General features: G+C 43.0%; 8 protein-coding genes and 2 long non-coding RNA genes across 12 annotated transcripts in view; 4 read left to right on the top strand and 6 right to left on the bottom strand.

Moving 5' to 3' along the window:
• Nucleotides 1-16,301: 16,301 nt before the first annotated feature.
• Nucleotides 16,302-42,013, bottom strand: loxl4 (lysyl oxidase-like 4). The gene is made up of 15 exons (XM_053436774.1): nt 41,877-42,013; nt 40,110-40,448; nt 38,882-39,183; nt 38,589-38,797; nt 30,432-30,470; nt 29,628-29,841; nt 29,349-29,526; nt 24,856-25,010; nt 24,595-24,762; nt 24,115-24,277; nt 23,781-24,024; nt 22,628-22,743; nt 22,164-22,300; nt 19,508-19,619; nt 16,302-19,076 (listed from the first exon to the last, which is right to left on the bottom strand). Exons 2-15 carry the CDS (start codon nt 40,426-40,428, stop codon nt 19,006-19,008), a joined length of 2,427 nt encoding a protein of 808 aa, XP_053292749.1. The 5' UTR covers nt 40,429-40,448; nt 41,877-42,013; the 3' UTR covers nt 16,302-19,005.
• A 3,124-nt stretch (nt 42,014-45,137) lies between these two features.
• zgc:123010 (uncharacterized protein LOC641500 homolog) lies at nt 45,138-54,645 on the bottom strand. 2 transcript variants are annotated; one of them, XM_053436502.1, is made up of 16 exons: nt 54,448-54,645; nt 51,763-51,845; nt 51,587-51,667; nt 51,413-51,469; nt 51,108-51,323; nt 50,837-50,950; nt 49,784-49,832; nt 49,498-49,588; nt 49,266-49,407; nt 49,043-49,147; nt 48,755-48,848; nt 48,574-48,607; nt 48,295-48,372; nt 48,016-48,118; nt 47,791-47,915; nt 45,138-47,677 (listed from the first exon to the last, which is right to left on the bottom strand). In XM_053436502.1, the coding sequence occupies exons 1-16, from the start codon at nt 54,503-54,505 to the stop codon at nt 47,542-47,544; spliced, it is 1,566 nt and encodes a 521-aa protein (XP_053292477.1). In that variant the 5' UTR covers nt 54,506-54,645; the 3' UTR covers nt 45,138-47,541. The 2 variants fall into 2 exon arrangements, with proteins under 2 accessions (XP_053292477.1, XP_053292478.1); XM_053436503.1 differs by having other exon boundaries at nt 51,108-51,320.
• A 1,895-nt stretch (nt 54,646-56,540) lies between these two features.
• On the bottom strand, nt 56,541-64,834 carry pyroxd2 (pyridine nucleotide-disulphide oxidoreductase domain 2). Of its 2 annotated transcripts, XM_053436501.1 has the most exons (19): nt 64,708-64,834; nt 64,369-64,547; nt 64,120-64,209; nt 62,925-63,085; nt 61,866-61,885; nt 61,667-61,760; nt 61,229-61,302; nt 60,993-61,148; nt 60,723-60,876; nt 60,539-60,600; nt 60,354-60,451; nt 60,076-60,217; nt 59,833-59,967; nt 59,674-59,746; nt 58,867-59,020; nt 57,966-58,117; nt 57,573-57,679; nt 57,072-57,192; nt 56,541-56,854 (listed from the first exon to the last, which is right to left on the bottom strand). In XM_053436501.1, the coding sequence occupies exons 3-19, from the start codon at nt 64,143-64,145 to the stop codon at nt 56,784-56,786; spliced, it is 1,800 nt and encodes a 599-aa protein (XP_053292476.1). In that variant the 5' UTR covers nt 64,146-64,209; nt 64,369-64,547; nt 64,708-64,834; the 3' UTR covers nt 56,541-56,783. The 2 variants fall into 2 exon arrangements, with proteins under 2 accessions (XP_053292476.1, XP_053292475.1); XM_053436500.1 differs by lacking the exons at nt 64,120-64,209; nt 64,369-64,547; nt 64,708-64,834 and having other exon boundaries at nt 62,925-63,122.
• Nucleotides 64,835-65,603: 769 nt separating this feature from the next.
• slc25a28 (solute carrier family 25 member 28) lies at nt 65,604-72,413 on the top strand. The gene is made up of 4 exons (XM_053436506.1): nt 65,604-66,151; nt 68,463-68,691; nt 70,117-70,173; nt 70,602-72,413. Exons 1-4 carry the CDS (start codon nt 65,807-65,809, stop codon nt 71,174-71,176), a joined length of 1,206 nt encoding a protein of 401 aa, XP_053292481.1. The 5' UTR covers nt 65,604-65,806; the 3' UTR covers nt 71,177-72,413.
• Nucleotides 72,414-77,204: 4,791 nt separating this feature from the next.
• Nucleotides 77,205-77,817, top strand: LOC128453548 (uncharacterized). The gene is made up of 2 exons (XR_008341517.1): nt 77,205-77,476; nt 77,767-77,817. It is a non-coding gene; the product is annotated as an uncharacterized LOC128453548 (long non-coding RNA).
• A 6,892-nt stretch (nt 77,818-84,709) lies between these two features.
• On the top strand, nt 84,710-85,325 carry LOC128453549 (uncharacterized). The gene is made up of 2 exons (XR_008341518.1): nt 84,710-84,984; nt 85,275-85,325. It is a non-coding gene; the product is annotated as an uncharacterized LOC128453549 (long non-coding RNA).
• A 6,712-nt stretch (nt 85,326-92,037) lies between these two features.
• Nucleotides 92,038-95,187, bottom strand: nkx3.3 (NK3 homeobox 3). The gene is made up of 2 exons (XM_053436508.1): nt 94,676-95,187; nt 92,038-94,211 (listed from the first exon to the last, which is right to left on the bottom strand). Exons 1-2 carry the CDS (start codon nt 94,956-94,958, stop codon nt 93,679-93,681), a joined length of 816 nt encoding a protein of 271 aa, XP_053292483.1. The 5' UTR covers nt 94,959-95,187; the 3' UTR covers nt 92,038-93,678.
• A 2,710-nt stretch (nt 95,188-97,897) lies between these two features.
• nkx2.3 (NK2 homeobox 3) lies at nt 97,898-100,981 on the bottom strand. The gene is made up of 2 exons (XM_053436507.1): nt 100,296-100,981; nt 97,898-99,081 (listed from the first exon to the last, which is right to left on the bottom strand). The coding sequence occupies exons 1-2, from the start codon at nt 100,681-100,683 to the stop codon at nt 98,438-98,440; spliced, it is 1,032 nt and encodes a 343-aa protein (XP_053292482.1). The 5' UTR covers nt 100,684-100,981; the 3' UTR covers nt 97,898-98,437.
• A 10,286-nt stretch (nt 100,982-111,267) lies between these two features.
• On the top strand, nt 111,268-116,476 carry got1 (glutamic-oxaloacetic transaminase 1, soluble). Its single transcript, XM_053436504.1, has 9 exons — nt 111,268-111,501; nt 112,770-112,951; nt 113,037-113,160; nt 113,415-113,527; nt 113,619-113,723; nt 113,861-114,011; nt 114,489-114,654; nt 114,746-114,888; nt 115,289-116,476. Exons 1-9 carry the CDS (start codon nt 111,393-111,395, stop codon nt 115,426-115,428), a joined length of 1,233 nt encoding a protein of 410 aa, XP_053292479.1. The 5' UTR covers nt 111,268-111,392; the 3' UTR covers nt 115,429-116,476.
• A 1,652-nt stretch (nt 116,477-118,128) lies between these two features.
• Nucleotides 118,129-123,302, bottom strand: part of LOC128453541 (metal transporter CNNM1) — a 14,144-nt gene continuing 8,970 nt past the window's right edge. Inside the window, exons 7-10 of the mRNA XM_053436499.1 lie at nt 122,716-122,959; nt 120,529-120,633; nt 120,211-120,312; nt 118,129-119,779 (exon numbers count right to left, since the gene is read on the bottom strand). Of these exons, the coding sequence (XP_053292474.1) occupies nt 119,700-119,779; nt 120,211-120,312; nt 120,529-120,633; nt 122,716-122,959 (531 nt within the window). The 3' untranslated portion in view covers nt 118,129-119,699. The remainder of the gene's footprint in view (nt 119,780-120,210; nt 120,313-120,528; nt 120,634-122,715; nt 122,960-123,302) is intronic.

Genomic DNA, 123,302 nt, shown 5'->3' with positions numbered 1-123,302 from the left:
ATGGTGTTTGCAAGCTGACACCTTGATTTGCGCTGCCTGAGGATTTATGAACGCAGCCTTCGTCGTCGTACTCGTTCCATTGAGCCGTTCCCGTCCCTGCCTCCACTCTGCCGCAGAACATTTTCACTCTCTGCTCACTCTTGAGTGTCCAGGTGATGTATGGCTCCTTAACATCTCCCTCAACAATTCAATTTCAGATTTTTTTTTAAAACGCCTTGCTGTTTGAGGGATACTCTCAAACAGCACATTGGTGCGGAGAGGAAGCACCTCTGCTGACACCTGCAGAAATATGGGCGGGGGGGCTAGGGCTAACTCCCCCGGCAGGAGATAGCGCCGGCTGGGGAGCGCCGGCTGGGGAAGCGGTAGCGATGTCAACTCGTGGCTTTTTAGCGAAGAGGGGTTAATTAACAACAGTGGGAGCTCGGGGATGAGGCGGTTTCTTCCCCATTAGAACGGGATGTGATGACAAATGAGCTGAGCAGTTCCACACTACAGACGGCTACAGACCTGCTGATATACTCCATGTTAGATAGAGGCGGCGAGCTATAAATTAAAAGAGAGGAACAAGAGGAAAAGAAAAAGTGTGCTGGAAAAAAGGGTCTTGAAATATCTTGAAGGGTGAAAATGCACTTGGGGAAAAACAATTAAGAGTAAAAAAAAATGTTTTTTCTTTTAGATGAGGTAAGACTTTAGCACCGAGACAGTTTAACGCCAGTCTGTAAATGGAGAGAAAGTGAAGTATCACTAATAATTCATAATAATGACTGGATGGATGAGGTGAAAAGGGACAAATGAGTGGTTGGAACCATTGGGGACGGGCCTGATAGAATGGTGTGGTGCTACATTATCCAGTCAAGGACACGCAGTCGCTTCCACTGCAGTAAAAACCTGGGACACTCCGCTCCAGTCATCAAGTGAAGATGCAATGTGACTTTTTCCACAAGGAGGGATTCATAAAAACAATTGCTGCTTTAATCGGAGGTCACAGGAGGCAACATCTGCAGGGTCAACCACAGTGTGCCCCATGCTGGGAAGGTGGGAAGAAGAAGTCATAGAAAGTCGTTGGTCGTAAACCCGTCAAACACCGTGAAAGAGCTGTGGAGGAAAATGTTGTCTGAAGCAGAGGAATGTTTTCGATTTGGTTATTTATGGCGGCATTAAGAGGCCATTATCAAAGCGTGCAACATCAGCATGTGCTTTCTGGAGCGTTCAAGCCCAGCTCTGATCCTGATAACACTGCGACAAAGAGCCAGCAACATCTTCAGTTTCACACACACACACACACACACACTCTTCCAGGTTCTCTTCTCTGTGAAGGACACTCACTGCAGAAAACACACACACACACACACATACACACACACACACACAAACACACAAAGGGATGTCCCAGTCAGTAAATTACGCTAGGAAGTCATTCTGAGTAATCAACAATTAAAATTAAAAGCCAATTCATTCCATCGCTTGTCACAGTTAAAATGAAAAAATAGGACTCAGTCGCACTATAACACCTCATCAACATAATAATGATAATGACAACAGTCGTACACTCTCTCACACACATACACACACACACACACACACACACACACACACACACACACACACACACACACACACACAAATGCACACATTCACATATACGTGACCAAAACTTGATGATGACCACAATTTTAGCTCTGTTAAAAAGTTATACTCATCCTTAAATTCATCACCCATTTATCTCTTAAATGTATGAAATATAATATCTATCTATCTCAAAACGTTAAAGTAATTCCCAAAACTCTGAATGCACATGCAAAGTGAAAAAACAAACAGCATCTCGTTTAAACTATAAAACAATTAGAAAAATGTGCAACAATTACAACAAATTTCAACAAATATATAAAATTTAACAAAACCACCACAACAAAATCCTCTGCAGTTTTTCTTTTTTCTCTCAGGAGAACCCACAGCGTGTGAGACGCTTCAACCACAGCAGATCGTGTGAGTGAAGATAAAGCAGCACCACTGCTTATTTCACTGATCACTGATACGCAGTCGTCTTCATTCATCCACGTATTGCACGGGGGAGGAAAGTTGCGCGGAGATCCAGACGGAGATCAACTTTCTCTGGGCTCTTCTGTGCGTCAGGTCCCAGAGGAGCGCGCCACGCGTCCTGCTGCAGCCCGAGGCACCATCACCACCACCATCACCACCATCAGCACCACCATCATCACCCATCATCAGCACCAGCAGCAGATTTATCAACAAACAAACTCAGGTACTCACAGATGCTCAGAAACTCCGACTAATCCTCCAGCGACTGACTGACAGCCCCAGCAGGGAGAGAGAGAGAGAGAGAGAGTGAGAGAGAGGGTGGGGAGGGGGGGGAGGGAGAGAGACACCGACAGCTGATGGCGCTGTGGACGTCGCAGTTATCTCAGGAGGTTTTTCTCCACTTATTCCCTTTACACAACTTCCTAAAGATTTGCTTTATGAAATCGCTGCTGTGATGTTCGAGCCAATCGCCGGGCAGCGTGTGGAATATTTAAACAGGCGGCCAATCAAGGGGCTGGGAGCCGGCGGGTGGGCGTGTCCTGCAGGTGTTGGATTATGATGATATGAGGATGAGAGGAGGATGAGGATCTGTTCACTTCATCCTGCTGTCCCGTCTGTCATCATGCTTTTCTTTTTTTTATATACACCTTTAGGACTGAACATTTTAAGAATTTATTACAAATCCCCCTATCGATTATCCACTTTGTTTATTTACCACCATGAGCATCATATTTCAGTTGTTATAAATGTCTGACTTTCTATTCAAAGATAATTTCCACTTCTTTTACAGCACGTTACCCCAGGTCAAAGTGCACTGAGGGTTTATTTTGTAAATCCATCAAGATAAAGTGACGTACGTTCACTTTCAATATAATATATAAGTAATATAGTCAAGTACTTATACAGACTCTACACATACCATGTTTATACTGATATTCATATTGTTTACCATCCCTGTCTATATACTTATAACAGTTTATATATATATATATATATATATGCATATGTTTTTATACGTTTATTTCAATATCTCCTATAAATAATGCGTAAATGGTCTGTTTTAGTAAATTACCTATATTTCTACAGTTTTTTTTCTGTATTATGCCCATAAAGCACTTTGTGATACAGTTTTGCCATGCACCCATTCACACGCATTCATGCGGTGCATCTACTGTATGTGCAGCACTTGTGCAGGCAGGTGAACATGGCCTTCCGGGGACAAATAAAGTGGTTTTGAATTTGAATGGAGAAGTTAGGGATCGAACCACCAACCTCTGGTGCACATGCAGCTGTGTAGATGTGTCACCGACCTGAATAATAGTCAATATAGTCAAGTACTTTCTCCAGACTCTGGCACAAACTATTTTATACTCCCATTCGTGTTGTTTTCCATAACAGTCTATACTGTGCATATGTATGTTGACATTTATTCAAATATCTCCTTATACATAATGCATAAATGGTCTGTCTTGGTAAATACTCTATATTTATAAAAAGCTTTTTCTATATGATGACCACTCAAAGCGCCTTACAGTACAGTTTTGCCATGCACCCATTCACACCCATTCATGCAGTGCATCTATCTGCAGCACTTGTGCAGGCATGTGCAATGGAGAAGCTGGGGATCGAACCACCGACCTCTGGTGCACACGCAGCTGTGTAGATGTGTCACTGACCTGGATGTGCAACTTGTTATATTTATATTTACATTATCACTCGATTACTCATCTGTTCTATTCTGACCCAACTCCACTGACACTGCAGTTAGTAAACAAAGCATTAAACATATGTTTCAATATCAATTCAGTTCCTAATCAATAAGACAAATCCTTGACTTTACATGTAAATACATATTTATAATTCCCTGACAAATTCAATGTTTGAGCTTGACGATGAATAACCTGCCAGAAACGGAGAGTAATTACAGTAAATGCTCACTTAAAGTATTTAAATGGCCTCTTGTACATTATCTAAGCAGATCCACAGAACTGTCTCAGCTCCCATTTAGTGATGAAAAGAATAGAACAACAGCAGCACATTTGCATATAGCAGAGTTACAAGTATCAGCGGCAATGATCCTCAAAAGTAATAAATAATTCTTTTCAGACTGATGAGCAAAAAGTTAGTGTTCTGTCTCATAACAGTCACAACGGCATGTGTGTATGTGTGGGTGTGTGTGTGCGTGTGTGTGTGTGATAGAGATAGAGAGAGAGAGAGAGAGAGAGAGAGAGAGAGAGAGAGAGTTTGCAGGTTTACTGCTGCCAGATGTATAATTCTTATGTCATGCTCCACTGAGTCCAGCCTCCCAGAGACCCCCCAATGAAATTAGGTGTGCGTGTGTGTGCGTGTGTGCGTGTGTGCGCGCGGGTGTGTGTTGCGTACAGCCCGCTGAAATGAGATGTTCACATCCCAAGGACGTCTCCCACCATAATTTAAACTCACTGGTGCTGGAAGACTTCAATCTGAAAGTGCTGAAGTCATAAACCAGTGCACTTCTGTCTTTACTGTTATTGTCTGTGATCTACCGGTGTAAATCCACAGGCAGGTGGCTGTGACTCAAACAATGCAAATACCACGACAGAAACATTAACCTCTTCCGTGTTGTGATGACAACACATCGGCCGCAGGGCGGGCCGTAAAATTAAGTTAAAGACCCAAAGTCAACACTCCCTTTATTTATTTGTATTGCTCTCGTGTTGCACTTTATCTGCCCCAGGTTTGATTTGCAGGTTGCAGAGTTCTCAGTTTGAAAATGTGAAGTGTTGGAGAAAAAGAAAGTGCTCTGGGCTTGACTTACTGCGGCGCATGCTACCTTCAGCTATTTTACTCCCTGATCTATAGTCTCTCACCGCGGAGACCAATGTTTTTATTTACGAGGGGACAAGGAGACATCTATCAGCACTCAGCTCAGGCCAGTGACGGTGTGTCGTGTGACTTTGAGGTGGAGAGTGAATTGGATTCCTTCCCCTGGGGCGTGCCGGGACAAATCCCAGACAAGATGTTGTGGTTTGAGACTGTGTCCATCTCATCCAGGGCTTCTCACCACCTTACCTCACCCCCACCTGTCTCCTAGGTCCTGCCTCCCCCTCCTCCTGCTCCCTATTTAGATGCAATGAATCCTAAAATAGAGCTTCTTTAAAGGTTCAGGGTGATATAGGTGAAAGAGATATACTGGCGGAAATTGAATATAAAATAATGCTAGTTATGTTTTCACTAGTGTGTTTCATCGAAATTGTATGATTTGTTATTTTCTTTACCCTAAAAAAGGGCCCTTTATATTTAAATACATCAGGAGCGGGTCCTCTCTAAGGAGGACACCATCTTTTTATACAGTAAAATCTGGACAAATGAAACACCTTTTGAGTTTTTATGACAAGTGAAGGCTACCACATGTTCATGTCTGGAAGGGGAGGAGAAGATGAGGAGTATTCAGCTTTAACATGCAAATCCACCGCAAGATGTCACTAAATTCTACACACTGAACCTTTAAGTGAAGAAGAGGAATGTACAAAGCTCAAGGGAACAGCGGGGCTATAGGGAGGGGGCTTCCTTTTTTACTACGGCATGAGGAAATGTCCCCTTTCCCTCTTTAAGAGCTGTTGAAAGATATAGTGCTACAGCATCATGATGAATCCCCTCCGCGGTGGATAGGAGAACACTTCTCATATCATTAAGCTTTAGTAATGGTCCTCGATGCTGCTTCCCCTCTGGCAGGGTTGCCTTGTGTTCACTCCTCTGGCTAACAGGCCCTGCAGGATGTACAGCACCTCCAGATTCCCGCCGCTCCGCCGCTGCAGCTGCTCCCGTCTGATTCAAGAGTCCGTTTCCTGGAGCCATGTTTAGTGAAGCGGGTGGATCCAAAATGTTTCCTCATCAATTAAATATTATGCATGAAGTTTGAATTGCCCACCAAGAGAAAGTTCTTCAGGTTTAAATACTTATTCTTTCGTTTTGCAAACACACACAAACACACACACACAAACACACACACACACACACACACACACACACACACACACACACACACAAACACACACTATCATTATTATTATTGTTTTGATAACAATCAGCACCGTTGTCAGGTGCATGCTCATTCTGGAAACTGTAACACCGGCAGGTCTCAACCTTCCTCTGTAAAGTGCCTGAAGATAATGTAAGTTGAGATTTAGTGCAACACAAATTACATTTAATTGACTTGAATACCCACATATCTTCATCTCATTTATGGCTCTGTGGAAGAGAGGATACAACTCAGGCTCTCTATCAGGACGTCTGTATCAGTGTGATTCAGGGAAGAGTCCTATCTTGATCACTTTTAGGAACCTTGGGATAGTTCCACTCAATACTGATGTTTGTAGTTTGAAATATTTTTTAAATGACTTCATATAATTATATGTCTGAGCTGAAAACCTTATTGTTGGACTTTTATTTATTTCATATCATTGCACATTCTGTATATATTTGATAAATATGATTATTATGCATTAATATGTTCAATCTTTACAGAACCGATGATTCAGCGGACAGCAGGACTTAGGGGTCTAATCTGTTTCATTCTCATTGGTCACCTGATGGGGTCTACTATTTAAACTAGTGCACCACACACAACAAGAGGAGAACATTCATCTTCCCCACTTGGTCTGTAACCTGGTCCTGTTTGAATTACTTTGTTGTGTCTGGCATCATATCACTGGTGCATGACACAATAAAGATGAAACATCATGCATGCATAAATCTTTCCCACAGTTTCACCTTTGTTGATCGCCCTCCTGTTCTTTATTCTCCGTTTCGTCTCACGCTCAGAATGAAAACATTAGATTCTCTGAGCGGATGAGCTGCAGCTCTGATCTTTGAACCACTGAGACGGCTCCACTGTACTTTAGCCTCCAGGGCGTGAGTGTTACAGCAGGCGTTGGTGTGAATGCACATCGCGCGCACAGACACACACACACACACAGACACACACACACACACACACTCTCTCTCTCTCTCTCTCTCTCACATACAGGGATGTACGCAGGTTTAGCCAACAGGGTCCTTCATAGATCAGCCTCCCCTGACAGCTCTCTTAAATGTCCTTGGCAGCCCCCCAACCCCCGGCCGTAGTTTCCCCCTCTCTGCCCCTGCTTCCCTGCTCGGGCCAAGCCTCTGATGGATGCCGCCATATTTCTCTGCCTCTCTCCCCGAGAATGCTCCCATAACCACTGTGCCCTGTAATGCATGACACAATCTGTATATATCCCATTAAGTGTCACTTTGTGAATGAACCTGTTTCTCCACAGTCAGTTCGCCTCGCCGAATGACATGCAGAGGATAGAGGCTGGGAGCCCACCAGCTCCTTTACAGTCAGGATGAATGTCTCCTGGACCCAACCGACCCCTCCACAACCCCCTGCTCCCCTCCTGGAGTTAGCATCTTAGACACCGCTTGTGTTTCCATTGTGAGAACCGCTCTGTGGAACTCAAGTGAAATGCTGATTAATATGTATACGATCTGCTTCTGTAGCCGCAGTTTCACCAAGTGTCAGTTTCACAAAGCCACAGCTCATCTGCCCAACACGCACGTCCTCAGACTGTGAAGAATTACACTGTGAGGAAATGTTTGTTTCCTCTTCACCCTCCACAGTTCCTTAACTAATATTTGTTTATTAGTTTTTTTTTTTTTTTTTTACATCATGAAGTTTTGTACTCTCTGCTTTGCTATCAATCACGTTTTTAATTTAATGTATGAATATGTGATTTATGTTGCTCGGACAGAAGATATAAATCTATGTTGCCGAGGGAGGGATGGAGGGAGGGTGTTGGGGGGGGGGGGGGGGGGATAAGAGCGCTGATGGTCCCTTATTGATTGGCTGGCTTAATAGTGTTTGTTCTTTATAGCTGATCTCAGGAAATAAAGCAAACAAATAGTTGAGAATGAGTTCAGTCACTGAGATACTCGCGAGGACGGAAGAGAGATGGAGTGTGGAGGGAGGAAGAGGAGGCAATCGGAAAGGAATCAAACAGCTGGAAAATGGAAGGGGAAAAAAACAGCTGACGAGCCAAGTCTGATAAATATTAAATATCAATACCATCATTTCCACAGAAGGAACTAATCGCTATAATTAGCATTTCACTTTATTTTTTACATGAAGACGGTTCTGTCATTGTTCTGCTGAACTTTCATACACTGTGCTTCCAGGTACTCACGTCCCTTGTGCTTTCCAAATGCTAACCTTCATCGACATCTCTGCACAGTGTCGTAACGTGACAGAACATGGAGCTTCTCTGTAAAACCCAGAAGCCACATTGTTACAGGCCACTCTCCTGTCTCATTTTTTCTGCTAATGCAGAGTGTCAGGCCCGTATTTGCTCCAAGACAGTTTTAAGACCTCGTCGGATTTGTTACATGGATTTGAAAACCACAAGTTAACCAGGACCAGACGTCCTGGAGCCTGGTGAAGGAAGTTTGTGTTTACGTGTCAGATTAGGTGAAAGGAAATAAATGACCGTGGGTGAAGTGCATGTTATATAAATGTATTACCGTACGTGATTTTTGGCCCAGTTTGAGCGTCTTCTCATGGGAACAAACTATTTCTGCGTGTCTTAAAGAAGATTGATCTTGCATGAGCATCTTGTCTCCGAACCTGATTCATGACCCACAGAGGAAAACACTAAAAAGACCTCAGATCTGTGACTTCAGCTGCTCCCAACTTGGTCCTCACCGAGAGGAGGAGAGCAGAGCATAAATCCAGCCCATTAGGCAGCAGGTCTCCCGATGACAGTTCCCGCCCCTAGGCTGATGTAAACCAAACTTCCCATTCGAAGATGAAGAAGAATGTCAAGCAGAGGCTGAAGCCACCTCGGCCCCTGTCACCCTGCTCCAGTGACGCCTTGACGTTAATCGCAAATCGATTCTAAATAAGGGACGGGGGAAACAAGTGAGAAACGCAGAGGATGCGTCCATCTCCGGTGGAGGGACGTGCAGAGGGGACGAGGCAGAGGAAGAAGACTAGAAAACGGGCTGGTTTGAGGGAGCTGGAGGAGGTATATTAAAAACAGGATAATATTTATTAGACATCCAGACCTTATCTCCCCAGCTATAGGCCTATGTCTTTTGCTGAGGATAAATAGAAAAAGCCGGAATGGATAGCAAAGGACAGGCAGCACAGGTAAAAGTGAATGCATAGTCCTGAAACACAGAGAGCTGCAGGTTTCATATTGTGCTTATTGGTCTGCAAAATGACTGCGGACTGACCATAACTTCACCGACACAGGTTGCACTGGTTTCAAAGGAATCTGCTCTATCTTTTTGCTAACTCTCCGTCGTTATTCCCTTTCTCCTCGACCTTACATTTGTGCCACGTGTCTCATAGTCTCCCAAGCTTCTCCAAGTGACCAGATGATAGGAGTAATGAGCTTGGTTTCATCTCATCATGCTGATAGTGTATTGATCTGAGCCTGGAAGAAGAAATGACTGCATCATGTCCTTAGCGTGCCTGTGTCACAGAGAACGCCTTGGACTCATTGCTTTACCGACATATGGCTCTGGAGGATCGCTCGCCATCCTGAAGTTGAAATATGAATTATTGGCAGAAACTTTACTTTGTCTTCAACCTGCCGTTAGAGGGATTAGTTAAATAACACATTGCCATATGTTTTTTAATGTGCACACAGGCCTAAAACACTGGGCTCCATGTCCAGTAGGTCTGATACACCTGTAAAATCGCCATCACACCATCTACCACTGTTTCTGAGCCCTGTGCTGTTTCCGTTGCTGTCAGCCTCGGTCAAACACCATCCCTCCTCCTCCTCCTCCTCTTCCTCCTCCTCCTCCTCCTCCTCCTCCTCCTCCTCCTCCCGCGTTTCCGTCGCTGTCTCCTCAGTGGGGTAATCAGCCATCCTCCTGCAAGGTAATTCCTGCTCAGGAGTGCATGTGGCCGACACTGCGGAAATTCATTTTTTGGTTTAATTTCAGGCCTATTGATCGTGGAGCGCTTTACGGCTGCATGACATCCATAATCACAACAATGGTGTGACAGCACAGATAAATAATGTGGCACGGGCATGGAGAGAAGGAGGGATGCGGGGATAAAAGGAAAACAGTCCTGGGGAAAAAAAGAGAACGAGCCCAGTTTCCATCTCTTACTGTATTCTGTTTTAATTACCAAGCCCCTCCTCGTCACACCCTGCCAAGCCCAGCCCCCTTTCACCTGATTGATCTCCCCTCAGACGACATGGATTAGTTTTCTTCCCAAACTGATCTGAAATCTGTTTGTTTAGGCATCCATTAAGGCACAGGAGCCGCGGCTCTACAGTAATTGCCACAGTTACTGTAATATCTATAATTATTATGATTAGTGGAGCAGAATTAAGTTACTGCTATAGAAACCACAAGCAGCCGCAGCGTGATTATCAGCTTTTGCATAAACAAACGCTGTGGTCGAGTGAAGCAGGAGAGGATTCAGGCAACAGTGGGGGAGCAAACGTAAGAGGAAGAATTATCAGGTAAAAATAAATCAAAATGTAAACATAGGACCACGTAAATACTTCATCCTGGTGGAGCATGTTGAGCAACGTACAACACGCCACTGGCTTAATTTCAAAATTAGATTATTTTGCCTTACTTAACACCGTTAATAAGACATTTGTGGCATTACCACAATGCTGTTGAGTCGTTTTCTCTTCGGTAAACATAAATGATGAGGCCAGTGGTCAGGGCCTGTGTGGGCAGAAACTTTAAGAGCTTCCGGAGAGCCGGTTCAGTCCGGCAGCAGAGGCCACAGCAGGTCTCTGCCTCCACTTGTTGTGTCCACAGCTCTGTTTAGATCACACCACAACTTAGCTCAGTTTGAACTGCTCCCAGGTCAGGAACATATTATATATGTGATATATATACTGTATCATATAATGAGACTCTATAAATGGAAGTCCAAAATGTGACCTTTCAAAGTGTACATGTCGTTAAATGATAACAGTGTCGAGTAAACAGTGGTGCCGGTGATGCAGCAGTGCATAAAGCATGCCCCTCTGTCGTTGTTGGAGTGTGAGGAGGGTGACAGCTCCCGCTCATAAAATGTCTCAAGTCAGGAAGGCGATAAGGATGCAGGGCTAATGCGGCTTGGCACACGCTTTTATTTGTGCGGAGGCGGAGAAGTCCAGCTCTTCTTCGCCTTCTGGACAGTCACAGCGCGGAGTGGATACTGTAGCAGGATGGGATGCTTGGCTGACACAGAAGAAGTCGGCAGGGGAGAGAGGAGCAGACTAGATTTTATTTCTGTCAAATGAGAAGTAATTGGGCTACTGAAGTTTTATGCTTGTATCCGCTCTGATGCAAAACATGTGGAATGTTGCATGATACACAAGTTTGAATATTTTTTACAATATAATATATTAATATACATATGAAATACCAACTGTAATCAAATAAAACAAAAAAAAACTCTTGATAAAGGGACACCTAATGTTTGGAAAGCAGCGGGATAATATCTGTTGAACTTGTCATCAGTCCTTCATTCAGAGGGACAGAACAATCTCCCAGAACAAGAGTGGACACAACACATTTTGTTCATTTCCGAGAAAATACCCCTTTGTTCAAAGTTTTAAGGTGAAAACTTTAGCAGTAAACCTGTGTTACAAAATAATGTGGAGTTTCAAAGTCATTTAGCTGACAGACAGTCTCATTATAGCGGAGAAGCATTATGGGATGTGTAGGATCCAGTGTTTTTGGAACGTCACCGACACTAGGGATTCAAATTAAGGATCTTGGCCAAAAGTGCTCTGGTTCTGATCATTTTATAAAAAACAACGTGTCCAGTGAGAGACCTTAAATTGAGCTGAATGCAACTATTAATCACTGGAGTACCCTTTGAAATTGTGTTATTGATCCCAAAAAAATTTAAAAAATAACGTTATTTCAACCTTCTTGGTAAAACATACCCATCCTGCACTTGATGTGACGGTGCAGTGTAATTTAAAAAACAGTTAATTTGTGGAGCCCTCATTGTTCTAATGCGGTGACAGGAAGCGGTAAAGTTACAGGCCAATCCCGCTGATCATAAGAAGATTTTCCAGTCTTAATACAGGTAGCCACTGTAAAAATCTCATCCCTTTGCCTTTATCCTGAGCTGCAGGGATTTTCTGCTGCCATGCATGCATACATAATGAGACAAGGCTTGGTAACAAAACTGTTTCTTGTTGTTGTTCGGGATGAGCGCCACTGGGAGTGAATTGTACCACAAGGTTTCACACTGCTGATCAACTATGGCTGTTTGTATCTGACGCTGCACCCGGCCTGCTGCCCCCTTTTTTTTTAGGGAGGGCCAGTGACCCAATCATGGACACGGCCTGTTAAGAGAAGCAGCCTTTTCTTATCTGCATGCCCTTGGAGTACGCGCCCATTGATATGCCACCTTGACTCTATCTTCATGCCAAGATGCTTCCAATTATGCGAGCCGCTGGAGTGAGGCAGAGCGTGCGTTTCTGTATAAAAAAGTGGTCCATGGGTAATGTGATCCTGCCGCTTTCCCCCCCTACAGGGATGGTTCCTGCGCATGGAAGAAGGGGGGGGTGGGATTAAAAGAGCAGCCATTTCTCTGATCAACACTTCCCAGATCACCTCTTTTTTCCACAGTCTCATGACCCCGTAAGGTGGACTGATCAGTTTGGTAAATGGCTCATCAGCCGGGCCGGGGCTCCGCCACAACCGGCATACATTACACGCAGCGGTTCAATGCATCATACGTGGGCATTTGTGCTGTGACATCAGTTCCTGTGTGATCAATCTCTCTGTAGACGCCTCAGACACCGAGGCGAGTGCACAGTCAGGGCAGATCTGTGACTGACAGCACGGCGGGCTGTCACTCAGCCGAAATGATAAGTTGTGACGGACTGTTTACAGCCTGGGAAAGCTTCTTCACGAACCAGGATGCTCGTGTCAAAGATCACTCCTCTGCTGTCGGGCTTCCAGATATTGTTCCGTACTCGTTCTCTTATCTCACTGGGAGATTTTTCTTTCTAAAAGTGGACGGTTTGAAGAAACTGATCTGCACATTGGTTTAAATCTCTAATCAATCACTACCGCTTTGGACATTTTTCAGTTTCAAGCTTTCATTCCTGGGGGTTTGCATGTTCTCCACGGGTCCGCGTGGGTGATCTCCTGGTAATCACACTTCCTCCCACAGTCCACAGACATGCAGGTTAGGTTATTTGGAGACTCGAAATCGACCATAGGTTTGAATGGTTGTTTGTCTCTTTAGGTCGGCGAGCTATGTCTTCTGAGTTTACCTCCAGCCCTGATTCTCCCCTGAAAGAATAAGCAGGATAAATAATGGATGAATTGGTTGGAAGTTTCATTCATATTCCCTTCATCTGCTTCCTCTGACTTCCAGAAGAGGGCAGCACTTCTTTACCAAACGTTATTGCACCTTTTGGCCATGTTCAGGATTCTGGCCTTTAAATGTCTGTGCTGTGTAATTCATCCAGGAGAAGGATGCAGACGGAGGTCATCCCTGGACTCGTCCCACACCAGAGAAGTGTGGAAGATTCCCCGCATGCCTCTTATCCTTTGATCTCATCTTCCCCCGTGTTTCACTATTGAGACTAAACGCAGCTTGTCGTGCACACTGTGATTTTAAAAAACAACAGGATTTACAGCAGACTTCTCCTGCCTGTCGTTCCTCTTCTCCTCGCAGACGTTCTCCCTCTCACACACTCTCTCTCTCCCCCTTCTCTCTCTCTCTCTCTCGCTTTACTCGCCTCACTTTTTCATTGCACCCCTCTCCCTCGTTGCCTCTGCTCCACCCTATAATCACGCCGGTTCATGGCTCTCATTTGGAGTGGTATATATAGCAGTAATTGTCAGGGTGCAGTACGGAGACTGGGCAGAGCATGTGTACTCTCTCACAGGGCTGTTTTGCAGTAAATCTCACAGTGGAGAGGACAGGGGGGTGGGGACAGAGGCAGGGGGGGTCTATGTACGTGCGCGGGCTTGTGCACGCACAACGTAAAGTCCCACCCGCTCTACGCACAATGCTCAAAAGTTGTGCACATAGAAAAGTAGATTGTACAAGCGGCTCAGAAAATGTGGCTTTGTTTTATGCTTCTGTTAGTCGTCATATCTCACCGCCTATTCATCTGCTCTCTTAATGGGCCCAGCACAGAAATTGAATGTGTCTCATAATGTGTTTTCCCTTCAAAATAATGGGAGAATTATGCAAATGAATCCCATATTCAGGAAAACATCTCCTTATCGGTAAATGTTAACAATCCCCGGTGATGAGTTATTGCCTGTGTGTAAGTCAAATGATCTGCACATGATCCATGAGCACATGGGTACATACTCTGCACATACGAAATTGTGACAGCAGCTGTATCAGTTATAACTGGGCGCAAACACTAATGAGCTTTGTCATTAGCTTCTTGGATTAAACCCGCGGCAGCTCATCACCTGGACCATGATGAAAAGCGACAGTTCCTATTATCAAAGCTGCCACGTGTCGTTCAGCAGAAACATTCCTGCTCAGTAATCTGAAGATCGATCGCCAAATATTCCCTTATAGTGTCCGTCTGCCTCTTAAACCACGGAACACTGCATCCAAAAGAGATGACGGCAAAAACCTGTTATCCAGTCGAGTTGTTTGTGTGTGTGTGTGTCTGTGTGTGACACGTTGGTGGTGGCAGTAGAAGTGGTGGTGAGGGGGGGGGTTCCTTTTAGCTTGTATGGACAGGTCTGTCATTCAGAGAGTGCACACAGTCTCCATTGTGGAGCCGTCTGTGGTCCCCATCAGGTCAGGGTGGGGTGGCAACGCAGGGGCCTCACGAATAAAAACACGTGCTGCAAACAGGAAGTGGACAACTGACTGCGCGGTCTGCGTGTGTTTATGAGTTGTGCCCATATTTTCTCTACATTTTTCTCCCCCTCAAATTGTTTTCTCGACCTTATTCAGATTCGTATTAAAAGAGTGATCCGGTTTACTTGGGTTTCACGTTGGCTGGAGGGCCACGCTGCAAAGAATGAGCCTTGATGCAATCAAGGTCTGACTCATGAAATCATATTCCCTTGAATCGCAAGTTTTAGATACGAGGATCAAGCGTCTGTCAGTGTGATGAGATAATTTCAGGTCATTTCAAGGTGGTTTTCAAAGAACAAGTGAAACTGCACATGTGGGACTAGATGGATTTATCTCTAACTTCTCTGGCTAAAAGGTTAAGACTTTAGGCCCTGATATAAATCAAGATAAGCTGTGAATGCCTCTCCGTTTGTTTACAGTATGTGCTTGTGTGGTTAGGGTCATGGTTTGCTGAAAGTACATGAAAGGATGCTGAATGTGTGTGAGAACACAGCGTGAACCCAGGTGCTCTGCTTTCAAGTGCTGCTTTCCTGTTTGCCCAGCAGCTGCTTCATCCTGGCCAGTGACCACTTCACAGATCCGCTGTTTTCTTTTTGGGTGGACTTGTCAGCCGCGATCAAAATCAGATTCGTCTTAAGAGTGAATTTCCTCTCCAGACAGCTGATCACGCCGCCCAATTGGACCAGATTTGATATGCTCGCATTTAGTCATTAGCACCTGAACACTTGTGTGTATTTTTGTTTCTGGGTTCCCATGAGGTGCAGTGTTTGTAGAGGATTAGGTCACAGAAAATCTAACAGCTTGAAAGGGTTATCTTTGGGCAGCCTGGTCACTTTGAGTGGAAACATGTAAAATCATTTATTCCTCTGGTCTGTAAGTGTCTGGAAATAAAACAAGAACTCAAGGTGCTGGAGAGACTAATTTACACGTTAGATCTTCCGACATGATAATGCACATGTACCAGAGCAGGTAGGAAAATATAACATTATACATCATCACATGAGCACTGTCGCCTCACAGCAAGAGGGGTCGCGGTTCGAATCCCAGGAGGAGTTGCATGTTCTCCCTGTGGTTGTGTTTTTTCTCTGGGTTCTCCGGCGTCCATGTGGATTGAGGCTAGTTTAATTGGAGACTCTGAATCGACTGTAGGTGTGAATGTGAGCGTGAATGGTTATTTGTCTCTCTATGTTGGCGCTGTGATACGCTGGTGCTCTGTCCAGTGTGTTTACCCCATCTCTCGCCCTATGTCAGCTGTGATTGGCTCCAGCTCCCAGTGCGACCCTCGAGGGACAAGTGGAACAGATAATGGATTGGATGGTTCCACTCTCTTCTTGATTCAGCAAAAAAACATATAACACAAGCCACTTTCCCATCAACAAATATTCTGCAGCGTCGTGCATTAACAGCAAGAAGGAGGCAGGAAGCAGACAGCTTAGTATGTGATGAACTTTTATTGATTCACAGTAATGATGAATGTGATTTGCTCTTTAACTGAAACTTGCTTTGGACTCAGCCAGTGTGTGTCCTCGATAGCCACAACTTTCCTCAACAGAGAAACCTAAACAAAGCTTATCACTGTCATTCCTCAATTTTGTTTGATACTACAAAATAAACATGGGCACAGATTATTTTTAATAAAACCGCTGACAAGAAAGAAGAAAAACGAAACGCTCCCCGGTCGTTTGATGTCAAGGTGTTTGCATCACAGCTAAAGTCACATCACATGAAATAGAATTGTTACTCTGTAGATGAGGTCAAAGTCCCTGAGAGCACAGCTTTCTATGACTACAGTTGTTGATCAGCACCACGTATAGCGCACACTCTCAGTGCTTTTAAGACAGTAAAAGCGTAACTGGCCATAGTTAAAAAATACAGTAATATGATGAGAGTGGTGAGTATGAACCAACTTGAGCTATGGAATGTCATATCATTTTTAAATAACACACAGAATAGACCATGGTAATATGCTAACATGAACTGTACACAGAAAGGATTATCAGCAAACACTCATTTTAGACTTTCAGCTCCATCTACTGACATTTGAAGCCACAGTCTTGAGTAACGGGGCTGACTCTGTCATTTTTTCAAAAGCTACAACTCAAAATCACGTTGGTGAGTCAAAATCATAAAAGCCAATGAGGAGGAAGAGAATCTGCTAAAGAAATTAATTAAGTTGACATGAGTCTTTATGAGCGTCCTGGAAACTGGACGTCGTCTTAACAGGTTTAACCGCCGAGACAATAAGTCAAACACATCAAACACATTAATGGTGTAAAACAACATGATAAACACAAGTTCCATGCTGTAAAGAAGCTGGACTTGCATCATGGTTTGGTCTGGTGTGAAAAAAAAAAGACTTATTCAGCAAAGAAAGTGTAGAGAGGTACAGTCCAGTGGAGCATTGGTTAAACAATAAGGCCACTGTTTACTGTGTTCAGCGTGAACTGAGGAGTTTATTTTTTCTCGCACACAAACATGTTGTTCTCGTTGGGGAGCTGAAAATGCCAGCTTGTGGTCATCGTATATGGCTGCCTACAAAAAGGCAGCGCTGGTTGTAAAAACAAAAACTGCGCGTCCGCATAAGTCTTCCTCCAAATTTCGTCCCCGTCTTTCTTTCTGCCTTAACTTTCTCATCCTTTCTTTCCATCGCCGCATCCCTGGCTAAATCTCTCAGAATCTCTCGGTTGAAATCAGTTGTAGTAGTGAAGATGGGAATCCAGATTCTGGCCTTACCCAATTCCACATGTAACAATTCTATAGTGTTTCTTTATAAAGCACATGCTATGGCCCTAACCTTAACCGTAACCTTAAGTCTAACCCAACAGACGTAATTAAAAGGCTTTTTATATGCTCTCAAAACCCAGCCTGCCTACCTACCACAATACTGTGGTTTTGTCAGCATGGTTTCCCCTCCCTTCTAAGAGGCTGCGAGAGAAAAATCGGTACACTTACAGTTGTTTCAATCAGTTAAATAAAAAATAAAATGAAAATACTCATCTGCATTATGGAAACAATACTATATCCTCAAGCTACTGTATGAAATCACTTTTTTTACCCTGGTTAATTATGTGATAAAAACAAAAAAATATCCAGTATGGTTAATGAAATGCAAAATAACAAACTCGTTTCTGAGCATTCTGTGTGAGCGTGAACTCCATGAATAAATAAAGATACAGCATAAATAATACATTGAATATGAAACATTGAAACACAAACCTTGTTTTTTTGGGGGGATGAACATCCTAAAAAGTCAATTTGGAAGCAAATTAAAGAAATGTGGGGCCAAAACTGGAATACTGATGTTTAAAAGATAAAGTGCTTTGTTCCATAAAAATCCTTTGATCTTTGTATCTACTCTAGATGGGAAGTGTAACGACACTTTTACAAAAATAATGATTTTGTTCAAATCAAAGCAAAAATAAAATACCTAAATAACTGTAAAAGAGAATTACCCAGAATGCATTGTACAACACTGTTCACCTGATATGTAGTGAGGTTAATATAGGACAACAGTAATAGATACAGTAATTTGTTTTAAAGAGCACCAACATTGAAGCGCGGTGCAAAAGCAGTTACAAGTAATCAAATGAGTAAAGAATTTGTTTAAAAAAATCGGAAAAAGGCAATTTTTGCTACAAGTGCAATAAATTAACCTTTTCAAAAGAAATTACGCAAAGTCATAATAATTTTTTTTTCCCAGCTTTTTTGTTTTGCGTAATGATGACGTCCACTACCCTGTGAAACATTAGTTATAGCAACATTTAGGTCTTTCATGCGTATACTTTTAGAATAACTAAGTTAAGTTACTAGTAGTCCACTTTCACAAAAATCTGTATAGTTTGAAACAGTATCCTGTAGCTTCTTACATAAGAGTGAAAAACATGTGGCGTCATGCAGCCCCTGTCCCACTCTGTTTGTCATTGGCTGTTTGAGTTGAGTCTCTGTGATGGTCGCTGCTGTGATATGAAGCTGTTAGTATCCACGTCTGCCAAGGAGATGAACAGGCACCATTTTTTACGTGTTCTTTGTTACTGTGGGTGCTAAGGTCCCAAGAGCCATGGCCCATTGACCTCAGCCCACCCTGGGTAGTCTCCAGGCCCCACTGGAAGGCCTCTGTGCTGAGCCCCGGGGATGGGCTACACAAAGTTGTTGGTGATTTGCCTCTGGTGCTCAAATAGGTCTTCAGTCTCCGCACTGTATGCATCACCTGCGAGGGGGGGGGGGGGGGGGGGGGGGGGGACATATCAGTGACCACATTTACATAGACCCCAATATTCTGACTATTGACCTTATTCAGAATAAGAGCATATTTAGATTATGGTGTTTGTATGACTTGCTAATATTCCATTCATATTCCTGTTAACACTTTACAGAGCATAGTCTGATTATGACTCGTGCCATTACTTCCACTTGCTCTTATGCTCAAGGTTATTCCTCCAGGTTGAAAGCACTAACCCAGACAGTTTCATGTACAATCAATACTACAACGTATCATTTGGGGAGTTTCAAGCTTTGCAAAAACTACAACTCCAGGTTTTCCATCTTGTTTACCCCAAGGGAACGTAAACATAGTCAGCGACAAAAGAGGGGAGATATTAATATAACATGAGAAGGTGTAAATCAGTTTTCTGTCCTCACCTGCATGACATCCATACATGTACGCTCTGTGGCCGTCGTATTTGCACCGACATCTCATGACGTTATTCATGAAGTCAGACTCGGCCATGTCCATCGAAGGGTTTACTTCCACCTGCAAAACAGTACAATCATACTGAGCCTGATTCATTACTACAAGGAGTCGTTTCTGACCTTGTGACCTGCACTTGTGCGTTTCATGGGACAAATTTATTAGGAAACACGGACAATGCATAATTTGTTGTTTAACATCTAATATTGCATCTTCAGTCGCTCACAGACAAACAGAGAATAAGTCTCCTCTCTACACGCTGAGAAAACCATTTGATGTAAACACCAGTTGGATGTAACATTTTGAGAGCGCTCGCTATTAAACAGCGCTCATGGCTGGTTTCGTGTTTATAGTCGACCCCTTTCTCATCTATAAAATGCTGGATGAGTTTTCCTCACATTATTCCTATTTGTCAAGATAAATCCGCGATACATTGCTTTCACTCCCATGAACTCAACAGTGGAAGGAGGCTTACTGGGTAGCAGAGCATACGGCCTGAATAAAATGGCGGTTAAACACTTTTAACATGTGTTATGCAAAGCACAATTCATACTGGTTGGTTTTTAAGGAAAAGCCGTTGTTAAATATTTTATAACTTGTATGGAAACATGTAACAAAGACCCTTCAGCCCACATGAAACATGACAACTGGCAGCGCAAGAAGTTACACAAGGTTGTGGTTGTACCACAGTGCGGCCCCCAGCTCCTGCTCCCTACACTAAAGTAGGTACGCGATAATAAGGACTGAATTGAAGTCTCTTGCAATAGACTTGTTATGCATGCATATATGTTTATGAATGAAATCTGTCTATCTTTCAGAGCGGCTGTACTCTGTACTAATAGTCTGTCATTGGAAGAGCAGCGCTAAAACTGCTGATACAAGCGTTCTCTTAATCTGCCCTGGTGATAATACTGAGAAGTCATTTACTCTAATAGCTGCTCTGTAAACTGCTACACCCACGTTAAGTACAGGTTACAAACAGCTACGGTGAGAAGGAATGCAAGCTACACTAAAAAAAGAGAGGAACATTTTTTAGTGAATGCACAAAAACTGTCTCTTAATTTTTGTAGGTAAATTACAGTGTTGAAGTAGAGCGTCTGGGGCCTTTGCAGGGGGCTGGTTCGGTGGCAGAATGTGTCGCTCAGTGGGAAAGTGGCAATAAAAATAAAAACAGGGCAGGAGGAATTCCTCGGTGGCAAATTAGCCGTTTCTAATGGAAGGGGGGGTTGACTTGGTGCTGCTTGACTAAAGGGAGGCAATAGTTAATTGGTGTAATTGGTGTGTTTCATTAGCACTGGGTGGTTCAAGGCTAGATCTGAGGGGACCTATGCGTAAAGCCCGGGATCAGAACAGTCAGGCATCATCTGTACTTTACTAGATAAATGAAATCACACAGCAGAGAGGAGGAGAGCTGCTCGGAAAGCTGTTTGTATTTTTCCTCAGCTGCAGCCCACACGAACTCCCTGCTCGGCGGACGTTTCTCCTCTCTCCTCAGATGACCCTGACCTTTTCCCTTCCAGCACCTCGTCCAATTACATCCTCTCGTTTATCTAAACACCATTTCTGCCCTCCTCTATCATTCGTCCCTTTTTTTCCGCCTCCACATTGTCCTGTAGCAATGTACCACTTTATAATTACACCCCGCTCGACCGGCTTAAAATACATCTTCTCGGCACTATGTGTTTATATATATGAGTGTGTCACATCTATTATGAGTAAATTAAATAAATCCATCTTCAATAGAGTGTATGAGGAGTGTAATTACTAAGACTGAGTGTGATCTCCCAGACAAACTGGGTAGTGACATTCTTTCACAGCTCGGGTATAATTGGCAGCATGCTAACATCCGAGGACTGCTGCATACCATGATGGGTATGTAGAAGGAAATACATTACGGGGGATGGAGTCCTTGATGTGTTTAATCTAGGAAGCCGCAGTGGCCTCGACTGATTGACCCCAGGAATGACTGAGGCGCTGAATGGCCATGAGGAAGTTTAATTTAAGAGCCCTTGAACTTCTTTCTCACCAACTGAAATCATATGTTATTAGATTTCTTGTTGAGAGTTAGATGAGAAGATTGATACCTTTCAAACCTGTATGCTAAATTTAAGACTGTCCAGAAGCCAGTTAGCTTAGCAGAAATAAAGCAAACAAGGAGAAAAAGCTAGCTTAGCTCTCTATGAACACCAACGGCACCTCTTCAGCTAATTAATGATGATACAACTACTTGTTTGCTTAACCTGTGTTAAGATGTCACGTTATAGTTTTTATCAGATGTTGTGTTTGCCAACTACTAGACTAGCTGCAGTCTGGACAGTTTCAAAATTTGTTTCGGAAGGGTTGTATGTGAGAAGGCAAATATCCAAGTTAGATGCGTCAATTAATATGCGGAACGTTTCCTTTCAGCCCCCTGGTACGCTGTTTAAAAAATTGGAGAATTAGCCCATGTGAGAAAGCTAGTGGGCATGTTGATGAGGTTTCTAGTACGTAATGAAAAAATGCCATTGTATTCCTTTAAACACAAAGTGAATGTCATTTGTTGATTGAATTTAATATCCAAATTACACACAAAAAAGGGGAAATAAGTGACAGGAAATGAGTTCTGACCTGAAAGATGTAGTCTCCAGGCCGTACATCCGTCACATCAACCCACTGACAGTCGATGTCGTGGCGATAGGTATCCCAGCAGCCCACGGAAATACCCTGGTCGCCCATGTTATAGCAGGAGAACCGCTTCTGGACTCCTAACACACACACACACACACACACACACACACACACACCAACAACATTATCAATCACAACATCAGAGCTCATTTAACTTCCCAGTTATTTTTTAAGAGCTTACTGAATTATGCTAGACGACATGTGAGCGCTGCCTTTTCACATGAGCTGTTTCATCCGTAATATAACAAGTAAATGGAGAATGAACAAACAACAACAGCTGCGATCTAATACATTAACCACAAAGTAAAACTCTAAATGGCTGGTGCTAGAATGCTGATGTTAATTTCCTGTCTCTAATAGGAAGGAGTACTTCACTGGGACTAATGAATAGTGGTGAACGTTACCATCGGGGCAATACGTGTCCTCCAGACAGAAACTGGCCTTGTGTCCCTCTGCAACCCTCGTGCCATTCAGAGTCAGCAGGTCGTAATGTGTGAACACCTCGATGCTGTGGTAGTGCCTGGGACGAAAGAGGATAAGTCAGTGTGTGTGTGTGTGTGTGTTGTGTGTATGTCTGTAAGTGTGTGCATTTACACTAACGGAACACTGGCTCCCTATGGCTTGTAGCCTAATGACCTCACTGCTTGAACATGAGCGTGGGTGTCACCGCAACACCTCTCTCTTAGAGGCTTGTTTCAGCGGCAGCTCGGTTTGCGCAGTGCACTCAGGCTGAGTGAATGGAGGGCTTTGAAACACACATGCATGGCTCTGATGTGTTGTTGCAACAAACTGGGGCGGACCTGGCTGTGCGTGGGCCACCCTGTCCTTTGTATCACACTCAACCTGTGGTCACTGGATCGGCTCAACCGTCATTTCCATGGACCCGTGGCGTGGCGTGGCTAATGAATCTGGAGAGATAACAACTCTGTTTGGAGTCACCCTCAACTCCCTGAGACACATCTCACACAGACGACACTGTGGGGCTTCAAATGACTCCTTCTTCTCTCATGACGACAGGCCTGAGCGTGCTCTCGTCATCTGACAGGAAACTAACTTACTCTGGAATAAACTGAGAGGCAGAGAGGAATGTGTTTGGAGTAGACCTGAGGACAATATGTCATCCTTTAATAACCAATGGATACAGGCTGCTGAGGCCACGTGAGAGACAAAGACCCTATGTTTAATGCCCATGTTGCAAGCTAGGTGCAGAAACCCCTCGTCAAATCGCATGAGCACAGTTGTAACGTGTTTTCGTTCCTGGTAGCAATTGAATGCAATTAAATTAAACATAACTCAAATTACCCGAAGTGGAAGGGGCCATGTCATTATTGCGCGTTTATGCAATTTTAAACCAAGAACAGGTGTTTGTCCAAATATTTTTGACTAAAAGCCACTACTCACCTGTATCCATGGACACTCTAAACCACAGCTCTATCAAAAACAGCGCAAGGGTAACTGCACCATCCCACATAGAGCAATCATTTAAATGGTTGTTTTCACAGCAGCAGCCAAACCAAGCAAAAAACAACCTCCATGAACTCTCATGCGATGATATACCTGTGACACTGGTGCCATGTCCAGGTCTCTCTCGTAGATTTGGGTCTGAAATCGGATCGACCAAGGTTCATGATGCGAGAAGAGAAGCGCAGCAGGCGCCGGTGGCCATAAGGCCAGTTCATCCTGGCAGCAGACGAGGACAGACAGTTCTCCTCGTTGGCACAGGACAGCAGGTGGAGAGGTCGGTCTTCCAGGTAGGCTGTCTCCTGGACCAGCTGGGCGTCCAGAACAAGATCAGGTGCCGCTGAAGCAGGTCAGATGTGAGAGGTTACGTTAGGATTCAAACAGAACCAGTGGAGAAGTTTTGGAGCTTCAAGACAAAGGTGTCACTTACTTTCTGAACAGCTGACCCCGGCAGCCTTGGTACCACCTCCGCGGGGACAGTGGAGGTGGTTGTTGCGACGACATTGCTGAATTGAGAATTCTGTGCCCACACAGTGAGTTCCACTGAGGATCAACTCAGCGGAACTTGGTTCACCGGTCCAGTACCACGTGTCCTGTCAAAGGAAAGGCAACATAGAAAGTTTGTTTAGTTTTTTATCAGTGAGTGAGTAGTGAGTAGCTCTTTGTCATACAGAGGGCTGTGACTATGGATTGGTCTCCGCGTGTTGATTTGTTTAAACATCTGTTTGTTTATTCTGGAATCAATAACTCAGACATTGCTGATGGGATCTTGACAAATCTTGAACGATTGATGCCTCCGAACAAACTATTTTTGACATTCTCAAAATTACACTAATTGGTTTGGAGGAGGGACCATAACTGTCACGCTGTCAGTTATGGATGTTGTGTTGTTTGGGGGGGAAGTTTTTACCTGATGAGCACTGGCAGCAAAGCCCAGGCCGAGCTGTCTGCACACCACCATGGCCTCGTTGATGCCCCAGTTCTCACTACAGACGGAGCCCCAGCGCTTGCGACCCCCGGCCTCCATCAACACCTCCACACGGCCCTCTGATGCGAGTCTACCACCAGAAAGCCGCACCTAGAAATACATTAAGTAAAAGGAATTAAATGGATGATGCATTATCAATAACACCTCATATGTGCATGGCCTGTGATGATGTAGTGTCCATACCGTGTTCTCTATGCCGGTCTTAGGGATGTTGCAGCGTACTGAGGCATCCTGGGTATGCTTGAACGTCCATGGCTGGACTTCCTGGAAGTAGCAGTCCAAGATGGAGCGTTCTGAGCCCATACACTGGACACTGTTCATATGGATCGGTCCGGTACCTGAAGGAGGAGGAGATGTGGTCGACTGAAAGACAATGGTGGCTAAAATATGCAGGGAGAGCACAGGAGGCCACCCACTGAATCTATAACGTCATCGGTAGACTTTATCACACAGGGAAACGCACACACATACAAGTCAGGCTCTGTATTCCCTTCACTCGAATGAGCTTTCTCCGCTTTAGCGTCAATCCAACAATGAGAAGTTCCTATCTGTCTTGACAAAATGCTCCTGCAAGCCAAGCAGCAGCAGCAGCATCTACTTTGGGCATCTGTCACACATCATTACCACCATTCTGTTGCTCTGCTGTTGGCACAACAACAACAGCAACAACACTGTGTGTAGTCCGCCAGCCCGAGTGAACAAATAAGGCCAAAGCTGCAACTACAAAATAAGAGACTTTCACCAGTTTGGGTTTGTTGTTTAAAACCAGATCATTTGTGAACAACAACAAACAAGATCAGTGTGGGGAAAAAACAGCTTAAGGTTCTCTGAAAGCAAACAGCTGCAGCCATAATGACGGCGGAGTGAGAAAACACAGAACAAACTATGGCTGCAGTGTTTTCTTAAAACAAAAGGCGCAAACTGCAAGGCTAGAAATTGGGTAGCATTGAAATAAACACACACCAAAACCACAAAAACCGGGGGAAAGAGTGAAAACCCAACAAAGACGGGTGAAGAGGAAGTTGATTGAAATGGTGGAGACCAAACTGCAGCCTAACCCCATCTGTCTCTGTGTTGGTTTTGGTAGATTGAAGGCCTGCTCCCATGCTGGTCACCATGTGTGGGTTCATACATATGAAAATGACACATCTCAACCACTCCTGCCTCTATCTGCATGGCGGAGGCCGCAAACTAGATCCAAACTCCCACTGTTTAAGTTTTCAAGACAAACATGGGGCCCGGTGGAGGGACGCTCAAAATGAACAGTGACACGTTGTATTTAAACCTTCGTTTGGGAAATCCACGAAAGCCTGAAATAAATTCCAAGAAATTGGCCACACACACTCTACATGCACTGCAACACACACACATGCAGGGTGTTTCAGTCTCTAATGTATGTATAGTGCACTGTATGTCTATGTGCTTTACACAAAATTACAAAGTGAAATACCAATCTTGGTCAAGCAAGGAAATAGAAACATTGTCCCTGTAATTTAAAACACTGATGGTGATGATGGGAGCACTGGCAGATGGAGTCTGAGCAAAGATTTGAATATTTTCCTCCTTTTGATTCTCCCTGAACATCAATTTACCAAACGATCGAACATAAAACAAAACGACGACAGCAGATACAACTATGAGAGCTATAACGAGACGTGATGTAAATGTGGCGTCTTAAATTTAGTCTTTACAAGAAAAAGGTTGAGCTTGATCACTGTGTAATTTGAATTGGCAGATGCCACAGATCATTTAGACAAATTTTAAAAACTCTTCTTAGGGGATGGAAACAGTAACGTCGGTCACATTCTTGTTGAGAATAGCACAAATAGTTGGTTAGTGGTTACAAGGGAAACCCTGTTCTTTTCCTCTCTGAAATTACACTCTCGTTTAGGCACATTAATATAGTGCGTGTTGTGTTTTTCTTTCCATGCAACTTCTCTTTCTACGCCTCCAACAAAAAAAAAAACGTCTTGTCATCACTTAGAGCTGCTTCTCAGCCAATTACTAAATCATGTGGAGTTTGTGAATAGATGTGTCTGCCCCTGGGTTTTATTTTTAAATGGTAGAAGCCAATCTGCATCAAAATATTGTTTCTTTTTTTTAAAACTGGTTAACAAGTTACAAGCTGTGTTTGTGCGACAAATCTGATTAGGGAGACCACATTAGAAGTCTCTGAGTGGCCAGACTGTCTACGACCTTTATCCCATTCGCTTATCACATGAATAATTCCACTCTCTCCTGTCAGGTCCTGTTGTTAGAGAGACGGCTGCTTGACAGATTAGACAGAAATCTTGTTTCTTCCTTACGTGCTAACAGAAAGCAAGTACCACAGTGTCCATCTTATCAAAAAAGAGAAATATTGATTTTAAAACAAGGATTTTGAAGAGAATTAAATGATTAACTATGAACACACAAATGGCACATTTGCACAAAACAACATTTTAAACAATCCCCTCTTTCAGGACGTCTTTCTCAGTGAGGTCTGGCTCCATCAAAGAGTCTAATTTGGGACGTTTCCAGCGATATATAAGCCTGTGTTTATGTGGCCTTCAGAGCACATGGAAAATTATACGTCCCGGGAAAATGTCAAACAGACTCGTGTTATAGAAAAGGAAGCTGTGAGACGACTTTGAAGTCTGATCGTCCTGCGATGGCTGAATGTGTGAGAGAAAAGAGTTTGTGTGCACATGTATGTGAAGTTCAGTCAGGGCCCTATTTTAATCGTGCAAATACAAAGCGGTGGGTCACCGGCACACAGACTGAAGGGGCTTCTCTAAGTGCACCTGCTATTTTTGGTTCATGCTTGTGCATCAGTGTTATGTGCAAACAGGCCTGGTTAAGGTGGATGTTGATCAGTGAGTCTGAAGTCATTTCAGTCATAATTCTAATGTATTTCACTTTGTAAATAGTTATATAATTCTTATATGTGACAGAAGCAGTAATTTATGGTAATAAATGTCAAGAATACAATATGACCAGTCAAAACAGTGCAGTTCTCCCTCTACATCATGTTCGCCAGATCAACCAGACACAAGAATGTATACATCCTTCTGCTTTAACTCCATTTCTATCAACTAATGAAACAAATTCTAGGTTATGTGCGGGAGATCATTGAGAAGAATTGCTGACAAACTGAATGAGAGTCTTTTCGCATGATGAAAAGTAAACGTGCACAGCAGATACAGTAAGTCACTATAATCTTCTATTAGAACCATGACTTAGACTATTAGTAGTTTTATAACCACATTCATCTGTTGCATGCAAATTCAAATGCATCCACTGGTGGGAGAATTCAAATAGTTCATCCACATCTTAAGCATTGTTTCCCCAAGTTTCTACTTTGCTAACACAATCACCAAAGTGTCAGTTACCTCAGCTGCCTGACTCATCCTCGACACATTCTTCACTAAAACATTTCAGTTTAATTTGAGTTTCAAGGGCAAGAGGAAGTCAAGTGTCCAGAGCTCTGTCTGCCCAGTAACAAGAGCAGGGCCCCAAGTGAGTGTATGAGTGAATCAGCCACTCAGGACACATGCTACAGGAAACCTGCATTTCCAGGGGTGAGACAGGAAAAGTGGAGGCTAAACCTGCCACTTGTCAAACCAAACCTAAACTGCACAGCCACATCTAAATGTTATAATTCTGAGATTTTATTATATACATGTAGTCCACTCAGACACACGCAGACACACACACACACACACACACACACACACACACACAATCATGAAACTGCAGCTTTGTGGTCCCAACCTGCCACAAACCTATTCTAGGTAGAAGATTGAAAGCTTCTTGGCTTCTCCTGACAATTATACACGTCAGACTCAGACGGTTTGATCCACGATGAAGCTGAACCCTGATCCGACGACTGAAGGTGCTGATTGAAACCAGACGTGAATGGGTGTGAAGTCCTTAAACTAGATGTTAATTCTGTTGGACTCATCGAAAAGAAAGGAAGCATGACTGACATCATCTACAGAAAGTCAGGAGGATAAAAGGAAATAGAAACTAATCCAACACACACAAAAATATCCTATTCATGAACAACTGAGCAGCTAAATCAGCAGACTGCCCTCCCACATTTCATCTCAATCAGCACGATTAGAGACTACACTATGGCCGGAGGCTTGGGGAAGCTGTTCTCACATCTCCACAGGGTGGGGATGCTACTGGTGCATCTGGTTACAGACTGAACCTCTGCGTCACCAAAAGCTGGAAGTTTGAAATTCAAAGAAAAAGACCGCAGCACTCAGCGAGTGAATGAAGAGCTCGCTTGAAGCTTGCGAGATTTTGTCTGTGGCTTAAGTTACCAAACCACCCTATAAATCACCGCGGTTTATAGTAGTACACTTTGTGTGTGAGTGTGTATGTGTGCACATGTGCATGGTGTTAGTGCAGCTGGTAGTCCTGGCACAGTGGGAGATACTGGAATCAACACATTTGCTCAATCGCAGGGTGACACACATCGAAAGATTGAGACGCGAGTGCATATCAGATCGGGGCAGACAGGTGTGGTGTCTCAGAGAAGCAAACGACCGGGGAAAGTCTCCCTGCCTCTGAAGAACCGTGACGCACGATAAACACATTCAAACATCCAAACCACAGACTCAAAACAACGAGAAAAAAACGTGGAGCTTTTCAGAATTTCCAGATTGAGCTGTGTCTCTGTGTCTCACCTTGGCCCATGAAGGCTCCTTGCAGGGCGTCCTGGGCCGAACCAAAGCCCAGTTCTCTGCACACCACACTGGCTGCTGTGCGCTCCCACATATGGTCCACGATGGTCCCCCATTTACCGTCTCGGAGCACCTCCACACGACCCTCGCCCAGCCTGGGGCCTGCCTTCAGACGCACAGGCTGTACAGGGCAGCAAAGGGAAAATAACCCAGTTAATAACTCTGTTTTTTGACACACTGTATTGCGTTGTGCTTGTCTAGAACCAACTTTGATAATCTTACCACAGCTGGATAGGGGGCCTGGGGTCGTCCTGAGGACATGCGGGCAAACTGGGGTCCAGGTACACACTTGATAACTGCATGTCTCCCGCTCTTACAAGGGGTGGGACTACGGGGGATTGACAGCTGAGCATGACACTCAGATAAGGTGTTCTCGGTACCAAGACAGTGAACCTTCTCTACCCAGAATCCCTTCTTCTTCGCCATGACGCTCAATCTGGAAAAAAAGGAGAAAGTAGGTCTTTGGAACTATATACTTTAGGTCCCCTTGTTTAATGACTTAAATACTAATGCTATGCTATGCTAATGGTACGAAATACCCAGGATGTTCTGTACGAGTTTTTTGGAATGGAGGCTCTCTGCCCAAACAAGCAGGGGCAGATGCATGTATGTCAGATTAATTGATTTACATCAAGCTGAATTATGGAATTATTGCTCAGTCACGCAGGAAATATTACCTACCCCAACTTTTATTAGCAGCAATCAAAGTTTGAGTAAAAGAACGTCATTGCTTAGTGTCAAGTAATATCTAACACTCAAAACCCTGCTATTTCATCAGGACTGTTGATTAGATCTGATAGTCTTTACTGGTAACACAATCCAATTCTACAACACCTTCATCACAGTTTGATTCTAATGTTGCTAACCCCAGATTTTTTTTTGTTGCCCAAGTCGGATCTCATCATTCACAGTAACTGAATGAGAAAATTGATTTTTAAGGCCTTTGAATAAAGTTTAACTATACACGTGGGCCAGTATCTCACAGTTATAAAACGGTCAAATGAGGCCGTGAAAACATTTTATTACCTCGTTGAGGGATCTGCCACCTTGGTATCCCATATTTTCCTGTGAGAGAGTTAAAGAACAGAGATAGATGTTAGTTTTATCGGGTCTGTGTATTTGCAAAGATACCGAGACACACGCAAATCAATGTGAGGTGAGCTGGGAGAACGATTTCTGCAGACAAAGGTAGAGACTGTAAAATATACTGTCACATCTGCTTTTTTTATATGGAACCTGCCCCGGTGAGTAGTAACACAAACACACGTACTGGCTTGAAATACAGCTCAGACATTGAGTTTATCTCAAATAAAATTAATCACACCGCTCCAAATATAACTTCTTTGTATAAACCAGAATGAGTTGGTATAGCTGTAGGAAGAATGCATTTCTCTCGTTTCCTTCCGGCAGTTTCCTGTCTGTCTTTCTTTCTTTACAGCTTCAGCAGTGTATATTTCCATCTGGAATTTGGGCTGCCTGCTATTTACAGTGTTTATGTTTAGGGTAAATGGACAGTGTATCATATGTTCCTGAGCCATAGGGCACAAGCACTTCCTGTAACCACCAACATAAGGACAAGTGTTCAAACAGGAATGTGCTGAGCAACTTTAACCACATCCGCCACCTTTATATTAAATAAAGTAACAAAGAGCCTTTGAATGTAAGAATTTTTCCATTGGTTGATGCAATATAAAAGATATTTGTACATAACGACAGGATGTAAGGACTTTAAAAGGATTTTCAAAAAGAACCCACAAGGTATTTTTGTTGTTAACCTTCAAAGACACACATAGTCCCAAAAAAAAATTCAAAACATTCAACATCACTGATGTACAACATTTCTGGGAAAACAGGGTTTGACCAAGCACAGTGTACAAACAAAAACTCTGGCACGCCGCGCGTCTGAGAGAAAGTGCCAGAACCAAATAGAAGTTCGTCTGGCTGACTCGAGAGAGCGACGCAGAGGAAAGCCTTCTGTTCTCTTGGCAGACAAGCAGAGCAGATGTGCCAGCTCGTGCCAGGACATCCACAAAATCCACTGCAAAGAGCATGCACCAACATTCACATGAATTACTGCAAAACACTCAGAGATACACACACACACACACACACACACACACACACACACACACACACACACACACACATCTCCCAGTTTAATTTCGGAGCTGTGTTGGCAAAAGTACACACATTCCTTACTTAAGTTAAGTACAGATACTAGTGTTAGAAATGACTCAAGTAAAAATATAAGTACTGATTCAACCTCTTTACTCAAGTAAAAGTATTGCTCTGTACTTGCTCTGAAATGTATTCAAAAAAGTATACAAGTAATAAGTTCCCCTCTGAAGCCATTTTGTAACTTAAACCACTACTATTTTCAAATAATGTATAACAACAATAGATTTAGCACTGGTTAAAGCAATAAAAGATTTGTGAGCACCAAAAATAGTCTTGGAGGAAATGTGAACAATGTATTGATTGTAGTATTCTTAATTTAAATAAGGCCGAGGATGGATATATTTTTGATCTGCTTTGTTGTCGATGTTATCAGCGATGTTGGCTTTATCTCCACCTTCTTCCATGTTAGTTACGTTGCGTTACTTATGTTGTGTGTTATATTCCCTGATAGATATATAACAAGGACAAATTTTTTCTGTGTTATTTTTCCATTCAGTTTTAAAATGTGTCTCGGTGTTGGGGAACCTGCACTCGATGACAAATGATTTCAAAAGATCTCCTCAAATGCATCAAAATGAAAAAGAACGATCCTGTTTTGAAAATGTAAGCAGGGGAAAGTACAGATATTTGTGTTCAAATGTATAGAGTAAAAGTTAAAAGTTGTAGTAAAGGAAAAATCAACTTAAATACTGTAACAGAGTACTTGTACTTTGTTACTTCCCACCTCTGATTCAGGCTGGGAAATGCTCTAATGCTTTTCTGGCTTTTTTGGCTACAGTGAAGAAATGTTCATTAAAACATGCCTCATGTATGAAAGCAGAGACGGGTCAATATTTGTATTTCTGACACGAGCTCTCGACATTCCCGTTACATTAGAGCAGGGAACATTAAAAACAAACTGGTCCTCAGTGTTGGAATCAAGAGCAGCATTGTTATGGACGTGATGCGATGTGGACGGTCGTGTGAAGTCACGGGCTGCTGAGTGTGCACTTTCCGAAATCAGGTAACGATTTGTTTGCTGATACTGCGAGCAGTCAGTGGAGAGGAGACCTCTCCTCCAAATACTAGTATTTGGCACCGGAAAAAAAATACTTTATGTGAGTGAGTTTTAGAAAACGAGTGCACCTTCATTCCCAACATATTTGTGCGAACCTGCAGAAGCTATTTTCAAATAGACTTAAGGTCATTTCTTTGGCCCATTTGCAACACAAATACACCTCTGAGTGTTTAAATCTGGAACATGTGTGGAGGAAATCTACGGCTTCTCTTCAAAGTTACTTCGACTGTTTCACTTGATGAGGCAGAAAAAAGTCATGTGATTTTAAAACACGTTCATGGCTCTAAATAAAGCAATGACACAAGACCTGCTGTAAACTGCCTCTGACACATTGTATATAATTTAACGCTTATTTTTTACAGTGTCTTGTAAATATATATTAAATGGTTCTACCATGTGGTTCTGCACGGCCATGTCATCGGGGGACAGACACACACACACCCACACACACACATACACACACACACACACACACACACACACACACACACACACACACACACACACACACACATTTTTCCATAAGGCAAACATGTCTGTGACTTGTTTGTGACCTCCCCTCAGACCAATGAGCAAACAATTTCCCCTCTTCAGAAACCAGCAGGACTAACCAGTCTATAAATGATACCTTCATCTCTTTCATTTGACTCTATCACAGTACTGCATCTGACCGTTGAACTTCATTAAATAACAATAAAATGCATAAATCTCACTTTTTTAACACATAACTATAAATAGGTCCTTCTCTAAGTTACAATGGCTATATGACTATTACCATACCAGAGGCAGTAGCTGTGGTGAGAACAGTATGAGAGGATTTCTGCTGATGCGGTGAATAGTCAGCCTCAGAATTAGTTTGTTTTGCTGCAGCGTAGCATTCATCAGTCGTGCTTAACCAAACACTGAGTCCTGCACTTGCTGTGGAGCCAAGAGAACAGAGGCTTAAGTCAGGGAGTCCCACCCGCCTGTTAGAAGACAAGCATTACACCACCATGTGTGTGTTTTATCACAATCACTCTGACGCTAACTGGTGTTACTTCTAGATCTTCTTGTTTTAATGGTAAAAAATTAAAACATGCTTGAAAAATTCCATAAATATTATTTAGAATCACCCAGTGGAAATCATGATCGCGTCATCTTTTGAGGTATTGTTGCCACAAGGAGGCCTTGCTAACTGTAGTGAACAAACTCTTCTTGCAGCAGAAAACACGGCATGTTTTGGATGCTATCAGGATCTTATCAGTGAAAATTTTTTTTTCACTTTTTCATATATATTTTGAATATAATCTTGTATTATAGTTTGGTCCTTTTAAAAACATTGTTATTTACTAGGGGTATAAGGGTATTACACTTTTAATTAGATTTGTAGTTAAAACAAAGGTGCATGTAATACATTATTTCCTCATATAGAGCATATTGAAATATTATTGTATATTGTATCCATGAAAATGATCTTGCATGTCGAAATAGTTGCTAAATATTCAAGACCAGAGTGACCTGATAAAAATCTCTTGAACTCAGTTTGAAGGATGGCTTCCACAGTTTGTTCCAAACCACACAAATGGCCACTGGCATGCATACAGAAATTATAAGATTGGGGATTAAATTAGAGAGAAGGTCCCTGAGGAAGATCACACAGACACCAGACAGGAAAACCAGCCTTGGTCACACAAAATGTCACCTAAAAGCCTGGAAATGATACCCTCACGGGAAGATTTCAGCTGAAACATAATTAAACATAAAATGCCGGGTTAAGTCCCCAAATCACCCGGTGACAGAGGAAGACAGACAGCCGCTGACACAGCTGCAAACTGCTGCTGTAATTGGACATATTTCACCAGCGCAAGCAAAAATCGGGCTCGTGTGACTGCTGCTCCTGTTCTCTCTCTCTCTGTCTCTCGCCATCGCCTCTTGCTCCTCTTATCCTCTTCCTCCCCGTGCACTAACTCTGTCTTATTCTCTCTCACAGCTATAATTGGGGGTGTTTTTTCACTCTCAGCAGAAACCCTGGAGAGCCTTGGTCCTGACCAACCTGTAATTACAGCATCTTCAGAGTCTCATCCAAGAGACACGGGGAGCCCAGAGACATGGCAGTGATCCGGGATTTTCTTAGAATGGACTGGGAGACTTGGGGTAAGGTGGAGGAACATGGGGGGCGTGTCTCTGGCTAAATTTGGTCAAATCATGTAACACAATCTTGAGCTGTTTTGGCGAAAGTGGACGATGTTACATGAAAACTGAACGTTATGTTGTTTCTGGGTCCGAAAGCACTCACTGATCACTGTATTGTGAGCTCGCCATTTTGTAGTGTTGTCTGAATGTTTACTGAAGTTTTTTATAGCATATATAATGGCAGGCTGTTTCCCACAATGCATCATGAAAAACAGTGTTCAACCAATGGTCACTAACCGAGCAGGGCAGCAGGAACAGCCCGACCTGTATTTACATTATAAATGTAAATACAAGCAGGAAGGGGCATCGCAGCCCAAACTTAGGGAAACAAGTTTATTTCTACATTTAAAGACGTTGTTTTTACATTAAAGTATTGATACTTGTTGTTTTTTTTCCTATGGGATTTTCCACCATTGTCGTACGTCATAATCCTGCGACAACGACGTCACTACCGACACAGAGGAAATAAGCAGAGTAGCGTCCAAATGTTTTTTGTTTGTTTTTTGCCCGATGAGCTCACTACATAGTTCTCCATATAGAATCAGGAGGTAGGTAATAGGGAGTGAGGGGGTGATTTCGGACACAACCTATATGATTTTGTTCACATTTAAACCTTCAAGTAACCATAATTCAACAGATGAATCAGAATGAGCCGTTTTTCAAATTTCTCCTCTGGTTGCTAATGTCAGTTTAAAAAAACATTCCACTTTATCCTGACTTTACAAACCAAAAGCTGTAAAATAACTGAAGTATATACTGAGGCATGTGTACACCTTGAACCAGTCTGGGGTCAACAACATGCAGTGAGAGAGAACAGATTTGCGTCTGTGGGGAACGAAAACAGGTTCGGATTTGGAAACAAACACATCATCGTGGTTCAGGCTTCAGCAAAACAAAAGGTCAGACTCTGGACGGGCAAACCGAGAGTATCAAATCACGACCGTCACAACCCTGCAGGCGTCACGCCAGGACCTTCAGGCTGCCGCAGCCCTCTCTCTCTCTCTTCATGGTCAGCAGCCAAATCTCTTGTGATGCAGCATAGACTGTGAATAAAGATGGAGGACGTGACTGCTGCCAAGAAGTGAAGCCAAAGTGTCTCGATCACCGCCTGGTGACGGGCTGCAGTATAGGTAAAGAACTTTGCCTCCTCCATGTTAATAGATGGGGCATGGACCAAACTAAAAAGTAAAAGCACAAGTCCTGTTCATTTTTATCAAAGATGTCTTATATTAAGATATTAAGATATTAAGTTTTCATCCTGTCTCTTTGTTGGTTGTTTGGTTTGTATGTTTGTTTGTGAGCAAAATTAGACATAAACAGCTCAATATATTTCCACGAACCTTGGTGGAAGGATGGATCAGGGAAGAATCCATTACATTTGTGTGCGGGTCTGGATTACTTTCTTCTAACATTGCGAAATTGGTTTTCACCATTTTCTCAGGAGGATAATCCATCGATCTTGATGAAAAAGATTCAGGTACAGTTTGACTGAATCAGTTGGACCTTTGCGGCGGTATCTAGTCTAGTTGTATGTTATCTTACTGATATATTCAGTTGTTCATCTTTCTGGTTTTAATTAGTTATTCGATGCAGTAAAAATTAGGTAAACCAATGTCATGATTGACGGCTAAGATGCGATTGGTGTAGTGTATCGGCGGGACTTGGCTACTGCGCAGACTATGGCACCAAATGTGCAAGATGGCAGCGTATTTGGGATATTTTGGCTTCATCTATGAATAGTGGGATGAACTGGAGATGTGTCTTCCATCTTTTATATACAGTCTTTGTGTTGTAGTCGTCCAAATCTACCCATGTAACTCGTCACTTAACTGTCACTACTGCTCCTGCACTGTAATTGAAAATCAAAGCGAGGCATGAGAAGGGTCACACCCCTGCAATGCGGGGAAACCTCGTTCTAATAAACGATCCAGTGCCGACTGTGAACAGAGTCAGGCCAGGCTGTTCAACGACAGCTCACTCGGAGGACCTTTTATTGCTGAAGATATGATGCCCGATGATGTCCTCCTCCAACAATAGAATCCAGTTATAGCTTCACCGTGTTCCCAATAACATCCACTTCAATGGAGATAGCTTAACTCAAGGGCAATGCAGAAATACTTTAAGTGAGTGTGTGCGCTCCAACGGGGGCAGTTTGTACAGTCATTAAAAAGTTAGAAAAGTCTATAAAACAAATAATTTACCCCCTCAGCGGTTACAGCGCTTCAGTAGCACAAGGGATCTAGCACCTAGAGTACGGAGCAGATGTTGCGGTCTGTCCTCAGTTGAGTCAGAGGAACTCAGGCCAGGAGAGGGAAGGAATGGCTGAACTGTGAATCACCTATGGCCGGCAGCTCTCCGGGAGGAACAAAATCCAGCCGGGTTCCCCTTCCACTGAGGACAGCGAATGTTCCGACACTATTTATTCTCATAATAGCACTGGAGCATTTCTCTGCTAATGTGTGGTCCGCTTCCTGTGGTGTGTATGAGCAGAGCCTTCCCTAAACCACCGTCAATGTTTTTCTTTCTTTTTTCTTTAGCAGTGAAAAGGAGAGGAAATGTAGGTTAGTGTCAGTGCGGTGAAAGGAGACAGCTTAGGACAATGTATTATGTGTCACTGTTTGTACGTGGGGGCCAAGTGTACGTACGTGCTAGAGATGTCGAACCTTAACACTTTAAAAAAAGTAAAAATTTGACATTTTGAAAGATATTTTAATTTGGTTTCCTGTCAAGAGTTAGATGAAACGACTGTCCCCATATTTCTCAGTGCTGCAGCTGGAAATAGCAGCTGGCTTAGTCTAGAAAATAGACTACATCCAAAGATACAAAACTGACCTATCAGGCCTATTTCCAGGCTCTATGCTAAAGCAAGCAAACTGCCACTGGTTCCAGCTACATATTTACCATACAAGCATCAGAGTAGTGTCTTCTCATCTAACTCTTGGAAAGAAGCAAACTAGTTTTCATCTGTCAAAATGTTCTCTGAACCGAAAAATGTCTGTAGCACTGAGTATCAAAGAATATGCCACAAGTACATAAACTATGGCTGATGGAAACCTAAGTCTATTATTCTCTGGTTTTAATCACATTTCCCCTAATGTACGAGTGTTTTATTCAGAAAGGTATTTGTAGTAACGTCACACGGCACGCCTCAGGCTTTTAGATTAAATGTGAAGAGATGCAGAGCTCAAGCCTCAGGCCAACAAGACCAGTCGCTTCACCCAGATCCTCATCCCACTCTCCAATAGCTAACCGTCGCACACATGGTATTGATGGGACAGTTAAAGTACAATCACCAGCTGATATTACACCTCAGTATTGGACCAAAAAAAAAAATTAAAGGGAGGCTGTTTGTCTGAGACCTGCAACCTGAAGATAGCATCGGAGAGACACAGGGAACGAGAGTGAGCAAGAGGCAATGAGGTGAGGAGCGTTGATCTGCCTAGAGAGAGGAGGAGACGAAGGGCAGCGGAGAGGGGACAGGGATCCCTTTATCATCATCCTGAGGATGAGGAGGGGAGGGGGAGAGAAGCAGGACACGGAGGAGAAGTAGCTGGGCGAAGAAGATAAGGCAAACAAAATGCCTTTATTCAACCAGGCTCTTAACAGGATGCCACCGTTGTTGGGTTTATTTCTTTTGAGGATGTCTTTTTATTCATTTAACAAGGGGCTGCACGGCAGAGCATGCTTCCATTCTGAAAATACAGTCAGGGGCCAAATGGTTTGTAATTCAATACCTCCAGTTCATAAAAACAACTGCAGGGGGAATTCACACTCACTTGTATGTTCTGGCGTTGTGTTGCGTGGCCTCTGGAAAGCCGAGCATCCCGCACACAACCCGGCTGCTGTTGAGACTCCAACCCTGATCACAGACCTGCCTCCACCTCCCAGCATGCCTCACTTCCACCACACCCTCCGTGATCAGGTTCTTCTTCTTGGTAGCCATGAGGATGGGACGAAGACGGACCTCCTCGATTCGCACCTTGCCCTTGAGGGAGAAAACACATCGCATCCGCTGTTAAATGTCTGTGTAAGAATACCACAGGGACGGATCAGAAGCGAACTGGTGTACCTGGTTCTGGTGGTGTCTCTGGAACCGTGGGACCTCAGCCGGATGTCCGTTTCCGTAGTAGCCGTATCCTGGATGCCTGCGGGTGGCCACCTGTCCCTGCCACTGGGGGGCGGGGCTGCCGTTGGGCCTGATGGCAGCGGTGTAGCCCCTACTGGCCGTCTGGTTCAGCCTGCGCTCGGTCGTGCACACCACCCCCAGGTCTTCGGAGTGTTTACAGTCGTTCACCCCCCAGCCGTTGTGTTTGCAGTCCTTTAGGGACTTCTCCGAGCCTTCACAGCGAACATTATCCATCCATATTGGGCCTTGTGAAAGAAACAATTCATTACCCCCTTCGTTGTAATTTTTTATTGATTGTCCAATAGACAGTCGGGGCAATGCATCTGCACAGGGGCTGGAATCAGTCCCTTAACACCCAACACTTGACTTTTACTGGCACGCTGATTTAGGGTTGCACCTTTGCGGCGTGTTTAGCAGTAGATACACGGTATATTACAAAGAAGGGTGCTGTAGATCCTACTCTTTAAATCCACTCAACCTTCTCTTTAATTTGGATTTAAAAGCAGCAGTAAAGAATGTCCATAAACCACAGCAAGTGTTGCACAACTCTGGCAGAGTGAACGCTGTCATTATTCTAGAACAAATGCCCTTTTTCGGCCCATATATTTGCTCTGCCAGCCTGCCGGGCGACCTTAACAAGACGTAGACTCCAATCCCACTACAAGTTATCTTTGTCACTTTATGATGTTAGTTATTTTGGATGTCTAAATTGGTGGTCTTTTCATGAAGCCGTGCACTTAATGAGTTGTGGTGCACGTACGCTGCAGCATGGAAGTTTGGGAGGAGATTAAACGGTCGTGTGTGGATGCCTACCACTGAGTCTAAGCCTTAAATCTGTTAAATGACTATGTTAATCTGATGGGCCTCCTCCAGAGCAGACATTTTCACTTGTAATAGCAGGAAAAAGCACAGGTGGAATTAATACCACGCAGATGGCTGTGTTCCAATCATGTCCTGGATATAAAAATGGACGACGTGTCCCAACCTCCTCCCGTTGTACGAAAACGAAGTAAAGAGGCACCGTCTTTTACTTTGCTGTCATTTGGAGACAGAGTAGTTTGACCAATCATATTGAGCAGGCTTTGGTCGTTCATGGATAAAAGTGACCTTTGACCTTCCATCAGTAACATTTGGTGTATTTGTCATTTAGATACAGGAATAGCTCTCTTACCCTCTCCTTCTCCGTACTTGGCGCTGTGGGCCCACGTTATGCCGCTCTGGTAGCCCAGCTCTTGGCACACCACGTTGGCCAGCTTGATGTTGACCTCGTCGTCGCACACGGTGCCCCACGTGTTGTTGTGCAGCACCTCCACGCGGCCCTCGTTCAGCTCCCGCGCAAAGTTGCCCGCCAGGCGCACTTTGGCGGCGGGCGCACGCGGCGACCTGCGCAGAGGCGAGGTGGCCCGGCGAGGCTCCGCGTGCGCTGGGCCACACAGGGAGAGCAGAGCGGGTAGGAGGAGGAAGAAGCTGAGGAAGAGGGTGTGGGTCATCCTGACTGAGAGGAGGGGGCCTGCAGGTAGAGATCTTCGTTAGTTTATTCTACTAATTATTAATTGCACGATGGTATTATTTATTTGTCACCAGTTTACTCAATTAATGTATTAATTAACCAATCAAGCAAGCAGCCTACAAAGCCAACGATTTTGGAATGATAAACATCTATCATCCATTTTAAGTGCATCCTGAATAAATAATAAATACTTTAGCACTTTTCAACAGAGTACAGAATGCTGCCCACCCGAAAACAAATGGTTAAAACACAAAAGGAGGTGCATTGATAATAATGGTAATATAAATACTATTGGAAATAAACCACACGTAAATTCAGGTATATACCATTTATAAAGAACATAAAGTATGTTTTTAGTTGAGACTACAGCTTTAATTCCTCTCGCAATACATTCCAGAGCTTTATTGGGGCCCTGAGGACAAACACTTTGTCCCCCTTAGTTTTCAGCCTAGATTCAGGAGGCGACAGCAGAACATTGATTAAAACTATAACACTTGAAGAGAAAGTAATTATTTTTAACCCATCCAGAGTAAAGTAATTCCTTTAACAAGAGTCAACAACAGTCAGCAATGGACCAATGGTGACATCCTCTGGACAAAAAAGTTCAGGTAGTCTACTCCTGCACCAGAAAACATCCTGTGCAATGCTGTTCACAAGAAACCAGTGAGGTCCTGAAAACACGAGGCTATCGATAAGGGATGCCTGACATGTTGCATTCCAGCTTTTGATATCAGCCACTGGTGCCAGATAAATCGCACACTGACGCAGTGGAAGCCCATAAAATCAAACACTTTTCTCTCATGTCAAGTGGAGGCACAGCGTATAATTTCACCCGCTTGAGCTTGTTATGCAATTCACATGAATAAACATCCCCCGAGGCAAACTAACCAGACAGAGACATGAAGGCAGTGTTTTAACTTGGGGCGAACAAGTGTCGCAGCTAAACTAGAGGGCAGCGGTGGAGACAGATGCTGATACACCATGACACTGCAGGCCGCAGGACGACACTGCACTGAGCACAAAATATATATACACAGAAATCTCATTTTTCCACTGTGGGGGATGAAATAACAACGGGGCAAACAAACAACAAGCAGCTGCAGGAAGCAAATTGAACAAATCACAGTAGCTTCTATTCTTTAAATCCTTGCACTTTATATATTTACTGCTTAATTCAGTGTTAAAACCAACTTTAAATTCTAATTTGTTCTAAATGCTTGAATTCTTTGCTTTACAGCTGAAAACTTTAAAAATGATTATAATTTAAAGTATCAGGAGAGGAGGAAAGCAACATGTGCCTACAACCTCTTAAAACACCTGTTACATACATTTGTATTTAAATAATAAAAACACAGAATATAAAAATAACGGATAAAAATCCAACTCTAGTTTTTCCTTCAGGAGAAGTTAAAGTGAAAGTCAGCTCACCTGGCCGGCAGCAGATGTTCGCAGTGCAGGACGTCACTGCCTAGGGGAGAGTGACTGAGTGAAGGAGTGTGTCAACTAAATGCTCTCCTTAGTCAATCCTCCCTTCCTCCCTCCTTCTCCCTATATCCCTCCCTGCCTCCCTCCCTGCCTCCCTCCCTCCTCCTGTGCTCTCGCTCCCTCGAGGACTCTTTTGCTTTTACAGGAGTATTGACTTAATTCACACGCTACATAAGTAAAGCTGATTTATTAGATAAAGCAACAACAACTGTCCTGTGAAATCTAAAAGTATCAAAGTCGCATTTTGACTCATTCTGTTTCTTTCTTTTGAGATTTCTTGGTAAATTGTGTTTCAAGATGTTTAGTATCCCAGGACTTCAAACACACTTGTATCAGTTTAATTTCATTGAACTTGAATCCTGTGTTTCACTCTGGGCTTCTCTGCTCTGCTCTTCTCTGATTGGCTGAAGAGGCCTTACACAATCGCGCAGCTTTGCGGTAAACGTGTGTAAATGTAACCCACAGGAAGGACTCAGCTTCCAGAATAGTTTTCAAACATCAAGTTCCAAGTGTCTTAAAGAAGCTCCCTGTACCACAGGGTAGATATTTCCTTGTTGAGATGGCCGCAAACCACTGACTCTAAAAAAGGCCCAGCCTCACCGTAGCTATGGTGAACGTGACTTATGAGAACATGCCTTTACCACCCCTGCCCAGGTTTATGTTACTACAGCATAACGTGTCATTATGGTATAGAAAGCATAAAGATTTAACTCATCAGTGTAGATTCAGATTTAAAGGATGAGAGAAAAGTCCTGATCGTGGTCGGGGTCACTTCAGTGCTCGGCCCTCATCCCCCTCAGGTTCCTGCTCAGTTCTTTCGACATGTTCCAAACTTGTTTATTTGTGTTTTGAGCCATTTCAGGAGGATGCGGGACCAATTTAGCAACATGGAAATGTTGGGCCTCGGGGTGTTGTGTTGATAAACTGTACTTCAGTTGTTCACGTAAACCTCAGCGGGTACCTTTTCCTAGGCAGTGCGGGTTATTCATAGGCATGAGAAATTACAGTCGTGACAGGGGCGGTAGCAACCAAATCATCGACTAACACCGTAAAGACACTTTGTATTCTGATTTCCTAAAGGGTGTAAAAAATTGCACATACTGTAACGTTTGAAAGTGGTCTCAGACCCTTGCTAAACGCTTTTGAAGCTGTAATTGGTGCAACTGGGTGGCGAGATGGTGGGCCCTCCCTGGGTTGTAAACCCCGAACAGGAAGAGCAGACCCCCTATTAGCAGGTCCCAAATCAGAGGGATCTCCAAGGCCGATGGGGAGAGGAAAGAGAGAGGGGAAGAGGGAGGAAAAAGGAAAAGTGAAAAAAGGGGCTGCTGAGGTTAAAAATACAAACATCATTGCTCTGTGCTGTGTGTGACATCCCTCCATTATACCTTGTGATGCACTGTTGCATATCAGACTAATTAAACTAGACTAGACAGGTGTCCCTGCCTATGTGCCAATACTTAACAGCTCAGTGGGTGTGTGTGTGTGTGTGAGAGAGAGAGAGAGAGAGAGAGAGAGTTATAGAATATCTGAGCGAAGCAGCTCTCGCTCTCTTTCTCTCACTCTCTCTCTCTCGCTCTCTTTCCACCTCTCTAATTACGCCGACCGAGCCGGCTCTGCCCTTAACCCACAATCTGTGGAGGCATGAAATAAATACACGCTCTCCAACAATAAACAAGTGCCTTTTCAAACGACACAGCACCTCCCCATGCTCACCCCCACCGCCGTCTCTCCAGGCTTTCATAATGCTTTTACTTTCAGAGAGGCGATATAGGAGCATGTAGACACATAGACACACACACATACACACACACACATACACAGTATAGAAGATGTGCAGTGTAACTCTTAGGTTGACCCCGGTAGATCGAGAATCCAAGGTCGTCGTCGCCTCAACCTGAAAGTGGAAAAAAATTGGACTATAATCCAAACATGACCTGCACTGGGGTTAAAATGCAGAGTGCTTAACGCACCTTCAGACATCCACTTAAATCTGATATGCCATGACAGGAACATTTTAAATAACCATTTAGACTAAAATCAGTCACTTTTAAGGAATTGCGTAATGCCTGCCTGGGGAGATACGGTCATTCGAGTCAGTGATGTATTTCAATTATTTTCTTAAGACTCCACTGGCTTCCCTGATTTTATTTGAGTTTTAATTTCCCCATTCCTGTTTCACGTTCCTTCGTGGTAATTATGCATCAAAATGTATTAACCTGTTCCATTTAAAACTGACTTTTCTCATGGAATAAAGATTAGTCTTTTAGTTTTATTTTCCTGCCATAGTGAAGCAATTTCTAAAATGGATTTTGAAAAGTGTTCTTTAAATAAAGCATTATTAATATTATTTCAGTTTTAAATTGTACTTCATCAACACATTCAAACATAAAAAGTTAAAAATCTTCACAGTGGATGCAAAGATATCCAGCTCAAGCTTCTAAAACCCTGGATCCTACATATCCCATAATGCATGATAATGCATAACTCGAAAGCTTCTTTAATTCCACCACCCCTGCTTCCTCTGTGAATGCCCTCTTCCTCCAAACCCTACACCTCTTGTCTTTTACTGTAGGCGTTCTGTTGAATTGTTTTTCTTCAGACAAGCTCAGACAACCCTGATGACATTATGAAAGTTTTTTTTTTACTTTATACAATTACTTTCACAAACTAGTAATACATTCTAAACAGTAAACTAAACTGTGTGTGTGTGAAATTGGCAGTGTCCCTTTAATTGTGCAGCATCTTGCTCTCTCACACATTCGCAGGTGGAGTCGGGGCCACAGTTTCTCTATATTCACAATGTCATCTGCGGCACGATGGTTGCTTTTCCCGCACGTCCTCAGTAATGTTAGTCATGTCTCCATCTCTCACTGGTCTGCATGGTCACAGGATCCCTCATCTTTCTTTCATGCCGGCCACACAAGTGTCTTCTTCCAGTGATGACAGGGCTACCATACTCCCCCCGCAGCGACCCGGCCTGCTTTGATTTACTTCTTGGTGGTTTTGAGCATGAGGAATAATTTAGGAAAACGTTTTGATTCCGAAAACTCCCTAAAAAAATGAATGCTTCCGGAAACTTAAAAAAATATTCATTGCATAAACTGCTGACATGTTTCAAGTGCAATACTGCCATCTTGTGGAAAACAACAAAACTTATTTTATCCACAATTGGTGCCATTATGCATGTATAGACTCAGACATATGTGGTATAGGTAGTTCATTTATTAAATATAAAATACTCTTCTTTGCAGTGCGACAATACAAAATATTTGGGGGATTAACAGGATTGCAGTGCTCTGTTTGATCAGTGTGTACATTATGATTAATTATGCATTTTCCTGACAGTCTAAAAGTGGGTATTAAGAATTATAAAAAGCCTAACAAAGAGCCTGATGGTAAATTAAATTAACCGATGGTGATTTCCAATGCATATCAAGTCTGCGAAATTAAATAAACTTTGCAGCACCAGTCAAATAAGAAACAAGCAAAATATACAAGTGCAGTGTGAAAGTTTGCGGTCCAAATTCCTTTTTCACAAGTTTGAGCCACAAGACAGAGAGTAGTGAGAAAAGCAGAAGTGGAAGCATGTGACAGTTTTTAACGCTGGACTCTACAGCCAGAACTAAGCAGATGAGCAGCCTTTATATCACTTAACATAAAATACCGACTGAAGTTTCTAAGCTAAATTTCGCTTTCCCAAGGTCTGTGGTAAAAAAGATAAAGAAAAGAAAAACTCCGATATAAATAAAGTAATAAATACTCTCACAATGCTGTGTGTAGTTTACAGGCAAATGTAGTGTGGATTTAAACCAGGTGTCGTGGCTGTAAATGTTAAGACACAGGCCGAATGTTCTGTCTAGTGTTGAAACTTGTGAAAGAAGGAAGCTGTTTTCAGTGCGGAGCCGTCAGGTGTGGCATTCTTTGGTTCACTGAAATACTGAAAAGGAGGCCATTAGGTCAAAAATACTGATTTTTAAGGTTCAAAACTTCTGTTAATGGATCGTGTAAACACACATGGCCCTTAAAGATACATGCACATGACTGAGTGGTGTTTTTTTTGTAAGGCACTGTCTCATAGTACACTAGTTTGTCAAAGAAAACACGATTTATGTCAGTCATTGACATAAACAACCTTAAAAAAAACTGACTATTTATGCAGGAGATTCTGTGGGTGTGTGTCTATACAAGTCAGAGAGAGAGAGAGAGAGAGAGAGAGAGAGAAGAGAGAGAGAGAGAGAGAGAGAGAGAGAGAGAGAGAGAGAGAGAGAGAGAGAGAGAGAGAGAGAGAGAGCAATCGAACTGGCACTTTTCCTTTGCATAGACAAAAACCGCTGTGACGTTTACGATGCAAAAATACCAAGAAAGCACATTGCCAATACTACTGCTGAGATGAATGAAGGTTGTTTTTTTTGCATCGTGTAAACAGATTGCTGCTTTCTGAAGAGTCGGGGAGATGTAAAGAACTTGACACTTGACAGGTCATACAATCCTCCACAACAAAAACTAAAGGCCTCCGAAAATTACCAGCATCTCTCTGATAGAGTCCCACCTACAAGGTGAACACTACAGCCCTCATAAAGACGGTTTGTATTCCACTGGACTGCATGACATTGTCAGGTGTTTGTATTTCTTCTTCTGCACCCAACAGGTATTATTACAAAGGATGATAGGTCCTACGCAACCCAGACATGCAGTATGTGTATTCAATTGTTCAACTATAGGGCCGCCAGTAAGTAAATAAAGTGACATATACATTTAGTTCATGCATTAATACATACAATCCTGCAATCCCTCAAGTTCAGTCTGTGGGTCTTGATGTCCAGTAGCCCACTGTTGGATCATTTTAACTAAAGGCTACATACCACATCGTGAAGGCACCTCTCGGGATCTCTGATGTTTACTGGCTTAAAGAAAAACCTCGTCAGCCTACGGGAGGAACTGAACTGAGTGGAAGTCATAAGTACGTCTGTTTGCGAGTCTTTGGTCTGGGGGACAATGTGCTGGTACTGGCACAGAGACTTAATGTAAGAAAAGGGAGCCCAAGTATGAACCGCAGACTGATGGGAGCAGTTGTGAATCTTTGATGAACACTGCTTCATGACCTGTGTGAAAGAAGGAAGGTCCCCGGGATCATCGCTGAAGAGCCTTGGCCCTGCAAAATCCATGCCGACTCCTTTCATTGCTTCGTCACATGGCAGAGTCTTTACTTTTGTCCAACAACAAATGCCGGCAGTTTCACTTCCTCTGTCTTTCGTAAGGGGGGGGGGGGGGGGGGGCAGCTGTACCTCTTAGAGAAGGAACAGGTCACTGTGCACCATGAGGAACTACAAGTATGAAGGTTTTCATCTGAAACAAAGACTCAATCGGGGGATTTTGCTGCTACAGTATGGTCTTCGGTTGAAATTAAATCCTTCATACTCCTGGTTCTTTGAGGCACACGTGGGACTATCCCAGCCCTACAGCCCAAGTGCTGACTCATCCATCTGACTCCTCTGGTCCGTTCTGCCACACTTCAAATTCTTAGACCACAAAACCGGATCCAGTCCTGTGGCTCAGTCTATGTTCTCCCAGCTTCCTGCACATTACTGGGGCGGAGAGTAAACAGAGCTCAAGGCTGCCAGGGCTTCCTGTCCTTGCTCTTCTGATCAGGAATGTGTTTGTAGCGGCATTTGTCCCCAAAATGGCAGCCAGTGGTTCTCCAGAAGTAACACTCGTCTCCGTTCACTGGACCACGTCGCCGAGGTCTGGGCAGAGAGGAAGGTTACCGATACAGAGATTAGAGAAAAACGCAGAGCCTTATTAAGTGTAAAAGAAATTAAAACGAGAGTTTCTACAATGGGGCTGAAGTGCCTCTTACCCAGCAGCAGCTGCTCCGGCCTGCTGTGTTACCGGGAGACAGGTCTTAAGTGGAATGGGGAGGACCCTCTGAGTGCGACGGTCAGGGTAGCGCACCACTAAACGTGTGTTCTCAATACAATAACCCTGCAATAGGAAGCATACACGCAGCCGTTAACGCTGTAACCAGGTTCTTTAAAAACAGGCACAAGATGGAGAGGGGGAACCAGGTACAGTCAATGCTCACATTTAGTTTCTCCATTGCACGAGACGCCATGTTTGCATTCTTGAAGTTGACGAAGGCACAGAATCTCTCGTGCAGCACACGAATACTCTCTATCTCACCATGTCTGCAATGTAAAGCAAACAACTTATCAGACAAGTCGATAACCTCTTTTGTTAAATATTAAACGTCCGTGTTTCTGTTCAGAGACGTAGAACTCTAGTGTTTGCTGAAATGTCTATCAAGTCATTAGATTATTGATCTGATCTCAACTCATAAGTATGGAATATTCTGGGGTCGTACATTTTAAAAAGGTCCCATAAATGTTTTTCCGTTATCTCCGTCGTCACATTTCCTACCCAGAGAGATGGACACGGGCTTCTGAAGGAAGGAGAAAGAGACAGAATGAAACTAAAAACATTACAAAACACATTTAAAAAGTCGAAATACATCAATCGTAGATAATTCCTCAAAAGAACATGACAAACTGTGTGACAAACTACAAAGACAAATGCGTAAACCAACGTGGACAAGATCTATACCAATAGCTTGGATCGGACAAACAAACAGTCAGCTACATACCCAGGTTGCAGAACTGATGGATCCTGACCCCCAACTGGAAAACAAAGGAGTTTCATCCACACAATATTCAAAAAACTGTATGATCTTGGCATACAGCCTCTTCTATACATAACTGCTCTGCAGTGTTACAAACAGAAAATACAGGCGTCCTTTTTAAATCATATATGCACAGTGTTCTTACCCCCGGCTGCATCCAAACAAGCGATCTGAACTGCCTGCACGGTGGAAAATTTCTCCAGCAGTTGGACACTTTGCATTTCTTCAAAACCAAGATCCTGAGGAAAGAACAGAGAAAAATTTAAGACAAATCATAAAAATACAATCACAGGAATCAAGCTTTAAATCCAAAGGACTAATTTAGCAGAATAATCTTGCTTCTAAAATGTGAAGGTTTGTGTATTTAAAGTACATTCACAGCTAATAATCTTACAGGTAACACGTCTAACATTTCGTTTGTGGATTTTTTTACCATCAACTGCAGCACTTTACAGTTAATGAGGTCATTGGCAGCCTCCTCACAGTCTTTGTCCAGTTTTAGCACCTGCTCCATAGCCTTCTCTGCCTCACTGTACCGCTGCAAAACACACAAAGACCCACAGAGTCAGCTAGTACAAGCAAACCTTACCACAAAGGCTTTTAGATATAGTTTTAATTACAAGCTGCATCACATGACCAAAGTAACCTTTACACACCTTCATGCCCATGAGAGCGCTGCCCTTGCGGAAATGTCCTTTGGGCCAATCTGGAGACAACTGAAGTGAGCGCTCGGCGTCTGCCAGGGCTTGAGGGTACTGCTCCAAGCAGTAGTAGCAATAGGAGCGATTCCCAAAGAACCTGCGTGATTAGATAAAAAAGCAAAATGATGCTGGTTGTGTCTTTAATTAATAAGGCTAAATCCTTTGCCTCAAACAACTCATGATGTACCTGTTATCCTTTGGATCACATTTGATGGCATCTGTAAACATAATGACTGCTTGTGCATACTGCCCCTCCTGCACCAGCTTTATCCCTTTTTCTGCGAGGAACAAGAGGAAAACGCTTGAACATTATTCTCTGGTGAGTCGCCCGCTTGAGGGCTCGACTGAACGCAGCGCTGCACTCTGACAGTCAGAGATACTTGTGATCAGCAATTTCCACTCCAACGCTTAAATGCTTTTAAAAGGCTGGTTATCGATGCTGCTTTTTTAGAGAGAGAAAAACCGTTTCCTACCTGTCAGTGATGCACTTTTCTTGGTCGACGTTGTGTCAGTTCCATTTGTCTGCGAGAGAAATGCTTTTTTCATCAGTTCACGGTCACAGCTGTGTAAATGTGCTTGTTCATTAAGTTCTGGAAATGATATGATAAGGTTTACCTTTCCAATTTAAATGCATAAACTATGTAAATACATTTCCTACTGACAAAAGAATGCATATGGACATATAGCTGGTTGAGTGTTATAGTTTTGTTAAGTGTTTATATTTGTGTCTTTTTTTGGCAGAGATGGTGAAGAAAAGACCAGAAAGTGGGTGAGAGAGTCGGGGAATGACACGCCCTTTGGGACCATTAGGCTGCTGCTCTTGGGATTAGCCTGATTAAAGACACTAGGGAGCGAGGTCTAAGCTTCATGCTACAGCTGTGACATAGTAGTTATTGTGCTTTCATGGTCCAAGGTCCACTTAGCCACACATCGGACTTTAGAGCTGCCAGACGAAAACAATGATGCAACCAGGGACAGACCGAAGAGTTTAAGGCCAGAGATTTGAGATCGACCTGACGTAAACAATCCCACTACTTTACCTACAAGCTGAATTTATGTGTTGAGATAATGGGGGTTAGAATAATTACATTTGGCCACTGTGTTGACTTTTGAGGAAACTTTTAAATCAAGATTTAAATATAAAATACAAAATGATGTGAGGGACGAACAAATAAGACAAATTATGATCAATTAGAAAGATTATTTCTTGACCATTTTACCTATTTCCTGTAATAACAGAAGAAAAAAGAGGATGTAGTCATTGAAACCTGGTGTTGGGTAGGACTGTACTTCCTCTTGTTCTCTCACTCTGAACAACTGTTGTCATGTGACTGCTTTCTAGTAACAACTCTTAATTTATTTGATTGCTCAATGATTATGATTATGATTATTGATGGCTATGATCAGAGGTCTGACAGCTCCCTCCTGCTCAACTGCTGGTAAAAACAACCCTCATGCCACTGGGAGATGGAAAGGTGTCAGGACGTCTAGCTTTTCTTTCTCATTTCACATTAGCATTCATTCACCTCTCGCCTGGCCTCATTCTCCTTATTTTCTTTGGACTTGCGACCTGATCCTTTGGGTTTGATATGGCTAGCAGCGTTAGCAAAGAAGGCACAGCTCACGTCCCATTCAGGCTCCTGTGGGAGAGAAGGAAAAGGTCATTGGAGTTCAGTGATGTGTCATCCAGGACTCTACGCAAACAGGCGTTTTGGAGTTGAGAGCCAATGGCCAATAACTAAAATGATGGCAGCAGAGGAGATATAGATACATAACACTCCAGTACAGTGGGCCTACCTCTTCAGTGGGTCTGCCGTGGCTCTTCTCATGTGCTTTGATTCCTGGTGGAGGGATGACTGGAGCGGTGGCACTTTTCAGAATGGCAGACGACTTTGCCTCCTTTTTCTCCTCTTTTTGCTCTCTCGGTTTCTCCTCCTCAGCCCCAACCTCTGCCTCCGACTCGCTCTCGTCCAGTTCAGACTCTGCACCTCCCTCCTCGTCGTCGTCGTCGTCCTAGCAAGTCGGAGAATATTATTATACATATGTATTGTGTATAACAGTAAAAGCTGAGTGTATTCCCAGGATAATAATGGGACTGTTACCTGCTCAGCATTCTCGTCTTGCTTAACCTGCTCCTGCTTCTTACGTTTTCGACGGCGCTGAAACAAGATGCAGTACTTCACGTATCAGCCATCATATGTAGTAAAATAGACTTCACTTATTAAATATGGCGACAAATGTGTATCTTTACAGGGTGTGAGGATTCGTTCCCTAACCTTCCTCTTTGCTTTGCGTCGCTCTGCCTTCCGTCTGACCTTCTCCTCCTCGCTCAAATCCTCCTCTCCATTTAGGGCATCCTAAACAAACACACACGGGGAATTCAGCTTTGCAAGTTGTACCTTCACCCTTGCAGTCCTGACATGGCCCTGTCAGTCTGAGACTATTTGATCACCTGCGACAAAGTGGCATCATCCCTTGCGTCAGGGGTTGCTGCACCACAGTCCATCGGCGTTTCCTGCTGCTGGACAGGGGGGCCTGTTGGGAAATACACAGCACATTAACTCCTCTGAGCCTGATTACACTGTTTTCTGCTGACGTTAGCGTTTCCTAAAGTACAAAATGACTTAATGTGACTCTATAGCTGTGTTAAATTGATACGGCATTTAGAAGAAATCTCTCCAGCAAGTCAGTATGTATGCTGGTTCTGCTCCATCAAATTGTAATGTGTAAGAGGCATTTCTTCTTCTGCTCCGCAACGCTGCTCGAACAGCTCGTCTCAAATTTAATTTCAGTACCCTGCCCATAGAAGGGGAATAACGCTCCGACCTGACGCTTGATGCATATAGAAGATGAAATGGAAAGCATTTGAACCATGAAACTTCTCTTTGCATTTAATGTAAATGTCTAACTTGATCTTCAATATGATTTGCAATAACATGGCCCTGTGGGATGTCAGGAAAGTGACATGGCAGACAGGCATGCAGTCCTGCAAGTGTGTCAACCTGACAACCAGAACAACTATTGACTATGTAAATAAACCATGTTGCTCCTTCCTTACTTGCAAGTCAAAACACTGTCACAGTCGATAGAGAAACTAATATATAACAGACATTGAGTGGCTTGTTTAAAACAGAAGCAGGAAGAGTCTCAAACATGCACACAAAACAGAAAACTGTTCAATGAGAGATGTTTAATCTCACTTTTCCACTGCCACAGGCCCAATGTGCAACTCACAGCTGACTCGGGTAGTGCTGCTTGGGAACACCATATCTTTTCTTAGAAACTGGTCGGAAAAAAAAAACCCATAGACAACAACTACTGCCCTGGATATCAGCGTGTGAGTGTGTGCATGTGTGTGTGCTTGTGTGTTGGGGGGTAGGGGGGAGCATGGGTCAGATAAAACCCTGTAGCTGATGTAGGCCCAATAGCAGCAAACTAACCTCAAGACAAAAAGAAACCTATCACTTTACCGAAAATATTTCCACAGTAGAGACATGTTTAAAACTGGTTTGTGACTCATGCTGTGACATCATGAGGCAATGGTGGTAATGTTTGTGATTCTACTACTGCTCATGGCAGTTTTCCTCTGGATGTTAAAGACCAATGCACAAGCTCACAAGGTAATTTAGACAGTGCCAACACGTGTACCAAAATTAGATTAGATAAATAGTATCAAATATGTACTTTTAGTCCATGTTTTTCACATCTGTCAAATTAAGACAAAATGAGTTGGTGTTTAAAAATATATACACAAAAGGTGGAGGGAGTTTCAGCTGTCTGTGTCGTCAACAACAACAACAACAACAACTGTCGAAGAACACACTCCATCCCGTTCGCTGAATCAAGCTTTTGGTCAAAATCTTCACTATCATGGAATGTTCTCCTAACAACTGAATGATCCAGAATCTATGGACAGCAGCTACAATGGAGTCTCTGTTTCTCCTCTTCAAGGAGGCTGCCTAGATTAGTGTTCGGTTGAAAGGTGAGCTCTTTCCACAGGAATGCAACAACTACAGTGCATCATCATCATCACTGACTGGAGCTTTAAAACAGGAAATCAGCCTCACGGTTTCTATTCTCTCTTCTACGTCTTTTACAGAGCTGTGCAGAGCGAGATGGGGAACATGACGTAACCGTTTAAGCAATCACTACAACCTCATGTCAGGGGGTTTATGTGATTTTTTAAACAAAATTTTAAAGACAGGTTTTTCCACAACATTAAAAGTAGTAATGAGCGGAGTAAACCATGTGCTTCTACAACAAAGAGCCCAAGGGTCTGTAGGAGGTTTAAATGGCATAGACAATTTGTGAAATGACAACTCTCTGTCACAAAATGCCACAAAGCGGAGGGGAAATACTCAGTTTTCACTCTGATGTGAGTACATCTGGACCCAGCATTGCAGCAGAATACTCTCAAACACATAGATCAGGTGAGATACGAGGCGTTTTGTGTGATGCTGAGCTGCCTCTGATGTGGTTTTGTCTGTGTATACATCAGTAAACTACAGCCTGCACTGCTGCCTGTGTCAGTGCGAAACTAAACACACATGGAGAACCAAGAAGAGGAACAATGTAAACTGTGAACATTAAACACACACACACACACACACGTAGTCAATCACACATCTCTGGATTGACACTCAACAACCATATACCTCTGCACCACGTAAGCTGGTGTACAGGGCTCCAGGGTTTTTACCACCTATTTGAGGCATTGTTTTCATACCAATATGTAGCAGGGGAGACACTTCTAACAATCCGTTAGTTCGGGGGCCTTTGTACACACATCTCCTGCTACACAATTGTCTTATTACACGTATTAGTTTGTTATTACTTGCTTCGTGTGTTCACGTGTTGACTATGTGGCATTATAACAACTTAATGGAGCCAACTGCCAAAGAATTCGAGAGCGGTGGAAGCCAGGGTGTAACTGGCAGGAGGGGGAACTCTCATTGTTTTACCAAGGAATCGACTCAGCGGCGAAAACAGCCACAGACGAGCCATTCGCCCAAAACGCAGCGTTGCGGGTCCACCACAGTTTCGATTGTCACACGCGTTTCGTTATCACTTCGTGTGGTCGTTTTAAACTCGAGAGCGACTTTAGAAAAAAGTTTTTGAAAAGTGGGACGTTGCTTACCGCTCCCGAGTCCCAAGAGCCTGCAGATATCTCTGGTGAACTTCATGAGCGCAACCATCCAGCATTATCGTCTCATGTGTTGCGCCCAAAAAATAGTCACACGAATTGTTCTGTACGCGGGTCGTCCGGACACGTTTGTTTCGATCGGGACAATCGGTATCGAATCTGCGGGACTCTTTGGTTTAGTCCACTTCCGGAACGTCAAACGGCTGGTCCACCCTGAGCTGCGTCTTAAAGGGACAGTACACCCTCACCCAGAACATTTTTAATAAGAATAAGAGTAATAACAATAACAATAACAATAATAGCAATAATCATCAGGATTTTATTCTAATATTATTACCACAGAGCTGCATCAGTACACAAGTTTACACATCTTCTGCCGCAAACAAAAGACACACCTCTTCAGACTATACCTTGAATACAATTTTGAAACAATTTAGTAGCAATTAAATGGCAATTACTTGTAACACTTTGTAGAAATTCTTCTTTCTTGATTCTTGTTGTTCTGGATTTGTACCCTCATGGTTGAATGCACTTATTGTAGGTACCTTTGAATAAAAGCATTATCTAAATGACATAATGTAATGTACACCATCATCCATTACTGACCCTTCTGACAGGTCCTTCTCACAGTAAATACAAATACTCTTAACGTCGAATTAAATGTCATAACAGCATCAACATAATAATAATCATAATAATAATTAGGATTTAAAGCCAATATTAATGCCACAGAGCGGCAATAACAAAAAATAAGGTGTTGATACAAATACTTTTAATCATGAATTTAATATTATAACAATACAACTACTTCCACTACTACTACTGCTAATAATAATAATGAGGATTTAATGATGTTGTTAATATCGCACAACTGCGTCTTAAAGGGACAGTACACGCCCATGCATTAATTAGTGGCTCAGCACTTATAGTGAATAACAAAAGATGAGGTGTAGATAGAAATAAATACCTTTAATCTCTAATTAAGTTACTTCCTGCTTCCATCACGCAGTGCTGGACCACGCCCAGTAACCACTCATTATGGTCCATACCATCAAGTGGAGACCACACATGGAAATTTTATGTAAACCGTAAGTTGTAAAACGAGTCTACCTCCTTTCGTAGTAGTTGGTGCGATCACTATCTCTACATACAGACTGATAGATCTGTTCAGCTCAGAAACACTCTGGTTTTTCTCCAGGTCGTATAAATCTTTCACCTTTGCAACAGTTTAAGCCATCAAAATAATCTTTGACCACTGACACTGGCCTTCGAGCAAACTGACAGCAATTAATTATTTGCTTAATGCATCCTTTGAAGTGTTATTTTATATAAAGCCTTGCTGGAGTTAAATAGTAGGTCTCAAACAAGTGTTATTTTTTCAGCCTAAAGGGATAGTTCACGCATAAATGAAAATTCCTTCATTATATACTCACCCCTATGCCGATGGAGGGGTGGGTGAGGTGTTTGGGTCTACAGGATATTTTTGGAGTTTCAGGGGTAAACGGTGTAGCAGCCGAACCAATACAAATACAAATACGTAATAAAACAACAACAAAAACATAACATGGCCCCATACTGCTTGTGAGGTGTCATCAAAGTGTCCACAAGCTCCGACATTCATATTCGACTCTAAGTCATGATATCTGTGTAGATGTCATCAGGCCGGGACTCTTGTCATACATGTCCAGTTTGGAGTAGATTGGACCATGTATGTCCGAGATACGACAATCTCATGTTTTGATAATAATTCATCAACATTTTACGCCACGCCACAGTTACACCTTTTTTGAATATGCTCAAGTCATCAAAAATGCGATTCATTGACCTGAATAATCAAAAGAAAAGCAATGGGGCCTCCGCACTGTCGGTGCTCGGGGCCTATTCATTTAATGCCATTAATTCCACAGAGCTGCGTCTTAAAGGGACAGTACACGCTCTTTATGTTCCTATTATGTCGAGTCAAAATTTCCTCTGTGAAAGTATCTATAAGTTTTCTAACTGTATAACAAAAAATTACTTTTTTTATCAGCCCATTTGGAATGAATATGTTTTTCAAGGAAAATTAGACACATTTTATTGGACAAAGGTTATAAAAGGTTCTGTTTTCACTTTTATTATGATTTCAAGAATCCGTTATTCTCGAAGACACTTGGGTGATTTTGTACTTGCTCAGTTACATGGCATCAGACCAGGGGGATTGTGTGGTAGTATTGCACTAATGTTAAATATCAGGAGAGTTACTCGTATAAGGAGTGTAAAATGCACATGAATCAGATATAAAAAGAGGTTGGCGTTGTTGTAGGGACCAGGCACTGACGCTGTCGGGCGTTTCAGTGACGTTTCAGGTCAGCGATGACAGTGAGCGCTGCGTTCCATCCGGGGGAGCCCATCACACCTCCACCTAGAGAAGTGTTAAACAGACAAAATGAGAATTAACCAACCTCGCTCTCCGTAGACAAATCTGAAGCAGCTTACTCAACCACCTGACACCCCCACCTGATTTCATCCCTTTATCATCAGCAGTGAGGATAAGATTAGAACGGAATGGTCAAAGGTTCATTGACTTCTAACACAAGACACGAATCAGAACCACATAATTGAGAACAAGGAAAGCAAACCTGGATGACAGCCACTGCCACACAGATAGAGTCCTTTAATTGGTGACCGATAGTCTGAGAGAAAGGGAAAAGGTCGAGCTAGGTAGAGCTGGTCCAGGGACATTGATCCATGAAAGATATTCTGTAAAGAAGAAACAGAAATATTAACTTTTCTTTCTTATCTCTTTTTACTGTTCTTTTTATTATTATGATAAAGAGACTGTGCCACTTCCCAAGTTCTCAGAAATAGAAGCAAACACCACTGGGGAGTTAGTGTCACTTTACACAGTTGATGTGAACTTTGATTCCTACTCATGTGTTGGGGTTAAACTATCCATAACCATTAACAGTGTATACAGTGCAACAAGTCTGTGCCTGACCGGAGATTTGCAGACAGAACACTGCAGGGAACTCGGATTACTTCCTCATCCACTAAACAGTCGGTTGCGTTAAACAAATAAGCTGCATATCAACGTTTACAATCTGCTGCTCAGTTCTACAATATGTAAATTTGGTGTATACCCCTCCAGTCAGCCCAAAGATCCTCTCCAGGTCCGGCGGAGTCAAGATGTCTCTTCCCACAACAGACTTTTTGAACCCTGGGGCATACTGCTCCACCCAGTCAAATACTGAAAGGACACAAAAACACATACTTTATCAGATCAGTCATGATACATCATGAAATAGCTATTTTAACACTATTTGCTGGTTATTGGAACATAATTGTGATCATTTATAAGGTTTATGCCTGTAAGTGATAGTTTTCCTTAAAAAATTAAAAACATGTGTTTAAGTTCAGCTTTAAGCAAAAAATGCTAGAACTTGCGCACTTGAGTAATTATAAAATGTAGCAGAAATGCATAACTTCAGCCCTTGGAGCTATAGAGATCCTGGAGGACTTTTTGAATGTCTAACCCGTGTCGCCGAAGGCATCTCTGTCCTGGTCAGTCCACTCTCTGCCTTCTATGTGGTAGGGGGTGAACTGGGTGAACAGGGACACAACGTGGCAGCCAGGGGGAGCCAGAGTAGGATCCAGCACTGAGGGGATGGTCATCTCCAGCATGGGTCTGCAAGACGAGGGGAGCACGATGGGCGGATATGGTGGAAAGTAGAAGAAGGATGAGATGTTGAGGAAAATATGGGAAATGAGGAGATAATATATATACATTTTTAAATGTAAGAAAAAAATACTAAATATTCAAGCTTGTGATGTGAATAAACATGTAATGCCTGATATCAAACGGTCAGCAATATGCAAACAAACTTTATTAACTGACATACAGACGCTTCAAGAAAAAGATGAAGACCTTCGTCGTATCACCCATGTTTAAGCATCACTGGCCGAGCGTTACATTTAGATCGCATTTATCTCAACTACTTTAAACATTGATACACTTCTCCATTTGAGCTGGACACTGTCTTTTCTTATAAATGTTGTAAACAATGTTATTTAGTTGATGTGCTCTGTTACATGTGACATCTATTGGAATTCTATCCGTCCTGGGAGAGGGATCCCTCACTTACAACGTTCTCTGAGGTTTCTACAGTTTTTTTTTTGGTAGTTTTTTCTTACTCTTGTTGAGGGTTAAAGGCAGAGGTTGTCACACCTTGTTAAACCGTATAAGGATAATGGTGACGTGTGAATATGGGCATTCCAATACAACATGATTGATGGTTAGCTGGTTGGTTGGTTGGTTTGTTGGCTGTTTGGTTGATTGTAGTCCAACCAGGCCCATAAGGTCAGCTATTCAAATTCAAAAATGTACTATTACTCTTTATGCTGTGCTGGTCCATGGTAGAGATATACTGTATGTACCTTGCTGAGGGACGTCCATTCAGGGCCTCTTTGTATGCCGTCTCTAGCAACTCTACGCTTTCACAGTTGAGATGAATGGAGCACTGATGGTGGGGTCCGGGTTTACCATCTGGTGTAGGAGATGCTAAGAAGTTTGGTAGTTTGTCCACAGCCACTGCAAAGCACAAATGACACAGTATCAGTGTTCATTCTAACGTATCTCCACCTTGAATTAGGATCGGGGTAATTCATGCAGCATGTTGTGCTTCAACTGCTCCATTCCTTCACCCTAAAGCTAAGCTAATTCCCTCGAAACAGAAAAGACTATGATTATGTCTAAGAAGCAATGCGCTGCGAAGGATCAGATCTAAAGCCCTGAAGCTCAGGCTCTACTGTAATTAACAAGCCACAGCTACAAATCGCAGCACACCGGTTTTTTTCGGGCTTTACAATTTTATAAACTTTGAAACTTCAGGATCGAGGCAGTGACCTGATCTTACGCTGCAACAATCCTACTACTATAGGTGGGGAGTGGTTTGTGTGTGTGTCCATCTGTTTGCATGTCCAGCTGCTCCTCCTAAACCAAACCTCCGCTCCACTAACTTTGATGTTAAATATATACTATTAATATACTATTAATTTTTACTTTCCAAACTTTTATTTTGAAATCTGATCTTTTAAAGTAAATCAATATATGTACTAACATGTACCTCTGGAAATATATGAATACATTTTTTTAACATCCACAAAATACTTAAAAAAACTAAATTTCCCAACTACTTGAACATTTTTCTTTTCAGTATTTGTGGTGTGGAGTTACAGATTTACCATTGATCTTGGTGACAGGCGACGTGTAGTCTATCTGGTCGACGGCTTTGATAAACTCTGGAGAAAGTGCAGCCTACAATAAAAAACAGGAAGTCAGAATGAAGTTATTTATATTACATTGTGGCATGGTTAGGTGTGTTGTTTATTATTCTCTGTTACCTGTGGCGTGAGGTTTTTGAAGGTGGCATATGGTGTAGCGTTTGATAAAACTACTTTACTGGAGATCTCTGTGCCATCTTTTAGCACCACCCCTCTGGCAGCACCATCTGAACCAACAAGGACCTGCTCTACATCCTGCAAAATGTAGACGTGTATGCATAAATGTACAATATACAATATAATGCATATTAAGGCACAAAATTAACAGCAACAATTCAACAGTATTTAATCAAACCATTCTACCTTCTCTGTGAAAATGTCAACCCCATAGGATTGAGCAGCGCTGGCAATGGCTTGAGACACGCCTCCCATTCCTCCCTCCACATAACCCCATGCTCCTTTCTCCTTCTCCAGCTCTCCCATCACATGGTGTAAAAGCACATACCTTCAAGGAAAGACCATACAATTCACCTTTTTAGAGGTCATTGTTGAGTTCCCTGCAGATAATTTGAGTGTGTGTGTGAATGTGTATGTGTATATGTGTGTGTGTGTGAAACAGGGTGCCTTCAAATGTGTCTCACCCACTACCAGGATTACTTGGACTGGTCATGGCTCCGATCACAGCATCAGTAGCCAGTGTCGCTCTCAGTGGCTCCGAGTCAAACCACCGATTGAGAATCTATGACACAAAACAGGAGTTAGTCATAATACAGCAAATACAAAATGGGGGAAAAAATGCTGCATTTTCCGTAAACTTATAACAAACCTTCATTATTGGTGCGGTTATAATCTCATACATGTCTGGAATATTTTTGCCCAGTTTTAGACCTATAAAACATAACATGACTCAGCTACTTCGCAAAACAAAATTGGTATATCGTAAATGTTCTTTTTATTCTAGCATCACAAATATAAAAGTGAATGGCACAAGCATGCATCCACCTACACACCACAATTGACAAGAGGCATCAGAGTTTTTGCTGCTGCCAGCCTCTTCCTCAGGGATCCAGAGGTGAGCTCTGGAATGTTGACAGGAGGAGCATCCAAGAGAGGCTGGATGGCTCCTGCTAGCTTCTCAAGGTGTGCAACAAAATCTGGAAAAGCCTGGTACATGTCGAAGAATGAGTAACGAGGATGAGTCCGTGTCACATCATAGTACTATAACACGGGTTGTAAATACGGTAAACCATTTGCTCAGGCTGTCGTAACGCTTATATCACCTTAGCATCCTTCTGTGAGAACTTGCCTATCTCCCTCTGATTCATGGCCATGTCTGAGCCCAGGATGAGAGACCTGGGTGGAGCACCGTTCACCCCCTCCTCCAACATGGGGGTGAAGGCATGTGGGTCTCTCATATACACCTTCAGCCCATGTTTCTGAAAAGAAATACACAAAGATGAAAACAATTGTTTTTTTACATTGTATTATTGTTATTATGGTTATTATCTGTGTTTACCTTGAGCTCCAGGTCTCTGTATATGTGTGGTCTTAACAAACTGAGCAAATAGGAACATCTGGAGAAGTGGTAACCTGCACACAAGAGCGTATGAAGCTACAAACACGTGAACATTTTAGAAATACAGAACAGTGGACAACCCACACCATTCATTTGCTGTGTTTATACATGTTCTACAATTAAAGGGTCAGTTCACCCAAATTACCGAACATTTCTTAGCTTACTTCTATGGGTATCGAGCTTTGCACAGTTTGGGGTTTGTTTCTGTTTGTTACACTGGATATTCCAAATAACACTCTATCTGTTAATTATAAGTAGGTTTTGAGATCAAATGAGAGGTAAACAAGCAACAAAAAGTTGTTTGTTGGTTTGTTTACTGTTAATTCCGGGTGAACCTGTATGACAGCCAGATATTCTGCAGCCAGAGGAACATCCTACCAGGGAAGATCTCCTCTGACACAGCTGCTCCTCCCAGCACATATCTGCGCTCCAACACAGCAGTCTTTACTCCTCCTTTCTGAAGATAGGCAGCCTAAAAGACACAAACACACACACACGTCATCTTTGCCCTGTTTCTAAACCATATAATGTACTGGAACTTATTTCCAAGTGTTGGGAAACATTTGCTTGAACTCACTGCCACAAGTCCGTTGTGTCCTGCAAGAAAATATAAGAAATGTCACACAATGTTTAAATAACATGTTAATTCTCAAATTTTGCATCACCGCAAAAATTATGCATAATTATGGTGTCATATGTTACAATGGTGATTGATAGAGGAAGAGGGTAACTATTTGGGATTTTACAAAAGGTCCCTATTCCATCACTACGGGGTAATTATGACCCCATGAACAATAATCTGGATTTGTCAGAAGTCGGGAGGTTTTCTGCATCACCTTTAAACCTGGCCACCAACAAACTGCAAAACTACAATATAATTGTGGGATGGGTTGCTAACTGTATGGCACATCTGTTTGTTTGCAAACTTCATCACTGGACATTTGATTAAGGCTTCATGGCTCCATCTGCCAAAATGTTGAAAGTCTTATTGGAACAGAAGTGTCAAGTATACAAGTGTACATCAGTTAGTTTTCTTTTATAGAATTCGAGACACGAGCAAAACATCTGTTGTTCTCTGTAGTTGAACAGTATATTGTACATGTGTTTGTTGTCATCTCTTTGCAGACTGTAATCCAAATCTCCCACCTTTTTACATTTAGTTACAGGGAAACTACAGGTTGTGTGGAATGTAATCTAAAGCACTGTTGGTTTCAACTTTGTCACACTGATCCCAGGATAAAGTATGCAGGATAGAGTTGCCCGAAAATTCCTTAAAAAATTCAGATTACATCTCAGTGAGTCATACTCACCCTGTAATTAAAAATAGTTAAAAATGAACTGCAGTGTACGTTTTTTGTAAAATCCTTTATTCCACAAATGCGTCTATAGTTCCTCAGGCACTATAGATTGTATTGTGTTACCTATACTGTGGCTGGTGCTGTGTTAGTCCAAGAGTTTACGCAGTAATTCTGGAGCAATCACGCTGTGAATTGCGATCAGTGGTCGAAAGCGTTACCACAAATGCTAACTCGCACTTTTGCAAACGTTTTCAGAACTTTTGCACAAAGCTGTTCTGCAGGAAACAGCAGCAGCAGCAGCAGCAACATTACTTTTAAACAGACTCCGCAGCGCTCACCTCCTCCAATGACCAGTGCGTCATACTGGGACTTTAACGCGATACCAGTGGACCTGGACCTGCATGTGGACCGAGCCACTGTCCCTGCAACAGCCACGGATCTCTGTCCGCGATGAGTCCACATTGCTGCAGCCATTACGTCAGTACCTCGCTCCCTCAGCCTGGAGCCGCGTAATCCATATCCGGGTCCCATCGATGGAGGTTGTAGGTGGATAGAGAATAAGAGAGCTCATTGGACAAGACGCGCCAAACTGTGTGTGTGTGTGTGTGTGTGTGTGTGTGTGTGTGTGTGTGTGTGTGTGTGTGTGTGTGTGTGTGTGTGTGTGTGTGTGTGTAAAACTGACCACAGTACAATAACTTCTTACACAAAGACACTGAATCTGTTCCACAAAAACTGATCAATATCAGAATGTGAAGAGAAAAGAGGAGGCATGACAAGAGTATCACAATACTGTCTATCTATCTATCTATCTATCTATCTATCTATCTATCTATCTATCTATCTATATCTATCTATCTATCTATCTATCTATCTATCTATCTATCTATCTATCTATCTATCTATCTATCTATCTATCTATATGTTTATATCCCTTTCTCTCTATCGATCTGTTCATTTATCTGCATCACTGAATCAAGTTTATTTCTCCATTCCTGTTCTTTTAGCCTGGTCCTCCATAGTGCTTGTCATTATACAGTATACCATTAGGTGGCGCAGTGGCTCCATTGGAGACAGCTCGTACAACTACTTAAATATTGCATCATAAATGTGTCGGTGAGACCAACCAAAACTAATTGTTGCCATTCACATTATATTTGCATGTTGTATATAGATATATATATAGTATAAATATAATATATAACTATAAAAGTAAGTATTTTATAAAATACGAGGTGAATTTCAAGACCCTCTGTATCTTTCTTGAAATATAAAAATTCCAATCTAAAAAATGTAAAAGATTTGCTCCACAGTGCACATATTAAAGATAACAAAATATTGAAACAAATTAATTACGAAAATATTATAATTGAAGAAAGTGTAGTATTAGACATCCTCTCTAAGCTGATTTGGGGTTGGACACAGCTCATCTCACAGTAAGGGTTCACCTTAAGAGTTTTAGGATGTGCTCTTAGCACTGAATGGTTTCTTAGTGCCGCTGTTGAAGATGTCATATTGGCCTAGTGGTTCACTTACAGTGTATTGATAAGATAAGAGGCCATAGATCATGCTGTGGGCTCAAGCAGCAGTCCAGGGAATAGACAGATGAGTTTCTCCACATGGGCTCTGTGGAAGGAAGGGTGTTCGTTGGCAGAAAAATAACCAAACACAGCAGAACATAAGCAAGTTATCTTCTCAGCTTGTCTTTATAATGTGGACTTTTTACTATGTTTTGCTTAGACAGTGTAAAATAATTCCTACGCCGTATATGGATTGTGCACTTACTTGGTAGAGGGAATGAAATGAGGTGTTATGTTGCTATAGAGTTTCCTGCCAGACCTAACAAGTCTCTCCCTTGGTGTATTAGAGCAGCATTAGGGCCAGGGAAGAGGAATGATCCTAATATGCTGTCTGCGTGGTTTTTCTTCAAGGAGCGTCTCCAGACAACGGCCAATCATCCATAACTAGATCAGAAGCCAGAGATATTGTTCTTGTAAGCAGAAATTAACACTTCATTCCCCTTTGTCGGCAGAAATCCAACACTGCAGCCCTCAAAGGCTCTCCCAGGCATTAAAGGGGAAAATTCAATTATGTTATAACAGCGCCACACCAAAACATAATTACCTCATTTTCTGGAAAAAAATGTCATCCTTTGCCTTGAGGCAGAGAGATTCACTGGCAAACACGTCAGGCCTCTCAGAATTTATCACTATTTAATCATAAAGTAAACTATTGTCTGACAGCAGACAGTACAGTACAGTAGTTACAGTGCAGGATGCACAATTTCAATACTGTCACTGTGACACATGCATGTGTTCATCTCTGTATATACAGTCTGTGGTCTTTATCCACGATGGGTTGTTAGTAAGTTTGTTTGTAGAAAGTTTACTGATGGACAACAAAGAAAAACAAACGTTGAATCGATACGAAAATACATTGATCACAGTTCCAAACTACATCGTGCATATTTTGTTGCTACCCCATATGATGTGCAACACTATTTGCTGTTTGCTTGTTAACATCTGGAAATTTACAAATGTTGTGTCACTTAAATCACTCGGAAATTATATTTCTTGCACAATACAATACAACGTTATTAATCATTGAGAGAATTTGGTTTCAGACAAAATCAACATACAGATATCTACTGTGAAATAATCCACTAAAGCAATAAAACGCCATAAAACCCCATAAAAGAGTTTTTCAGTTGTGTTGAGTGGTTCAGTTGTGTTGAGTTTTATGATTTGGAAATTTGGTTTGGACATCTGAAATGTAAACAAATTCAAATGAAACCATGTCCTTGGGGTCTGATCTGTGTGTCTCTCTCTTACATTGACCTGCAGGGACCTACACATGTATAACCACAGATGCAGTTGTCATTCTGAAATTCCCTGTCAGGTGCCACATGACAAGGTTTTAAGTTTAAACGCAGCCGTGAGTGACAAGTACATTGGCCAATAGCGTAAGTTGGACTTGGCTTTATCAACCAATCAGAGTGGAGTTAGTGGCTGCGGCCTGCGATCAGGCTCCTCGGCGCGTGTGTGACCGCTGCCTCGGATTCCCTGCTTGGCTGTGGCCGGGAGGCGGGGAGGGAACGGTGGCGGAGCCAAGCAGCCGTGAAACGGAAATTACCCCAAGGGAATGTAAAAGTTTTGGGACTGAAAGCACCCAAGAGCCGCCGCGCCCTCGCGCCCAGAGACTCGACACATTCACCCAGTTTCTAATGGAAGCTGCTGGATTTGTGAGGAGGCGTCGGATGACAGCGGAGTCGACAGGCGGCGATCCCGGGGTTGCTGGTGCCTCTGCCGGGGCTGAAGTTCGATGGCTGGGGGGCAGATTCTGGGGAGTTTCCGAAAGTATCGTGGGGAGCCTGACCCCCCGGATCGGAGGCGAGACGGAGCTACAGACTGTTGAGTTCCTCCGCGCTGCACAGGATGCAGAGACAGAGGACACCGAACCGGACTATGAGGGTCTGCCACAGGGAGCCTCCACTAGCACCCACATGTTCGCCGGAGCCGTGGCCGGGATCATGGAGCACTGCCTCATGTTCCCCATCGACTGTGTCAAGGTAGCATAGCACAACTCTTCGGCTAACCAGCTAACCCCCCACCGCGTCCCAAGAGCCTCCACAGCCCCACTCGGTTGTGTCGTGCGCGTGTTGTTTCGTGTAGCTTCACGTGTTTTGGTAGCATAGCTCATTAGCTGTGAGGCAAGGTCAGTCAGCCCCGTTAGCATATCATACTCACGCTAGCTAACCTGCTAGCATGCTATCACTAAGTTGAGTGATAGGGTCGATATGACAACATTTAGCAGGGTCGCCCGTTTGGACACGCTATGCTAAACTGCAAAGAACAATCAAATCAAACAGCTGTCCGATACTCAGGTGACATAAGGTTGCACAACCAAGTGTTACGTTTAAGGGAATTGACAATATTTACTAACACATATGCCAATAAAAGTAAACAACTGCAACAACCGTGTAAAAGTTCAAGGAGAGCTAAGCTAAGCTGCAAACCACCAGATGCTGCTTCCATGTTATTCCCCTTAGCTGAAACTGTTTATCTTCCTTTAACACGCTTATGGATGAATTGCTCTTAGTTTGTATTAGTATTTTGTCCCTTTCAGCTTCCCGGCACAGTGTGGTAGCCTCAGGCCACCTACGTCACACATCATATCCAATTGTTTACATAGTTCTCCTGATCACATGTGAGTCAGTGCTTCTACACAGGGCCACTTCTGACCACGGGATCTCATTTGTTATGCGTGTTAGTTGTATTATGTGGCTCTTTTTATTTATTTTTTTATTCATACTGTCAACCCAGCTACGGATGCATGACCTATTGACCCCCGAGAGGTCAGCTGGCTGCAGCACATGTGATCATTGGTGTGAGAGGACCCGAGAGAAGAGGGGAGAGACAATGAGCTCGGTGTGGTCAGCTGTCTGTGTCAGGCTGACAAGCTGTTCTATGTGCCCACGCTTCACACACGTCTCCTCCACCTGTGGTCCACCTCTGTCTGTACCCCTGATCCAGGACAGCGCCCGTGTTTACAGATCCTTCTCGGTGTTGTGCAGTGTCTGCTAACGGACCTGTGCCTTTGGCCAAACAAAACAACAGAGATCTGGGGCATTGTCCACTGTTCAACAGGAAAACACTTCTCAAAGCGATTGCAAAAGCTATTGCATAAATTTGAGAGATATTTGGCGTGCTTCAAACACATCCCTTTCCTTTTGTATACAGCAAATACATCTGTTTTTTTTAACGTCTCCCACTGTGTCAAATAAAGGCGCTCACTCCTGCACGATAATCTCCTCACTTAAGAGTTTGTGTAATTATAGTTTACAATAGATTGCCATTCCCCATTTTAATGCATCTTAAATCCCAGTAATTGGTTCTGGATTTAGAATAAGCTCGCTGCATCTGAAGGTTTGTCTGAGTGCACACTTCACATGTGGATGGTTTTTCCAGCCATTGAGAGAGACCAACAAAAAGTCTGGTCGGTTTTCGCAAGAGTGTGGGGACAAAGTCTATACATTGTGCACAAAGGTCATTTCTTTATCGATATGCAAGCACATGGTAAAGACAAACAGCAGATAACATGGCTGGAAGGACCTCTGTGCGTGCATGTGTCTGTGCGTGTGTATCAGACAGCCATGAATGAATGAATGAATGAGTGAGGAGCAGATTACCGACACCGCAGCCACTCCTCACTCTCATGTTTGTGTGCCAGACATGAAGTAACTTGATGAATGGGTTTGTACCACGGTTAGCTAGCTCTCTTCATGCCCTGCATTCCACAGCTGCATAGGATGATACGAGGCCATGTGCACACTAGTATACCACATGCACACACACACACACACAGCGGGTTTTTTCAGAGACGGACATGTCAACCTTCTTTTAAAACTACACAGGTGGCTCAAACGCTGGTCCTCTGCATGTTCTTTAGTTAATGTTTGTTTTGTCTTATTTATCTGTGCGTGTGTTCGGAGGAGGGGAGAAAGGTGGGCTTCAGGGTCAGTGGGAAAAGAGGCTTACAGGAAGTCTGCTTATGTCCCTTTGTGACCTTGGAGCTTGTAATTCCAAACTTCCGCCTATTCAATTATGCATATACATAAACAAACACACACACCTCATTTCCCTCACTCAACAGCGTATTCACACTGCAGTCTATTTAGGACTCTCCCCGTTGCGGCTTTATTATTTGCTGTAATAGGCATACATATTAATAGACTTAAATTATGCATCACATTTAGTTATTTAAATCAAATTTTATTAAAATGAACCCAGTGTATTAAGAATGATTCCCTAACCCTGTAGGCTGGAAAGGCAACAGGCTGATTTTGACACAGAATTTTTTTCTCATTCCATCTTTTCCAGACACGAATGCAGTGCCTCCAGCCCGAACCCGCAGCCCGCTACAGAAACGTGATGGATGCTCTTCGCCGAATAGTAGCCACGGAGGGAGTCTGGCGGCCGATGAGAGGGCTCAATGTGACGGCGGTTGGGGCGGGACCTGCCCATGCCCTGTATTTCGCCAGCTATGAGAAACTAAAAAAGACTCTTAGTGATCTCATTCATCCAGGGGCAAACAGTCATTTGGCTAATGGTATCACAAACATACATACACGCATTCAGAAAGTGTTTTGACCCCTTTACCTCCTTTCATATGTTTTTTAAGTTGAAGCCTAAAAGCCGGTTTATACTTCTGTGTTAGATCAACACTGGTGGTTCAGTGTAGCCTGGTACTTTATGCCGCAGCCTGAAAAACTAGAAATGTCATTACGCGTTGTGACGACAAAGACACAGCAACTGGGATTGGTCTGCTCGGTAGTGTCTATGTCTCTCAGTGGAAATAACAAGACACTCACCTTCATCCAGCCTCATTGGGTTTAACAGTCATTCACATCATCTCTTTTCAGTAACTCTAATTACTGTATAAATTCTCACAACGACGCAGAAGTATTAAGTCAGACTTTATGCTAAAATTTTAAAAAGATCCATAAATCTACACTTAAAGCTCTCAAAACAAACAAGCAAAAACATAAATTAGCACATTTATCAATCATAACAAAGGTATTTAGACTATTTCTAGGGGGTTAACTTGAAATTTAGATGTGGGAAATCCAATTGATTGGACAAGTCGTAGGATATTTCTGCTTTTCCTTTTTGACGTTTCTGAAATGTGGTTTTTGCTTTGCCGTTTTGAGGTTTTAAGTGTGGACTGATGAAGGAAACCACATGGTTTTAGCATCAGGCTGCAAAATAACAAGTTGTGAACGAAGTCTTCTTTCCAGATTTACCGTATAGACACAAAAATATGTATGGCTTTCTTAACATTATAGATAAGTTGGTACGTTCGCCAGCTAAGTAATGCTGACTCAGCCTAATCCCTGCACACAGCCGACGTGGCCTGATCAGTCTGGAAAACCCCTGGCAGGCCTACAAATTGGATAGAGCCTTTGAATAACTCCAGCTGTACACAAGAGGAGTGCAAGGGTCAGCTGTAAATCTATTGCTGGATTTTGTGAAACAATTTGTGTCAAGTTTAGTTAAGGTTAAAAGGCAAAGATTCAATTTTGAAACCTTGCTCTTAATCTCTTGACTCTCTTGCTTTTCATTCTTTTCCAGTTAAGTAGGAGGCTGGGTAAGTCTTCGTTCTCTCACCTGCTCTATCCTCTTTAGGTCGTGTCTTTTAAAGCTCGTGAGTTTGGTTCAGATGGACTGACTTGTCCAGCAGGTGTCTCTCTTTGCTCAGGTTTGACCTCCTGCATTTGTTCTGGAGTGATCTCTAGTTTTCACCTGTGCAGTTTCCTGACTAAGCACAAGTTCTGCTCTGATGATATTGTTTTTTTTTAAATGTTATCTGCAGCTATTAGGAATAAGGCAGTGCAGGCTGTGACAGGATGAGAGAGTCTCTTCCTCTTGCAAAATGCTTTTCTTTTCTATTCTACTCTTTACTTAAGCCTCTGTTTTCTTTGTGTGTTCTTCGTGATAATAATGTGTGGTAATTTCCGAGGCGTGTTTATTTCAGGAACCGCTGGGTGTGTGGCAACGCTTCTTCACGACGCAGCCATGAACCCAACCGAAGGTAAGAGCAACTTTTTATTGTCCGATGCCACTTGAGCTCATTATCTCTCTCGGCTTTCCATACAGCGATTTCAACAGAGAAACGTGCAGGTGTTGTGCCTGGCCACCTTCACGTGTTGGCCTTAACACTGAGGTCCAACATATTGTCTTTCACAGCTGCCTCTAGTCCAGCTGCCCTAACACGTCAGTAGAAGGACACTAGTCCAAGTCCTCGTGAGCAGCCGGTCGATGGGCTGCAGCTGTCTAAGCAGATACTGTTTAAATGACGCACGGCATCATTGTGTGTTCATCAAACCTATATTAACACCACTGCAGGTTATAGTTAACTAATGTTTTTTTTCTTCTTTTATCTTTTCCATCTTCGCACTGGCCAACCACGATCATCTATGGTCCTCTCCTCCATCGATACATCTGCACACGTGTCCTCAGTTGTGAAGCAGCGCATGCAGATGTATAATTCACCATACCGCGGCGTGTCGGACTGTATACGCGCCGTATGGCAGAAAGAGGGCCCTGCTGCTTTCTACCGCAGTTACACCACCCAGCTCACCATGAACGTGCCCTTCCAGGCGCTCCACTTCATGACCTACGAGTACCTACAGGAGGTGCTCAACCCCCAAAGACAGTACAATCCCTCATCCCACATGTTGTCGGGAGCTTTGGCCGGAGCCATCGCAGCTGCGGCCACGACACCGCTAGACGTCTGCAAGACCCTGCTCAACACCCAGGAGTGTCTCACCCTCAGCTGCCTGTCCTCGAGCCAAGGCCCCGGCAAGGGCCAAGGCCAAGGAGCCCACAGACAGATCTCAGGCCTCGCCCACGCCTTCCGGACGGTGTATAGGTTGGGCGGCCTGAAGGGCTTCTTCAAAGGGGTCCAGGCAAGGGTGATTTACCAGGTGCCCTCCACAGCCATCAGCTGGTCGGTGTACGAGTTCTTCAAATACGGACTCACCAAGCACCAGCACAACAAGAGGAGAGCACAGCACAAGGAGGCTGAGATGTAGAGACCTCCTCTCAACATCGCTCTGTCCTCCCTGTGAGGAGTCACTTCAATACGCACATAGAATCTGACCTAAAGTCCACCTCATATGTCCCATCCCTTTCAGACATAGCAGATAAGAAAGACAGCTCGAGTAGGCATATTACTGCTGCGACTTTTAGAGACTAGGTATGGTTTGACTAAAGCCATTCTAGAGGCCAATACGTTTGTCCAAGCCAAGGATAAATGTGAAGAACGCACAAGTTTTCATTTAGAAAGGTAGTCAGCAGAGGGCAGTAGAGTTTCTTTGTGTGTTACAGTAGTTTACAAAACGTTGGTATAGGACCAGATTCTTTTTCACATCCATTCAAAGTTTGAGTTTGCAGATCCCAGTCTTTTTTTCACTTCTTTACCTGAAATAGATTATTGATTTGTTCCAAATTCGAAGTTTTTCTGCCATTTAGAATGAATTGAAAACTGACCCAGCTGAGAACTTTGTTGCTAAATTTTCCTCAGATACCTTTATAGAAATTCAGAGCAGCCCTTCTCACATTGGCAAGTCAGACCATCTTTTAATACCCTACTAATTGAACCGGTGTATTTGAAATATAGTCCAATAGAATTTGCCGACTCCATAGATTAACAAGAAGGCCATAGTTCAGATATCGGTGACATTTTTGTTTGGCTATTGGCAGTTAAATAAAGATGAGGTATGTTGGGTTAATCATGTCCCGCTGCTGGAGGGGCGGTGCCAATTGCGTTAAACAAATATTCAAATTTCCAGTAGCTCTAAGGTGTCTGAAGTATTTGTGTAATTTATTTTTAAATACTTAACTACTTAATTGAATTTTATTTCCAGCAAATATATGACTTGAATTAGTTTTCTCCATTCATGTGTTCATTCAACTCCTGGATCATCCACTCATCTTTAGTCCTATGCACCTGTTTGGCAGATCAGATCAGCGTTAAGAGGCCGGGTCTGTCCATTAACTGTAGCTGGGAGCCTGTTCTCAGCTTGTGAACTACTGAGTTTCTATATCTTGCTTGGCCGCAAAGGTTGTGTACAATGTACTGTGTCCGAAAAAGAAGAATTTAACCCCGCATTTTATGGAAGTCAGTGTCTCATAAGATATGTATCTATACACATAAATGGAAGCTGTCATTCTTAATGATTGATGTCTGATTGTCTCAGACACTGAATTGCACTCGATGAATAAAGACTGAGCAGCAGGGCACTCATTACTCTCTGCTCATAAATGATGGGAGCTGTCTTGATTTCCTTAAAAGTTTCCGAATGCTTTGTGTGAAGATGAATAGAAGATTCTTACACATTGCCATTTTATCTAGTGGTGTTTCAAGGATTTTTTTATGTTGGGTCCCTAGTAAACAAATGGATAGATGAAATGGAGACGGTGCCCTTATCCACATCTGTAAGGCACATGGTGAGTTTGTGTATGTTTTCAGGTATTTATTTTCAGTTTGAGGCAGGTACAGTTGTTTAGTCTCGATCACAGGTGCAGGTTTCAACTTTGACCCGCGACGGTGAAAACACAATTTGAACTTGCCTGCATTCAAACAGTAAGGAGAGAGAGGCTCAGCACATGACGCAGGATGCACTTTTAAGTATAATAACCAGAAAAAGCAAAAGTATGTGAATAGATTACATGTTGAAAATATTAGTGCTGAAGAAGTTTAAAGTACACGAGATAACAAGCCAAACATAGTATTACATCCGTGCAAATATAGGTAAATGTTGATTTTGTCACTTGAAAAAAGAAGACATTTCTTACCATTCTGCATCAGTCACTGTTGACTTGACAGGTGAAGACGTAGCCTTGGCAGAGGTTATATAGATGTTGAGTAAGTTCTGGATCTGACAGTTCTGCAGCCAAAACTATTTGTGTCAAAAAGACTTGTCAAATGGGTAGATAACCATATTTAGCAACAAAATCAACAATTCAGATTTGTCTGTAATTTGTATAAAATTCTCTGTCTTTCAGTTCATAAACAAGGTTTCTCTTCCCTTAATGTTTTCCTATGTGTTGGAATAATGTCTTTCTTTACGTCAGGTCTGTTGACATGTTCAGATCATACCTGTTTCTGGGAAACTCCATGTGAACACCAACAAAAATCCTGATCAGAATCTGTGTGCCCTTCATACAGATCATAGTGAAGAGTGACAGCTCCCTCAATCGCACGCACGCACACACACACACACAGAGCCCATTGAGACACCTGTTCAAACAGGGAGTGTTAATGAACCGTCTCTGTCACTCACTATCTACATGCATGTATACATTATGTGTGGCGTCTCATACTTTATGCTGTTAGAATGGTGTCTGTCTCTGTGCACATGAAGATAAAATGATATGTATGTATGTAGCGTTGTACACTACAGTTTTGCCCATTCAACACAGTCAGGGGCATCTTAGGGCTCAGTGTGTGTTCAGTGTGAGCAAGGGATCAACCTAGTTATTGGCGCCGAAGCTGCACAGAGGTAAGAGAGTGTGACTGTATGATGCAACATTACAGATCAGACAAAAATAATCTCAACTAAAAGGTCCACTTGTTCTCTCAGAAACTGGAGTAACCACCTCATCTTATCGTCTTCATCAGTATAGAGGAGCTTTATCAGGTTGTCAGAATGTGTTGTCCACGTACTGGTACCAAGCTAGAAGCTAGAAGCCACTGGATAAGTTGGTCAAAATGTTTCCTGTACACGTCAGTGAGGGGGAGATGGGTAACCCTGTTTTAAATCTCCGGATTTATTGTGAAAATCATCTTTAAACCTACAACAAATTACATCAGGGCACAAAATCTGCAGTGATTGTATGCGTATGTTTGTCCTCCCTATCACCCACAATGCAGCACGTACCCTCAGCAGACGATATCGAGATGTTGACTTCGTTTCTGCGAATGCCAACACAGTTTTTACTTGACAATTGTGCTGACCATAGAAACTTTGAAATGCAGCAAACAAAGTATAGAAAAGAGACCACTATAAGAAAATAAAGGTAATATCTTTCCTTGAAAATACATGGGAAAAGTGTGTGTGAGTGTGTGGGGCGGGGGGACCATGTCGCTCAGTAAAGGTCTTAATCGAAGGTCTTCCATTATGATACTAGTGCTACACTACAACAATGAATAATGATCCAGTTACAATCTTTAAACAGAACAATGTGACAGTTGTAATTACAGGGCTATGAAAGAGAGGATGTAGTTGTTGCTCAACAGAGTGACACACTTTAGTATGTCAGTCATAATCACTGTGGTGTGTGTGTGGGTATGTGTGTGGTTGCGTGGGTGTGTGTGTTTGTAGATCAGTAGCTGTTTTGCTCACCAACCAAACCTGGAACACTTTCTCTTCTCAAGTGAATATCAGCCCTAATCCAAGGCCGTCCCGTCTGACTTTATTTGGACAATAACACATGTGCACAAACCCGCACACACTCACACCCACACACACGCACTACATCCATCTTGTACAGTGGAAACGATCAGTACAAGTTGATGAAGGGCTGGCAGAAACACACACGCATATTTGCTCCCTTGTGTATTGGTGTAAGTCCATGTTTTGGAAACTCAAGCCTCCGGTCATAGCCCCATACAGCAAGCACCTGTGGAGGGGTGTATTTCACACACACACACATACACACACTTTCGAAGGGTACTTTGGAATGTGAACGCCTGAAGGACTCAGGTCCTCTAAAACAACTCTCCTTCTCTCCCTCTCCACATATCTATGACTCTTTTGTTGCTCCTCTAGTCAGATCTCTCTCTATATATTAAACCAAATCATGACTGCACCACTCAGAATGAATTACAGGGTGATACTGGATTGCGCCATAATGTCCACTTTATCCCATCCTTGGCCGCGGTTAATAGATGAGGTGTGATTGCAGGCTCCTCGTCTAATACACACAGACACATACAGCTTATGATCTCATGCTACTTGCTGGTGCGGCTGGAGACAGGAGCTGCTGTAATCCCTCTGGCTGCTGCTGCTCTCCCATTCTGTTGTGAGAAGAGGAGGTATAAGAAGCCAGGAGAGGAGGAGAGACGAGAGACCGAAAGCAGAAAGCCTTTTTCCCCCAAATGTTTAGCAATTAAAACAACATGTGATACGTGGTTATGGTTGGTATGATTTGTTTAGAGGCCTTTTGTAAAACTTGATCTGCCGACAAGATAATCACGAATTGAGACATAATCTCTGATTTTCATCATGTTCCATTCCCATTATTAACCACAAGTGAAGTGCTAACTGGATCTATGCAATTTGATATCAACTGTATTTCTGAGAATCGAGGGCTTTTCTTTTGTTGAAGTGATGCTGTAATATTATCCTCAATATAACTCCACTTTAGGGTCGGATCACACTGGGGGCTCTTGTGATGGACATGGGCTGTGGGTCCCTGGGACTATGGGGTCCAATGCGTAGTTAGGTTGTAATTTTATCGTACAAAATTTTGTTTTTAGAAAATGCATCATGTGGATAAAAAAAGGTGAAACTGAATTCTGATCTTAAGACAAAGGCTAAATGGGGAAACTGCACCGGCACTTATAATTTCTGATTCTTTAGCTGTGTATGTGGCTAGCATAAGGGGCCGCCTCAGTCAGTGCTTCCGGCCTTCTTGTGGAAGTGAGCTTAAAGTGGCCCACTTGTAAAATAGCAAACATGATCCAAATAGCCCCAAAACAAATGTGCGCCTTTTTTGCCAAACGGGCAGTTCTCTAGTCAAGGTGTAATCTGATGTTGACCTAAAGTTGCCGATGTGGCAAATGGTAAATATGGACCAACTTGAACGATACAAATTCGGGCCACCTTTGGCTAACATTTGGTATTGCTACGGCTTACCTCTGGCTAACAGGACCATCCTTCCACGGGGTATCTGGGCTGCATATGGGATATGTGCAATGTGGGCAAAAACTGGGCAATTTTGCTATATGGGTGATTGGGTGTCATATAACTGAACAAAATGTCCAGAATCACATTTTCACAAACTAATTGCCCCAAAGTTGACTTGACCCTGGAAAATCAATGACTTGCTTCAGGTTTTCATAAATTTATAAGAGCCCACATTTGTTTCACTCCTTGGTAACTAGTGATTTACAGGTTTCACAATTAAAACGTCAGATATGCCTCAGCTAGTTAGTTGCTTTTATATATGTGAAGAATTGGTGGCAAAGAAACGTCTACAGCCCGCACAACAATATCCATCTCCTAAGCAATATATTCTGCGTTTTTTAAATGTAGGTGTTACTTTAGTTCATTAATGTGTGTTTGTGCCCTACAAAATATTTATAGATTGTTGTTCTTTTGGACATTACTTTGGGGAAATGTATATTTTTGGTTAGACCATGAAATTTCCCATGTTTTGTTTTAGACCTTGAACGTTTCAGGTCCGCTTCCTTTTGAGTATAGGCTTGATGGGTGTCAATCAATCAGTATCAGTCAATCAGTGTCAAGGTGGGTTGAATATTGTGACCAATTGAATTCTTAGAGGGAGGGGACATGGTGTTACAACCGGAAGCATGTGTCACTGGGGGCTCAGGTAAAGGCAGAGACCATGTGCTCTGTAAAATAAGTTCACGAAACTCTATTAATTTGGTTTGAATACTAGACAACCGAGGGTTTTATAAGATTATGTATCTCACTAAAAAAGGAAGAAGAGTACGTTGGAGTGTTGCTCCAGTCAGTAATGTTGCTAAATTAGCACAAACACAAAATGTGAACTGTTTAGCCGGTTGTTTGCTAGCTCATCTTCACACAGGAAGAGAAGGGAGCCCATGATTCTGTGAATGTACAGTTCATACTAAGTTTCTGGATGAAGGATGGAGCTCGGGGGAGTGTTTCTTCACCGCTGGACTCACGGGTCCGGAGCTTCTTGCCTTTTCCGAGGGACAGTGAGTAGTGACATTATTTCCTTGAGCTTTCAAAATGAGTTCCAGCATACCACCAAATGTCATGGTAGCCTACCATAAATTGAGAAATAAAACCCCAGGTCATTGTTATGATTTTATTTCATACTGGGTTAAATAAACCTGTTTGTAACTGCCGCACATTGGCAGTTTGTTTAGTTGGTTAACCTCCCGTTTTTGGTTCCTACTGGTTATAATGGCACTGGGGCGGAACTAATTGCCGCCGTCATATGTTTCCTACACCACACCTTTAAGCGACGTACCTAGCCAAACAGCGCGAAAGAAGCAGCACAATCAATAAGCTATAAATTAAAGTTAAAAGTAAAAGCACATAAGAAGAAGAAGAAAAAACTATAAAGGACAAGCAATAAGATAAGATTCCCTCAAGTAGTAAGCAGTGGACGAGGTATGTTTATCATTTATTTATATCTAAGAAGAATGTGAACGATTTTATTGTGTTGCTTTCAATTGCATGGTTGTGCGTGATAGTGATTTGCATACTATGTAAAGTTGTGAATATGTTTATGTAAGTTAAGTTTGTAAATGTGCAAGTTAATATTGAGCTGCGGGCTGTATGTGAGGTGTGTGTGAAGTGTTTTTTGGTGTAATGTAACACCTGTTGTGCTGCTGTAAAAACGGACATTTGCATATTGTGAATTTGTATTTATTTTCATTTATTTTTCTCTCTAAACCCAGTTCTCACGGGTTGGTTCGACCTGGAAATAAAACCCCGTTTTCTAACAAAGACCTCTGGCCTCGTGTGAACTACTTGGGAGCTACAGTGAGAACTCGACTGCTCTGCATGAGTAGCCGAGGAAGACGCAACCAGACAGCAGCGGCCATCTCCATGCCGCGTGTGTATCCTTTATCACCAGGACGGCGTGAACATGGCTGCAAATAAAAGACTTAAGTGTTTTGCACTGAGAGACTGAGATCATTTGTGCATTTTTCAGTACAGTTTATTTAAACCATTGACTTTAAGTGCACAAGAGACTGAAACTTTATTTTCATTTTCATATAACAAGTGAATGTTTACCTACCTTTTATTTGATTATTTGAAGCGCATTGATACTCACATTGTGTTGATATTGAGATTGTGTATATTGGTGGTTACACTGTAAAATTTCTGTTAAACCAATGACACTAAATTAAGAGACAACTGTATTACTGTGAATTTAAAAGTGTATTGCTGTTACTTAGCAAGTGTTTAATATGTCTGTAGCTTACCTTTTGAAAGAGGCAATGTCTTTGTGTTTATTTTTCACTCTGAGTGATTTAAGTTAAACACAGCTGTAAACAAATACCTAAAAAATATTGTAAGCTACCCTGAACCCAACTTTACTACTGAGTTAATTACTAAGCTAAAGATAATTTTGGATTTAAACCAAACTAAAGTAACCCAAGTAAAATGTCAGAGTTTGAGCTAGCCCCTGAGAGTGACGAAGAACGTGTCAGTGATGATGACATGAAGCAGCACTGCACAGAAGCACAACCACAAACGACCGAAGGCACTGAAGCTGATAACCCCACTACCTCACAAGAGCCACAAAGAGGCCAAAGAGTTCGTAAATTGACGGAGAAGGGCCAAGAACTGCACGATGAGCAAGTAAGAAAGGTTGCACACCGTTTCAGCGTGAGCTACGAGAAGTGGAAGACTATCATTAAGGATGCCAAAGGTACGCTGAGTGGTCAATGCTCAAACAACCTGCTGCATGAACACATTACCAAGGTCAGCAATGCCTCAAATAATCTAAATGATGTTTATGAAGAGCTAAGACACATCAAAATTCCAGACCAAGACACACGTCGCAGAGTAGACACCTGTGAAGCAGTAACAAAGAAGATAATCAAAACTGCAAGAGGTTATCTAAAAACTGAAAGGGGTGAATGTCAAGTGGATGATAAACAAGGTGTTGAAGAAACAGGATCTGTGAGCAAGTCTGTGGTCTCAGATAATATAAGCATTAAGTCTCAACACACCAAGTCCTCCAAGTTCTCTGCCCAAAGCTCTCGAAGCAGCTCAAAAATCACATCCAGACGTTCAAGTCAGTCTTCTTCACACAGGCAATACGCCGCTGCCGAAGCTGCTGCCAATGAAGCCGAATTTCAAGTTCTGCTCGAAAAGGAACGACATATCGAAGAACTTGAAAAACTTGAAGCTGAAGAATCAGAGAGGAAGAGGGTTCTTGAAGCCGAAGAATCAGAAAGGAAGAGGGTTCTAGAGGCCAAGCGCAGGCAAATAGAGCGAATGGATACATTAAAGAATCTAAAGGCTGCCAAGGCCCGACTGCAAGTATATGAGCAGAATGAAGGCTCAGATGAAGAAGTGGAACCGCTGCTCCATCAACATGTCCCCTTGAAGGAGGAAAGGAAGGAGGTCAAACAGGAACGTAACCTGTCAAAGCATCACCCTCAACCACAAGCTATGCCACTTCTGAACAAAGAAGATACCACTGCAGCCCTCGTGAAAGTGTTTGCAGACTCCATCAGCGCGAGTCGTCTTCCCATACCTGAACCATCAATGTTCAACGGCGATCCACTCAGATTCAACGACTGGAAGGTTTCATTTAAGACACTTATTGACCGGAAAAACATACCAGGTGACGAGAAGATATATTACTTGCGAAGGTATGTGGGTGGAGTTGCAAAAAGGGCCATAGAGAGTAATTTCCTTCTAGGCACAGAGTCCGCCTATTGCGCAGCGTGGACCATCTTAGAAGAGAGATATGGCAATCCATTCCTCATAGCCAAAGCCTACAGAGACAAGCTTGATTCATGGCCCAAGATAAGCTCCAAAGGAAGCTCAGAACTCCGAGAACTTGCTGACTTCCTCCGTGGCTGTGAAGCCGCCATGTCTCAGATTGAGGGTCTTGAGATACTCAATGACTGCAATGAAAATCAGAAAATGCTTGCTAAACTTCCAGACTGGCTGAGCTCAAGATGGAATAGGAAGGTTATGGAAGAGGAAGAACATAGTCGCAGGTACCCAAGCTTCAGTCAGTTTGTCATGTTCGTTACACGTGAAGCAAAAATCGCTTGCAACCCGATATCATCCCTCCACGCTCTAAAACCAGTTGAATGTGAGAAGAGCAAGGATCCAAGGAACAGAGGTCCTGGAGCAAAGGTATTGGCGACAAATTCAGACGAAAAGGCTGCCGCCACAAGCTGTGTGTTCTGTGAAAGGACAGGGCACAGTCTTCACCAGTGTTATAAATTCAAAGATGAAACCGTCCCTGACCGGGTCAAGTTTGTGCAAGAAAATAAGTTGTGCTTTGGCTGTCTGAAGTCTGGCCACCGCTCAAAGGACTGCGAAAACAGAATGATCTGCAAAACGTGTGAGAAAAAACACCCGACTTGCCTCCATGATAATCGCACCAAGGAAGGAAGGAGGTCAACAATGCCTGATGCAGCAAGAGACATGTCAAATGGACGCAAAATTGAACGGTCACAGGATAGGGCAACAAGAACCTCACTTGAAGCAACATCCAATAGAGTCCTCCAGCATGTCAAAGGCACTCATACATCCACCATCATCCCACTGTGGGTGTCGGCCTCAAGTGAGCCTGATCGTGAAGTTCTTGTGTATGCACTTCTTGATACACAGAGTGACACAACCTTTCTCCTGGACGACACTGCAAAGGCTCTACATGCGAAGAACGAACCAGTTCAGCTAAAACTCTCAACAATGGCTTCAAGAAACACTGTTGTGTCCTGTAGGAAACTGACTGGTCTGCAAGTAAGAGGAATGCATTCGGACAAGATAATTCCCCTGCCAGTGACCTATACAAGAGAATTCATACCTGCAAACAGAGATCATATTCCCACACCAGAGACGGCGAAAGCATGGCCACATCTCGAACACATCGCAGATGAGATAGCTCCGCACCAAAGCTGCGACGTAGGCTTGCTAATTGGCTACAACTGTACTCAAGCACTCGTCCCAAGACAAGTGGTTTCTGGGGAAGAAAATCAGCCCTTTGCACTGAGAACTGACTTGGGCTGGAGTGTAGTTGGCTACGGCAACCTATCACTCGACTATGGAGACGCGATTGGAGTGAGTCACCAGGTCATCGTTAAGCAAGTGATACCAGGTAATCCATCCTTTTCAAACCTCACAAGCGAAGTGCACTACGTATGTAGAACACAAATCCAGGAAGTTGTCTCGCCTTCAGCTGTCATCAAGGTGCTGGAATCTGACTTTGTGGAAAAAGCTTCAGAGGACGGCAACATATCTCAAGAAGACCTCAGATTCCTGTCAAGGATGGAAAAAGGCATCAGGCTCAAGGAGGATGGTCATTACGAAATGCCACTGCCATTCAAGAAAGACAGACCTAACTTACCAGATAACAAGATATGTGCTATCCACCGTCTCAGATGCCTAGAAAGGAAGCTGAAGAGAAACAAGCAGTACTACCAAGACTACAAGACCTTCATGGACGAGACCATAACCCGTGGAGATGCAGAAAAGGTCCCACAAGAAGATATCAGCAAAGCCCCAGCATGGTACATTCCCCACCACGGGGTGTATCATCCGCAAAAGCCTGGGAAAATTCGAGTCGTCTTTGACTGCTCTGCAAGATTTAAAGAGACATGCCTGAATGATCATCTCCTGACAGGCCCAGAGTTGACAAACACCTTGATCGGAGTCCTCTGTCGGTTTCGTCGAGGTCCTGTGGCAATCATGTGCGATATTGAGCGCATGTTTCACCAGTTCCACGTGAATGCAGAAGATCAAGATTACCTACGTTTCCTATGGTGGGAGAATGGAAATCTCGAAGCAGAACCCTCCATCTACCGGATGAAAGTCCACCTGTTTGGTGCAGCCTCCTCACCTGGCTGCGCCAACTTTGGACTCAAACACCTCGCTGCTGAAGGACGTGGACGCTTCAGTGAAGACACCATCCGCTTCATCCAGAATAATTTCTATGTTGATGATGGGTTGGCAAGTGTAACATCTGAAAGGCAAGCGATCCAACTAGTGAAAGAGGCAAGAGAACTATGTAGCACAGGCAAACTCCGGCTGCATAAGTTCATCTCTACCAGCAAGGAAGTCCTAGCCACAATCCCTAAAGAGGAATGTGCTAAAGTTGCCAAGGACTTGGACATGGCACTCGGAGAGCAACACATGGATAGAGCACTCGGTGTTCAGTGGTGCGTGTCTTCTGACCAGTTCCAGTTCAGAGTGCTTGTCAAAGAAAATCCATTTACCCAAAGAGGAGTCTTGTCCACGGTTGCCTCAGTATATGACCCGCTTGGGTTCGTGGCACCCTTCATCCTGGTTGGAAAGCAGATACTGCAGCAGATGTGTCGTGACAAGCTCAGTTGGGATGACCCCTTGCCTGATGACCTTCGACCCTTGTGGGAATATTGGCTCAAAGACCTGAAAAACCTGGCTGGTGTGAAGATCCAGAGATGCTACACTCCACCAAGCTTCAACGTCCAGCACTATGAGCTCCACCATTTTTCGGACGCCAGTGTGTCAGGCTACGGAGAGTGCTCATACCTCAGAGCGGTCAGTACATCAGGTGAAGTCCACTGTACCTTAGTCATGGGAAAGTCAAGAGTCACCCCTTCTAAGGTCACGACCATACCAAGACTAGAGCTGTCAGCAGCAGTGGTAGCTGTCCGCATCAGTGACCTGCTCAAGAAAGAGCTCGAAGTAGAATGCCTACAAGAAGTATTTTGGACTGATTCTATGGTTGTACTTGGATACATCAGTAATGAAGCCAGAAGATTTCATGTGTTCGTAGCAAACCGTGTAGAACGCATCAAGCGAAGCACAGAGTCAGCGCAGTGGAGGTATGTGACTACTGAGGAGAACCCAGCAGATCACGCCTCAAGAGGTCTCACGGCAGAACAGCTTGTAGCCTCTAACTGGTTCACAGGCCCAGCCTTTCTGTGGCAGAAAGAGCTACCAAGTGGAGATGTAAAGGTGGGAGATATCTCAATTAGTGACCCAGAGCTCAAGAAGGCCCAGGTTCATGATACTCAGGCAAAGGAGGTGAGGTCGCTTTTAGATCGCCTACACAAGTTCTCAGACTGGTTAAGAGTGGTAAAAGCTATTGCCAGGCTCCAGCGCCGTGCAAAGGAGGTCAAAGGTCTCAAGCCGAAGTCCTGTGAAGCCAGCAGTCTAGAGGAAAGAAGAGAAGCAGAGATGACCATAATCAAGATGGTTCAACATGCAACCCTATCTCAAGAAGTCCAGTGCCTCCAGCATCACAAGGAGATAGGTCGCAAGTCCAAGTTGAACAAGCTAAGTCCATTCCTGGATAAAAAAGGAATCATCAGAGTGGGAGGCCGCTTAACTCATGCTGCCCTACATCCACATGTGAAGCATCCAGCAGTTCTTACAAAGGACAGTCATGTGTCAGCATTGTTGGTCAAGCACTATCACGAGAGAGTGCACCATCAGGGCCGAGGAATGACTATGAACGAGCTCCGCTCGAATGGCATATGGATCCTTGGATGCAGCAAGACAGTGTCATCCCATATTTACAAGTGCACTAAGTGCAGGAAGTTCAGAAGAGGCACTGAACAACAAAAGATGGCAGACCTCCCGGAAGATAGGATGGACACTACTCCTCCGTTCACTTACTGCGGGATGGACTGCTTTGGACCATTCCACATCAAAGAAGGAAGGAAAGAGCTAAAGCGTTACGGGCTATTACTTACCTGCATGTGTTCTAGAGCAGTACACATAGAGATGCTTGATAGCATGACCACCGATGCCTTCATTAACGCTCTGCGCTCCTTCATCGCTATTCGGGGAATGGTACGGCAGATAAGATGTGATAGAGGGACAAACTTCGCTGGTGCAAGGCGTGAGTTTGATGAGGCATTGAGAGAGATGGATCAAGAGGAGCTCAAGGAACTGGGATGTGAGTTCATCATGAACACCCCAGCTTCAAGTCACATGGGTGGTGTCTGGGAAAGACAAATCCGCACCATCAGGAGTGTTTTGACGTCTATTCTAGAACAGTCAGCCAAACAACTTGACTGTTCCTCTCTACGAACATTCTTATACGAAGTCATGGCGATCGTGAATAGTCGACCTCTGACTACTGATAACCTGAATGATTCATCTAGTCCAGAGCCTTTGACACCGAACCACATACTGACCATGAAGTCTACGATTATATCCCCTCCTCCTGGAAAGTTCGTTAAGGAAGATATTTACATCCGCAAGAGATGGCGTCGGGTTCAACTCCTAGCCAACAACTTCTGGTCACGATGGAAGAAGGAGTACCTCTTAAATCTCCAGCACAGACAGAAGTGGGTCAAAGACTGCAGAAACGCGAAGGTTGATGACATCGTTCTACTAAAGGATGAGCTGACGCCGAGAAACCAGTGGAAGTTAGCTAAGATTATCGAAGTCTATCCCGGGAAGGATGAGAGAGTAAGGAAGCTCAAGCTGCTCATCGGCGACTCAACTCTGGATGTAATGGGAAGGCGCACCTCCAAGCCGGTTCACCTCGAGAGACCCATTCATAAAACAGTCACACTGTTGGAAGCAGACTGAAGACCACAGGGTTTTAAGCCTACTCTGTTTATTAGTGACCAAATTTACTTTATTTGATGTTTTATATGCAGTATATGTCCTTAAGATGTTTAAGTAATCACAGGTGATTGGTGGGAGTGTAACTGCTGCACATTGGCAGTTTGTTTAGTTGGTTAACCTCCCGTTTTTGGTTCCTACTGGTTATAATGGCACTGGGGCGGAACTAATTGCCGCCGTCATATGTTTCCTACACCACACCTTTAAGCGACGTACCTAGCCAAACAGCGCGAAAGAAGCAGCACAATCAATAAGCTATAAATTAAAGTTAAAAGTAAAAGCACATAAGAAGAAGAAGAAAAAACTATAAAGGACAAGCAATAAGATAAGATTCCCTCAAGTAGTAAGCAGTGGACGAGGTATGTTTATCATTTATTTATATCTAAGAAGAATGTGAACGATTTTATTGTGTTGCTTTCAATTGCATGGTTGTGCGTGATAGTGATTCGCATACTATGTAAAGTTGTGAATATGTTTATGTAAGTTAAGTTTGTAAATGTGCAAGTTAATATTGAGCTGCGGGCTGTATGTGAGGTGTGTGTGAAGTGTTTTTTGGTGTAATGTAACACCTGTTGTGCTGCTGTAAAAACGGACATTTGCATATTGTGAATTTGTATTTATTTTCATTTATTTTTCTCTCTAAACCCAGTTCTCACGGGTTGGTTCGACCTGGAAATAAAACCCCGTTTTCTAACAAAGACCTCTGGCCTCGTGTGAACTACTTGGGAGCTACACTGTTGCATTGAATCCTTGTGTTTTGACATGTGTGGCTTTTACTAAGTGTGGTGTTACAATTCACTGGATTTATTGATGTCTGTTGCAACGATGTCCTGAAGCCTGGCCCTCATTACCTATATACTTATATACTTCTGCCCTTCTGTCTTCACGTTTAGACTTAAAAATGGTCCTTGGCTAAAGTTAATTCATCATTAACTGTAACATGAACCTAAGAGGACACCAGGAATGCAGCGTCAGTCTGAATAATGAAGCATAGCAAAATGTGAATCCCTTATGAGAGACTACCAAACGGACCCACCAGCCGACTGTGCCAGTTGTGGCTCCACTGTTTCCCATGATACACTGCTGTAGAGAATTAGGCTGCAGTGGGGAGATACAGCTCCTGTCATCACTTAAGAGAACAAGTTGGGGAGGAGAAATTCTTCCCACCACTGTCAAGGATATCAAGGATACAAGATGATCATTAACTAACACACACACACACACACACATACTCACCCACACAGCAGTTCCTTTGTGAGAAAAAGCTGCAACAGTGGGAGAAAACAGCTGTTTGGACTATCAGCATGTGGTGTTACTGTAAGCCTGCAGAGGATGCACAAGGACAACATGGAGACTGGTGCAGCTATAGTTTGTGTGAGTTGTGCTCCTTCTCACTTCTTGTGCAATAAAATAAACATCATGGAGGATTTAAACTGTATAGAAAGCTGCTCCATTGTGTTTGGGGTGAGTTTCCAATGCTAGTAAGACATGTAATAACACTACCATGACAGAGAAACTGATTTTTTATTACATGAACAGACAAAGTGTGATGAAATAAAAACAATATGGAATCAGTGGGAGTCTATAGTTAGGTTATGTGTACTGTGTGTCAAGCATGGACTGTGTTACGTCTCTCTGCAAGTGAAGCCTCTCAATCACCACCTGGTGGCTGGCTGTTGTACAGCTCATAAACCCTGCCTTCTCCATGTTATTGGATGGGACATTGGCCAAACTAAAAATGAAGCGTATATGTCCTTTCTGTTCTTTTAGGTAGTTCTTATCACACTAATCGTCCAGTGCTTGTTAAGTTTTTCCAATAGTTAATTTTTTTTGTGTCCGTTACTCTTTGTGCGGCCATGATTGGGTGTGGTCAAGATTGACAGCTGAGACTGACTCCTGATTGGTCGAGCATTCGTATCAGCAGGACCTTGATGGTGCTGCTCTACACCCCGATCACCACCGTGGGGGCTCTGGCTCCAAATGTGCAGGATTGTAGCACAAGTGAAATTTGGCTTCATTCCTGAATAGTGGGAGGAAGTGGAGACGTGTCGTCTATCTTAATAGTGTAAAGATGGAGTATTTTCACTGTGTTGCCTAAGGAGGGATCCCTTACTGAAAACTGCCACAGTTCGTCCGTGATCAAAGCAAAAAGCTAAATACATGTGCACACACAAACACACACTTATCCCTTTGGGCCGTTGGGAGTAAAGCTGGATCTGATGAACTTCAGCAATGTTACGGCTGATCGCAGGTGTCCCCCCCCCCCCCCCCCCCCCCATGTTGTGACAAATCCCTTTAAAAAGGTAAGCGAGGTCATAAAATCTTCTAACAAACACTTCAGAGAACTGCAACCTAACACACACGCACACACTCTTTCTTTTTCACATCCAGCACGTGTGCAAGCACAAAGACACACAGTTTTTCACACACACTGCCTGAGACCAAAACTGAAGTTGTCTGTCAGTGGCGTGGAGGCGGTGTGGACAAGATTCCTTGCATGTGCACTCGTGTGTCTGTGTGCGTGCGTGTGTGTGTGTGTGTGTGTTGAAGCGACGCAGGTGCAGTCAGGGACACTGAGGGAGAAACAGGCCTGCTGCCCTTTGAACTTGATCTTGAAAGGAAAGCTGTCTTCCCATCCTGTCAAATAAGCTTAACTGCTTATGCCTCGGAGCGTCGTCCGCACAAACTGGTCCGAGCCATTCAATTACTCATTGAAAATAATCGTACAAATGTTGTATTCATTACACACAGATATCATCAGCAGTGATCTACACTAAAGCCGGTTTGATAATTATTGTAACTTATAAAAAAAATTTCAACCCTTGTTTTTTGTTGTGCAAAGTAATTAGGAGATCAAGGTTAAAAGTCTGAATTTGTTACAAACATCATGGAGGTCCAACACAGTTTACACTGCATCCCTCAATGAGCACCAGCTTGGTGTGTGTGTGTGAACATTGGTTCAAGGTTAGGACATTTTTTAGCTCTGAGTCTACATCCTAAATCTGCAGTCGGTGGTGACTGATGTGGCCTAAAAGAAAAGGATAAAACAAAACCGCTCTAAGTGATAATTTAAACTGCAGATAGCAAAGTGGGCAAAAGTGCAGCTTTATTTGTGGTTGTGATGATAACTAAAATATGACACCTGGATGCTTTCTGTTTAACACGGCAGTGATGAGCGTCTCTTTCACCGGAGGTGCAGACCATGCAGGAAGAGGAGGTGGAGGAGGAGGAGGAGGAGGAGGGAAGGTTGAGAGGCCGTAAGTGGGGCCTGAGTAGTTTTTTTATCAGCTCACTGATATGAGACTGCTCAGTGCACTCCTTGTCTTTGCTTATCACGGCTAATTAAAACATTTGGATTCCTCTGGCTGGCTCTGGAGGAGAGTTGGTTTGTGTGGGGGTGTGTCTGAGCATGTGTGTGGGAGACATGAGGAGTCGGAGGAAGGAAATGTAGAGCTTTGAAATACTTCCTGTCCATCTATGGAGAGAGGAGCTCAACCACTGACAGACATGCTGCTTCTCTGGATGCAGAGACAACAACAAAGATTATGTTTTTGTATGCATTTTTTTTTTTTCTGGTTAGTTTGTTCATTAGCAGGAATATACAAAAACTACTCAACTAGTTACTCTAGTTGTATATTATAGGAATTGTTTTTGAAATAATAATATTCTAAACAAATTTGAATAACGCATATGTCGTTGACATTGGCTGATACTTTATTTTCTTCCATGTGTCACTCCTTCTCATGGACACATGCACTGCTGCTCCTCTCCACAGTTGAGTCTCCCTGTCTTGTGTGTTTCATCTTGATGTGTCTTCCATGCACTGATACTTATACCACAAGGAATACTTGGATGGTTTTGTTATTGTCCTTTCAGGTTGAAATCTCTCTTGATGTACCCTCAAATACATTAGAACAATTTTTTGAAAATGTAGGGAGTAAAAGTAAAAAGTCAGAAAATCCAATTCTCAAGTAAAGTTCATACCTACTACTTATCTACTTAGGTACAGTAAAAAACGTATTCGTACTTAACACCACTGCCTGTATGATGTGGTGTTTCTGTTACTTTTGACTTCCTCACAAGCTTCACCTTTTTCTCATCTGTCAACAAATACACACACGCAGACCTTCTTAAAAATGAGCCTGTTCTTTAGGAGTTCTGAGTGGGCTCATCTTTCTATCTTCCCTAATCTTCATCATGACCTCTGCTCCCCTGCTCTGACAAACAGGCCTGGAATCAGTGCCCCTCTTTACAGACACAATGCTCTGACCACTGGGCTAAAACAGCTGTTTCCACCTGTCAACTCCGCTCGGCCTAAAACCAAATAACAAGATTAATCAAGAGCAGTTTGAATTGTACAGTTACATGAAATTCTTCTTCTTTGGTTGCATGACAGTCACTGTTTGCAGCGCAGCACAGTCACAACAATGAGGGCTGATTGTGTGGAGCGGCTGAAATTGGCCACAGAGGTGTGATTTCTAATTTCCTTCTTAAAACCAGAGGAGGCCTGTGAGAGCTGATGCGTTTTCCATGTGATGGATGTGTCTTCCCCACAGGGAGTTGATGTCTTATAGCTTTACTGTAAATGTTTACATTCCTGCATGCACTGATGCTATCTGCTAATAGTTTCTGGAACAAGCCTGAAGAGTCCTCTGGGTGGGATTATATGCTGTTTGTGTGTGTGTGTGTCTGTGTGTGTGTATGTTTGCGAGTTGGCGTGTGTGAGCATGTGTGTGTGTGTTTGAGAGAGAGAGAGACCAGGTCAAAGGGAAGCAGATCTGTCTTTAAACAGAGGTATTAACCATGACCTCTCCTTCCTGAGTCCTGCCCTGTGTCTGCTGAGGGCCAACACATTAATGGCAGCAAAACACACACACACACAAACACACACACACACACACACACACACACACACATACACATACACACAGACACACACTTTTGTTTCGCATTTCCCGCAAAGCAAATACATTTAATGCTGATTATATTTGTTTCTTACAGAACAAACAACAATTGTCAGTGTCTGCATCTCGGGAGAGGGAAGCCTCACCCAACCTTGCTTCACCCAGACGTCTCCGTGCCAGCAGCCGTTAAGTGAATACGATATTGTTTAATCAACAAGGCCCTTGAGAAAAAGATTCTTGTTACAATAGGCCCATCGGAAACTCATTGTGTAATTGCTGCCCAGGAGCCATGAGAGAACGCTCTGTCAATAGATGTGTATCTTAAAAAGTGCAGCCAAGCGTGGGTTAGGTGAGGACTGTCATTCCTGTGTTGCTGGAAAGTAGCTCGGCCCCACCCTCGGTACATTCCTCCCAGCTGAGAAATCGGCAGCGACATAAAACACAAAAGAAAATGACATGTTACCACTGGCGTTAATAAGTCCCATTTAAATCTGCCATTTGATGTCACGGAAGCTGTTGCCGATAATTGTTCAATGAGGCAGACGAACATGTTCTCCTGCAGGTCTGTCCGCCTCCTATTTATTCTCTCTCTCTCTCTGCTTTATGAGCCCATTCATGGCGAGGCACACAAATAAAGCCCAACTCAAAATGTTTACATACTTGAACATTACTATTTATACGTACAGTAATGCTCGATGGCTCCGAGGCCTACTGGCTGGAGCACATTCCTTACCGAGAAGGCAGTTGAAGAAGTGGCACTGGCTGTGAACTCAGAGGGATTCAGTGATGATGGAGCAATGGATAGGGAATTTATGTTTCACATTTTTTCGGTATGTTTCCCTTGCTGAGATTGTTTTATCGATAACTGGAGCGAGACAATAACAACCAAGTTCCACTGTTGCTGAACTTAAAGCAGCAGGACAAAGTGGGTGTTTGAGTCACTGCCTGGTTCAATCACTCGTCACTGGAATGGAACCGGTGTTTTTCGGACACATGGGGCTAACATATAAGCATGCTAACATGCTGATGTTAAGCTGGTGAATTGTCCATGTTCACTTTTTTACAATAGTGTTTATTTTTATTTTTTATTCAGTCTTTCTATGTTCATTGTTTTTGTCTGTTTTCTTGTTTTAGCTACATGCTAATTTTGCTAGTGAGTTTTATGTTTTTCAATTTTTTCTATATACTATATTTTTACATTCTACTTATTTTTCTTTGGTAGAATGTTTTTCTTATTTTACTACATTGGTCCACAGTCTATATTTTTTCTACGTTCTATATTTCTCTATTTTGGGGGGGTTGAGGATTTATTTGCGTTAAGTGTGACAGGGGAGAGAGTGCACCGGATTATGTTGATATGTAATGGCTGTTGAGACATGTTGAATTCATGAAGGCACAGTGAGAGCAGATCCTCAAGATATCCATCCAAATGCTGTTGAGATATTTCCGTCTGGACTGAAGTGGTGGTGCCACGGGGAGGGGGGGGGCATTGCTATAAAAAAGTCAGTTTTTACAACTTTGACCTGAGATACTTGATGACATGCATAAACAGTTTATCTAAGCTGTTAGCATTTTTTCTAACTTCAGGGATTATTTGACTGCTTGTATTTCGTCCCCATGAGACTTTCTTGTAGCACTGTTACCACTGCAATTATGTTAATATGTAATAACATCAAAACAGATCTAAATAAAAAAGCTAGAAATAAAAAACAAGACCTAATTTGTTATAAGTCAAAGGGCTGGTCTGGATGAGGTCTTTAAAGGCATCATGGTCACCCTGGGGTTTGTGTCGGTCACTTTTCCTTTACAATCTTTTATTGGGAAACTGTGTGTGTGTGTGTGTGGCGCCACAGACGGGCTTCAGGAAAAGAAGATACTCGACCGTTCACCAGCACACTGTGAGTAGAAAGTGGCCTACTTCACAGCCTCATCTCTAACCTTTGTGTTGCAGAATCTCAGCTGAATAGCAAATACACTGTGAAAACAAAAAGATAATTAGTTACCTAATTGTACCTTGCTGACTTAAAGTCAAAAAGAGATGCGTTATTTCTCATGCCCAGGAACCTGTTGGACACAGTGCCAACCACTTACAGTAGGGAGAGCTTGAAGTGGTGTTTTGATGCGAGAGATAGATGAGGTTTGGGTCGGTGCCAGTGTTTGGTGCAGGGCGATCCTGTCCTGTGGCTCAAGGTAGCTTGTGGTGGGAACCGGGAAGTTGAAGCACCTATTGTAGATCTTATTTCTCCGGTGTCACAGCCTCTTGACTGATTTCATTTTTTATTTATAATATTTTCTGGCCTTACAAAGACATACCTGCCTTTCTGTCGACAAATACTTGCAAACACCTTGTACAAGATGACACAGAGGGATATCACTTAACTTGTGGCACAAGTATACAATAGGTATTTTGTCTTGTGATTCCTGCCCACATTCAGAACGTCTTTTAAGTTCAGTCAAACCAACCTGACAGTCTCGTGGAATCAGTTAAGAACTCCTCCAAAGAACTAGTCACGTTAATGTTTTTATTTTCACAGCAAGTGGCGCTATTGATTGTATCACTTTGGGATGAGGGTGCAGTCTTTTCAGCACGGCATGATTAATGTGTGCTGTCTTGCGCAGCCCTGGACTCATGGTGCAACATCTCCACGGTCTATTGGCCCTCTATGAGTCATGCAGCACACAGGCCTATGCAGGACACACATAAAACACTCCTTTTTTTCTTTTTTTTTTACAATAACAAATGTTCTGCTTCTAAATATCATTTGGAGGAGCCAATTTGTTTTCTAATAAAACCAGTAAATGCCAAAATCAGTTTGCTGTTGTGTGCTTTTCTTTGCATGCAAGTGTTGGTATGACGTGTCCCTTTGCACCCACACACATTTTGAAAGAGCGCACAGTGAGTTATTTTTTCATGCTGTCTCTGCACAACCTGTTGCTGCTTAATCTGTTGCTTTAGCATTGTGTGGAAAAGAATACATAGACACACCGTCTCTCCAGAATGGTCATAAACCTCCTGTAAAGAGTGTGTTCTCACAGGTGTTGCGTTGACACTAATGATCAATAAAGACGTCCCATAAATAACATGGATACCTACTAAAAATGTCACCGTCCTCGTCAGACTTCTCACACTTCCAGAGAGGCTGCTTTCCCCTGTTGGGTTTGTATAAATTCAGGATTCCTTTCTGCTCGGCCTGGTCTCTTAAAATGGTCTGTGACAGTGATGGAGGAGAGGGAAAGAGCAACTTACAGATCGTCAGATGGGCTCATGAAGTCAGGAGGCGACTTTAATAGCTGATTTAAACGTGACCTGATTCACTGTATTTACTGATGAACTTTCTGAATAATTGAAATAGCATTTCAACTGTATTATATTACTATTTAGATTAATTGTGCTGCCGAATTCAAGCATGAATTTGGTCAAGTGCATTTTAACTGTATGATATAATTTAGATTTTAATAATTATCCCCTCTTCTTCTCGGAGTTCAATCTTTTATAGTTTGTATTTTATTTAAAGCATTTTTGGGGGAATGCTGCCATGATTGTGAGGTGATCAAAACTCTAGTCTTCCAGCAATGTCTGGCTGCCCTACACTTATTAACAGAAAGACCTATGAAGCCTGGTCTTTGCCTTTCTGACACCCCCACCAGATCAGACAGAAAGAAAGTTGGAACTTTTAAAACTCATGAAAACACTTAAATCTTGGTGTAAAATTCAGAGATTTCCTCATGCAGATATAATCTAATTGACAGTTTCAAAATAGCTTTGGAACATGGCTTGTTCCCAGCAGGGTAAAGTCTGCCATACGAGCTATGTTTATAATGTCCAGATTATAAAAACGTTTGGTCTCTCTCAGTATCTCTAGACTTTAAAGAGAAACATTCTATAAATCCTGAATGCTTGACGAATATCTGGTTATGTTTTGCTTTAAAAGAACATGGTTACATAGAGGTATAAGACAAACATTAATCATGATTGAAAATCATTTATATTTCGGGAGAAAAAAAGTTTGAAGAAAAATATTATTTGATCAAAAACCTCCCAAGTGTTGCACCCTGTATTAACTGAAGAAAAGCTGCCCACAGCTACTAAAAAGTCAGAAGTCTTAGATTTGAAGCGATGCATGTTGAAGTCCAAGTAAAGAGCAAGTCTCAGATCATCATCCCCCTACAGGACAAGCTGTTCATGCTCCAGGGCTGGCTGTAGTACTGCAGGTAGGGGTAGTACTGGTGGGCCTGGTACAGTGGCACAGTCACTGGGATGTGTACTCCATTCACATGGTGGTACTGGTTAAGATTGTGCCTCATCAGCACTTTCACAGCCACATTCTTTGGTGAGCTGCACGCCGCCAGTTCGGCCGCCATCTGGCGCCGTTTGGTTTTATATCTCCGGTTCTGGAACCAGATTTTCACCTGGGTCTCAGTGAGTCTCAGAGCCGAAGCCAGGTCGCCCCGCTCGGGACCGGAGAGGTACCGCTGCGCGTTGAATCGCCGCTCGAGCTCGAAAACCTGTGCGTGAGAGAAGGCCGCCCTGGAGCGCTTCTTTGTGCCGGGCCGGCACTGCCGCTCGTCGGATGAACTGCTGACCATCGCCTCGCTGTGGTGACATCCCTCCTCTTCTGCCTCCGCCTCTTCACTGCACCGCTCCTCCGGGTCCACGGAGCAGGGCTGCTGGCGCGTAAAGCCTAGAAAAGATGACAAAAACATATGACGACAAAGTGTTTTTGCTCAGCCAAGGTCATCCGCTGCTGAAAGTCACTTCAACAAATGCAATAATTTCCTCGTTCATTCATTTCACTCGGAGGACAACGTGAATTAAACAAGACTTTAAAATGAGCTCAGGCAAACATTTCACAAGCCAAATCCTCAGGTTCCAGCACAACATTTTGCTTGTGGTGTTTTTCCTCCACACCCTGTCCACCTGTCTCAAACCGCAAGAACCGACGGTTAAAAACAGTGACCATGACTTTAGTCTCTCTGATCAAAAAATGTTTCTTAATATTTTTAGATTTTTTTCCAAAGATTAAAATTACATACAGTCACTCCCTAATACTTCTGAAAATATCTCCTCATTTAGTTTGTCTTTTCTGGATTAAAACCAGATTTATCTTTACAGTCCTATTCTGCCAAACGGAATAAAACTCCTCACCTTCTGTGAGCTCACTTTCCTCTCCCGTGGTCTCTTCCCTGTCGGTCTCAGCTCGGAGGTTTCCAGGAGGCAGCCTGAGTTCAGGAGGAAGTCTCCCCGGCAGGATGCGGCTCTCCTCAGCGTCTTGGCGACACAGATCTGGGACTCTGGTGCCATTTTGCGCGCTGCAGATGTTGCGCTTTGCTCCGCACTGCTCCTCTGCGCTCCCGGTCCCGAGCGTTCCCCGAGAGTTACGTCCGCTGAGGATGGCTTTGATGGAGAAGGACGAAAAATCTAATGTCATGGTTGAAACAAGAGCACGGATAGTCCCTCACGCTCGGATGCGTTTTAATTGGAAGCATCAAGAGAACAGCCTCTGGAAAGCACGCGTCCTTACTGGTTTGATCTTTTCGCTGCTCTCTTTAATTCTAATTTAATTGTGGTGGACAAAGTTTTTGGATCTGCTAATGATCAGCCCACATCAGGACCTGTCAGGTCTATTACAATATTCTCAGCAGCAGCACCTCCACTGTGCTCTTGATAGGCTGTTTTCTCTGCCTGGTCCCTCCTTCGCACCGCCCAGCTTCGCCCTGGGATCTGCGCTTCTAACTGAGGACGAGGGTCAGGGATTCTGTCGAAGCAGTTTTGTGTTTGACCTCAGTAAGCAGTTTGTATGAACGGAAGGAATTGGTTTTAAAATGAGCTAATAGCTCAGTGCAGCTACACCTGTCAGAACTTGTTAGAAATATGGAGATGAGGCGAGTAAAGCAAAGCATAATGACGAGACAATTTTACTTGAATCGGGGGACCTAGAGTGGAAGCTGTCCAGTCGTTTTGCTAAATTGAGCTGCTTGTGAAACTGTGTGTTTACCACATACCCGAGTGTAAACTGCTGTAAGAAAACCGGATGCACAAAGTTCCCGAACCGCGCGTAAAACTGGTATTCTTTCAATTTTCTGGTAGAAGTACTAATTACATTAGTTAATTACTTTGATTTATGCTTAATTTTACTTCTATACTTCTCTGTGGGAAAACACTGACTTAATATTTTCTTTACTTCTAATTCTTAAAAGAATTGAACATGCCAGTCATTCTTCTATTTTATGCGTAATATTATGAATGTGGGTGGATTAAACGATTTTGGAGACCACGATGCCATAAAGTGTATGAACAAAACTCACAGCAGAATTTTCACTGAATGATTAGACTGAGTATTTTATTAAGTAAAGGTGCTTCCAGCCTTGTTGCTGACATGACAGGAGAGTAGCGCCGCCGTGCGGTCATGATTTTGGTGCGTAAAGTAAAGAGACAAGACGATGACTATGCACACACACACACACACACATCCGCTCCTCTCTCACTCATACACCAGCCCGGGCATTACGCAATCAGCAGGCCTATCCCCGGAGAGGAGACGTGATGACAGACGCGATGATCTGCCTCCGCTGGGTTGTTTTGTTTTCTTCCACTGACAAAACAGAGAAATCTCTCTGATGGCCACGGAGCTCAACGCAGCACACAGTGTAAGAACAATATGAAGCACAAGAGTTTGGCACAATTACACGACCTGACATTTTAGTTCTTTAAACTAGCATACTCATAAGAAATTGTTATTGTTGAATTAAGCAGCCTTTCCTTCACCTCCATTACATGCCTGAGTTATAATCTGAGAATAAAGACAATTATTTCAACTATATCCTTTTTTCTCCTGCGAGGTGGTTTCCTCCTGAACGCGCACGGGATCAGTTCGTCTCAACTTATCCTGACTCTGCATGTGCGTCCACTAAATCGCTACAGTCAGCAATTACTGAACATGTATTCTACGGGAATGAAGTCATGCGCAAAGGGAAATGGTTTCTATTACGCACAAAATAAAAAACACGTTTCAATCTTGGTTTTGAGTCGTCTGCACAACCAAATGTATTTTTTTCTAATCAGACAGCTCTCCTTCACTTAACATGTTGAGTTGAAATTATATTTTGTAATCTTACTCTAGCACATTTACATAAAATGCTGATGTCATACTTTTCAAGGTAACATTTTGGTATATGTAACTGCCGCTCTGCACAACTTTTTTCATTTCCATTGGATGGCATGTTGGCTGCCGGGACGTTCCTCGGAGGGCCACCACCAGCCTTCACTCCGGCTCCTCCGGCTTCTCAACACACGTTTTCTTCTATATTTGGGCTCTGGCTCTTTTGTGGGCTACTTGAGTGGTTGCCATTGGAGACTTTGTTTTGGGAGCTCCACGCCTCGCGCAGTGATGAGCCGAGCTGCTATCTTTGGAAGGATGCGAGATAGTGATCGCAGCGCCTGTCAGAGCAGCAGTGGCCAGGCCGCGCGTCCTCAGGCATCGCCGTCCTGTCGCCAGCTCTATTTACACTTGTGACTCCGCAGCACTTAGGGCTGACAACAGGTATGTCCTACCGGCAGCGCAGTAGCCAGGGGAAGTGGCCGGCGACGCGACCAGAGGAGACAGACACTCGCCTTACGTTGCCATTCATCTCCATTAATAGTGTCTGCGTATTCGACCATGTCTGGGTGGCGAAGGTGTTTGTTTATGTTCATCTCGCGTGTGTGTGTCTGTGTGTTTTTACGCGCACAGTAATATTACAATATAATTAAAGTTAGATACCTCCTGAGATTATACCGATTAAATTATTATTTGATATATTATGTATATAGTGGTAGTAGTATTGCTACTATTGTTGTGTAGATGGTTATATTGTTATATTTTTAGAATTAGGGTTTATATATTTCTGCGGGCTACATCAGTCAAGAGAACATTTTCCAACAATATTTATCATCCAAATCTCTGAGTTTATTCGCTCTGTGGGTCCCGAGGATCTTGGCTGTCTGGTTAATGTCCGTCTGTGAATCCTGACCGGACATTAGGTCGCCTCCGAGTTTCTGGTTCTTGTCTCAGACCAAAGTCTATCTCAAGCTTTTCTCACAAGAAGAGAGAAAAAAAAAACTTTCATGGCTTGACAAACAATTCGAGACGATGAGAAACTACATGCATTAGGAACTCAACCGCTATTTATTTGAGTTTTCTATTCCCATACATATGAATGTGGAACATTAACGTAACGTGCATCCTACAGTATCACATGCGTACGGAAATGGGCTCTTTTATAAAAATGTGTACTGCATGGTTTTAAATACGACAATAAAAGAGTGCGTGCACACACACACACACACACACACACACACACACACACACACACACACGAAGCACAGTGCAAGACTGTCAATTGCATCATTTAATTTCAAACACATATGAAACTGCTTTCAAACACATATCACACCGTCACAAAGAGAAACATAATACTTTATACGACTGCATCGTTATAGTCCATGTTGATAATCCCGATGCATTTGGGGTTACAATTCAATGAGCCCTGCAGTCAATTCAGGCTGATTATTGTGTGCATAATACATGTATGTTTTTATAAAAATTTCCAAACGGTCCATTTTCTGTTGCACGTTTTAAGCAACAGGACACATACGCACAGTCTTTGTTCAACAACATTCAATCATACAATCAAATATTCAACAGCAGGTTTAAAAACGTCTTTTATACTTTGTGGCTCAGAGAAAAAGGCGCATTTTCTGTCTCTCAGTCTGTGGGTCAGGGTTTCCTCACTATTTGTACTTTCTGTAGCGTGTGAAAGTTGTGGATTGTGCCATCCTTGCATCAGTTGATCCGATTTGTGTGCGTAAGTCTATATTCAGCCATCCCGGAGGAGTCTGTCCCAGTCGTGATTGCGCACAGATACTGCGCTACCATGCCCGTATGCCCTGCAGAGTTCCTTGACAGGGTGTGACCACTGGTCCTTGGGGAGCCTGGCCTTGCGTCTGTGCGCCAAGGTTTCCCAAATGCATGTTCATGAAAGCATTGGCAGAGGTGGTACTGGGCGGCAGAGCAGGTAAACCTGAGTAAGTACAAGAGTAAGTGTTGGTGTACACCGAGCTGTTGTAGCTGTAGGCTGGGTAACTGTAGCTGTACGGGTTCGGAGCTCCCACTGTGTAGGGCGAGTTATAGTTCTGGGATCCGCTGAGACAAGGCCTCCCGTCCCGGACCAGCACCGGCACAGCCACCCTCCTGGGCGGCGGCGGTGGATGATGGTGGTGGTGGTGCTGGTGACCTGCCATCTCAAGAGTCTTGTCCTGCCGCTGCCTCTTGCATTTGTACCTCCGGTTCTGGAACCAGATCTTGACCTGGGTGGAGGTGAGCTTCAGGGAGCTGGCCAGGTGCTCTCTCTCCGGGGCGGACAGGTACCGCTGCTGCTTGAAGCGCCGCTCCAGCTCGAACACCTGAGCCTGGGAGAAGAGGACGCGCGGTTTCCTCCTGGTCCTCTGCTGCTTGGTGGCGGGTTTCTCCGAATCTGCATCCTCGCACTCGCCCCGCAACACACCGCAGCTGTCTGCATGGAGATTGGAAAAAAATTATATTAATACCTGCCCACCAAAAATTAAACAACACATGGTAATTATTAAGTTATTTTAAATATTTATCCAACACTCAATGACTTTCTAATTTCTTTACACCGTGCTATGCACATTCATTTATATATTTCAAAATATTATTTTTTCTGAAATTGTTGAAGCAGATAACTTATTTTGTTATGGGTATTTGAAATATTCCCTAATATCTGGAATACTTTCCCTTACTATTGTTTATACAACATTATTTAGATATTTAATATATGTGGCCTGAGTAATTTGAAATATATAAAGTGGAAATGTAGCACATGGATTGGAAATTCTCTTTTTGCTCATATTTATTCGGAATTAAACCGACATCGATGACTTCACTGAAAAAATGAATTACTATTACATTTTCAAGTATTTGATGTGGTAATCGATTTTCCATACCTGAATGTAAACAAAACACAAATATTCACAAAGGAGATTAAAGATGGAAATAAACATATTATATATTGAGATTTAATGAAGTGTCTGTGGTTGTTAAACGTCCATGCATTTGGCTAAATATAAGAATTTGTCTATCTTTGAATCTGTGATTAGATATGATTTTTACTTCATAATTTTCTTGTTTTGATTATTTAAAGTACACTGATCAGTGTAAACGTATAAGCACTTAAAATAACCTCGAGGTCCATGTAAAGCAATTACATTTATTGATTCTAATGAACAGCATGACAACCATTTTATTGGTTACTATTGCACAAGGTGTGGCACATGCTATATATATATTTAAATATATATATATAACTATATATAAGGTGTTTTTAAAATTGTCCCTACAGAAAATAATAACCAATTAAACAGTGTAATTAATTCGAATATTACATTTATTTTATATGAGCCTATTGATAAAAAATCAGCTCAGATTTATTATTTGACTTGTTCCTCCTCTGTTCATTTGGACCTCAGTTAAAACCACTTCGTTACCTTGTTATACAGTAAATCAACACATGGCCGCCATGTTGTCTATTAAAGTCAGTTTAGAAACTTGCCTGTAATTATTTAGCAAGAAGGATGATTACTTTAATTTCTGTTATTTCTTGTTGATCTGATTTTATTCCTTTATTGGATAATATGCCGTTACGACGGCTTCACACCCTCCTCACTCGCTTGAAGATCACTCTAGGTTATAATAAGCGTTTGTACTCACTGCTGTCTTGGTCCTCCTGCTCGGTCTCCAGCCGGAGCTCTGCAGAGTGGCTCTGCTCCGGGATACCGAACATCTCGACGGGAAGACCGGACCCTACCAGCCGGTCCGGCACTGTCAGGGTGTTGAGGTACGACATCCTGTCCTCGCTCTCCGAGAGGCCGGAGCTGATGGGACTGGGACTGTCCCTGCCGGCCAGCATGCAGGAGGGCGGCGAGTGGGAGCGCAGGGGTTTGTTTGGGCCCAGCTGCTGTGACAGCGCACCAGGAAGACCGAAGCACGAGATCAACTGGAGCTGGTGCTGCTGGGTTTGTTGCTGCAACTCTAATTTGAGGATATCCTTCACAGAAAAAGGCGTGGTGGAAGAAGTTATAGCCGGACTGGGAAGCATTATCACCAGGAGCAGAGATATGACAGACAAACGGTCAGTAGTGGGTCCGAAATTGGACCGATTTGTCTCCGGAGAGCGCGTAAAAGAAGAAAATAGCCCGTGCGTAATGGTGAAGAATGGTCGCCCTGCGCTTGTTTGTCATGCAGACCGAGGAGGAGGACTGGCTTTCCTTCAGCTGTGACATCCCTCTCTTCTGGCTGATGTGTGTCTATGGCGAGAGAGGGAGAGAGAGAGAGCGCGAGAGAGCGAGAGGTCGATCCTGTTTGGTTGGCTAAATTCAGACAGAGCTGGATCAGCAAAGACGCTGCCCTCTCCCTTTCAGTGACGTCCTGAAGCGAGGGAGGGATTGATAGTCTCTCTCTCTCTCTCTCTCTCTCTCTCTCTCTCTCTCTCTCTCTCTCTCTCTCTCTCTCTCTCTCTCTTTCTCTCTGGGAAATAATAAATATAATATATTAGAACCATTTACCCCCCCCCCCATTTTTAAAGTTATGTTATTTTTCACTGCAGGAAACAGAAGAAGCACCACTGAAGTTTTTGCATTTTCTATAAGTCTTAATGTAATGCAGCGCTTTTATTAGTATCTTTTTTTTATATTCGCTGACTGGAAAAGCATTACATCCATTTTCCCCTTGTCTCTACCGAATGGTCCCAAGACATCACAGCTCTTCCCATCATCACTGCGGTGGTTTTAAGATTACGCATATCTTCGTTTCCTGTCCTCGCATCCATGGATAAGATAATGTGCCAAGACTGTGGGAAATGAGATAAAATTGGCAACACACAAGAAGCCCGAAGAATATAAATGCAGTGCTTCTTTTGGTTATTTATGGTTCCCTGATTTGAGAAAGTTGTGCAGGATATTTTTCACAACCCAAATTTGGCCACTGCGATGTTTTCCCTTGACATTAGGTCAGTGTTGTGGAAAAAATACCCTGAGTAAAATATTAAGAGAAGTGTGTTTAATTAAAATGATTAATCCGGGCAGGTAATAAAGTAATTATATAAAGTAGCCTAATAATAATTAATAGTATTAGAACAAATATTTATGCGTGAAAAACTAAAGAAGAGAAAAGACATTTGTAATTCCTCTGTTAAATATAGCAATAATAGTAATAATGATAACAATCACAATAACAATAATGCCTGCTCAGGAAATTTGACATCAACGATTATTATTCATTAAATCAGAAAACGTCCTTAAAGTACGGCATGGGCCTGGGACATCACCAGAATAATTCTGTAGGTCTGCAATAAATAAAGTAAAAAAATATAAACATGTGAAACTGCTTTTTAATTTTACCTTCGCGCCAAAGAGGCGAGTCTTGTGAAACGGGACACCTCTGCGATGGTCGCCAATCTGTGGCCAAGTGCAGGCGCCAGGGTCTGAAGGCCCATTGCGCGTAAACCGTGTGGAAAGAAAAGGAGAACATGCCGACATAATCTCATCCGCTCCCCATCAACATGGCGCTGTTTAGATTAGGACAGAACCCCCCCCTTCCACACACACACACACACACACACTATACGGACACACACACATTACCACCTCCTCCACCCGCCCACCTCCTCTTTTAGATCTTGGTCTTTTAAAATTCTCCCCTTAAGTGGAGTGTGAAAGCATGGAGGAGGAATTAGGTCTGTGGAGAAAATGGGCATTTTTTCAACACAAAGACTTCAGCGATTCCACAAAAAGATAAACAGAGATTTTGCACCATGACACAACGCTGAAACAGTCCATTACTATAGTAGATCTTGCGGGTTAATTCAAAGGAAAAACTGCTATAGTTTTCTCACGGAAGAAGATTTTGCACAAGTTCTTTGCGTAAAAATGCAATAATTTGATCTATTCGTTTCCCCAAATATTTACAAAGCAAATTTTGTTTATTGAGTGCAGTGTTTCAAAACAAACAGTGATCAATACTAATGACTTTGGCACATTAAGTATTTAGGTCCAAATTGCTACAGATGGAAAGTGGAAAGTGGTTTAAAGTAAGTTTGTTTGGTTTATTTGAGGCTCTTTCTGTGTCCGTCTGAAAATCCGCTCCTTCCATTCATGTCAGTTCACGGGTCACAGACACAGCTCACTAATGGCACAATTAGCTCCTCAGCCCCGAAACGCGCACTCACGCGCGCGCAGCCTCCATTGACCATCATCGGTGGTCTTCGCGTGCCACCGGTGGCCCGAAGGTGGCCAAGCAGAGACTCGGTGTTTACGCAGCGGAAGAGTCTGTTTCCTGCCTGTAACAAAACCCAGACTCCCAGTCAGTGTCAAGGAGCTGCCCGGTGCTCAATGTGACTCCCTCAATACATCATCTCCCACGTTTTCAGAATCATCGCGATAAGCAGGGAGAGGTCAGGCCCACCACTCGGCTCAGGCTGCGGCGGCTCAGCCCTGCATGGATATGAGGGGTGGATATAGGACGCATTCCTCTCCACTTCACTTTCTGGTGCATCTCTTTAAAGTTGGTGACTTGCCAGGGAGCGCTCAACATGTTTCTTCTTGTTCGTCTCCTTCTCTCTCTCCATAGCTGTGGCAGGCTCACCTCGAAGCAGTGTCTCCTCTGCAGAGTGGCAGGTGTACAGTCACAGGCAGCAGTGCTTTCAGCAGAACCATGCACGCCTCCTGGGAAATGTTAAATGTTCCGGAGGTTTGATGACTTGGTAATGACTTTTCCCCTGGGGTCTCTCATGCTTCCTTAAAGCCAAGAGGCGACTGGCATATGTGTGCACTCAAAGCATCAATATCTCTTGTGTCTGTGGGTGCACTGTTCAGGCCTCATGTGTGTGTGTGTGTGTGTGTGTGTGTGTTTGTGTGTGTGTTATGACATGACAAAGCTTCGTGGAGTAGCACTTAACATCTTGCTACAAAGCAGCTGGTTGTTTACAGGTGCTACAGCCTGGACGTGTGATGAGGAACTGAAGTATGATGACCCATTTGTCCTACACAGCTCTGGGTAGACTGATAACAACCATAGATTGTTTCAATGGGAAAATAGATCAGCTCAAGTGTGTCTGCACAATCTTTATTCCGTGTTGCAATGCGGAAGTGATGAGGCCCTAACGATTAGAAGACCTTTAAAATATTAAGCACAATCGCATGCACAGTGTGTTTGCCGGACTTTCCTTCTTCCTCTTTATTTCACGGTCATCCGTTGGACCAAACTGTTGTGTGTGTCGGTAATGGCTCAATTCTTGGGTCCCGGAAGGTGAGTCTTATCAGCAGCGCATGCGACGGTGTCAGTAGCCAAGACCCAGACCCTGCTATTGTGCCGCTGCCTGAGCCGGAGTGACGGATGACAGCGTCTTCTCACTGGAGGAAGTGAGGAGGCCAGGGGCGAGCCCGGGGCCAGATTTTTCACCAAAAACCAGGCTCTCAGCCACTTACCTTCGGCTCCAAGAGTGCCAAATATTCGACGAAGGGCGGAGCCAAGGCAGTAGCTATAGTTGCATGTTGCAACAGATCCCCAAAGGGCTCATTGTGTTGATGAGGTTATAGGAAAAAAAGATACTCTAATTAGGTAAGTTGTTTGAAAGATTGTGAGAGGGTGACGGCGTTTGAAAATCAGGCATCGAACGTGGAGACCATGAGAGGAGGAAGTGAGTTCAGGCCAGTCTGGGTCTCCTGCCCTTTGGCCTCCCCTGGGTCTCATAAATTAGCCCGCTGTAATTCTCCCCCAGACGGCCTTGCCCCAGCAGGTGTGTGTTTGTATACATGAGGGCTAACAGGGGATGTAAGGGCTGTAATGTCCATGATCTACGGTGTTGGGAATGTTGTTCAGGAGGAAACACGCAACCTAAATATGCTTATCCTCTCGGCTGCCACGCCGGCCGTGCAGATAAAGACTCTGTGGGGAGGCGGGCTCTCTCTGAGGAGGATGTGTGGGCCGTGGACGTTCCCTCTCGCTGACTCTATGTTGGCCGGAACGGGTGAACAAAATATTCATAATATCAAAAGGTTGAATCAAGTTCATCTTGCGTCTGCAGGGACTTGGTCGGACTCGCTCCGGCCATAATGACTCTCTTGGGGAAGACAATGTTGCTGAAGTAAAAGCATCCTGGCTTCAAGAGGTAAACATCCTTGAGAGTTAATGCTACAATCTCCCCGGTAGCCACGGCCGTGTCTTTATCACTGTGACAGTTTGTTTTGGCAAATCTCGGCCTCCTTATGAACTAAGTTCGATTTTTGTAAATAGTCGCTGTGTAAAATACCAAGCAATGCAGTGTCAGTGGCCTGCATTGCTGTTGTGTTGATAACAACAATGGCCGTTGCTAATGCTGCAGTTCAGATTGAACGTCACAGACGACCCTCGCTGGACGACCTGGGTCCCAGCCCCAGTGTTTGCAGGCATCCGCTCTCATATAGATACTGAGCCCCACTGCTCTGTAGCTGACCTCTGACCTCTCTGTGACCAGAAGAGTAAAATCAGAAAACCTCCCCGTGTGGATTCATTCAATATCACAGGGTCCATGTCAGCTACCTATTTTTTGGCAGTTTGCTTCATGCAGACAAAAAACAGAGCAGTCAGCTATAGGGTGAACAAATTCAGACATGAGTGTTCCGCTTCCTGTCTTTGTTCTTCTGTTCGCTCTTAGCTTAAAGCTGTGGTCTGGAGAGTCGGCCAAAAGACGGCATCAATCAATTAGAATAGCTCCACTGTACAGACTCTGTGTTGGAGGTTCCACCCAGCCTCATGAAGTGAAGGACAAATCGTTGACTCTTTCATAGTCATTCTCATCCTTCTCAAAAAGATGACCAAAGACAAGTCCTAGCTGAAATATGTGAAAGGAAACACACATTCTACATTTTCTTAAATATTAGTTTAACATGTGCTTTCCCCTCAGCAGGGAGGGGGGGGGGGTCATGTTTCCCCCCATGTGCCTTTGTTTGTTTGTCAACAGGATTAGACAGATAACTACAGCTTGTACTCACACGAAACTGGGTGAGAGGATGGGATACGGGCCGAACCAAGAGAGAACCAGGGAAATGATGGAACCAGACAGGTTCTTCAACAAGGTGTTAACAATTTCTTAGGGTATGAGTCACGGATCCTTGTGTACTTTGGTGCGGATCCAAATACAAAATCAGTTTCTAGTGGATTTGTGTGGGGTTTGATAAGAGGGCAGGTATTTTTAAGTTGTTGAAACAAACATGTAACTATCAATCATGTGTAGCTGAGATCGTGTGGATTCAGAAGTGAATCAACAGTTCTTCTGTATCTCTAATAATCTCATAATTAGGTCTAAATGAACGTGACAGATTTGGTGCCTCAAATCTTTTTTTTTTAAGGAGCTATTGAGTAAAATGCCATCTGTGTGTCTGTAGGAAACAGAAAGTCTGGCTCAGTCCCAGGTGCAGAGCCACCAAGCAGCACGTCCAACCCTCACTAATTATCACAGCACAGTGGTTTAAAGTTGACTACTTGTATGGATTAAACAGATTAATGAGTTTAAGATATGCAGGTTTATTTAGTTGCATTCGGACAGAGCTACTGTCTGGTCTCTGTTTATCGTAATCTAACCAGCTAAGGTGTCTAGTTCCATATTTATCGTACAGATGCGAGTGCAAACATGAGAGGGGTGTCGATCATCTCAAAGTCAGAACACAAAGAAGCTCATTTGCCACAATTTTGAGCTGTTCCTTGATTTTCCATGAGCGACACGTGTGGTGACACTGACAGGATTCCTCTGACATCTGAAAAAACCTTTTCAGAACACGTGTTTTGACAAAGCATGAGTCTAGACAAACATACTGCGTTAGGCTTTTTCAACAATGGAAACAGTGTGGTTCCAACTGAACACTCTGCACACTTTGCACATCGAAAATATAAATAGCCACGGGTGTTTTTCTAACGGGATTTCGGGGGAATTTGCATTTTCCAAAGAAAGTCTTAGTGTTCCCTGACAGGTTGAATTTGTGTTTCATTTGAACAGCCTAATTCAAACAACTTCTTGATCTCACATGTCGAGATATCATATTTATTCATGCAGATCATAAGGCTTTAGGTTTCACTCTATATGATGCAGTATAGATAGCAAACGATCCTGTTATAATATCCCTTGGCGCACACACAAGTACGTATACAAATACACACTTGCGAAGGCATACAAGTACGAATACACTGGTCGGAATGCAGACAGACGCACACAGGGCCCGTGTGTGTTATTGAATGCATGCTCCATCAGTCATTGCACTACACAAGGAGCAACAGGGAGGTCCTGTGCACACTGTTGTTGCTGTGTCTAGTCCCTTGTTAGAGAATTGATGACACTGTCTTTGGAAAACAAACAAGGCGGGAAGCTAAAAAGGTGGTCACTCACCACAGCTCTCTGACCCAGAGACACAGAGGCCATCGTAACATGTGAGCAACGCTGCAGCGTCCCCCTTGGAATGTGCTCCAGTGTGTGTGTGTGTGTGTGTGTGTGTGTGTGTGTGCGCACACGCTCTTGTTTGTGTTTCTGTGATACCACAGCTGGAATGTGACTGTCTTGTGCCTGAATATGTGCCTTTGTGTGTCTCGATGTCAGCATGCTGCAGCCGCAGTGAAAACCAGCATGCAATATGAAAACACTTTGATAATAGAAACCTTGTTGGCACAACCCTTTTTGTGCTGATATTTGCCTTCGACTGCTAGATGCCAAAATAAACGTTCAACATATCAACGTCAAGGAAATAAAGAGACAGCTCCTGTGAATGCTCTGTGAAGGTTTGGCTGAGTAATGCATTCATCTCCATGTGACATACTCTCCCTCTGGGCACTGTCTTGCCACGGGCTACTGCTGTCAGTCCCCGCTCTGACTCACACTTCACATCACAGTGCAGACCGTGGCCCCCGGGGCATCCTGGTATCGAACACACCAAAACCCTCCTCTGGGCCCCCCAGCCTTGTTCTGGGAGCTCAAATCCCATAATTGCAGGGCTGACAGTTATAGCTAACATACAAGAAACCCTCACCTGGTCGGAAAGAATGAAAACATCTACTGTCAAAGTGAAGCGAGGAGATGAGGGGGGGTGGTACCCGCTGTGGGGAAAGTGAGTAACCTTTGGGACACAACAGTAACCTGATGTTCTATAATAACTGGGTTTAGGATTAACTGTATCACCTTTGTAAAGTGAATTTTATATGGGATTAGTTGTAAATGATGCTTTAATAGTGGGTGTTGATTAATGGTTTATCTATCAGGCACAAGACAGTATCCAATTAACTGTAGATTTATGAGTTTAACAGATTTTTCCCAACGTAGATTGTTCACCTCAGTGACTTCCTGTACTATAAAGCATTAACTGATCATTTTAATGATTTATTGTTTATTCATGAATTCCGCTATCACTGAGTGTAAAGCAGTACTTTTGTTCCAGTTGACTCGGTGGAACTAGATGTAAACACAACCCTGGTTTATCTCTGTATAAACTGTAGTAACAGGCCCCTATTTACTCACCTATAGTAGACACCACATCATATTCATTTACTTGAAATTGTTGGATTTATAGCAATCAAGGGAACAGAAAACTCAACAAATCAGTGTTTTTTTTCTGCTGCCTTGCCCAAAGGAGGAAGGAAACAAATGAACCTCTTTAACCACTAAGTTTTAAACTGGTTTCACAGGCTGGTTATTTACTTTGCATGTCTGCTGTTTGGGTTTTGGCAGGAAGTGTACAGTTGCTTTATCAGAGCCTATTCACTGAAAACAAAGACTGTGATAATACATCATAATCTCTGTCATATTTGCAATGTATTTTTGGTTATTGATGTTTTTACCTCATTTTGTTTTCCTTATATTTTGTATATATGCGGCTTGTGACGGGGTTGATTGTATATTGCATAAAAATAAAACCAAAAAACTATTAGATAATTGTAGTGATAAGACTAATTCAAGACAGTGACGTTGTAAAACCTGTAAAACTCTAAACAATAACCTGAAAGACACCAGAAGACTCCATCAACTGCAGAGAACTGCAGAATTGGATGATTGATCACAATGAGACGTGACATGTTTCACATTGCATGACATTATTTGACTGACTGTGAGTAAGAAATATGAATTACTGTTTAACTAACGTAACTAAACAAACTTGGTCGGGGTCATGCAATGGCCTTGTTTGACAAAAACATCAGGAGTAATCACATTCTTAAAATAGATACATAAACTAATAAAGAGTCTTCGAGTCATGGTTTAAAACCCATAAAGATATGTTGCTTGGAATAATCATTTGTGGCTGATATAATTGTCCAGATTATTTACCCAGTTATAAATCTAAAAACATATATCTTCTAAAGCCTGTGAAGATGTACATTCTGCCCGTTTTAGAAGTTTAACTGCTGGACACAATATGTCTCCTGTTGACTGGAGGCCGTGAACAAGATGTATGTGTACACATGTACTGCTGAGGTTTAACGTGAGAACAGAGAAACTTTGCCCCTTCACAAGATGAATGTGAAAAAAAGAAACCTTCCAGTGTCAAACTGCACATTAATCATTCTGCTCAGTGAAAGTCAAACACACACAAATGAAAGAACACTGAGCGGACCCCATTTATGTTTTTGAGGTTTCGTTTTTACTAAGTATTAAACATCCGTAAAAGGTTTTAACTACAACCCACAAATCCTTTAAGAAACATGTATTTATTCATGAATGAATAAGCTTGAATGCATTCCAACACATGTAAACCTTTAGAAATTCAAAAATGCAGCAACTTCATTACTGATATAATCTTATTAAGAGTAAATAGTAACTTACTTTTAAAGAGAAAAACTGCCCATTTCATTTTATTTATTTTTTAGATTAAAGAAGTGTATTGTTTTTGCCTCATTATTTATAATAAATATTTTACTGTTGTATCTATAAATTACGATAATTGTAACTACTCTGTTGCTGCAATGCATGTATTATAATGTGATCATATTTTTGTGCTTAAACTGTGACTCAGTAACTATTGCGACAGTAACTATGGCTGCCAGATGCTGGTGGTGCAGTGAAAGCTGCATTTACCTGTAAGATGTAGTGGAGCTGCAAAGCTGCATTAAATGGAAAAATCTAAGTCAAGTACCTCAGAAGTATTATTAAGTTGATAAAGTACTGCACTGGGTAAATTTACTTAATCACATTTTACCAGCCTCCTGAAAGCCAAAGTTTATAAACCGTTTTGATCCCTTATTAGAAGATGAGACTGAGTTAATGCACCCCTCCATTTCTCTGTTTAACCACATGACTAGTTTGAGCCCTACAACAGCCGCTTCTTCTTCACCAGACAGAAACATCCAGAGTGATCACTGAGGCCTCAAACACACTGAGCTCTGCCTCCAGTGCAGCTGAAAAGCTTTCTAACTCACTCTAGCTCCTGGTGGATGGCGAGCAGGTTGAAGTGGCCTTCATTTATCAACTAGCCCTGCTCCTGCTGACAGCTGCAGGGGAAGAAACAGAGGAGCCGGAGGATTAAAGATACGGCTCAGCCAAAGCCCTCCAAACAGAACAGATAAAGATCCTTGCATTAATTTATCCACGTAGCTTTACATAGAGAGTTAGATAGAGTGGGGGCCGGGCTTAGTGACTGTTCAGGCAGTGTTCAAACATGGTCATACTTGGTGGGATGTGCAGCCCGACCTTCTGAAACAGAGCTTCCACTGTCTGTGAGTAACTTCATATAAATTATTTAACATAAATGATTATTCATATTGTTTTATATAAACAATTGTTTATATATAATGTAATGTAATATAGTACAACGTAATATAGTACAATGTAGTATAAAGTCATATGATGTAATAAAGTATAATGTAGTAAAAAACTAATGTAATGCAATATAGTATAGTGTTATATAATATAAAGTAATATAATGTGATATAGTCCTATAATGTAATATAGTATCATATAGTTTAGTTGATTTAGTAAAATATAATATAATATAATAGAAATAGAAATCAAATCGAAATCAAATCAAATCGAAATGTTTATTGTCACATGCACCAAATAACTTAGAGTCATCAGAGCAGTGGAATTCTTATGAACTGGCAGGAAACATCTACGCAGTAGACGGGCAATACAAGATAAAAAAAACAAAACCTATAACATAAAACATTTAACATATAACATAGTACAACTATTTAAATTTAAATGAAGGGCTAGCAGCAGTTTACAGGGTGAAGGAGTGAGGCATATTAAATTAAATAATATGCATATATGTGTAATGAATTATATTATATAAAATAATATAATACAGTATAATTTAACATATTGTAATATAGTATGATGTAGTATAATGTAATGTTATATAATAAATTAATATAATATGAATTAATGATATGTAATTTGATGTATGGAAGACAGAAAACTAAAGAAACTTCGTTAGCAGGGTTGTGGCACCATCTTGTGGCAATTTTTTTTATTGCACTAAAATCCCCAGCCACCGGCTTTTAGTCGTGAAACTGTCAGTCAAGCTACACGTGACGTCATTGGTCGAACGCTCCTGCGCGTGCGTTCTTTTTTAACTTTGGCCTGACCGGGAGCAGCGCGGTGATTGGCTGAACACACAAATCTGCATCTCTATTGGTGGATCCGCTCACGCCCAGTTGACCTCCTCTCAAACCCTCCCTTGAGGAGCAGGTCCTCTCGTCCCGTCCTCTGTCCCGGTCACTGCTCCTCCTCTGTCCCGGTCACTGCTCCTCCTCTGTCCGCTGCCCCGTCCACAGCCTCCAGTGAAACCAGCTCCAGTCATGTCAGTGTTCTGCGAGGTTCCTCAAGCCGCCCCCGTGGCCGTGTTCAAGCTTTCGCAGGATTTCAACAACGACCAGAGTCCGGACAAGGTGAACCTGGGAGTGGGAGGTGAGTGTGTGAACTCGGTCCAGAGAACGTGAAAGGGGGAAAAACTTCACTGTAACACCTCTAACGGAGCATTTCCCATATTGTGGATAAGAAGTGTGTAAAATGTTTTCTATGTATCACTTGCAGTCGTACACATGTTATTAATTGACAGGGGAGATTGTGACCTGGACCATGAACTAGTTTATCAGACCCCATTGATTGTGAATCAAATGGATCTGCCCATTCAAACCAGACCATTGACTTGATTGTTATGTAACAGTGTAATACACCCAGTGCACTCCTCTCTGATCCTCGCTGGTTTCCTCTCTCTCCCCCTCTGCACTGTAATGACCTGTTCTATGTGGACCAGGGAGTCGATTGGATTACTGCTCCCTCACTGGAGCCAGAACGAGCTACTGACAGGAGTTTAAATATGTGTGGATTAGTCCTACTTCTCTTCCAAAGCAGGCAAATTACATATTTCAGACCTCGGCACGACACGTTGCTCTGTTAGTCTCATTGGAAGAAGTAATCCCTGTTGCTTACATTGCAAAGGAACGGCCAGGCAGGACGAGGCTACCTGAGTCCCATGATTAGTTTGGTAGGCTGAGGCCTGGTAATCCCCTTCTCTCTGTACAGTAGTCTGCTCTGCAGATGGTCGGCGGCTCAGGGGAAACTGGGAAATGTAGGCCGCTCAATATCTAGAGCTACATCTGTCATATCTGCTGACCTGGTGGCTCACCGGGCAGAGCGTGCACCATTAAATAATAAAGGCAGGAAAAGTCCTATCTAGAGCTTAAATCGTCTTTTACTGATAATTAGGTTTATAGAAAATTAATCAGATCTTATTAACTGCTTTACTAATTGTGAAAATACTCAAAATGTACTACTAACAATCCTTTTAGGTTTTATCAGGATTTTATGCTTTTAATTATTTCCCTTTCATACATAACAGTGGATTTGTAAATACTTCACATGAGGACTTATGATATTATGATCTGTACAATAGATGACAAATAAAGTCACTGTGCCTGGGATCCATTAGTGAGCTGGTCTTTGTTCTTAGGGTATAAAGGTTATTGTGCTCGACAGTCATTATCAGGTGTTGACTAGAGTTCAACTGGTTAATACATACAGGTGACAATTCATGTCTGTTACAATATCAGTACCAGGCTCAGAGTTACATAATGTGAGAGGCTTTTCAAAATGTAAAAAGAGCACTGATGGTTGCTCTGCTTAAAATATACAATATATGTATCTTAAATATTTACCTTCATTTTTCCTCTCAGCCTACCGGACCGATGAGTGCAAGCCATGGGTTTTACCAGTGGTGAAAAAAGTGGAAAACATCATAGTGCGGGATGCAAACCTGAACCACGAGTACCTCCCCATCTTGGGCCTCCCTGAGTTCAGATCTGCAGCCTCCAAGATTGCACTGGGAGACGACAGTCCTGCCATCCAGGAGAACAGGGTTTGTGTGCTGAGAGACCATAAGATGTTTTAGATTTGAATATATATTCACATTGAAACTGACCTTCTGTGTCCGTCACTGCCAGGTGGGAGCTGTCCAGTGTCTGGGCGGCACAGGTGCCCTGAAAATGGGTGCTGAGTTTCTCAGGCGTTTCCACAACGGAAACAACAACACCAAAACACCCGTCTACGTGTCGGCACCTACCTGGGGTACATCCGTGCAAACACAAACACACAGTGTAGCACAGAGTGGAAACTAACGTGCTTCCTAGAAAGGCTCCTGATTCAAGGACTTTGATCTTTAAACTCAGACTTTAGATTTAACATGTCAGCGCGGTAGTTTAATAATGGACATGGATTTTTTAAGCAGTTCAGATTTCAGAATCATTAACAAAACAATCTTTAGTCTTGTGTTTATAGCAAATATAAACAGACAAGTGAGAACCTTGTGATCATTGTTTCAGAAAATCATAATGCTGTGTTTGCCAACGCCGGCTTTGAGGACATCCGTCCGTACAAGTACTGGGATGCAGAGAAGAGGGGCCTGGATTTGTCTGGTTTCCTTGGAGACTTAGAGGTAAGAGGAGTGTGATAAGGACTCAAATAAAGTAAATAAATGTTGTTGAATGGAGTTCACAGCACCTCTTCATCTTTTCTGTCTCCTGCAGAGTTGTCCACAGCACTCTGTCTTTGTCCTGCACGCCTGTGCCCATAATCCAACTGGCACAGACCCCACACAGGAGCAGTGGATGCAGATCGCTGAAGTTATGATGGTACAACACACACACACACACACACACACAATGTCTGCTCTCTTGTCTCACTGCTCCCACAAGTGTCAGTTTAAGCACACTCAGTGCTGATCACAGGCCGATGATCGTTTGATCTTTCATCGTGTTCTTTTTTCCAGAGGAGGAAGCTGTTTGTGTTCTTTGACTCAGCCTATCAGGGATTCGCCTCCGGCAGCCTGGAGAAAGACGCCTGGGCGATTCGCTACTTCGTCTCCATGGGCTTTGAAATGTTCTGCGCTCAGTCGTTCTCCAAGAACTTTGGCCTCTACAGTGAGTGACCCGTGTTGACCAGTGTTGTGCATCACGTGCTTGTAAAAGTTTGATCAAGAGGGACATTCATTTTAGCGTTGTTAAACAGAATGACAGCTATGAAGTGCTTTATATGGCCTAATTTTAACATAGATAAAGGATACACCTGGAATTCAGATTATGGTGCAAAGAAAATACAAGAAAACTACAGTTTATATGTTATTTCATGGTTGACCTTGAACACAGATGCCACAAGATACTGCTTGTTTGGCCACTTACAACAGAAATAATTTACAGAGAAGGAATTTTGGGATTACAGATTTAAAAGTTGTGGATTGTCCAGAGGGGGCGCTGTTCAGTCACTTCAGTTTTACACAGGCCAACAGTTCTGAGCAGCAGTTTAGAATCTAGACTGCATGCAGAATAATCAATGTCGCCATCTACAGGTAAAGTACGTGCTACACCATTGTTTTAAATGTGATGTGTTTGTCCCATCAGATGAGCGCGTGGGCAACCTGACCATCGTGGCTCACGATGCAGACAACCTGAAGCGAGTTCTGTCCCAGATGGAGAAGATCGTCAGGACCACGTGGTCCAACCCACCGTCTCAGGGAGCACGCATTGTGGCTGTCACATTAAACTCACCTGAGCTCTTCACTGAATGGTCAGCACAATGTATCACTAAAGAAGCAACAAGTTTTAATGTAAAGTGTTTTCTGACGGGTACTGACTCGTTTCTGTGTCTTTGACTCCAGGAAGGACAATGTGAAGACCATGGCCGACAGGGTCTTGTTGATGAGGGCTCAGCTGAAAGCTAAGCTCCAGGCTCTGGGGACACCAGGGACGTGGGACCACATCACAGAGCAGATTGGCATGTTCAGCTTCACAGGCCTCAACAGTGAGTGCAAAGACCATTAAGACAGAAAACGTTTTCTCTCTCACGCAACATCGGGACCACCACACGCACACACGCACACACACAAACACACATAAACACACACACACACACACACACACACACACACACAACGGCTGCAGTCATTTTGGGAAAAAGTCTAGTCCCTATAAATGTCGTTTAACTGTCAGTGGATGTGAAAAGGTTATAAACAAATAACCCACGTATTGCAGGTCTCAGATGTTGTACGTATTAATTGTACACTTGCAGATATTGATGTATTATTTCATAATGCAACACAAGATATTTTATACACTCAGAGAACTCGACAGGATCTGTAAACTATCCCATTAATTATCAACAGATTATTATATCAGCTTTTTTATGATGTTTTTCTCTGCAGCCAAACAAGTGGAATATATGGTGAAGGAGAGACACGTGTACTTAATGGCCAGCGGTCGCATCAACATGTGTGGTCTGACCAGCAAGAACATCAACTACGTGGCCGAGTCCATCCACGAGGCCGTCACCAAGGTCCAGTAGAAGACCACATTACCCACAATCCCCAGCACTTGGTCCCAAGCCGTCCTGATGCCAGGGACTCTGTTTGTGTCCGGCAGATTTCCTGCAGCAAACATCTCATTTGCACAAATATACAGACAGCTCATTGGCTCCGTATCCCTCTTCTCTTCAGTGTTTGTGCTAAGCTAGGCTAAACACACCCGGGACCTATGTCTCTGCTGAAAACAGAGAAGGTGGTTTAAATATTGATCCTCTCATCTATAAAAATATTGGAACTATTCCTTTAAATGATTATGTTCATAATTCCCCCCCCCCAGTTTCCTATGTGTGTGTGTGCGTGTCACTTACTCACAGTGTGTGTTTTTTGTCCAGCCTGTTCTGTTCGGTTAGCGATGTGTCATTACTAGGACCTTCTGGAGGGTCAGTACGTCTGTGGCTGTGTTATGAATATCTCAGTGCTGACTCACCTGTCTAAAAATGTTGAATGTCATACTGTTGATTCATCCATTCCAAGTGTTAACCACACGTTTCCAATCAGCATGCACAAATACCGTGCTTAAGTAACAATATAACAGCCATTAGCTGTTGGCATGACCAAATTGACACGATGTAGCTGTGATCAGGAAGCATTTACCGACTCTGTCAGGAATGAAGTAGCTGTAGTACGTTTATCGCTCGATGAAATGTGAATAAGAGATGCTCAGGAAGATATTTTAACTTGAACTATGACATTTATTAATTATACTGTCCTCGACCCAAAGGGGCAACGCTAATTACCTCACTTCCAATCGTTACATAATGCAGTGTTTGTATTCTGAGGCATTGAACTGCCCTGTAAGTCATCTCTGTGTCTTCTGCTGCCGGTTGAACGTTGAGTTGTTGTTAGTTTGCACAGTGATCGTCTGAAGTGTTACGTAAGACTCAGGGCAATCGCACAAACACACTAATGATCAACCCGTTTGCTATAGTAGCACTGTGCACAGTGCACAATCTGCAGCAGTCAGACTGTTCAGAAAGTGATCTGAATCATTTGCCATTTTAACTACTCTAATAAAAACTGTTAATAGCGTCTGTGTTGTTCTCATATATTTTGGAGTAGACGTGGATTCAAGGATATGGTTTGTATTCAGGCAGCAGCTCTCACAAGCCTCTGAACAAATAATGTGAGTGACCCTAAAAATAGACAAATATAAACAACAGAAACAAAAGGGACACAAACTGTAGTTAATTTAATTTATTAATAATTCATTTGTCCCTTGTGCCGGGCATATACTCTCCCTCTTCATATCTTTGGGCGACTTATATCATTTTTATATTACAAAATGTGACATTGACGGTTTATCCTGTACAAACAGTCCTTGCAGCTATGAATATAAATCTGTGTAAACCAACCAAAAAAAATCGGTGAAAGCTGCGACCGTTTCTAAATCACACAAATCCTCCTGGCTCTGAGTCAATGGTCACATCAGAGGACCTCCGCCTGTGTGTTCAGTGTATAAAGACAGATCAATGTGAATAGCTTAGCAGTGCAGTCTCCTTTGTACTTCCACGGGCAGAATGAATTATATCGCTGAATGTCCCCAAACACCACCGTGTATGTGTGTGTTTGTAAAGAGGTGGTGGCTTGACGTCAGTGTGCGTCATATTGCTTTCCTCTTTCAAACGTACTTCTGTCGGCTCCCTGGAGCAGAGAACCTGCCAAGATTTCACAACGCAGATAAGCACAGTCCAACCTGTGCCTGTAGATTCCCCCGGTTAGAAACAATCAAGTTATTTCTTTATTATAAAAGATCTAACCAATCAGATTATTATTGCACTATTTCTTTTCTTTAAGAATGGCTTTAAAGTTTCCCTCAGTGAGCAGCGTTCATGGCCCCCGCCTTCCTCAGTTCGGACAGTACCTTTGACCTCACTTCCCCCTAAAAACCCATAGCATAGACTGTATATAGAGATAGAAGGGATGACCACTCCCCAAAGTGAAGCCAGAGTCTGCAGAGTCTGTAGTATAGGTCAAAACTCCCTGCCTCCTCCGTGTTAGTGGATGGGACATGGACCTGACGAAGAAGTCAAAGTACACGTCAAATACATTTTCTCAAAGATGCTTTCTGTCATTCACGGCAGTTCTTATTACGCTCAGTTTAAGGGCATTTTCGGTTTTAATAACTTATTCGTTATTATTAAAACAAGGTTATGTTTTAGGACTCCAGTAAATGTATCGGTGGGACCTCGCTACCATGGCGCTATCAGACTCTGGCTCCAGATGGCATCTTTGGCACAAGATGGCGGCATTCGCATCTGAGACAATTTGGCTTCGTTTCTGGATCGTAAGTGGAAACCTGTTATCTATCTTTATATACAGTCAATGGTTAGTAGTGACAGTTAAAACATTATTATTATTATAAAAAACACTTTTAATTGCAGCTGTGCTTTTTCTCAACTCTAAAAGTGAAGCCTCCAGTCTCCGTGGAGTTTATTTTAGTATCTACGGTTGTGTAAGATTTCACTATGTCACACACTGCACCTCTGTGGGGAGACGTCAATGCAGATCGGTATCATCCTATTCATGCATCCTCTTACGTAAGCATGCACAAGGAAAAAGACGGGTTACTACAGGGAGAATATCCTAAGGTAAGAAGCAGCAGTAACAAACATGCAAGTATAGCAACTACTCTTCCTCATCGTTTTGCACCCAAGTCCCAACCCCCCCCCCAAACCCCCTAACTTATTTTAAATAGTTTACACAGCTTAATGACTGACCCTGTGAGAAACGAACTGTACACAGAAAAGTGGCTAATGCGTTAGCTAGTGGTAAGAAATTAAATTCTCTATCAGTGTGATGATGTGCCATTAAAAGAGAGGCTAAGGATTTCTTTGAATTGTGGTAAGATAGAGAAAATGGTGGACACGTAAACACTGAGGCTGTGTCTATAAAGCTACATCTGCAGGGGGGAAGGTGAGTTTTAAAGGGACGACAGCCAGAAAACAGAAAGTGAATAAAAAAGCATGCTTTAAAGTTAAGAGAGATTCATGTTAGTCGAGATCTGTCTCTACGGGGACTTCTAAAGTGATTCTTTGGACTTTCAGACTAACCCTTATTATTTCCTGTTTTATTTTGATATCTTTTATCTTGTGTGATAATTGGGTGTTTAACTTCCTGTCTTTGTCTATTTTCTCTCTCTCCAGATTCTCAGCCCCACCTGTGCCCAATTATCCCGTCCTCCCCCGCGTGTTTGAGCCTCAGCGCTCCGAGTCCTCGTCAGTTTGTCTTTTCCGTTTTCCCCGGTGTTCCCTTGTGCTCCTCCTGTGCTCCTGTTGGACCAGCTCCCTGCTCTGAGTTATTTTAGTCTATTCCAGCTCTTGTTGTCTTCCAGGCGTCTCATCTTTGTGCAAGAGTGTCTGCAGTTGGGTCCTGAAAACGTTAGTATGTGGTATTGCGGTGATGAATTCAAGCATTTTAAAGTCTACATTGACTTATATTATTTATATTTATATTGCTATCTGAAATATTACTTTTAGTAATTCTGGCACTTGTATAAGAAATCATTTAAGAAATTGTTTTGTTTTTTTCTGTTTCAGGATTGTGCATTCCTCTCAACACTTGGTCAGGGCACAACAAGGAAGTCTTTCAAGATTAATTAATTTATGGCTTTTTAAGAATAACTGTGTTCTTTTAATTGGGTGTAAAAAATTGTGCTCTTGTCGGGAGGCTGATGTGTGTGTCGGGCTGTGTTGGCAGTGGCAGCCTCGTGGCAGCGTTGGAACAGTTCCCTGTGCAAACAACATTTTCAGTATTTGGGAACATCCCCGTAGTGACACATTATTAATAACAATGTGTATTCATTGTTCAAGTAAAAGCTTTAAACCCCATGATGAGCTCGATCTCCTTAAATTAAATTGCAAGCTTTGAATCAGTTTCAGGAACACATGGGTCTTGAATTGAGATAATGTGAATGTTATGAATAGAACAACCATTGAAAAGGTAACGTGGACACTGTTTGTCCCATCAACTACAAAACGTTGGAGTAAAACCTGCTAGGATCCGTGCAGTCCAGAGTAAGGCTGGATAAATCCAATAAGTCCAAGTAATCATCAAGGGTGAGACGTCAGGCAGAGGTGGGACAGGGTGTGGGTCTGTGGGGACCTGAGAATTATCGGTGTCTACAGCAGAGAGGATAAGGATGGCTCAGTCTCCTGGGAGTCCAGGAGGGAGTCTCGGGAGGAGCTGTTATTTACTGAGGTGGACGACGAGGAGGAAGATGTGGCCCTCGTCCCTCTTCCTCTGTGCCGCTGTGCTAGCTCGTCACTGGCGGTTTCTCCAAGCCCTCCTCCAAACTATAATCTCCTTCCCGAGACTTTTTCCTCCTTTTGTTACCTAGAAACGGAGAACAAGCTGTAATTCAGGTCATGCACAGGTTCAAATAGCTGCCGGACACTAAAGCCAAGCAGTTTTCTTCTCTTTATATTTGCTCTACTCTGATCTAAAGCCACTTTTTTCAAACTACGTCAATAAGATCCGCTGCACTAAATCTCCTCAGACGAATGAATAGAAATACATTAGTCACACCGTCTCCGAGCCAACAAGGACAGATGCGTCTGGAGAATCTGCTCTTGACGTCTCGCAGCCGAGGGACGCAACACATAACCGGTTGCCAAGCTACACCGGCTGATGTTGCTATGCCTGACAGAAAAGTTTGGGCACATCTGACGGCATGTGTGTGTGTGTGTGTGTGTGTGTGTGTGTGTGTGTGTGTGGGCGGCAGCATGCCGGCAGTGCGTCAGCGTTGCGACAAATGCCTCACTCACTGAGTTTACGCAAGAGTTTCTTTCCGATCGTCTCCTCGGAGCTGGACAGAGACAGAGAGCTGATGACAGGAGCGGTGGACGGCTGAGACTCAGTGGGGACATCTGAAAAGAGATGAGCAAGATGAAAGGGTTACAGCTGAGAGGACAAAAACAGACCTATAGTGAAGTAGGTATACATTTCACTGCAGGTGAGAAGTTGTCACAGCAGTATTTATATTTAAAAAAAAATTGGATTATGACATTTTATGACCATTTATTATTATTATAATATTTGTTGTGTCTTTGGTCTTTTTTTCAATGTCGGGACTCAGCACTCACCTTCCTCTCCATAACTTTCTGGTCTGTCCTCGTGAATGTAGGGAATCTCGTCCATGCGGAAGAACACGGAATCGTTGGGACTCCTCTGCCCGTCAGATTTACTGCCTGTGAAGAGAGAATAAGACCAAATCTGCTGTAATCCAGCTGCAGAAGCAACATAACAACAACTGGTTTGTAGCTCTGCCTGAAGAGGGAGGTAGAGAGCTGACTGTTTATCAGTCCGTGTGAAATATTTCAGTGGTGAACAGTTATGGGTTCAAAATACGAGGTTTAACATCCAATTAACGCTGGACTACCACCAATGGAGGAGGCTCAGCAGGTCAAGGACAGCAGCCCCTTGCCCCTTGTCAACCCCTTTTCTGATTTGATGCACCCTGATTCATTGCACTGCACCTCACATGTCACACACACACCAGGTCACGTTTATGAATCTCTGTTTTTGCTTTTTCCCGATGATTCTCTGAATGGGTCCAATATTTTTCGGTTGTAGACTCATCCAATGTTTTTTATGAACAACGGGGGAAGAACACGACCTTTCTGACGATCCTCTTTCTAACTCTGACTTGACTCTGTATGTAGATGGGTCCTCTTCACGTGACCCTGTCTCTGGTACTAACTGTGTTGGTTTTTCTGTTTGTTCAGATTCTCTTCTCAAGTTCTCTTTTCGTCATCACCTCTCGGCCCAGTCAGCATGGAGGTTTGCAAATTGGCTACTGGTAAAACATTCAGTCTACACTAACTCCAGATATGCATTCGCAAATTTCAACGACAATAACCTGACACGTTTCCATCGACAACCAACAGAGACATCTGTCCAATGATTGTCCTTAATGTCACTAACACAAACGTACACAAAGTGGGTTGCATGTTACACTCAGTGTAAGATAGATGGTGTGTAGGAAATCCGTTAAGCCTCGAAACCAGTACTGATTGGTTGATGCCACATTTGCACCAGTATTGTGTGAGTGAGCCACCGACTGTGTTCAAGTTATAGATTCTTCCTTTGCAGGAACTAAATATAGTTTGAAAACTATAAAAACTGCTATTTGTCTTTGGCTATTTTTAACTTCTGTGCTATTTCTTATCCTATTTAATTATGTATACAAGAGCTAATCTTTGAACAGCGACCTGAGGGACATCAACGTGTGTGAACTTTGATTAATTATTCAACATCTTTTTTTTAATCTTCTGTTTTGAAAAGGTTGGTATAAGTCCTTGGTTCGTTGGCCCTGAGAGCTTAAAGCACTGCAACTTAAGAAAACACAAACAAAACAAAACACTTCACTTGTAATGTGAGTATTTGGCAGTGTTGTTAGTATTTGGTAGTAATGTAAGTATTTGACTGTTTTGCGAGTATTTACCAGGGTTGTGTATATTTTGCTTGGTGTGTTGCTGGTATTTGGTTGTGTTTTGAATGTTTGGTAGTATATTCAGTATTTGGCTGTGTTGACAGTTTTGTGTATATTTTTGTTGGTGTGTTGCGGTATTTGCATTTTCCTTATGTCTCACATTTTTTGACAAATTGATGATGTTTTCTCCATTCACTTTAATTTGAGCTCTCAGGGCCACTTAACTCTGGTGTCTAGTTTTTTTTCTTAAACTTTTACATTATTTGGCGAACTTACAATAAGTGCATGGACACTACGCCAGTTATTGGACACACTAGGGCATGCAGATGGGGAAGACTGAGGATCGAGCCGCCGACCTTCTAGTTGGAGGACGACCACTCTACCCCTCAGCCACAGCTGCCCAACTTGTCATCAGATCATAATTGTTCATGTTGCTGCAGAGTATCATATATTTAGATCTATCATGTATTGGTCCTTTCATTGGCCCATGAATCCCTCCAATCAGTGTGTTTGATTCTTTGAGCCTCCTCTTTCTTCTCTTTCAAAAGAAACCTCTACCAGCTTGAATCCTAAAATTCGATTTGAGCCTCATGGAGCTGGATTACCATTTACATTTCGGGGACTTGGTGTAGCTTGCAGGTTAAGTGCTGTACTGTTCCATAAACAAAGGGCTTATGGAAATATGGAAAGAATATTTTGAAGGATGATGCATCAGGCTGTTGATGAGCATTATTTTGTGTCAGTTTCTATCCGTAATTATTAAATCCTATTAAGAGAAAACAGTTTCCATGGCGTAGTTTATATAATCACCACACTGTTATTAAGCTTCTCTACTTACGCACGATCCGGTTTCTTTCATTGAGCCGGGACGTGTTGCACAGGGTGCCGTGGGGATGGAGATGTGCCAGGCGAGCCAGCCCCATCCGAGTGTGCGTGTTTGTGAGGGGGAGGGCAATGCTGTGCGAGCGGGCCTCTGGGCCCGGGGGCCTCCCTTTGGCATCAGGAAACAATGGGTCCGGTGTCTGAGGGGAGCCGTCCATCCTGGAGGCCATCAGGGCGTTCTGGTAGTGGGTCCTGGTGATCTGTGGCGACACAGAAAGCAAACCTCCATCATCAGCATCCGATCTGCACGTGCACGGTTGACTACAGTACACAATCGCAGTGCGCAGTGGACGAGGAGGAAACCTGGACTCTAATAGTGAGAGGGGAGGAGAGCTGAAGTGAGAGGGCACATCCGTCATTTGAGGCTAGAATATTCATGGTTCAAATGGAGCACAATTACCCGCAGTGATTAGAGGAGAGAGAGAGAGAGAGAGAGAGAGAGAGAGAGAGAGAGAGAGAGAGAGAGAGAGAGAGAGAGAGAGAGAGAGAGAGAGAGAGAGAGAGAGAGAGAGAGAGAGAGAGAGAGAGAGAGAGAGAGAGAGA

This window comes from Pleuronectes platessa, chromosome 12 (assembly GCF_947347685.1).
Source record: "Pleuronectes platessa chromosome 12, fPlePla1.1, whole genome shotgun sequence".
Lineage (NCBI taxonomy): Eukaryota > Metazoa > Chordata > Actinopteri > Pleuronectiformes > Pleuronectidae > Pleuronectes > Pleuronectes platessa.
The sequence above is the reverse complement of the archived record's forward strand: the minus strand, read 5'-3'. Positions and strand labels throughout refer to the sequence as shown.

Excerpts from the sequence above, each read along its gene's own strand:
- nkx2.3 (XM_053436507.1), bottom strand. The coding sequence starts at position 100,683 with ATGCTTCCCAGTCCGGCTATAACTTCTTCCACCACGCCTTTTTCTGTG. Across the intron at positions 99,082-100,295 it reads GCAGGAGGACCAAGACAGCA|ACAGCTGCGGTGTGTTGCGG; the intron begins GTGAGTACAAAC and ends ATCTCCATGCAG.
- pyroxd2 (XM_053436500.1), bottom strand. The coding sequence starts at position 63,117 with ATGGGACCCGGATATGGATTACGCGGCTCCAGGCTGAGGGAGCGAGGT. Across the intron at positions 61,761-61,865 it reads GACACAACGGACTTGTGGCA|GCTGCCTATCTTCAGAAAGG; the intron begins GTGAGTTCAAGC and ends TGTGTCTTTTAG. Across the intron at positions 59,968-60,075 it reads TTGACATTTTCACAGAGAAG|GATGTAGAGCAGGTCCTTGT; the intron begins GTAGAATGGTTT and ends TACATTTTGCAG.
- got1 (XM_053436504.1), top strand. The coding sequence starts at position 111,393 with ATGTCAGTGTTCTGCGAGGTTCCTCAAGCCGCCCCCGTGGCCGTGTTC. Across the intron at positions 112,952-113,036 it reads CTGCCATCCAGGAGAACAGG|GTGGGAGCTGTCCAGTGTCT; the intron begins GTTTGTGTGCTG and ends CGTCACTGCCAG. Across the intron at positions 113,528-113,618 it reads GTTTCCTTGGAGACTTAGAG|AGTTGTCCACAGCACTCTGT; the intron begins GTAAGAGGAGTG and ends TGTCTCCTGCAG.
- slc25a28 (XM_053436506.1), top strand. The coding sequence starts at position 65,807 with ATGGAAGCTGCTGGATTTGTGAGGAGGCGTCGGATGACAGCGGAGTCG. Across the intron at positions 68,692-70,116 it reads AAACAGTCATTTGGCTAATG|GAACCGCTGGGTGTGTGGCA; the intron begins GTATCACAAACA and ends TGTTTATTTCAG. Across the intron at positions 70,174-70,601 it reads AGCCATGAACCCAACCGAAG|TTGTGAAGCAGCGCATGCAG; the intron begins GTAAGAGCAACT and ends ACGTGTCCTCAG.
- loxl4 (XM_053436774.1), bottom strand. The coding sequence starts at position 40,428 with ATGACCCACACCCTCTTCCTCAGCTTCTTCCTCCTCCTACCCGCTCTG. Across the intron at positions 30,471-38,588 it reads CACAACGCCAGAACATACAA|GAAAATATGGGATACCAAGG; the intron begins GTGAGTGTGAAT and ends ACTCTCTCACAG. Across the intron at positions 24,278-24,594 it reads TTGCTGCCAGTGCTCATCAG|GACACGTGGTACTGGACCGG; the intron begins GTAAAAACTTCC and ends TTCCTTTGACAG.
- zgc:123010 (XM_053436502.1), bottom strand. The coding sequence starts at position 54,505 with ATGGTTGCGCTCATGAAGTTCACCAGAGATATCTGCAGGCTCTTGGGA. Across the intron at positions 51,846-54,447 it reads GCTCTTGGGACTCGGGAGCG|GCCCCCCTGTCCAGCAGCAG; the intron begins GTAAGCAACGTC and ends ATTTCCCAACAG. Across the intron at positions 47,916-48,015 it reads GTGCAATGGAGAAACTAAAT|GGTTATTGTATTGAGAACAC; the intron begins GTGAGCATTGAC and ends TTCCTATTGCAG.
- nkx3.3 (XM_053436508.1), bottom strand. The coding sequence starts at position 94,958 with ATGACATTAGATTTTTCGTCCTTCTCCATCAAAGCCATCCTCAGCGGA. Across the intron at positions 94,212-94,675 it reads GGAAAGTGAGCTCACAGAAG|GCTTTACGCGCCAGCAGCCC; the intron begins GTGAGGAGTTTT and ends CATCTTTTCTAG.